Source organism: Clinocottus analis, unplaced genomic scaffold (genome assembly GCF_023055335.1).
Source record: "Clinocottus analis isolate CAN_PGR_092001 unplaced genomic scaffold, fCliAna1.0.p SCAF_24, whole genome shotgun sequence".
NCBI classification, from domain to species: domain Eukaryota; kingdom Metazoa; phylum Chordata; class Actinopteri; order Perciformes; family Cottidae; genus Clinocottus; species Clinocottus analis.
In genome coordinates this window covers 4,913,420-5,054,375 of record NW_027175976.1, presented here as the reverse complement: position 1 = coordinate 5,054,375, position 140,956 = coordinate 4,913,420, and the positions used below count along the sequence as shown (strand labels likewise).

Sequence of the window (140,956 nt, the reverse complement as noted above, 5' to 3'; positions counted from 1 at the left end):
GGGTTTCAGAGAGGCCATTTTGTTAGGATTAGTGCTTCTCCTCTCAGGTGGAACTCTTTGTGCCGCTACACACAACTGGTCGAACTCGAGCACCAATGAACCTCCGACCCGGATCCCACTGGAGCACGTGACGACGAGCCGACAACAGCCCAGATCGCCGCAGACGGCAGATCGAGGGTCAAACTGGACGGAGCACGCCGGTCTGACCCGCTCCCCCGTCACCTACCGGCTCAAGGCCAACCAGCTCCGGGTCCCGGCGGTCACGACGCCGGCGCCGCCCCCGGCCCTCGAGGAGCAGATGCACACCACTCAAAGCCCGCAGTGGTCGCAGGCCGGCGCCCTGACGTCAGAGCAGCTGGAGCCAGAGGTGCCCGTCCTATCTCCAAGGTCGTTTCAACCCACTCAAGCGTCGTTCATCCTCATTCAAGGCCCAGATCTGAACCCACCTGCAGAGCCGGACTCAACGGTAGGACTTCCACGCAACTTTAAAAAAAAATATTATTCATCTTCTACACTTTTTTTTATTTTTATTTTTAAGTTCAGTACAATTTAAGTTTGCTTGATATTCCAGGTTCAGACGCTGATGTTTGAGCAGCGGGTGCCCGTGCCAGCCGACACCGTGGTGGTGCTCTGTGGCGAAGGAGAGGTCATCGTAGAGGTCAAGCAGAACTTCTTAGGTAACGGCTGAGCTGATCCCGGGCTGGGTTATGTTGTTCGTCCGCAGCGGCACCGGTCCGTTTAACGAGCCTTCTGCTCAGAGGGAGGGTTCAGCACTGAGGCCCGAATTGGAACATTTGGAACATTTTTAATGTAACGGTCGAGATGGGACACTCGGTGCAGATTACGGCAAATGGCACAGACTATATGGACACGGATCAATATTGCGTTTCCTTTTCATTTCCTCTCCCCTAAAAAGGGCCGCTCTGCATGCCCGGGCGATGCATTAAGAGCCCCCTTTTTTTTGTTTTTTGTATTTGTCCTGTGGCTGAACCTTCCCTTGCTGTGAGTGTTATTGACTGGACCAGGAGAAGAAATGGCCTCAAGGTAATAGTGGTAATGGTCCTGATTTAAGCTGCACCTTCTCCTCTTTTGTTCCTAGGAAACGGCCAGTTGATCCGTCCGAGTGATCTGACCCTCGGCGGCTGCGCCGCTCTGTCCACCGCTCACAACGTCGTGCGGTTCCAGTCAGAGTTACAGGACTGCGGCTGCACATTGAGGGTGTGTGTCTCCCTTTAGTGTCCACTTTTGTGTATGCGACCATTGTAACTTTTGTTTAATTTTTTTTGTCCCTCAGATGACTGAAGAAGACCTCATCTACTCCTTTTCACTAATGTACACTCCCACTCCGATCGGCAACACCTTCGTTTTAAAGACCAACCCTGCAATGGTGCTAATTGAATGCCACTATCAAAGGTAAAGTCTCATAACGGGGCATTTCCGCAACCTCACTGTTCCATTACTCGAGCACCGGATCTTTTTTAAGTGTGCCAGAAAGCGATTCGGTCTGTCTCGATACATGGTGTGTTGAATGCAGGACGCTAAAAGTACCAGGATGTTCAGGGTCGCATTTGGCAATATGTAGGCTAGCATGCTTTCTAGCTTTTCTGACCCACAATCCCCTGCACAGTGAGCAAGAGGGTCAAAGTTCAAGGTGCAATATGTCCCAACTCAAAAAGGCGGGATTAGGTGTATGTTTCCAAGTCATAAATAATAATTCCAGGCCTCTTTGATTGCCTCCTATGTGGTATTACATCTTCAATGGTTTGAATTTGACCATGCTGTTTTTACCTCCCTTGTCTCTTTCTTGTGAGGCACACCACCTCTCCAGTAAAATGCTTTTGACGTCCTCGCAGGCGGATGCTCGTGAGCAGCGCCGCCATGAGTCCCACCTGGAAGCCCCTCCTCTCCAGCATGTTATCGGATCAGCGGCTGCAATTCTCCCTGCGCCTCATGAAAGGTGGGCAACGCGTGTCGACGGGCCGCCAACTTGAAGGAGCGGGGAGGGAAGGGGGGGGGGTAGCCGACGTTCCTGCGAGTTAGAGCTCTGATTTGCACCAGGCGGTTTGGCTAATTTCCCCGCCGACGGGCCGTAATTGCAATCACAAAGGCCTCGCAGGACGGCGCAGATGCTAAACGGCGACTTGATGAACAGGCGGGAACTTTTGATGCACGGCGACGAGCTGAAATTGCATGCCTTTTGCAGGCTGCGGCCGACCCCGTCGGGGTCACTCGCACGATCAATACGCCGCTGATTATGCCTTCTCATTAATTCCAACACTGCAGACAGCGACGACTGAGTTTTAAAACGTCCCTCGTTGTAAAGTGAGCGCGGACGTTATGAAAGTTTACAAAAGCTGCTTTTGCAGGCTCACCTGTTTCATCAGGTTGATAATGCTGTAATTAATTTAGCGCTTCTTTAAAGTACTTTCCTGTTGTTGTTACAGTACCTGTATCAATGCTGCTGAGCCACTCTGGCCCGCAGGGCGTCGTTTAACTTCCATCTAACCGGATTGGTGGCCCCAGCGTTACTTTTCCACTTCTATTCCTCCTCCCTGTATTTGATTAGAGGACCTGCAGTCGCAGAGGCCTTCCAGCTCTTACCGCCTGAATGAAGTGATGCACGTCGAGGCGGCGGTCCTCCGGGGCCACCACGTTCCTCTGAGAGTCTACGTGGACAGCTGCGTGGCGAGCGCGGGCCCGGACCCCAGCTCGCTGCCCCGCTACCCCTTCATCGGCAACCACGGGTGAGAAACGGATTCCACCGAGGACGATCGCGTGTTGCAGGTCTGCTTTCACGACTCTGACTCCTGTGTTCTGCCATGCAAGGTGTTTAAGTGACGCTAAACTGACGGGAACCAAGTCGTACTTCATGCAGAGGAGCCAGGAGGATAAACTTCACTTTCAGCTGAGAGCCTTCAGGTTCAACCACGAGCACAAGAATTCAGTAAGATGTGTTCGTACCATTGATCTGGAACCACATAGTCAGATGTTTGACTTCTCAGGCAGGTTTTTTTTTTTTTTCCCCTTTTCCCTTAATATTTCTATTCCTTGCATCTGATCCCTGCGTTACTTGACATTCCTTTCCGTGTTCGTCTCTTACGCGCTAAGTTGGCACATAATGCGCACATTGGTAAGTGTTTGAAGGCTATGATACCGTCTGTTCTGCGCTCGGTTCAAATACTTTCCAAGTGAGAACATGAAAGCCTTCTCGCTTTTCATATGATAGAAGTCGGAGCTGTGCCGTGAATATGGAGCCGGTAACTTGGAAAATCTTTCTTGTGCATCTGTACAATCAGAGCTTTGTATTTTAATTAACTTTGTGCGTTTTGCTAATTAGGACAATTCTACTCCCATATGCAGCAGACTGCTTTAACATCCGCCCTTCAAGACTTTGATTATTGAGGTTTTAGTGCAAAAAATAGTGTACACAAAAAGGTGACAATCGATGCCAAACACTTCTCTTTCAGCAACATTTACAGAAATGTTACTTGCTTCTACATTGGGGACAAATTGTAATGAGTGGAAATGCCATCTCTGCTTTTATTTAATATCACTAATAATGCATGTTTAACGCTCTCCATGCTGCTGTCCTTAACGTTGTCATAGCTCTACATCACGTGTCGCCTGAAAGCAACAAAAGTCTCCGTGCCCATCGACTCGCAGCACAAAGCCTGTTCCTTCTTGGCTGAAGCTAACCGGTGTGCTGAATTTCTTTTATTTGCACTTGTTCACTTGTTTTCCTTCACGCTGTGACGAGAATCCCTCAGCCCTCTGTAACCGCGCCGTGTCGTTGCCTCTGGACAGATGGGTGGCATCAGGTGGAGACAATAAGGTGTGCAGCTGCTGTGAGACCAGCTGCAGCGCGCCGAGACGGAAACGAGGCCTCGCAGCAGATGTCGGTACGGTTTGCACAAGCGACAGTACATTACACTCTGGGATGAACATTTCATCCTGACGCAGGGGACGCATTTAGACACTACTGTCGTATCTAATATTTTCTGGTACAATTATCTAAAAGTTATCCCGCCCTAAAATGTTATTTGCTTGGCTGTCCTGATGGTACTGAAGGAGCAAAGCCTCACTCAATTCTGTTGGAAAGTAACCCAAATGATTGCCAGCAACGAGGATTGAAATGTAATCAGCCGCCGACTGACAAACTGAGGTTGCGCCCATATTTAGACATGCTGACGTGGCATCACTTGGCAAGCGCGCTGTTTACGCGTCTTCGGAGGATTGATTTTTGAGCTGATCCCTTTTTTTTTCTTTTTTTTTATTAACTTTTTATTGTCCAGCCAATCGGTCGTATCGTCAACGGCTGAATCTGCTGGCTGAAAGTATTTCTAGTTTTCGTTTGTTTGCACTTCCTCCAGATCCGCAGTGGGAGGGGACGGTGGCTTTGGGCCCCATCCTGCTGGAGGAGAGCATCCTGTTAGAAGAGAACATCCTGCTGGAGGAGATGGAGTTGCACTCGGCGCTGCAAAAGCACCAAGAGACTCAAGCAGGTAGGGCGCCACCGGCTGTTTTCACACACGGCAAGACTGGAAAATGCATTAAAATCCCCCCTCTTTTTTTCCCTCTCTCTCTGATGTCCTCTGCGCGGCGTCCTCAGCCTCCTATCCGTGGACGGCCCTGCTGTGTGGAGGGGGAGCGGCGCTGGCCGCGCTGATGCTAGTTGTCATGGCTGCCGTCATTCGCAGCAGACGCCACAAATCCACCGGACACTCTGTTGGCACCTGATTCAAGACAATAAAGCGTTTACATCCTCCTCTTTCCTGTACTCTATGCTGAAGCAGAACAAAAGTTAAGCTAGTCCCCCCCCCACCCCCCCCTTCCCCACTGAGCTAATAACATAATACTGAAACTACCAGTTCCAATGTTGTTGTTTTTTCTGCTTTTGAAAATAGTTTTAAAGATAAAGGCATCATTATTTCTCTGCAGGAGGTTTTATTTGGTTGCATCTTATGTTGCTCACTATATTCCAGGTTTAAGTATATGGGCTTGCCAGGGGTTAAAAGGAGGTCAAGCTGAAGTGTCCACCATTGCAGAAAATGGCCCGACTATAAAATGTGTACACAATGAGGCACTGTATATTGCTCCATCTATCAGGGGGCTTTAATACCAGGCACCGATTTCTTTGAGGCATGATGCAATAAATGAATACTTTACTGAATATGGCTTTCATAATGTGCAGGGGGGTGTTTTGAATTTGGGTACCTGTGGGTGGCCAGTGAGCAACCTTCCATATACACGAATCAGTCTGAATATACAAGTACTGTGTAAACAAGACCAAAAAAAGGCAAGTGCACCAGCAGTAAAATGGCCCAAAGTGCCGGCCCCTCATGCTTAATTCATGCATGGATGATTTGCATGGTTAATTTTTAGGGCCGCATGCGGCTAGTCGAGCCACTGCCCCGATCTCGCGGAGCTAATCTAATACACTCCATTACTGCCGAGCTGCCATGTAATTCACTTGAGCTGCATGAGATTTTTCCATCTTTTTTCCTACTAATCCACAGCAAGAAAACCCAGAGAACAAACAAGCCGAGCGCCGTTGGCTCCGCGCTGCGCGAAACAACACAACGCACCGTCTCGGTAACCGTAGTCATATTTTAGCTTCAGGCCACTTTGGGTTTTTCCCTTTTTTTTTTATTCGCCCCCCTCCAGTTTCCTGCCGGTGGCAGCAGCGTTGGTGAAATGGGGCTCATCATGAACTGTTGCTCACAAGCCCGGGAAGACGAATAGACATAATTAAAAAGCCCATAAAGGCGAGAGCAGGGGCTTTTATTACAGTAATATGTGAAGGCCTCGCTTTAATGGGGTGTTTGTTCTCGTGTGCGGGGCTGACGGCAGCGCTGGTTTACTGCTGCCCCCCCCCCCCTCCTCTCCCCTTCCTCCCGCCTCGCATCTCCAACACACCAGGGGCTAATAAAAAGCCATACCTAACGACACACCAGCAGGGAGCGCGACAGCGAGGAAAAGCATGCTCACTTCGAGGCACGGTGATGGACGCACACCCACGAGCCTCTCCGCCCCCCACCCCCCGAAAACGAGTCATGGAGGATGTGGGGACGGGACTTTATTGGGTTTTTTTCAAGACGCCGCAGACGGAGGAGAGAACAACAAAGAGATTAGAAGAAGTTATTGGCCATTAGGTCTAAATGTAGCGTGAGGAAGAAAGGATTCTCTTAACACTCACCGGTGTGTCGCTGGAAAGGCAACACGCTGATGATTACGCAAATGGAAAAATAAATAGAAAATGGAATCAAAAGATTATGTCTGAGTCATGCTTTTAATGCGTGAATACGTAGTTCTTCCTCACATCCAGACTTCCAATTACGTCACTGGACACAGGACAAGCAGCAGATTTATGTTTTTCACACTATCTTCCTATAATAAGTTAAAATATGGTAAATGTGGACCATAAACATTTGCACTATATAATATTCGGCAAATGTAGCACGTCTCCAGAGTCTCCATTGCATACTAACTTTAATCAAGTTTTATTCAGTGTTAACATTGTTTTTTTTTACATGCAGAGCTCGCCTGCAGCTTTAGGAGGAGTCAACAGAGTGTAAAAGGTGTTGAAGTCTTGTTATGACTGCAGAGGATCATCATCATCATCATCATCACCATCACCGTCATAGCGAGGATGGCCGCCCGCCTCCAGATGTCTAACGGTTATGGCGGCGTCAACCCAAAGCTGGCGAGCCGAGTGGCAGAGAGTCCTGAATCAGCCGTTTTACCCCCGACAGGACGCGTGACCCCGAGGGCAACGAGCGCACACGCGCTCACACACCAACACAAACACAAACGCACAGGCCATCAAAAGTAATGGCGTGCGCCCAGTGGCAGGCGGGGAGAGTCCTCTCATGTCTGGCAGCCGTAACGATATTATTGCTGTAGATGGAGCGTGCTGGTGGGAATATTGTTCCACCCCATTTGTATGCCGCAGACGTCCACGCCGCGATGACAGGAGTCGCTTTTTTAACACCGGGCCCGTCGGCTGCTGATTTTGACATGTGGATTCCTCCTCTGCACTGATTCGCCCGCAGAGGGAGACTTTGACTTTTTCTGTTTTTGTCCAACACCGAAAGACACAGGTGACCGTTGAAAAAGAGGCGGCGGCGGCTGTGTTATTACTCGCAGCCTTGGAAATTCAAGGCGGACATCTCTATCGAGGCACAATCTGACTTCAATTATCCCCTGAATTTGAATAAATATCTGAGGCTGTTTAATTTAAGCCACGGGCGCTCATTGTGTTATTACACGCCTCTGATACAGACTGCAATATTACATCTGGGTGAAGGAGAGTGCATGCGCGCGACCTCTGTCCAGGCCCATAATTAACCCTCTTAATTAAGGGAGGGGGGGGAAAAAAAGTTGCTAACGAAGGAAATGGATTTAATTAGCCTGGTTTTAGCCCAGGCACATGTGCACGCCGCGCTCTCTCACAAAACAATTAAGCCCCTTTTATCCTGGCTAATGGCTTCAGTGACTCAGAGCCTTTCTCATTAAGACTATCAATAATATGCTGATTACACGCATCCACCGCTTTCCTTTATCGGGGCACAATGGGACGAGCGCGTGTCCCCGAGGTTCCAGGGGTGGGGCGCTCTGTCTGCGCGACGGTATCTGCTGAAATAGACGTCTGGATTGTTCCGGCTCTGCTCGGCTTTTCTTTTTTTTTGTGCCCGCGGTTTGCCTTATCGAGGAGGGCACGGGTGTCTCTCACAGGGAGGAAGGGCCTCTGGAGTCGCTGAGGGCTTCATGGGGGCGAGATAATAGACTGAGAGGGCCAATAGACTGCAGCGTCCGATCCCGTACGATCCCGTCCATCCATATCGCTTCATCCTGTTCCAACGTACATCGTAACTGTTGAACGTCGACCCCTTTCAGCTTCTCCCCTCTCTCTTTCTCCCCCTAGTCCGCTGAGGCGTGAGCTCGAGACATTGGCGGTAAAGAGAGACAGGCAGGCGTCTGTCACACAGGCAGGAAGACAATGGGCCTGTGCGCTGACCTTCAGCCTCTTCCTGTTGTGACAGACACTGGGGGCCCATCCCGGAGGGCGGGGGTGGGGGGGGGGAGGAAGGCGGGTGGCTTGACCTGCGCAGCCACACCTTCACCCACCACCACCATACGCTGCATCCCTAAACATCCCTCATGGGGGCTGCCACGCTCCCTCTGATCTCCGCTGTTTGCCAGTTGGAGCCATTGTGAGGTTTGTTTTGCATCCAGGTTCTGAGGGCCTCATGTGGCCACCTGCGGAGCGCACGGGCAGGTCTTTGTTCGGTTCCCAGCCTCCTTTTTAAAAAGGAAAACTCTTGAGTACACGATAGTTGAGATTTAAAGAAAACAAATGCATCCTGGGATGCCACCAGTCTTTAATGTCAGTGGGGCTGGCTAGTAGTTAAATATTTAGTAACTTTATCAAACATGCTGTGAGGATTTAAACAATCCTGTAGTTGAACGTAATCAAACATTATGTTTAAAGAAATAAAAGTGTACGTTTAGTTTGATTTGATCCAATGTGTAACAACGGAACACAAGTTATTGCATTAAACATTCATGTCCAGGTCCATGTGAATCTCACAGATGGAGTTTGCTCCACAGAAATACAGTATGTGGAGCTTGAGTTAAGATTATTGGGAATTCGATGTATATTAAAGGGACACTCCAGCGACTAAACAATGCACTACCATGAAGTGGTGTGACTCAGAAGAGACCGATTTAAACTGGAATGGTCAGAATCTACACGGCAAAGATATTTGGATATTTTCTTTTGCCTCTAGTTTGGATCCGTCTCCATCCTACAATTCCCATAATGCCACCAAAGGCATGAGATCCACAGATGGCATTACAGTGTTTTCACTAGCTGACTGACCTTTGTATGTAAAATGGGTGGAGGTGCGCCTTTAATATTGTGATACTGATTCAGGCCACACAGTCCGGCCGTGTGTGCGGGCGTCAATTAAACCCTGCAAAGTACTAAACATGAGGATCGCCTGCTCCTACATGTAGATAATGTATTAGAAAAGACAACAAATCTGAGCCATGAACAGGCCTGTAATCCATTGATTTGTTTCAATAAGCAGGGTGAAAGACATCTTTGGTGGTCAAAGTACCAGGATGACCTTTTAGAGCTCGAGATTACCAGCTCTTCCTTTTTTTGTTTTACCCTCCCTACAAATTGGGTCGTTCCAAAAACAGCGTTCCACATGAGCCGACAGCTCCCAGAATGAAAATAAAGTCTTTTCTCGGAGGCCTCGCTGCGTCCCCGCGGCTCCTCGTCAGCTGTGCCAACAGCACCGTGCGGAACCTCTCCGGCCCGGTGCGGGATAAATAAATCCCCACGCTGGGAAGCATCTGCACCAGGGAAGTTAACGCGGATGTGACTTACTGCAGAGCAGATGTCTGTTCTGACTGAAATAACATGGGATCCATTCCCATCGTGAACCCAACACCTTCCTTTTAACCACCAGGAGGATAACCACAACAAAAGGGCCCCCATCCGTTTTTTCCCCCTTTTAGATGTGGGTGTGTTTTTTTTTTCAATACACAATGGATGAAAATATTGTGGCCTTGGTGTTTGATGTGGAATCCCCTCCACCTCCCCCCACCTCCTTTAGCTGTTGTTCTTCATGTGCTTTAATGGGAATGTGCCGAACAATGTTTGATCCCAGCTCTCAGGTGCACGACGAGGACAAAGGGATGAGAAGAAACGAAGAAACTCACACCTCTTATTTACGGTTTCTAATATACACACATTTGTCCTGTGGACCACGACCTTTAATCCTGATTGGCAGGCGGAAAGGGGATGAGCCCGCCGCACACAAACACACTCCTTTATCATTCAAAGTGCGCCCGAGCTATCAACCTGAATAAATAAATCCCTCCCCCTTATCGCACGACGCAAAACTGGATAAGCGCTCCCACCGGGTCTGGGTGGAGGAAGCTGTCAGCACCTCTATTTTGGTTTTTGCTTTTGCCTCATACGGAGACGGGATCCTGTTTTTCTCTCCGATCCGTCCTTCTGGTTTTTCAATCCCCGGGAGGGTCGTTCGCGTCCGTGTGCGTGAGACGTACGCGTCCCGCCACGCCGGCCATACATTACCCCCCGTTTCCTGCTTATCTTTCGGCGCTGGGCCTATATCTTTCAGCAGGGGATGAACATTTTCCAGGTTAGGTGGCAAAAAAAAAGCTGTATTTTCCACATTGTCAGCCTGTAAAACGTGTTTGCGACACATAGTTGCCGTTGCTCGTCACACCCATGATCACACCCATGTGTCTGTTTTGACACCTGGAGATGTTGTGAGCAGGGGACGCTAGTTTTATTCGTGGCCCAACATCCAGTTCCACATATAAATGTCTAAATTCCGGATTCATCACTCGGAAATAATGCAAATCAAGACATTAACCCAGTACACCGCCCTGTCCAAGACCAGCTTGTCCAGATCAACCAGTTAGCCTTCCATGCGCCTGCTCCACAGGTTTTTCCAGTCGCCGAAAGAACAAAAGAAACCAAAAAGAGCTCGCAGAAGGAAGGCAGTTTGTTGCTCAGCTTTCTCACGGAGCAACACCGCCACCTGCAGCCAACACACGTCAACAAAAGGTTCATCCGCACCAGGCGCGCTCAATCAAACGCAGATAAAAGTCTTTTCAGGAATGTGAGGAGATTTTCTTTTTAAACCCTTTGCCCAGAGAGGATTTGCTCATCCTGTCTGGTCTGGGATCTTACACTCAACTATCTATGTTATCTAGTATCTCTTTCCCCAAAACACACATTTTTTTGTCGTCACCATGTGTCACCATGAGGCAAAGACATTATTATGATTCATCTTTCCCGGTGCCTCTTGACTCTTTCGCCTTTATGATGTGCAATGTATAAGATATAACTGTAAGATGGTATCATCATGGTGCCAGGAGTCGTGGGTGCCAGTGAATGAGGTGGTCCATGATGACTGTGCAGGATGGACGCCGTTCTCTTTGCCACACTGCCCTCCTGTGGTGCTTTCAGGTAGGACACCTTATGAGATGGATGTGGTCCGTGGGGTCAGGGGGGGGCACTGTGCTTTCTTTATCGATGTTAAATGGCAGGGCCTTGAGGGCCCCAGACAGCAGAGGGTCCCTAAGGGCCAAAATCCATAAAATTAGTGGACAGAGGCCTTGAAAGCTGAGATTATAGCACAGCCTCTTTAAAGGGATGCCGCAATGTTTTTAGATAGATGAAGTTTAGTTTACTCGTCATGAGAAGTGCCACTCGGCTGCAATCTAGTATCGCTCTAGTAATAAATACATGCTTATAATGAAAGAAGTTACTTTGTTGCATTGTGGGGATTGTAGGATCCAGTGTTTTTGGAGTTGGACCCACTGTAGAGACTAAAAGTCTGGATATGTTCGTTATGATATTCTTTGTTAGATCCGTTAATAAGTCTCCAACTTCATGGAAGTGCAACCATGAATCCCTTGAGGACACCTTTCATGTCCTCTGACCACAAGGACTGGAGGTGTGTCATTTCAGAGATACTTTAGGCAAAGTTGATGAAGTCGAGAGTCTGGTGATTGCTTGCAGTGACATGTACGTTTGTCAGGTTTGTCCATTTGTTTCTGTACCCGCCACGGCCACAAGATGGAGGACTCTATCCATGAGTGCAGTTCAAGAGCTTCAATGGATGACAGCTCGTGTATTACTGATACAAGCCATTGAGCACAATAAAAACAGACAATTAAACAGTATAATTTAGTTTTATTAACTAACAGTTTGTCTTTATCTAAATCAATTATTAAAGCTTTTTTTTCATTGCCAAAAAGAACCAGTTAAATCTTTACGTCTCAATAAAACATCTTGAAATAGCAATTATAATATTATTTTACAGTATGTTCTGCAAAGGCTATTTAGCAGTTATTATATCATTTTATTTGTATTATAATCCAAGCGGTGCTTATAGCTCAGAGGTCAAGGTTTATATACGTGTGTGTGTGTGTGTGTGTGTGTGTGTGTGTGTGTGTGTGGGTGTGTGTGTGTGTGTGCGTGTGTGCGTGTCTGCGCACATTAATTGATCTACCCCCTGGCACACCACTCGTGCACAAACACACTAGATGATCCTCCGCCCACTCTCATCCACAAATACATTTCCACTGCAAATTACACAGCAAATAAATCACCATGGCGACAGTAATATCATAATTGTTGTACTTGAAGGAAGGTCCCGACTGATGACGCTCGCAAGGCCACTCAGAGATCGATAATTACAGAGAAAAACGTGACATTTCGTTTGGCGAACATTTGAGCCACTGGGCAGGAAACCAGAGCGAGGAGATGAGTGTGTGTGTGTGTGTGTGTGTGTGTGTGTGTGTGTGTGTGTGTCTACTCTCCTCTAGATTATTCTTTCTTATTTTATTTTATTCATAGGGTTCCATGTCAGTGTTTTGTGCATGGCGTTATCATGGTTTTAGACGTTGCTTCCCATGCCAGGCATAATTTAAGGCCTCCGATCATTTTCTAAATCCTTACCTTGTGACGGCAACAAAGGCATCATTCCCTCATCTTGAGGCCCCATCCTCGGAGAGCCGTGTCCTTATTCAGGCTCTCTATGACTTCAGTATCACCAAAACATGGTGCATTTTGTAAAAAAAAGGGTTGTGGAGGTGCCAAAAAACTAATATATACACAGTCAGTGGGAGAAACCACGGGTTTGCAGCCCAATCTTACCCTCTGGGGACCCCTAGTGGTTGAAATCAGTTTCACTTCCAAGTTTTATTTTATGGAATTTTACAAAGTTGAATGTGAAAAGGGGACGTAAAAGATCTCTTAAACAGACGCACACATATGAGCAAAAAAAAAAAAGATGAGTAAAGTAGTGAAATGCCTATCACACAGCCAGCCAGACAGACAGTGAGGAGGTCAGCGTGCCTTCGCTGGAGGAAGGGGGTTGCCTGCTCCTCTATGAGGCACTGGAAGTGTCCTTGTAACCTGCTGCCGCAGCCTTGCAGCACAGGCATCAATATTTCAAGCTGATGGGTCGCCTTGAGATAGGTTATTATCAGGGGGGGGGGGGGGGGGGCGCATACACACCACACGAGGGAAACACACACACATACGCAGACGGGTTTCTTGATGACAGAAACAGAGTAACACGTCATCGAGGGGGCAGAATCCAAACGAAATCATTACGGCTTCTCAGAGAGCAAAATGCTTAATTACCACTTACGATGTGTGGAATAGAGAAACTAGATGCGTGTGTGTGTGGGTGTGTGTGTGTGTGCGCGTGGACATAATTAGCTGACTTCTCTCTGATCCTTAATGCATTATTGAATATTTCAAAGGAGTCTCAATCCTCTGGGCTAAGTGACTGCCAAGCCTGGATCACAGGGCCGGTTCGGCCCTGATGAAGGGCGGTTCAGCCATTAAGGAGTCTGGGCCGGGCTGCTGGCCTTGTGTGAACCTGAGGCTCATGAATAATATAAATACCTCTACTGTATTTGGAAGCACTTTGGAAACGAAGACGAGGAGGATGGGAGGGGGCTGATGACATTGATTTTTGGTCGTGCAATTTCAGGGAACGATTCAGTTTTAGTGGCAAACACCGGGTCGTTGAAAAGAGGGACGATTCATTGCGATCGCTCCTGTTGGGGAACAGTCGGCGTCTCGTTTCGCCGAAGCTCAACTCCAAACTCTGCAACCTCGATGAGACAATAGCTGAGTTGTCATGGTAATTTGCCATTTTTCCTCCTGACATTTATGAGGTTTTCATCTCTCACAATTATTGCCCGTCTGTTTCTTGTCTGAAATGCCACCGTTTAATATTGGATGTACGCAGCTGTGGGAAGAGATCTAAACGTGGAATACGTTAAAAAAATATATAATTAGGCAGAAATCATGACGTAATCTTTTATTATCTTACATTGTTCTTATTATTTCTGTGAGTTGTTTTATTTGAAAAAGTAGTTCTCCAACAGGATTATTAGTACACTTTTAACTTGGGTCCAAAAGTCTCCTTTCACAGACTGGGACATCATGACACACTGAGTAATGTGCTTTTCTTAAACTCCACACACTGTTTTGGTAACGAGCTCACACACATAAAGCATCTATCATCGCTATGATTTATGGATACGTTTGTTCAATCAATTCAGGAAACCGGTGGAGGAAGGTAACTAAGTAGGCTATTTTTACCACACTTAAAGCTACACTAATCAATATTACTATATTGACGATGCATCAAATGACTACATGCAATGTGAAAATGATGAGGTACGCTAATTCTTTGTCTTGTCTTCGCCGTGAGGTGACTGGCCAACAAGCAGAGGATCCATAAAGAAACACACAACCCTCAATGAAGCTACAACCTGTAGGGTTTTACACTTTGTTTGTATAAAAGAAACAAGAAGTACCATTTTAAATCAGAGAGCTTTTGAGATCCTGGTAGGTGGATTTTGTTATTTTTAAATAGAGCTAGGATAGTTGTATGCCCCCTAAACTAAGCTAATCTAAGCTAAGCTCTCAAAATGTGGAACTAACTAACTCAAAGTTGACGTTTTCAACTCCTTTAACCACAACTCACACGCTGTGACGTGCTTCTTCTTCCAGTAAAGGTGAACGCATGTACGCATTTCTACATCTTCTCTCTGAACATCTGCAGCCACAGCAAGTGAGTCAAATGTTGCCTTTTCTAGAGAAATGAACTCACTCGTGATTCCGTGGGAATTCCACAGTATCGTGCGTTTGTGCTGACGTGGACCCTTGGAGGACCGGATGATGCAACGCGGGCGAGCGGCTGCGGCAGATGATTTATGGTCAAGTATAACTCGTCTTTTCTCCGTGGACAAAATGAGTCTGCCTCAAAATGGATCCTCTCGGCGGTCTGAATAAGCTCTCCCTGTGCAGCGTACACACATTTGGGGATCGGTTTGTTTGGCGACAGCGGGGCCCGTCTTCAATCCATCATTGCTAAGGCCTTGTGATTAGTAAAATGCTCATCAAAGTCATATTGGGAGTAAAATGCCCATGTGATCTCCCTACAATCAATCAAATCGACTAAACCACAATGAAAGTGCACACACATTACACGTACACACTCTCTCTTTCTGTCTGAGCTTTGTGTCAGCCATAAGCTCTTTTCTATTAAACCTGCGCTGCATTAAACATTTGGGTTAAAAGCTTTCATAATCAGGTGTGTTCTCGTTCAGTGTGCAGAGATTTCCAAGATCAATACTGTCCTTGACGGGAGAGCTTTGCCCACCGCGCGTAGGTGTGTTTGGGCGTGTGTGCACAAGAAGCTCTGAGTTAGAGCTTTGGCCCTCGGTGTGCATGTTTCTGAGTGTGTGTGTGTGTGTGTGCGTGGACGTATTAGCCCGAGCGAGTGTGCTGTTTACTGTCTTCTGTCTGCGGGGCTGAGCTGCTTTTTCACTGTGATCTCTTCATTCTGTGTTTTAGCGGCGCTAACAGCGACGTTGCGCTAGCCGCTACGGTTGTTTTTCTGCCCGACGCCCCCTCAGTTGATCCTGGAGGTCCACTCCACAGACTGCGACTGCAACAAACGCAGAGTCAAAACACATTAATGAGCTCAACACGCACACAAACAGGCATCTGCTCGGGCTCCCGTTTTGTCGCCCGTCTGCGGAACGTTTGAGATAAATGCCCGCGCTTGACTGTGGACGTGACGTTGACTCTCCTGTGGAAAAATAATGACGCTGGTTTTCCCAAACTTTTTAGAAATGGCGTCTGGAATAAGCATGCTGTTGAATCTGAAGCTAAATTGCTCCGTCTTGCACAAAGCAGGGGGAAAGTGACAGAAATGTTGCAACCCTTCCGCCTACATCAATGTACCAAAGTCAAAAATGAAGAAAAAGTCTTGTTAAATTGAGGTTTTTGTGCATTTTTTTCTTCTGAGTGCGAGCCCAGTGTGCGTTTGTTTGTGTGTGGGCGTTCAGGGACGAGAAGTATGCCGGCAGCAGCTTTTATTTTTTTATTTTTTACAAATGCCTCCACTGCCTTGAGATTAATACGTGAAGCCTTTGGGGATGAGCTTGACCTATGTGAGCAGTTTTTTATAATCACTTACGTCTTGAAAATATCGTTTTTTTCCCCCTTCACAGCGGCGTTGCCTTGGATGTGTTGTATTTTGCTTTTTGACTTTTTGTATTAGGATAAAAAAAAGGACATGATATGTGGTTAGATAAAAAAATAATAATAAAAGACTTGGCTGATATGTTTCTGACATCAAAAGCTGAAAAGAGCATGAGCAGGCGAGGATAACATCAGCATTCCTGCTTCTCTTGAAGACCTTTACTGTTGGTCGGCCTGAGATAACATTGAGTAATTTGAACTTGTGTGGCGCCACCAGTGCAGTGCATAAAAATGCCACAAGGCAGTAACACATGCCAACCATCACCCGTCTGATCCCAGATTAATTCTCCATCTTTGAATTTCAACGTGATTGATCATAAATCGAGCTCATAAAGGTCTCTGCTTCAAACAACTGTTGTTGTGAATTATTACAGTTATGACTGATACCGCCTTCATCTCTGACACCGCCGGTGGCCTTTGGCCTGTGAAACTGCGATGCCTTCCCTCCCGGTAGCATTCCACTGAAGCGGGCCTTGGACCTGACAGAGCAGTCTGTGATGGCTGTGTTCATTGTTCGTGCGCTCAATAGGCAGCACATGGCGTGGGCAGCAGTCAGTGGGGCTAAATTTGTGCCTCTCTGCTCATTCCGGGGATATTTGTGACTTGCTCCTTGTTGACTCGTTGCGCTTCTTGCTGACAACGGGTCTCTGTGTGTCACAGACCACTAAATCCAGCCAGCTGCATGCAATTAGGCTGCAAAATGCCGGGGACGTGCATGCTCCTCTGCAGAGCATCAAGTGGTGACGATGTGCCGATTTAAAATCTTTGATCAGCTGGGAAATCTAATTATCAGCTAATAAATCTTTTTTTTGTTGTGAGGTTTCTTCTGAAATTGTGATAAGAACACATCAGTGAATACAATACATTAAACCAACATATTGAATATCTATATCATGATGATAAGAATGAAGACACATCCTCTGTATAATAGATGATTTAGGTTGTCACAACATGAATTAAGCCAAATCAATGACATTAGATGAAAAATATTGACTTTAAATTTTTATCTATAAAATCATGTCTTAGAGGAGGGTCAAATACAAATGGTAAAACATTATGAGACTGAATACAGTATCTCACTTAATAAATTGCAATAGATTTTGTCAAATGTCTTTAATGTTCTCAATCTTAATTAATCATCTTTTCGGTAGCAGGCTATTTTGACAGACAGACAGACAGACAGACAGACAGACAGACAGGCACTGGTCCATAAATCAGTGGCCACATCTTTCGCCACAGGGAGATTCACTGTTGTTTCCTAGGTAACAAGCGCCCCCTCCCTTTACCCTTGGTTCATCTGGACTGTACCACTCTGCTGTGGGGTTGAACATGTGTTGTTTATTTAATAGAAATAAATTCCCGTGTTCAAATTGAACTACACGTCAGAACGCGTTTCAATGTCCTAATATGTATCCGTTAATTACAGCTCATACTATCCTATATAGTTGAGAATAAATGCGTAGTTAATGTTTAGACCCTTGTACTAACCCCCTGGCGAAGCACATTCAACATTCCCTCGAACTGTCAAAATCGCTTGTTGCTTCCTACCTTAGCCTAAAAAGTAGTTAGCGAGCTAGCGTGTAGCGACTTACAGCTCACTTCTGCCTTCTCAATTAAAAAATACCGTTTTTTCGAAACCGCGGAAAAGTTCGCCCACGGGAAAAAATAAACAAGTGACAAGTCTTATTCGAAGACCATTTCTCCCCCCGTCCTGTTCCGAAATAGCGCTTTCGAGAAGCGGCGGCGGCGACTGAAGTGCAGCTGGATGTGACAGGTTCGTCATCAGGTAAGCTGCAGGTAGTTAGCTTAGCTAGCTCCGTATGCCTCTGGCTTTTCACACTTGTTACGGCGGCACGGCGAACATAACGGTGGTGCTCCTAGTGGAGGGGACTGCAATCATTGTGAGGATGCCACTCCAGTCTCATGAGCACTAAGCGCTAGTGCCTTGGATCGCTATGCTAGCTCACAACAACTGCCCCGGACAGCTAATGAAAACAAGTAAAAAAGCAGCTCCATAGTCAAACAAAAAAAAATCTAATCGGCGTGCTGAGTGGTCTCTGCGTGTCTTTTAATTGCACGGCTCACGTAATGCTTTCTGCTGCATGCATTCAATGTCTATAATTACGTCTCACGGGGACAGGTTTGATAATAACACAGTTATTATTGATTTGATTTACGATAGTCAGTCCCCCCTTATTAAGCAATGACGTTGTCATCATTGTTGCACGGTGCACTCCTATTCCAGAGCACAAAGAGCTAATTGTTTGTGTGTTATTGCATTCAAATGCAAATGTGGAAAACCCCCACAAAATAACCGTACTTTTAAGTTGATTAATGGATTGTTCGATTTAATTGCAGTGTACAAGACAGAATGAAGCAGTTGTAATGAGACCAAACTGGAGGTGTATTTAAATCTATTGCAGGTTGACTGAGTTGGAGCCTTTCCACCTGGGTAAGGTTAATAAGTTGTGATCAGGCTGTAACTGCTATGTCATGTACAGTAATTAATCCTTCTGAACATGCAAATTGACATCTCAGAGCAGAATTGCACCAGTGGAACCAAATTAACTATCAGTAAAACAATATCACTTTGGCTTCTCATTAATGGACTATTTTGTTTTCATTAAGGCTATTAAAGCAATTGCCCACTTGAGTAAGACATAGCAGTCCACAACACACTAGGATTGCTCGGAAAAAGGAACTTTGTGTAATCAGCAGTACGAAAAATTGTCTTTTAATGTTCTATAGGAATAGAATCATATTTCAGTTTGATTTCAAGCCAGAAGTACTTTTAATGTAAATAATCTAGTGCTTCATGATTGATCGTTTGGACTCTGTTTCATTGCACAGCCTTGTACTTGCTCCAAAGCACACTGGCTGACCACTTGCCTACACAGCCACTTGTTTATGCTCTATCATCATGTGGACTTGTGCGACAGGCTTACCAGAATGTGTTTCAAGCGGAAGGAAGCGCAACTCTCTGCCGCTTGATATTTGATTACGGCTAATAATAGAAAAAGACAGCTGCCTTTTCATTGATCTGTCTTCAGTGCCCTATTTCTGAGCCCTGTTCTCTCTCTCCATCTCTCTCTCTCTCTCTCTCTCTCTCTCTCTCTCTCTCTCTCTCTCTCTCTCTCTCTCTTTCTCGTTCTCTCTCTCTCTCCAATAGTGCCACCGAACACAGCGTTCTGTGCTGGTTCGTGTTTTCAAACTGTTTTAATCCATCAATTTCCATTTGCTGTAATTAGCCATTGTTTCAAAAGGCTGATTTTGAATTTGAAAATGAAGGCGCTTCTGGACACAGAATCCTAAATCTGGTTGGGTGGGAGTGAGTGAAGCCGTTCGGGGTCAAACAGGACAGGGATAATAAGAGGGGAGGGGATACGATGTGGGAAGGAAGTGGCTCAGCTTGTTTGTCCGCCAGGCCTTTGTTTGTTTTCCTGTTGGACAAACCTATTTAGAAGGTAGGCTATCTGAGGTCTGCCGATGGAAATTAGCTACAAGCAGCAGGCTTGTTATACATTTATTATTCAGTAATGTGGTTATTGAGAAGTCGGTTGCAGCCAAATGAGGAATTGATAAGATTCATCTATCAGTGATGATGGAGCAGGCTGGCTTGTCCAACTGCCATTGCTCTGGGTGAATGATATTGAGCTGTTTAATTTTCTGGACAGTCAACAGCATCCAGTCTCGTTTCATCCTGCAGCAATATACTGTTGTTGCTGCCTCCTCGCATTCCTGCTCCTTGAATCTGCTGCATCTGTGTGGAGCATCGTGAGGGAAGGTGTAAGGTGACACTTTTGCTTTTGACAAAGGCTGACATCCCCCGCCTCCATGTTCATATAACGGCAGCGCGCTTGTCTGTGTCATTTCATTAAAGGTGCCCCGATGCCAAAGATGACGTCAGTATTCGGTGTCATTTGCTGAGGTGGACAATTTTTCATGCCAGAGAGATTAATCACCTGAATCCCCATTGCCCCCGATCCATTTGACAAATCTATTTCCTGTGGAGCATCACACTATTAAAGCGTGATCAGACAGTAAATAGGGTTGTTTATCATTGAACTGTAAAGCATGTTTAGCCTCATTGATGTCAACGAAACACCCAGGCTGCTGCGTCATTCACAGCTTTTGTATGAGACAGAGGCAGAGCGAGAGAGTTAGAGAGAGAGAGAGAGAGAGATAGAGAGAGAGAGAGGACAGACAGACACAGAGAGACAGACGGTACAGCTGTTCTATTGAATCTGGATCGAAAAGTCATGAAGCTGGTTCTCTGACTCATCATTTCTGTGACGCTCCGGTTTCACGGCTCGTGTGATGCCAACCGGCATGTCATCGGATGGGTGGAGGGGAGAGGACGGCTGGGGGAGGAGACAGACCAAGACTTCCACGTCCCAGCCGCCACCACTCTTCTTTTTTTTTCTTCCCCAAGCAAATTGCGATGCAATAACAACAACAGAAACGTTCGCCACTGTGCAATTTTGCAGTTCAGTAAATTGAAGGATTTTACTGAAACCAAGCTCGAAAGATATCTTTAAGAAACGAGTGAAATGTACAGGTGAGGGATAGAAAAGACATGTGTAAGGGAAAGGGGAGGTTGGAGTGGATGAGTTTAGAGGACGGATGCTGAGGGGAGTTAGAGGAGAGTCGGGAGGGGGAGGAGGTGTGGTGCTCTGGTTTCCTGGGGGGATGGTGGTAAATGTGATGATAGAACATAGACAAGGACAGGGCTGATCTTCATTATGCGACTGCAGCAACTGCCTGATCATTGCTCACTTGTGTTGCTTTGTTGTTTGAGCAAGTCTAGACTTTATATTCCTGAGGTTGTTTCCTATTCGGAAACAATTCAGGTGGTGCTGATTTGAATTTGAATATAATCAGGTTCACCAGGAGAGGGACGGAGAAAGAATATATAATGTACTTGCTGGTTGAGCAGGGCATGAAATTGGGGAAATACCTTTTAAGATCAGCATTCAGGGCTTGTCACTGTAAGCACAGTTTTTCGCCCTATCACATAGTCCACTCTGTTCCAATGGAGAGGCACAAAAAGCTGTGATTCAGTGTAGCTGTTTTTCTATTGGCTGGAGCTGTTAAGGGGCAGGGCCTCGCCACAGGCTGGTGTGCAGGAAGAGGCTGGCTTTAGGGGTGTGTGTGTGTGTGTATGTGTATGCGTGTAGGGGGGCTTGGCTGGAAGTGTTTCAGCCAGATAGTTGGAGTAGACACTCTTCTGCTTCCTGCCTGCCTGCCCGCCTGCCTGCCTCGCTCGCTTGCTCCCTGGCTGAGAGAGAGAGAGAGAGAGAGAGAGAGAGAGAGAGAGAGAGAGAGAGAGAGAGAGAGAGAGAGAGAGAGAGAGAGAGAGAGAGAGAGAGAGAGAGAGAGAGAGAGAGAGAGAGAGAGAGAGAGAGAGAGAGAGAGAGAGAGAGAGAGAGAGAGAGAGAGAGAGAGAGAGAGAGAGAGAGAGAGAGAGACATCCAGAGAAACATCCAGAGAAAATCCCTGTCTCGGCATGGACCTCCGGCTGCAGCACTCGGCAGCTCGCGAGGAATGACAACAGTTCACATGGTCATTAACTCCAGTCGCTGAGGCTGAAGGGAAAGCTGCACTGTAGCTCAGTGTCACAGAAGCACCGGGTGCCTCCTGTGTTCGGGACAGCAGACAGAGGCACACAGCAGAGCCACGGGACCCAGTAAAACGAGGTGGGAAAGAACCGTCATATTGGCTGGTTTTATCTTTTTCTTTTTGTTGCTTTTTCTTTCTTTCTTTTTCTTTTTTTTTAGAAAGATCTTTTTTTGTTGTTGCAGTTTTGCTGCAGTGTGCTGCATACCAGTCTGGGTGGGGAGAGAGGAGAGAGGATGTTTTATCTGTGCGAGAGAAAGCATGTGAGGCTGTAAAAAAGAAAAAAAAAGAAAAAACGAAGGAAGAAAGGGGAAGAAAATATAGTGTGTGTGATGAATGCACAGGAGTACTGGGAGCCTGCAGCCACGCAGTTTACGCTCACTGCAGTTTCCAGCGCTGTAATGGACTTTCTCTTTCGACTCCAGAGGGAGAGGCATTATCACAGTAGTTGGCTTGCCCCCTTGCCTCAGTGCAAATGTCAGGAGCTTTCTCTTTTTTGCCACATGGGCTACACATTTTTCACTCTATAGAGAAAAACTTATCGTGTTGTGTGGCAGCTGCACTGTCACTGCTCGCTGCTTGGTGCGGTCGCCACAAAGTTATTCCCCCGTACAGTAACTCTTTTTCTTTTCCTCCACATAACAAGGGTTGTACAAAAGGTTGTTTGTTCAGAACAGGGTCTGATGTTTTGACACGCTTTATCTATGTGGACACAAATAGTCGTAACTTCACAGTTCTAATAAGAACAACGTCATAATTAACCTTATGTGTTAGAAGAAGCCCGGTTGACGTGTCCCTAGCTTTCCGCTGTCTATCTAGATTTAGCTCCGCGCTAGACGCTGGGCCTGGAGCAGTTAAGCAGTGGACATCATCGCCTGTGTGGAAAAGGCCAGGGTGGTGTCATACATCTGGCTGTGGATCAAGGGGAAGTGGGTGTTTTCTAAAATGGAACATCAGTTCAGCCCTTCCTGTTGGGAAAAGAATGGGATAAGTCTGAGACAAGTACCAAGTCCTCTCTGCAAGACCCTGTCAGCCAGAAATCCTGTTCCTCGGATTTGACTCGTGCAAATTGCACCTCGAGATGGTATTAAAAGGATTTAGTGGTCGGTAGGTTTTTCAGACATCTTCTGCATGAAAGAGGGAGTCTGATTGCTCCGTGACACGAGGGTGAGTTTGCTGAATCATTCAGCTCTTATGTTTTCAAGTGCTGTAATTTGTGGGCTTAAGCTTTCCACTCATTTGGTACGTGTTCACTTAATATTTCACTGTACAAGAGCTTTAATCTGGTGTAGTATTTCCCATCTTTGATTTTGAGGGATGAAAACAGCCACTGTAGGTACAACGCTTCTAAAATGTTCACCTCAGACCTTGAGCGCAAGTGAGCTTGGGTATCCTGTTAATCATCATGTTTATCCGAACAGCGCTGTTCACCTCTGGCTGCCAACTATACTGTAATTAGCTGATGACTTGCCTGAGTCCTGTGGAGAAGCAAGGAGTAGCGCTTATACAGTAAACAAGTCCATTTACAGAATGCAGGGGTGGATTTCCGTCCCAGATACTAACGCTCTATCCTTAAAAATCTGTTCTTTGTTCTGAGACAGGACACTGACCAGGAGAGAAAAGCCCAGTCCCACATCATGCGCAGGGCCATTCGGGTCACTGTGGTTTAGCTAAGGCTATTATGATATGGGGCACACCTATCTGCTGACTCCATGAAACGCTTCTTGTGTTGCCTCTGAACAGTAGCTTAGTCCTGATACAGCCGCTGCTGAGCCCACTCACTCGTCCTTATCGCTAATGGTACTTGATGATATTGAACTCGAGGAGCTGTAGCTTATGCCAAAGACAATTTCATAAGCATCATAACATCCATAGTATTAAATACGAATTAGGCTGCAGGGTATAGCTCTGATCCTCTCTGGAAGATGCAAAGGAAAATGTTGCAAGCAGGTGATGTCACGCTGAAAGCTAGGTTAGCTCTGTTCGGGACACTTTGATAAAACCTTTACTGTTGTACTCACTTATTTTCCATTACTCACTGGAAGCTGAACATTTTCCTATTTCACTTCAACAATGAAGCCCTCTCTCCACAGCCTTGAAAAACATTGACCACTTGTTCCTCTTGGCCATGCAAATGACCATAGAAGTGTGGTTTACCAGCATGAAATGGTAATAAATGGAAATGCAGCCACTCAGGTACCCATGTCATATTTGCTCTCGTCCGTCACGGCCATTTGTATTTCTGCTATATTTTGCCGACAACACCTGGCTGATGCCACAGCAAACGTTGTCACAAGGCTTTACAACCAATGGAAACCTGGTAGCTTATCGTCTCTGCTGAACAAATACAAGCAGCCAAGATAAACTGCACCGCACAGACAGAGCGCACAGATACCAGACTAATGGGTTACATGCATGGTATTCAGAGGTCAAGCCAATGACTTTCACTCGAGACGCCCCAGTCCCGCTGACTCTCATTCAATTAGGCAGACTGACCAAGATAATGCCGCTGCCAGCTGGCCTTAGTAAGCGTCAGTAATCCATAAAGTCTAGTACTGTAGTTCTTTTCTTCACATCTTTGCCCTGCTTTATCAGGTCACCCTGTCTCTCCACTGTTTGTACTAGGAACACGTAGGGGACGGAGCCGTCTCGCAGGAACTGAGGAACTAAAGATAGACAGGATATACAGCAATGTGCAGGATCTGGCTTTATTAGGTTCCTGTGGAGCTGAAAACATCAAATATGACTCTCTCAATTTTGACAATTATGTCGCCAAAGTGAGTCACTATAATAAGGGCTTATCTCTGAGGTCAAAACACTAGGCACTGTATGGTCCCTTCCTACCTGCTGACCATCTGTCTTTCCCTTTATGCATTGGGCTGGAAGCTCGACCGCTAAGCCCAGTGTAAACTAAGCCAGGCCTGCATGTACTGTCGGCGTAATGCACCAGCAGAAGCTAAGCTAGCCCGAGCCACTGTTCAAAGACACAAGACAAACCAGACTAAACCAAAACTGTTACCTCAACTGGAGCTTTCCAAAGCAGTCATTATGGTAAAGAAGTTGTTGTACGACATAGGTAGCAGTTTCCTCCCCAGGAGGACAGCAGGGGCTTTGGTGTGTTTCAGGAGAGGAGGAGGGCTCAGTCGTCTAAAAACAGGTTAGCGTTACACATCCATCTCTTTACCGCTAATTCGGTGAAGCACATGCAACACACTGCAATTAATAAATGGTTCGGTGCTCCAGTTCTCTGTACGTCTTTGTCCTTAAAAGCTACTTTTGCTGCATCTATGTCCATTCCCAGCATTGATTCATTCATTAGTACAGTTAAATGCGGTTCAATTTGCTGGGTATATTTGCATAACATACACTAGTCTACAGTATAGGAAGAGACATGCGTTCATGTTCCTGCATGATTATTATCGTACCTGTACTCTCACCAACATGTCTTTTTGATCTTCAGTCCACACCATTTGTTATGAATACCTTTCATGACAAAATCACAGTTTGAATATAGCCTGTCGAGTCCCCTGTAAGCTTCTCCGATGACCTCAACTAACCCTTATCCAAACTGTTGGCCCACTCGATTTCATGAAAGCTTTCAGTGCTCTGAAACTCCCGCCTTTTCCAAAAAAAATAAAAATGGCGCTGGCTGTGCTCCCTAACCATTGCAGCACAACTTCTTCCATCGTTTGAGGCCAAGTCATTTCACAGAGAAATGGCGCCATTGTCCCTCCACACATACTGACTAAGTAGGTTAGCTTGATTGCAGACTTCTTATGGCTTCTAAAAATAAGAAGGGATTAATTGTTAAAGGTCAGATCTGACATGATTCTCTTACCTGACTTTCTCTTCTGCAGCGATTGTCTCTCTCCCTGGGGAGATGGTGTGAAATTAAATCCTGCCTTGGAGAGTGGAGCCTGGGCGATTGGGCTAGGAAGCTTCTCATCTCATTTCACATGATCAGCACTAAAGTGGGACAATATGATTAGCGAGACAATGGTCAGTATTCATAGCCTTGGAACAGTTTGGTGTTTTTGTGGGTGACTTCAAGGGTAAGCATCTTTCTGTCGCTCGTTGTCTTAGAAAAATCAATCTGTCCTTTTGACCGTAGAAAAGAAATCTATCATAGTCTGTAGTTGTTTTTTTTTTTCCAAAGCCAGGATATGTGGCTTTGCCCCAATGGGTCATTTGGAGTTCCTTCCTTTTGATTTTTAAAACACCAAAACAAAACAAGAGCTCAGATGTCTCAAATTAGAGCGACCGAGTTTCAGACCAAGACGCCGGATGGTTTTTACATCTACAGGACAAAAGATGAAATGCCTGAAGGCCCGGAGGATGGTGCACCTGTATGACCGCTGTGTCAGGGTTTCTGTCTATGAAGGGAATTCGTGAAGGGGTTTCTTCTCCCCTTTACACCAGTGAAAATGGTTAGAGTGCAAGTCTCAACATGTCTTCATTAAGATCAAGTGGAGCATGTCATATGCCTTTGGAGGTTGTTCAGATATTGTTCTCACAGTACTTAACGTTTCCCTGGTGTTTGCTCCTGATCTGTTTTCCATGGAGGCTTACATATGTTTTGAACAGTAAAGGGGGGATCTTTTAACCAGAGCTGCATGTTTTTACAACCCTTCTCCTCCCGCAGTCTGGTGTCCTCAACCCCCTTTTTCCCGCCCCCCAGTTAACAGAAAAACATTTCCAGATGTGCCAAGAAAAGAGCTCCTTGCGCAGTAGCTTATTAATGGGTGTTGTATGCTCAAGCTAAAGGTCACTTCCTCAGATTGTTGCCCCACCTATTGTCCCCCTACTCTCCCGAGACAACAGACGGACACAAGATGAGGCTGCGAGGACATACACACATCCCCCTCATGAATGTAAATTGACAGGCCGATGTCAATGAGGCGCTATCTAATTTGGACGGTGGGAGACCAGTGAGTATTGCGGGACACAGGGCCGCGTCATAATCGTGTCTGGCACTGGCATATGCATCTGTCTCGGTCCCTCTGTGGCTGCTGGACGGCCGCCCGGAATAGTGCTGCGCTGCGCGGTTTTCTGTTGGCTGCACCATCCCTCCGTGCAGGGCTCTACAGGGCGGGTTGGACCCTGGGGCTTTTTTTTTTTATTCCTCCTATCTCTGCTCAGACTCGATGCTCTTGTCCACTGTCTCACGGCGTGGATATGTTTGCCTTTGTATGCAATATGCCGGAGAGCCTGTGGGCTTCCAGTCACCTCGTACATTGGCGCTCAGCCGTGATTTGAGGGACTTCAACTCGAGTGGCTTCTGCATAACCTCACAGCTGCCTTTTCTCTGGTTCATCAGCCCTGATACTCTTTGGAGCAAGCGCCCCTCTGGGCCAGTGTGCACACAAATTCAGAATGACATGCATACACAAACACTGTTAGCGCCTGTTGAAGCCCATTAGATAAATGGTTGCCCATCATATTTACTGAAACGTTTTCTCACTCTGTTTGTTTCTCTCTTTCTCTTTCTCCATTTCAGATCACTGACAGAAAGTGCCTTGTGAAACAACATCGTGCTTGGAGATCCCCGGGTGTTTCTGAAGAGGCTCCAGATCTTTCCCTTTCTCAGTCCTGACCTGTTTGTTCGTTCCTCCTCACCTTTGTGAAGAAGTGGAGCTACTGCACTGCTGGCCAAGGTGCCAAAGATCTGAGGGAGTGGGTAGTGAAGACTTTTAAACGATAGGAAGCCACATACTTTGTGTTCAAGACTGCGCCATTGCACCTCAAAACAACACCACTTTTGCCCCTCCCGCCCCGAACAACCGCCCTTGCACAAATCTCATCACTCATACAAAAGTCATTTCGGAGACATTGGTACAACAAGTAGAGCTTGTCTCTGAGCATGCCCCCTCTGCCGTGTCAGAGGTCTGCACATGAGACTTACTGATTGATGAACAATTAGCCGTGTGACTGACAAACCTCACCAGAGCAGTGCAGTCTCATGCACCGGACACAGAGACTTTGCCAGTCCATTACCTCCACTTTCCCGTCCGCAAGGACAAACCCTATTCACTGACCTGAAGCAGATCACTTTTAGCCGCATGTTCCTTCAGTTTTAGTCGCTGTTTGTTTTTTGTTTTTTTTCCACTGGAACACTCGGAAACCCCTCCTCAGAGGATAGCGTCCTCCTGAAACCAAGTGGCTCCACTCCACCCCAGCTCCACAGCCAGTGCTGCTGACATGGCTCTAAACATTGCCTCGATGCGGGACACAAAATGGCTGACCCTGGAAGTGTGCCGGCAGTTTCAGAGGGGGACGTGTTCACGCAGCGACGAGGAATGCAAATTCGCCCACCCACCCAAAAGCTGCCAGGTGGAGAACGGGAGGGTGATCGCCTGCTTTGACTCGTTAAAGGTAAGCACTCTCAGATGCAGCAGCTAACTGCTGTGTTCTGTTGGGATCCATCCTCTGCTGTTATTCTATTCTTTTCTCCCCAGGGTATTACAAACAGACTTGTTCGTCATGAATGCCTGGCATACAGGTAACACGGCAGAAATCATCATGGTTTTCATGATCATTTACTTCTCTCGACACAACCGCAGCTGTCAAATGATTAAAAGCAAATATAAATAATTAGATTGCATCTCCGCGGCACGGATATAGTATCTGACATCAAATGTCACAGCTTTGTGGTTCCCAATGGTCGTTGGGTGTAGGTTGTCTGCTCAAATTAGCATGTGTGTCAGGTCTCCACGCTGTTTTGCAGTTAGAAGACCAGCCTGACCTATGAAGCTAAAGGCCAGAGAGGTCTGTTGTCACGTTCACTGCCACCACAGGTGTGTGTGTGTGTGTGTATGTGTGTGTGTCTGTCTGTCTTTAGTTTTTTTATACGGTAAGTTCTTCTAATGTTACCATGCCGCATCCATCATCTGTGTATGTGGGCGAACATCTGATCGCCTGAAGTCATTCCAGGGCTTCTATTCCTGGGTGCACGTCAGCTGTCACACACACTACCAATAACCAACATAAACAGCCAGAGCTTGTCGTGTAACTTTCGGTTCTCACGGATCCGTTTTCAAGACGTGGTTATTCTTCTTTTTGTTGTCACAATTTCAATTTGTTATTATTGACTACATTTGATCGATACAGAAATCCACTAGAGGCCTTAAAGCCGTGCTAAAGTATTTACTCCTTTAATACAGCCCTGCGGTTTATTTGTTGACCTCTCTCTTATTGCACAGTTTGCTCTTCATAAGTGGTAAAACATCTTAAATTAGTTTAACACCAGACACTTCCTATGTTACTCCAATTACAGCAAGGTCGCTTCATACAAGCCCCCACATGCCGCAAATAAAACGCCTGCATCCAGGAGCAACCCATTATTTTAATGCTTCGTTGCAATTTAAAAAAAACCAAAAAACAGCAGTGACAATGATAAATAGCCAAAGAAACTAGAGCAGAACACTGAAACTGTGTCGAGTTAGTCTTTTTTTTTTTTAAAGTGTGAACCGTAGCTGCGTATTACAAATACAGCAGTGCAGTGTGTGGTGTGTGCGTTTCACATTTTTCAAGGTTGTGCACAAGGTCAAAGAGACTAGATTCACATCATGCAAAAGCGCTGTCCTTGAGTCTGATGCGGTAGATCTTCCCATGTGTTCACATTGGTACCCAATCTCTCCTGAAAACCCCCTGGTGAGCTTTCCACCCATGTCATCCTTCATTACTCCACTGAGATCCGCAGTGTGTAAAAGCCCTCCTCGTTACAAGTTGCTCATGGGTCAATTTATTCATTCAACGCCGTGAAAACAAGCAGCGGGCGTCCATGAAGCTGTCAGCGGAGACTTCGCTCGTGGTAAGGCTCGCTGAGTTATCGCTCGCAGCCAGTCGCCGAGTGACATTCCATCCCAGATGCCAGATTTCGCGAGCCGTTCCCCCGTTATGGTGTGATGAGCAAACAGCTGACTGCAATCGCGATCGATTTGTCGCGGTGCCGTGCATGCGACGGCCCGACACGGATCCTCCGCACATGACATGACTTTGCTGTGCCAGGAAAACTCCAACCAGTCATCCCTGACTGGGGAACCAAATGAGCGGAGCACTCAGCCTCATACCGATGCCACCTTTCATTTCGATGTTTTCATCTGCAAACAGTGGCCTTGAGGCAATCTGACAGAAATTCATGCATCATGTGTACCTTTTAATGTCCTGTACCACAGCTTACTTTATGTTCCTTTTCATGTTGTTATTCTCGGCTCTGTGTAAAGACAAATCAGCTAATGCAGCTGATTTGTAGACCGATCTGACTGAGTGCAGCCACTCGCTCTCTGTCACACTCTCTCTGCCTCTCTTTCCACCATACAACCCAGTGACAGAACGAGAATACAGGATTCTCTGTACTTTTAACTCCAACTCGCCCCCTTTCCCACAAAGACTTTCCTCGTGACAGCCCAGAGAATGAATGCTTTATTATGCATTAGGAAATGTGTTTCGCTCCACGGCAGGCTGATTTCCACCCCATTACGCCCGTATCGTCTTCCTGGGTCTTCTCATCTGATAGGGTTATCATGCCAGGCTTGTGTGCTGCCAGGCGTGTATTGGCCAATGATCAGAAGGGGTCCTTTTCATAAACACGGGAAAGGTACGGCTCAGGAGAGGAGTGGAGTAGGAGGCGTAACGCTTGTCGTCGCTCCTGTCAAGCAGCAGTAGGCAAGCATGCCAGCTCAGGGGAGAATTTGACTGCTCTGGTTGTTGTTTGTCAAGTTGGTAAAAAAGACAAAAAACACTCCTGCCAAGACAATTGCTTCCCTGTTGTCGAATCTCAAATTTTGTATTTTGTATCTCCTCTTTGAGATGAGATTTGAGATGGGTTTTTTTTCAACATAATTTCTAATCTTCATCCAGTTCAAAATTCTAGAGGATTTCATGTAAATTATAGGTGTCTCAGACACCTCGGTGTCTCTTAGCAATCATCTTCTGCAATGTAGGTTTTCAAGGGTATCCTGCAGTTTGCACACAATGCAGTGGATTTAGTCAGAGCTTGCTGGGCATAAATTACATTTGAGGGCGTAATTCAGTTATTGCCCCTGCGCGTGCATCCATCCTTATTGGCGAGACCTGGAGAACAAATCGGGCCTTTCAGATCTCTGATCGTGAAGTCACGCGGCAGGGAAAGGGACGGGTGTAGTGGGGAGAAGCCGTGGCAACAAGTTGCATGATATGTGAAGGCTACAGCGACCTAAATACCTGCTTTTGCATTTTTCTGTTCGTGCGCTTCGCACGGGACGGATGACGGTGAGGAATCATTCCTGCTTTCTCGATCAGAAAGCTTGCAGCTTCCCGACTCCGCCAGCGCTGCTCTCAGCACTTCTATAGTGTCACGTCGAGGGAATTATGTTTTTGTCCTCCTGCTCGACACTGTGGGCTTTAGAAATAGTCTCTCTATGCTACATTTGTCATCTCTCGAAATAGGACAAGCCGCTTCATCTCTGTCCAACTAAAGCTGTATCCACAGTTGGTTGGTAGACGTGATACAGCCTGCTAGCTTGAATCGTTCATTTCCATTAAGACGTGACATGAAATGTTGACAGCGGTGACCTCAACAACAGGAGCAGCAGTTTTTTTTAATTTATCTTAAAACCCATATAACGAGAGGTTTGTCTCTTCTTCATCTTTTGAATTAGATAAATTGCACGCCAACTTTACAAGCATGGACGGTACACAATGTTGCATTTCAACTTCTTGTCAGAATACAGACTGTAGTTATTTAACCAGACTCCCATACATGCAGAGTATTTAAAAGTCTAAATATATTCCAGTTAGAGATATTTAAATATCAATTCATTCCTTCCTCAAGACCTCCTTCACCGCAGATAGCTGATCAATACTGCGTCTCCGGAAAGTCTCACAAACGGTGTCGAAGCCTCGTTTTTCCTCTAGGCTCTTTGATACTTGTTGCGGTGTGACCATGGAAACTGTGACCTAGTGGCGCGGTGATTGGAAAGAGAGGGGGCTGTAGGAAATGGCGAGAATACCTCCGTTAATGGACTAAATGCAATCCCACCCATCATGTGACGATGTCACGCTGGCTGTGCATCTTGACACTAGCCTTTTGTGGACGTTGAAGTCCTCTGCTTTTTCAGTTTTCTCTCTGGAGTACTGCCTCTGACCCCGCTAACTGGGTTACATTTCCTCCCCGTGCAGGAAAATACTGTTCACATCCAGAGCGTTGATCTGAGTCGATGTGTTTGACTGCTTGTCAGTGCACAAATATGACATAACACACATGGGCAGATAATAAAACAGCTCTTTTGAGATGCAGCTGTTTTGCAATAATTCATACCATGTATATTTTTTTTTTTAGATGTGTGATAACGTGGTCTGTTGAGATTCTCTCCCCCACTTCTTCTCTTTGTACCCTTCACATTTTACCAGGTGACCTCCACGCCTGACTGAACTCCAACAGTCTGACAGGTGGGCGGTCGGTCTGGAGCATCCCAGCGGTATCATGTTTCGTCAAGTTGTGGTTGTCATAAAGAAAGTGGCGAAGCAGAAGAAACAATAGAAGCTCCTTTCTGGTGTGGGGCATTTCCTCATCTGTGTACGAGAAGCAGAGCCCCCTTGCCCTGGTTTCCCTCACTTTGTAAGAACATCTTAATCCGGATTTTGCCTTAAAAGAGCAAAAGTGTATTTTTTTTTTTTTGGGGTGGAGCGTGGGACGGCTGAACCCCATGTAAATAAAGACGCGAGAGAACATGGCCAGAAGGGAAGGTGTTAATACCTGAATGCCTTTGAGAATAAAGGAAGGGAAGAGAAGATGTGATTCAGCCAAAGGAGTGAAGAAGGCGGGAGCAAGTGGCAGGTCTAGCCGGGCGGGGAACCACAGCGACATTTTTAAACCAATTATCTGAGATTGTAATCAAGATTCAGAAGGAAAGTGCCCGCGACCTTCAGTTAATCTGTCACTCTGTAGCGAGCAGTCCAAATAGAAACCAGGCAGAGAAACTTAAGCAAACGAATACCTTAGACAGGTTTTTAATGTGTACAGACTCCTCGGATTCAACTCTGAGCTTCCTCCCTCTGGGCTTATTGCATTTTTTTTAAGGGGATCCTTAGGAAGCCTCAGTGAACATGAACTTTATGCCCATGGCCTCTCCTCCCCTCCCCTCCACTCTTGTTTTAAAAGATGGGCTCGGCCGCATTCCTCAGCATAATCCTCTCGAACTGGGCCACACCCTGGGCAGAGCAAACATGTGGACGGGGAATGCTCGCGGCGCAGCGGGAGTTGGTGTTCCCCCAGGGTCATTCACACGGACACAATGAGGCGCTGACTTGGGCTTAGCGCGGGGCTGCAGTGGACGCGGCGTGCTTTGATGAGCCCCGAGAGACCCCCGCCGCTGCCGTGCCTTCAGCAGGCCTCTTCCGACACAGACACATGCGCGAACCCTCGCCGTCTTGCCTGTGCAAACCGTGCCAAATTTCATTTGATCCACGTGATTTCACCCCCCGCGGGCCCCACCGGCGAGCTGATCCAAAAACAAGTTCCAAAGATAGGACGAGATAAGAGCGACGGAGGAGAAAGACGGAAGATCGGCTCCCTGTTGAGGTCCCGCTGCTTGTAGTGGATACCAATAAGAAAAAAAGCATTTGAACAACCAGTAACCTCAGTGATAAACGGGTGTGAGATGCAGGTTTCTGACGCTCATTCGGCTAAATCTCGTTCCGGATTTTATTTGTCTGTTTTGAACAGGTTTAATCAAGTCTAAATCCAACTTTTTCTTCCACGACCTATTTTATTGACATTTTCTGTCTTCCGGTGATGTAACCTTTGTGTATGCATTTTCATGTTTTTATTTTTTTCACTTTGGATAAATCTTTACAAAGGTTATTGATGTCACTACAGACTACACAGCACTGCACTGTAGCGATGTTGATCAGAGAGGCTGATATTGTAGGGTACATGTTGGCATTTTAGTTGGGCCACTGCTCTGACCCACCTCATTGTGTGTGTGTTTGTGTGTGTGTGTGTGTGTGTGTGTGTGTGTGTGTGTGTGTGTGTGTGTGTGTGTGTGTATGTGTGTGTGTGAGAGAGAGATAGACAGTCTGCTTAATCTCCAGGTTTCTCTGTCTCCAGCTGCAGAACTGGACTGCAGATACTAATGCTCTCAGAATATTCAAACATTACATGAAATTATTTAAATGCAATACTACTGTAAAACTCTATTTTGTTATTTATTTCTTATTGCACAGTTCTGTTAAATCCCCCATTCTGATTGGTCAATTCCAGCACTTTAAGGCCTGCTATCTCTGTATCACAGGTTGCTGCTATGAATATCAGTTTGTTGCTATGGACACTGATCGCCGAACACAGCGAGAGGACTATTTTCTCTCGCGGAAGCAATAAAATAATTTGCGATGGGGTCCCACACATCCCGTCGGAGTTAACTTCGCAACCCGCTGAACATGATCCCTCACTTTGCTTCTTTGAGAGTGTGTGTGTGTGTGTGTGTGTGTGTGTGTGTGTGTGTGTGTGTGTGTGTGTGTGTGTGTGTGTGTGTGTGTGTGTGTGTGAGAGAACTCACAGCTCATAGACTTGCTTTCCTTCCTGTCAGTTTACAGTTTTCATCTTTGGCAACAAGAATCTTTGGTGAATATTTTTGCTCTTTCTATGTGGGCAGCCAAACTAAAAATATTTCACAGAAACAACCAACTGAGAAGAGTCGGGTATTGGTACATGTGAAGGCAGCTTTGGGTTTGAAATCAAGCGGGAATTTTCCAGCCATGCAGTTCAATTTATACAGACAAAGTGATAATGACACCAAAGGGACTTTAAGTCAGTAACATGGGTTTAGTTATGTAATATCAGTCTGCTAATACACAGCTTTTGTTATATAATATACTGGAGTTCTAGTTTTGAGCTTAAACTCCATTATATCCTCCTCAAAACAGCTAAATCTGTGGCGCTACCGGCGGTCATGTCAATTTGAATAGTAGGTGTTCGTCACCCAATGAGCTGCCTGCAACATGATGGAGAGACTGAAAATCTGCCCATCTGCTGTACCAGTATCTCACCTGGTCTCAATCCACCCACCATCTCTGAGTCATTCTCTTTCTCCATCTCTCTCTGCTGCCCACAGTGCTGTTAAAGTACTCGAATCTCTGCAGGTTTTTTTTTTTCTTTTCCCTCTTTGTTAAAAAATAAAAAAAAACTTAAGTCAGTGCTGCAGAATCAATGCCATCCTCCAACATTTGGTAATTTCCAGTCCAGCTGGACTCAAACTCGCTCACTGCTGCAGTAGCCGTTGTGAGCACCTCTGCAGTGAAGCTGAAGGCAAATCTATGGCGACTCATGCGGAAGGCTCGCTGCGGGCTTGACCTTTAGTATCGGTCTCATTAATTATTGATACGTAGTTTCATCATCACTCATCAGACAGACTCCGGCAGTCCTAATCTATTTTCTTCAGAGGGTAGCATTTATTTGTCTGCTTTGTTCAGCGGCATCCTGAGCACACAATTCCATTTAAAAAATGTACATCATGCTCGGAAAATCAATAGCTCCAGCCTTGTTTTTTTTTCATGAGAAGACCGGAGATTAGCACCCGCTAGTGCCAATGTTCCCCGCGTTGCTGGTATACAGTACAGAAGCGTGTGGCCCGTATTAAACATAAAAATGTTCTGTTGCTGAAGAAATGTGTTGACTCCTCCCGCCTGGTTTCTTTTGAAGTCTCCTCTGATTATAGAAAATGACACAAAGACACAGAGCTCAAGATGCTCCACAATTCCCACCCAGCCACCCCCTTCTCACACCCCTACACACACACACACACACACACACACACACACACACACACACACACACACACACACGTATACACACATATACACACACCTAGGGAGCTACAAACAGTTAGACAGACGGGCCCAGCTGTCTCCCAGGGGCCCGCCTTTATAATGAGACAGAGATCTTCCTAATTGGCTCGATCTAATGAGGCAACAGAAATGCGATCTTTAGGGGCCTTCCACTTTTTTGTCTAAATGACTATTAGCCTGTGTCAAACAGGCTGTTGTAAACCAACCTTAGCGTGACATCCTAGTCCCATGTGAAGATGTGTCAACGCAGAAAATGTTTCAGCCTACAGTGTATGTCGGTATCCAAATCATTTTGTGTTAATAATGCGAGGAGTACGAATGGCGCTGACAGTGATTGACACGAGCCTGCCTGCTAAAGAGTGCGGTAAAGTGACAACGGAGTGTGTTCATTCCTTCTCCGAGACAGGGTTTCGTTTTGACTCGTATCTTATTCAGGCTTGACGAATGGCAGTTAGGGTTACCGTGAAGGTATGCACCGAAATGATCCCGTACCAAGTAGTGTCGAAAAGTGTCCTGTGAAACAAAACCTGCATTTTATTGTGTTTTTTTTACCCAAATCTATACAAATAAAAGACTATTTGTATAGTTTAGCTCACAAACAATCACTGCAAGCGTCCTCCGTGTGTGTGATCGGTCCACTACCACACACACCCCTACTGTCTGGGGTGTGGTGCAGTCGACGGGAAATTAGTGAGAGTTGCTAATTCACTGCGCCGAGATGGCCACAAAACTAATTTCCATTTACCTGGTGGGCATTGAATGAATTAAAGGTAAAAACAAAAAAAAGATTAAAAAAGGGATCAAATGAAGTAATCGATTGGTGTCTGACTCACTTCAAGGGCACTGGTTGCGTCATTTTTTTCAAACGTCACCCAACCATAGTGAGAGAGATGGACTCCGCATTGACATTAAAAACTTTCTTGCGCAACCTAATCTCCCAGCATGCACTTAAAAAAACTGGTGCTTTCTTCCCGCACGCTTGCTTTACCTTTTAATTTGCACCCTCGTGGTGCACATGATAAAGTGGCACTTATTAGATTGCGAGTGAGGATTGAATCAGAGTGATGAAGTAATGCAGGTGTCTGAAAATGGCCGACTGCTCCAAAAACACACTCGGCTGTTGCAGTTGGCGCCGTGAGGTTTCAGTTGACAATTTATTCAAGGCCGATCTAACTTCTCTCAGAAACATCAGGTTTAATAGGCCCGAGTGTAGCTGCTCCAAATTGGGCTAATCTGATGGAGCTTGCCTGGATGAAAGTCTTGGAGTCGGTGTAAATGACTTCTGTATCAGTAAATGAAAGACTCACAGCTGTCTAGTTAGAGGGAGAGCAGTGTATTGTTGTAAATGTTTTCATTCCAATAAACACTCCGCTAAGTCAGATTTGAATGTGATTCTTAAACGATGCTTTATTGACGCAAGATCAAAAACAACAGAACTTGATGTCTATTATTTAGGCATGAATTGCAGTCTTTCCTACGAGGAACAATAATAACGTACATACACACACACACCCAAGTTTATTTCTGAGATCCGGGAACGTGGTGATGTCACCGCAGCGAATAAGAATACAAGCTGTCAAAGCTTCAGAATCTCCCGATGCCCAAAACACGCACGGAAATGTGTACTATTCTCAGCAGGGATTGTTTTTTAATACCCAGTCCAAGCTCAAAGGTATTATTTGTATCACACACTCCTCGCCCTTTCCCCTTGCCACACAGGGTGGCCATACCATAAAGTTCGACCTCAGGTCATGGCAGCATATCTGTGCTTGCGCGTGTGTGTTTGGGCAGACAGAGTGGGGGTGGGGCATGCAAAGTTCATGGTCGAAAGTGAGATGGCCAATTTCACACCCAGCAGATGCCTGCGCCGGTGACCCGCGGCGACAGGTGGGGGACACTAATTGGCAGCGCACATCGTCACAGAGTAGCGTGAACTCATGGTGGGTGAGGGAATGAGGGAGGGACAGGAGGATGAGAGGGGAGGAAAAGACAGTGGGGGGGGGGGGTCGCAAACCATTAAAACATCCATGAAAGGATGAGCGTCAGGTTTAATGATCAAACACACACACACACACACACACACACACAGCACTGGTAGCAATTTATTCTTGCTTTCTTTTATTTTTTTTCATTTCATGGTTGATAAACAAACAGATGTTGCCTCCGAATACCATTTCCCAATCTCCGACTGTCCTTTTTTTCTCTCGTCTCGTTCGCCCCAGAGTAACGGCTCACCTCAGACAACACCGGGGGAAAAGAGAGCAGGATGATGTCATGGGTGAGATCAATATGTTTACCTGCATCGGGCGGTTTAAGATAAAGTGCACCCTGCAGCTCAAAGGCTGTTGGAGTCACTGTACCCTGGGTTATTGATCTCATCTCTTTGACCAAAGTGTACTGTGAACCAAATATAAACACTGATCCGGCCCTCTCCGCCTCAGTGTTCTCCACCTTATGAGGACCGTTTTCATCATCTCCATAAGGGCCCACAGCCTCCTCGGGCCCGAAGGGCGAGAGAGCATCCTCAGAGGCCTCTCATCACGACCAACAAACAACATGCCGATCCGGGCGAAGCGGCACCTTATTCCCCCTCGAGTTGCATATAGCAACCGTGGAATAGCACAAGACATTTGTGCACTTGTTATTTCCCATTTCATTACCGGGTTTTTGCAGAACGCTTTAGAGATACAAGACGTTAGGACTTCTCTCGTGATGTATACTGGAGCTATTAATTACCGTGAGGCATTTCACCCCAAATATCATCAAAGACCAGAACAGGAAGACTGATGTGCTCCTAAATCCTCACGTGAGGAACCGGGCTCTCCGGTGTCTTTGCGATATGAATTATGAACCTATATCACTCAACCTCTTTTTGTCAGCAAGGAACCAAAGCTTTAATCTCCAAACTGGAGAGTAAGCAGCCATCCGACGTTTCTGCCCATCTCTGCTGAGTGTGTTAGAAAGAGGCTTTGATGAATAGATCTGCTCTCTCCCTTCCATCTCATTATCCGCCTTTATCTGTTTTATGGATTTACACAACTCCTCAACACGCTCTGACACGCGGTCGATAGTGTCAGCGGAGAAAGAAGATGTAGTCTTGCCTTTTTTGGGGGGCGGGGGGCGGACTTTCTGGCATTGTTTGTTTAATTAGCATTTGTAGTGGGTTTGTGTTATTCTTAGAGCGCCGCAGAGAAGCGGCAGCTTTGATCGCTGGGGATTGATCGGAATTGAGGTATCCGTGAGCAAATGTAAAATTAGGAAATTAAAAAAAGGCCCACTGGCTTACTGCTGTTTCCTCTCGGGGCTGTGGCACAGTTCTCCCCGAACTAGGCCATCAACATCATGTAACCTATTTTCACGAAGTCTCCCACGAGCATGGCCAGTTGAAGTTCCAGACGGCTGCAGGGCAGCTGTCATATCGGCCCAGAGCCGACGAGATCTATCTTCTGAGCATAAGGAAATGACAGCTTGTCGAAAGCAGGCTAATGCCTCAGTCTTTTAGCTGTGACTCACCTATCAGCACACCGACAGCGGGCATTGTCGTAGCTGAGCTCTTATTCTTGTGTATTCGTGGCAGTGTGCATTTGTGGGATCGTGAGAGACACTTCGGACAGAGTGATTACGTGCGTCCCTCTACGTACGTGTGTGTGTGCTCAGATTAGAGGAGCTCTAGAGGGTGGGTTTCATGTCTCAGCAGGTCACAGATGATCAGATTAACTGAAGCAGGGCTCTGGCCTCCAGCTGGATTAGCCGCGGGGACCTGGACTCTCACAGGTGCCTTGCAACGTTGACACTGCAGCCGCACTCTGACCGTCCAACAACCCAAAGCAGAGCTAGAACCCGAGGCACATGCCGCAGCCATGAATGCCGATAATCTACTTTTGAATTTGCCTGTGTCTTTTTTTTATTCAACTATTCTACTGCATGAAAGCTCCTTTGAGGAAGATGAATAAAAGCTTGTTTCATAACCTGCGTAAAGTATAGATCACTGCACTTAAAAGAATATCATCTCTACCCTGCAGTCAATTTGGGCACTTTCGTGCAGAAAAATCACCTCAGAGCTTAATAAAGAAGAAGGCTTTTTAGAGCATCCTCTCAATTGATTGCAGTAAACTTTACTGCTGTGCTGTAAAGAAGAAGCGATCTCCTCGCTACATCTCTCTTTTTTTTCACATACAATCCTCCACATTATTCCAAGGCCTTGGTGTAGCACTTACAGCAAAGATGTCTCACGACACACAGCTTTCGCATCTCCCAGAACCTTCTGAGCTGCAGTTTACGCAAACTGATCACTAACCCTGCAATGCCAGTGTCACCGAGCATGTGATTTTTCAGCTGATGTGCAACACACACGCTATTACGAGGCATCGCCACAGTGATTTGCAAAGGAAACCATGAGCCCAAGGAGGGGTCGGCGAGGTGCTAAAAAAGCAAAATGAATGGACAAATTCAGTTGCTTGAGGCACTTGCGTGTGGACACAGTCGGCCTTTATTACACGTCTCACATGGAGGCGGGACTGTTTACTTTTGCACTTTTATTCTGCTCCCCCCTCTGCGCTCGTCCCCCCAGCTCTCCTCATCCTCATCTCTCTCTCTCCTCGGGTAATCTCAGGCGCGTCAGCACCAGCAGCAGCACTCCTCCATCTGTGGGATTACAGCTGGTGAAACAAAGACACTTAATTACTGCTGAGGCAACACAGTTGTACACGTGTGTGGCTATTGTTTCTAAATAACCTGCTCTCCGTTCTTTGCACTGAGGGTGTTTTCTTATTTGCATTCACTCACATTATCACTAACTGTTTTGTAATCTACTAAGCCAGGCCAGATGTACCTGATCACAATATAATCAGATGGATTTTCCTCTGCAGTTTTCCTTTTAAATGACTTGTTCTCACCCAGCGTTCTCCATCGATTCTTGTTCTCCATTACCAGCCCAAATGTAAGCAAAAAGCCTTCGGCTATCCTTTCATAATGGATCTTCAGTGGTTCCCGGTGTCCTGGAGCCTCGCCGCTTCAAACAGATCCATTAGTCCAAACGGATCCATTAGAGCCCCAAAAACAAAACAGGATCCTTAAGAGGGAGCATTCTCTGCGTTTGAGGATGAAGGGAAGCCCCTGTCCATGTGCATCCAGAGCCTCGCTGCGAGGATCACCGGGTCTGCCTTTTTTCTTTTGCAACCTTCCTAGCACTGTAGTGCCTGTTGGTGTCTTATAGCTGGGGGGGCTTTCAAAAGAGTGGTCTCCTTGTGAACTGGTAAAGGCTGACCCATAACCAGCGGTTAGTGCCCCCGGAAAACAAAACTCTTACAGGGCAAAGGGGAGAAAGAAAGACTTTATGACCGAGAAGAACAACAGTTTTTTATTCCCCTCCATTGATGTATGTTTCATCTTCTCAATGTGGCGGCGAGGCATAACTTCCTGGCACCGATCACTCCAGGATCGGTCCCAGGAAATGGACGCATGCCAATAAATGCTCTTCTTTGGGTATTTATAGCGACAAATCTGTTAACAAAACAGGCAGCCAAAGGATGAGCATGAGCCACGCGTATTTCTCAACAATGCAAATGACAGAGCATTAAAGGCAGCATGTAAACGCGGCACTGCGAGGACAAGGCATTAAGGGACAGAGAAAAGATACAAGGAGACATTGAGAGACAATGTCCTCCCCTCTTCTCCCCCCCCCGCCTCTGGTCAGTGGGGATACAACAGGTTCTCCGACTATGCTCTAAGGGGATTACACATATCACAGGCTTCATGTCAGAAAAATTAGTGTCAGTTTCTCGCAGCGGGCCTCTTCCTCTCGCGCTGAGAAGGACAATCGGATGAATGGGAAGAAGAAGACTTTGCTCCAGTTTCTCCGTTGGATATAGAGATCCAGAAACATTCCTGCCCAAGCCGTAAGCGAGACCTTACCTGTTGCCTGTTATGTGGGTAACTTTCTGTAAGTCTGTCCCTGTGGGCAGTATATCTTTGGCGTGCCGCTGATGGTGCCTTTAGTTGTCACTTGGGCAGCTGACCCTGCAACTTTTTTTTTGCTGTTTTTTCCCATTACCATTGCCTTTTTGGACTTCAGCCTGCCAATACTGCCAGTCGCACCGCCATTGATCGCGTCACTGTGCGCTCTGCGAGCATTAGATTGACACCACGAGGGCCGGGATGTGTGAAGCCAGCACGGCCTCTCCGGAAAAAGAAAGGAGGAGTAGGGTGGGGGGGACTTAATGGAGAAACGACTCCGAGATCCGGCGCTGCGGAATTCATCGATATTGTTTTCTCGGTTTTGAGTGTTGATGAGGGAAAGAAAAGCCGTTGGCTGCGCACCAGGGCAGGGGCACTAGCTTCCCTATTAAGGACGATTGGAGCCAAGGGGATGTAATCTAACGTCTTTGCGGGGACATTTACAGCTCCGCTGTCGGCCGCAGCCTATAGGCAGCCACTCTCTGTCTCCAGCAGGCCCGAGGATAGAGCGCCCATTGAGGGAAAAATGCAAATGGTACAGTGGTGAACGGAGGGGCCCACAGCTGAAGCGCTATTCTGCAGAAGGGGTGGAAGACTGGCCCTCTGTGTCTGTGCCACCCACAGACACACAACAGTCACCACTCTGGCCATTCAGCCGGGCTGATGAAGGGGGTGGAGGGCTTCTGCCACTGACGAGGATGGCAGCGTGAAGTCCACCCAGGGGACGCGGACGCCAGATATAAATGAAGCATTCGGGCCGATGGTCCTTGTAAATGTGTCACACAGTTTAGCCATGGTGAATTGTTCGAAAATATTGATGGTCTCAGTGTAATTTGCAATGGTGTTTTTTTTTTAGGAATGATTTTACTTTCTGTCAGATGTGTCTTCCTTTTGAGGGCAATATCACAGCTGTTATCAGCCCTTGAGGAGGCACACACAGGGTAAAGCAGAGCTACAAAAGATACATTATGAACACATTAATTCTTACAATGGCGTCTGCTCCATCCAGACCTAGAAAACATTATCAGAGGCGAGTAAAAAGTACAAAGAAGTGGGTCACAGGCAGTTCAAAATGAGAGGATGAATGTCGCAAGAAGTGTTTTTCTGTCTGCCTCGTTGCCATAGTTGGAGCGTTGCAGCACAACACTGATGTTGTGTTCGGGCAGGAGAAATGTTGTAGCCTCCTCAGCACTCTGTGGCTGGGTTTGGATGGATTGAGGTGTTTCTTTTTGTGTTTTTTCTCTCCCTCCGCTGAAGGTTGGTCAACTGAACGTTCTGTGCCCTCGGTGCATCAGTGGAATGCTGAAGGATCTTTTTATATTCATGGAATTTATGACAACAAGGATAAAGAGCGTGAGCGTGTCCTTTTCACTGAAAAAAATTGATTATGAAAATAGTGGAATGGTAATGGACTAACCAGCCTTCAGTATGTGGTTGTATTTTAAAAAAGCAGCATAATACGGTTAAATTCACACACCAGCAGCCAATATCAAGTAAAGCACATGTCAAAATAAAAGCCTCCGGCTGGGGTTAAGTGCAGAAGGAAAATTACACACCATTGTTGCCTGTTTCACAAATAAAACATTGCCAAATGAATTTCCAGAAGTAATTAATGGGCCCTAATTACAAGAACTATAAACAATCGAAATAGCCTCAATGGGTGAAGTGAGCGTAATCCTAATCTGTTTATAAAATTAGTTGGCTTTATCTCTTTTCTCCCCCTGGAACCCGAATAACTCAGAACACATTTTTATTCATATTCCCACTATATGGAAACTTGGCAGACAGTCAGTGCTATCTTGTTGGCGATGACTGTGGGGATTCGAGGGAACATGCCAGCAGTAATGTCTCTTGGACCGAGGATCTATTTCAAGTGAAAACAACCGATAATTTATCTTTGATCTCTCCTTCATTGTTCATCCCTTTTTTTTTTTCTCCCTGCGACGCGAGGAGATAATTATCCAATCTGAATCAAAGCGGCTATTAGTGCATCCCAAAGCATGGATCATCGCATTTCATACACACAAGGGCAACGGCGCAGCCGACAATGAGAGTTGCCACAGACGAGAGACCCCCGCTGAAAGGTATAATTTCACCGTGTAGCTAAGGCTCGGCACCGGGTGCGTGCATCACAGAGGTGCCTTGGTGCTTTCAAAGATCCTTTTCATAGATGGCTGCTCGGAGGCACTGCCCGTGATGAATGGATTTCTGCTCTGCTCCGAGTGGGTGGCTTAGACAGAAGGCACTGTGTGTGTGTGTGTGTGTGTGTGTGTGTGTGTGTGTCTGTGTGTGTGTGTGTCTGTGTGTGTGTGTGTCTGTGGGTGGGTGTTTGCGTGTGTCTGCCACCCTCTCAAAGAGATAAAGGTCTCAAACCAGATGAGGCCACAGCATTGTCGTCAGCCGCTTTTTCAGCACTGTCATCGCCGCGTCGGTGGACCTCTTCCCTGCTGAATCCATGAGCCATGCGCACTCTTTCTTTCTTTTCTTTTTTAAATTTTTTTTTAATATATGTTATGCAGTGCTGCCTCCAGACAAAGCTTACCTCATCTTATGTGCCTTGAATCCCTGAGCGTGGCGGGGAAGTGAACTGCAGCCCGGACCTACTCTCTGATCGTCGGTCGTAATCACACAACACAAATGGCTGCACTCGCGGCGTACAGCCATTGCCGCGCAGTGTCGTGAAATTGGCTATTCCGTGTTTTATTAAAGCAAGAATTACTTTTGCCATAAAGCAGATGTTTGATATTTCACCCTTACTCGGAGCTAATCAGAGAGACGTGACGTGGGTGAGAGCTTTTTAACTGCTGTGCACAGTACCAATAAATTAACACCTCCCTGAGTTTAATGAATGCGCCGCAATATCTGTGTGTGTGTGTGTGTGTGTGTGTGTGTGTGTGTGTGTGTGTGTGTGTGAGTGTGAGGGGAGGGGGGGTGCATTGTTCCTTGATGACAGCAGCGAATGCCAGGAAGTCTTCTCCAGGATTGGATTAGCCCCCCAGAATATATAGCCACCGACTACCTGACCTCATATCTACAGTCAGAACGCAGCTGAAATCCTCCTCTTCCCCCCCACGCCTAAAAGATATCAGCCATTTTTATGTCCTTTAACCGTATTTATAGCAAATCCATATCCTTTTCATTAATAGGCGCTGAGACTTCCAGGAGCCAGTAAAAGACACTGAATATCGCTGTATAGACAGAATGTGACACGTTTACAAGTAATAAGTCAGGTGACGTTCACACAGGTAGTAGTGATGGACAAACGACTCTTGACCTCGCAGTGATCAGACTGAAGATAAAAGGACATCAAATCTTATTTCACAGTAATATAACCAGACTTCCAGGATCATATTTCACCTTTTAATGTGTACTTGATTATCTATTAAGAAGAAAAAAACAAAAAAAACACCATTTATTCTAAGGATATGTGCAGCGCTGACCTTGGGGGTTTTGTAACAACACACCACGAGTTACTCATATCAATACGGACTTTAATGTTTGCTGTTTCGATGTGACACTGCAACAAAGAAGACAATAAAAAGCAACATGTCAACATCTCTTTCTCAAACGGCACTGCAGATGTGAGAGAGATGTCTGCGAACTTTTGAACTAATTCAATTTACTGCAAATAATGAATGTAGGACTTTTTTTTCTTCATATAAATAGCGACTGAATTCCCATTACCGTGACAGCGCCAGCGAAGGTGCTTCAGTTATTTGCTTCTTCCACCTCCAAACTAGACGAGAAGAAGGAAGAGCGAATGACAGACCGAACCTAATTTATGCACAGACCTGGCACCTCATGAATACATCAGCGCCAAAAAAAGGGCTCTCAAACAAAAGTTTGACGGTATGAAAGGAGAAGGTTTTTTGTTTTTTTTACGAGTCCAAGGCTTGCACTTAGTGCGACAGCGCCTGCACGTTGTGGAACACTCCCGAGCAGTTGAATGGGGAATAATGAGGAGCAATTGTGAAAAGCACATGTCACATGCAGCTTATAGATGAACTGAATATGGAGCCAAAGTAATGGCTTCAGTCCACGAAAATGCCAAAGTGAGTGGCGTGGGGCCGCGTGTTCGCCCGTGTCTGTGATCTCTGCAGGGCGCGCTGTTGATGCTGCGCTTCCCTGCAGACTCGGTTTTGGGACGCCGTCCAGAGCTCAGCTTCAGCACCAGCACCAGCTCCCTCTCGCTCTATTTCTCTCTCTGTCTCTGTCTCTCTCTCTCTCTTTCTCTCTCATAAACTCTCACACACATACAGTCACACCCGCCCACACAGTTCCCCCTGCACAAACACACACACACATACACACACTGCTTCACCTGCCTACGCATTCTCTCACATGGATGCAGATACACAAGACACACACATACACACACACACACCTTTTGCTAGTGTCCGTAGCAGTGCATAAGGCACCAATTAGTTTTGACACCTCTCAAGGTTTTTGGGTTGCGGGGTTCAGCGCTAACGCTGTTCCTCTGGTCTGGACAGAACTGTTTGTGTGTCTGCCTGTGCCAGTATATGTATGTGTGTGTGTGTGTGTGTGGGTGCCGCTTGTTGTGGTGTGCGATTTAGTATGCATATGTGTGGGCAGGTGTGATTTTGTGCGCGTGAACCGATGGGAGGGTATCAGTGGAGGCCGGTCCTGTCTCACATGTGCCTCTCATCATTACAGAGCTGCTGCAGGGTGTCTCTGTGAATGTCAAACCTGTTATCTGACACACACACACACTCACACACAAACACACACACACACACACACACCCACACAAAAGTATCCCAAGCAAAAGACCTTATTTCATATCTTTATGTGTTTATTAAAGCGGAAACAAAAATGACAAAAGCACCTATAGTGCCTGCAGGCGTCCTTTATATCCTTTGTGGTAGCTTCAGATCAGCTAAAAGAAAAGTCATTGTAACACTAGCAATAGTGTGTTGGCTCCTCTGTGAGGTGTCTTTAATATCTGTCAGGAAGAAAAGGTTCGCCAGGTTTAATATTTATTTTCCTTTGATGAGACTTGAAGATTATTTGTTATTTACACTGGCAGCCAGGCTTGATTAAAAGTTCTTCTCCGTCAGCTTGTCCACCGAACACAGGAATACAAAGCTCTCCGTGTTGCTATAGACTTGAACAAGGTGCTACTTCAAATGCCCACAGCACGGCGAGTGACACTCTCTCTCTCCGGCCTTTGATGGAACAGAAAGAATCCATATCATGCTTTTATGCATTTGCATCTCAACCCGAGGGACGTGTTCTAGATATGTGCTTTACTAAGAATAGTATGAGAATAATGTGGGATATTCTAGATTCTTTCTTTTCCTTTTGTTGCTTCCCCAAGCTCAGCTGGCAATACTGACAAAACCAATTATGAAATATTGCGTCAATATCCCAGGGATGCTTTCAAACTACACACAATATAAAAGCAAATAGTAAAGATGAAACGTAACATGGATGTGACGACCAGGCGGATGCTTTGGTAGAACGTTTGGCTGCTAAAATGACCAAAACCAGTCAATGCAAAAGTCAACGTCAGTGACATTTAAAATTAACACAATTAAAAAGGAAAATGAAATCTGTTAAAATAAATAAAATGTGAGCAAATACAATATAAATAGAAGATACAGAGAATACAGGTGCAGGGCTTTAATGCAAAGATACTATATATGAATTGGGACAGGAAAGATTAGCAGTGGCTCAGAGGTTACTAAGAGCTGAATCCTTTTTATTCAAGTTTGTCATCAAGCTTGTTGTTGATTCAGGACTGAAGTGGCTCTTAAACGCAGCTCATCACTGTCTGGACACGTCACATTTTCTAATGAGAGGAGAGTAGAGAGGTGATTGTACGGCATTACTAATCAGGCCACCGCGTTGTGTCCAGGGGTGACGGACCTCCTCGTGTTCGACTGATTCTAATTCAGCTTCACCTCCCTCCGCTCTCCCTCTCTTTCACGGAGACGTGGCATGTCACGCCGGTCATGTCCTCCTCTTTTGTCTTCCTGGCCTTTCGCTGTTCTCTACCCTCTCTCCCCCTGCAGGGCTAATTCCTAGCGCTCCACTCTGCCCACTTCTTTTTCCGACGCTCTGCTCCTCACCTTTACTTTCCGTCTTCCCCACAGTCTCTTTCCCCATCACTGTATTCCACAATGCACTTTGTTGCTCCCTCCTGACCTCGCTCCTCCCGTCCACCCACTCTCCTCACAATAAGCACTGCAAGGAGGATCCATATTGGATTATTGTGCTTGCCATTAGCCTCTGGGTTGACAGTTTAATTGCCTTCATCCACCAGGGTACCCGTAAGCCCGACCCTGCCAAACGAGCATTTGCATTTCCGCAGAGAATACTGGATGACCTGAGCATTAAAAAAGCAACAGAGATTTGGTCGTGATGGAGGGCGAATCGTAACAAGTTGTCCACCTTTCTTCATTCGTGTGCTCTGAACATTGCCGAGTGCATCCAAGGTGCAGGCGAGACCAAGACCCGCCAGAATTAACAAGCTGGCTATTCAGAAACTGGTTATCATCTTTCACAACACAACGAGCGCAACCCGCTACACCCACTAGATGAGCACAAACATGTCGTGCGTTCCACGCTCGAATGGTATAAATATGTATGCTGCCTTCAAGCACCCGGTGTTCAGGAGTCTGTGTCAAAATCGGTGTCCACAAATGCCACGTCCTCAGGCAGACACTCAACCTGTTCTTTATCGGGTTCATTGTCAAAACGTAGCTGTTTCAGCTCATCCTCTTGATCAGGCACTTGACAGTTGTTTTTTTCCCGGATTGTTAATGACCTTGTTTGTATCTCCACCCTCCCTTTCTCCCTCCCCGTCTCTCCTGTCATCCACTTTGCTGTCCCGCTCAGGGCCGCTGCACGCGAGAGAACTGCAAATACCTCCACCCGCCCGCTCACCTGAAGACCCAGCTGGAGATCAACGGGCGAAATAACCTGATCCAGCAGAAGACGGCGGCGGCCATGTTGGCTCAGCAGATGCAGTTCATGATCCCCGGCACCACCATGCAACCCGTGGTGAGTGCTGGCTTCGGAAATTACCACCAATGCTCACTATGACTCACGATGAAAATAGCAGCGTTGTTGCCCAACACTGGGAAAAGTTTGTATCAAGTTTCATCCGCATCCTTCATGCCAGTTTGATTCTCTTTGAGTCATCGGTTTGGTGCCCGCTTTATTTGACATACGACACACCTCTTACTTTAAATTCCATTTGATACTTTACTATTATATTTACCTTCACATTAACCCTGTTTTCAGATCACATGTAAGGCTACGACGACAATGGTTGTGTTCTCGCAATAGCCATTGAGAATGGCCTTGAGCAAAGCAAAGCACAGAACTCAAGTCCTCTCTGGGAGTTGCCCTGCAGTCAGCGGTAGACTGTGGTTGCGCTGGGCAGCTGCCAGGTGTGAATGTGTTTAGCTGCATCAATGCAACGCTGGGTGCAGCTGAAAAAGAACATGCATGCTCAGCAGAAATCTTCCCAGAATACATAGAGGTTAAAAAATAAAAAAAAACAGCCCTCCTCTTGTTTCTGCCCTGGCTTCCCTTTCCCCCCCATTTGTTTTCCCTGTGAAGCCTACTCCCCCTCTCTACCTGTCCCACCTCCCTCATCCTTCTCACCCGACCACTCTACACAGCTGCGCCCTCCGCTCATTCGTCTCCTGCGTCCTCCAACTTATTTCTGCCTTGCACCCTCACTCCCTACTCCCTACGGTCCCTTCATCCTTCGTTTTACCACTTCTGCCATTTCTACCGTCTCTGACTAATTAAAAAATCTGCTGCTCGGATAAAAGTTGCTGAACTACTTTTTTTCCATGCACAACAGACGTTTCCAATGAGCCAGGCCCTTGGTTCCAGCGCAGGTCTGAGCTACACGTCGTACCTGACTCCTATGTCCCACAGCATGGGCATGATGCCCACGGACATCATGCCCAGCAGCCCCTGCATCGTCCCCGGCAGCCCGCCCATCTCCGTGACCGGCGGCTCCTCCTCCAACCAGAAACTGCTGCGCACCGACAAGCTGGAGGTGACCCACCCAATCACAGTCTCTCTCAGACAAAACGAGCATGACGGCCAATCATACCTATTGTTGTCTTTGAGGTCGTGAGGTATAATTATGGTAACGCCCTGCTGGGATTATGGGTGTGCAATGGATGCGTGGCGCTAATGACGGACAATTTATAGCTGCAGAGCATTTAAAAGGTATTATGGTTTCCATACAATAATCACAAACATCCTCATGCTGTGCTGTGAATGCAGGAAAAAAAGACTATAAAATATGACAATTATAAATACTACCTCCCTGGTTGCCACAGGAGTTGGCATAGCAACATATTATATACATATTTGCATTGTCCTTTGTTTCTAAAGCAAGTAATTAAAGTAAAAAATTCAGGTTCGTAATTATGTATAATAATAATCTCACAAAAGCCCAGTGAAGTATGTAACTGCAGTAGTAGCTGTAGTACTTGTTCGACAAGATACATATCAAGTCACGTCTCATCTGGAGAGCACGATCAGCCTCCTCACTCTGCATTATCCTTGAGCTAAAGAGCACCTGATTGTTGTTATCCCTCAGAAATAATTTCAGGCTTGTATCAGAAACGTGACGCAGAGAAAAAAAAAAAAAAGCAACTCCAGCAACTTCAATTGGAAATCGCTCAACACTAACTGGTACTCGCGAGACAGCCACAGTTGGACTGGGACGATCACCACAACTTCAGCCACCTCCATCTGCCCCCTTGGCACACAACACTGAATGAGAATAGCTCTGTGGGTTTTTTTTTCCCACTACATTTTTTAAGATAAACAATAATCTCCTGAAGACCTGGAGGTGATGCGTAGGTGTGTGCCTGTATGTGTTTTTCTCCGAGAGTGCTATCACTTAGCAACTGAATGAAGTTGGCTCTAATGAAACAGTATCCCTGTGAGACGCATATTCACGCCCACACGAACCGAGCATGTGAGTGTGTGTGCACCAATGTTGTTTCATGTATGTGTGTGCTTTGCTGTTGCATGATGTGTGGCAGTCCCATGAGTGCAAGTTAAAAGCAGATTCCCCATGTGATCATGACAAGCCTCTGAACACTTGAACACTGACTGGTTCACTTTAATTTTTGGTTTGGACACACTTCAGTTCCACGGTGTGAAAACCTTTTCCAAAGTCCAAAACATCTGTATTTAAAAAGAAAACCGGTTGCTGTGTCTTTCAATTCTAGTGCAGCAGAATGAACTAAAGCCTTAAGGTTGTGTGTGCTCGAGAAGAAGAAGGCTTATTTCAACATTTTCATTTTCAAAACAGTCAAATGCTTTTTTTAAAAAAAAGAAAAAATAGAATGTCATCAGCAAGATTTTGATGGCTGCCTGAGTTACCGTGCTCGTTGGTTGATCATGCGCTACAGTAAGAGGATGACAAGAAATAAATTGAACTGGATGCCTTGTTTTACGCTGTTAAATATTCTCTCTTGACATGTTCGGAAAGCTCACGTTTTGTGTGTCTCTGTGTGTGTTTCTGGTCTCTCCTTTTGTTTTTCTCCACAGGTCTGCCGCGAGTTCCAGCGAGGCAACTGCGCTCGCGGGGAGACCGACTGCCGCTTCGCTCACCCGAGCGACAGCCCCATGATCGACACCAGCGACAACACCGTTACCGTCTGCATGGACTACATCAAGAGCCGCTGCTCCCGCGAGAAGTGCAAGTACTTCCACCCACCGGCCCACCTGCAGGCCAAGATTAAGGCCGCCCAACACCAGGCCAACCAGACAGCCGTGGCAGCGCAAGCCGCCGCCACGGCTGCAGCCATGGTGAGAGCACAGCACTACAGCTTACCTACTGTAGCCTCCACTGTGGTAGAGCAGGAAGCACACACACACACACACACACACACACACAATATGTGTCCTTATAGTAACAAAACAAAGCTCCCAAGGTCCCTGACTGTACTTATAGAGCAGAAGCTTGTATGGATGGGACATCATTTTATTTTATAGTGCCTATGTTTACCTTGAACTTTACAACAAAAGCTTCACCTTTCATTGTAATACCCAGGGAGGCACAGAATAAACTATCATTATTGGAGGTTTATGGTTGTAGAAGAGCAAGAAAAGACAATATATACAATACTATTCACACTCTAAATAACATTATCATTTATATTAATGGATAACACAAAGCTCAGATTGTTGCACGTCCATGAATACTTATACTGTAACTCTTAACCGATCAAACACCCCCTCGACATGACACACCGTTGCTTTTTGCTGAAATCTGTTGAGCAAGTTTGGACCAATTAAAACACACGTTAAACCACATGAAAGTTCACTAAGTACACCTGACATTATGACAAATCATCTCGGCTTACGCAGCATGTCAACGCATGCTGTCGATGACGACAACCGCAGCAACATAAAATGTGGAGCGCTGCTTTATTACTGTATATACAACATACCCACCTCTGCTGGCTTATTCTAGTGGACTCCAGCGTACAATTCACTAACAATAGTTGCCATAAAGTGAGGCCGTTGTATACAATAAACAGGGTTTAGTGGGACCTAAATGCATCAGTGTAATGCCGCAAGAACAATCTGTTATTATCTCACCGCAGTCCGCTTTTATTTTCCAATGCCCTTGGTTCATACAGAGACAATGTGCTGGCTCACCCTTCATCCCACCTCCCCACCCTGCCCCTGCTCTCAATGATAAGTGCGGCTCTCTGCAGATCAGTGTAAATTGAATCGGGGATGGATGAGGATGTAGCCTCACGGGTTGGGTGGGGGGGGGTTTACCCTCCTCCACCTTTAGTTGCAAGAGACAGACGAGCAGTGAGACAGAACAATGGATGGAGATGCATGCAAGCAGACAGACAGCGAGATGGGTTTGGCACTGTGTCTTGTCTGTGCCCCCGCCTCCCTCCCCGGCTCTGAGTGGCTTCTTTTCAATGGCCCTTTGGCTGCTGCACTCGTACACCTTGTACTGCGCCAGTGTGCTGCTGACTGACTCCCCCCCCCCTCCTCCATGGCACAAGCATGCTTTTTTTCTTCCGCGTTGCACATACCTCTCTCTCATTGGCTGGCTCCATCGCTGCTTTCTCTCTTCGCCCTTCCTCCATAAGTCCACAGTGTGGATGTCGAGCCGTCTACCATGAGCCCAGGTTAGTTTCGTTTGTGCACTTTTGTAAGCAGCTGCATGGGAGCAGGAAAACAAGAAGGAATCGAAACATGCATAAATAAAAGAGAGCCCAGGGCACTGTAACCTGATGATGACCCGCCGTTTTCTTAAAGGCACACCGAGTACCTTAGCTCAACAACTTCCACATCAGGTACACACAATGCTTCTCAAGCAAGAAAATGTAGTTTATCTGCCCTGTGCATTCTCCTCACAATCAATGTTTCATACTCCTCCTTTCGTCCTCATATGCCCCAGTTCATCAATTTTATGAACCAATTTGCCAGCAGCAGTTACAAGCTGTGTAAGAGGTGAGCAGGGTTAACCGTAGGACAATGCCTTGTTTAGTCGGCACCTTTTATCCAATTTTCTTTTAGCCCTTAGCCTAAGCTGAAGAACTTTTATTGAAGCAGAGACCCATAAAATCTCTATTGCTGCACTGCTGCAAATAGATAATATCATTATCCATAATTCACTTCTTTTTTTTTTATCTGAAGCAAATAAGCTTAAGTGAACTGTAGATAAGGTTACACATGAACTGATACAGTTACAGTAAGAAGATCCTATTATTGAGATTATGTTGTTTTACTGTGCCACATTAGGGGTTGCTTGCCGCGCGGTCGAATGCAGTCATCTCTGCTTTTCATGTCACTTTGACGATGCCTTGTCGATAAATAACGTGTATATGTATATGTATATGTGTATGTATATATGTGTATATATATATATATATATATATATATATATATATATATATATATATATATATATATATATATACATATATATATATATATATATATACATATATATATATCGTCATATACTCCACATAAAAGCCACATACATGAAGCAAGAGGCTTGTGCATGGACCCCCTGAACTGCTGTGCTCATCACATCCATGTCATGTTTTTTTTTCCCCCTCTCAGCAGTAACGTTTCTTTCAAAAGAATTTAAAAAAATTAACAAAAGCAATCAGTTGAAATAAAACGTACGACTTCTAGGTTTTCAAGATATTTGTTTCGAAAGGGAAACGTAGGAATAAACAGAGCTCCACATTCTGTGATTGAACGATAACCCACATCGTGTCACCTCCCCGAGTTCCTTGATCACACTAACAAGCCACATGCGCTCACGACGCAGATCCTAGTTTGAGGATGTGTTACTTGTTTCAAGCACTAGATGTGAATCGACGCCACCACAGGAAAGGATGTGAATGTTTTCATACTTTAGGACCGCCCACGCGGGTGACAGCTTTTCAACAGCATCTCCCTAGCAGTCGTGTTTATCTGTAGTTCAAAACTTGCCCACACGGATGTGACCAGTTCTTGCTGCCAGTTGTGAGGGCAGAGTTCAGTAATTTCAGGGGCTTTGACCTGAGCCCACTCACATCCCAATCTGTTGTGGGTGTTTTAGACATTTCTCAGGCCCAAAACCACCTCCAGGAGCACAGCAATTATGGTGTGTGTAGGACTGTAGCACTTTGAAAACTGTAGAGAACCTGTGTTCAGATATCACATGAAGTGTCAGCCCAGTTTTGTTTACTGCATTGTCTTCTTGCGTAGATATATCTTTTTCTATATATACATTTAAAACAAAGTTGATTTACTTGTTCAGAAATCATTACTACTAAATGCTTTCCCAGTAGTATTGAAAGACATCATAGAATCTTGCTTTTTTTGTTTTTTTTAACCAAAAGGTTACTGTAGATGCTATTTTGCTTTTACTAATTTAAAAAAAGTAGCAATGTTTCTTTAAAGTAAACAAAACAGTTTTTTGTTTATGTGCATGCCTATTGTTTTGTATGTGGTATACTTGCATTCAGATTATTTTTGTTTTTGTTTTTTTCCTTCTCACCTATCCACAATGCAATGCTGTCCCCCATGACGCACCTCTGCTTGCTGTTACCTGTATGTTAATACGCTTGAATCCCATTGGCCCACTGCCATCATGTGCTCGCTGCCTGCTAATTAAAGACTCAGTCGACTGCCAAAGCAATGAAGCGACCCCTCGAGGCAACTGTAGACCTGGTACTTTGACCTTTCACCTTTTGCTTTGCATGTAGCTTCTTTAATTGTACTGTAGCCACTCACACAATTTAAGTTGACTCTTTTGTTTTTGTGAAACCCTGTAAGACACTTTAAAGTTATCATTTATGATCGCCAGTGGCAATTTGAACTTGTACTGTACATTTATCGAACTACAAAGTAATGTTAAAATAATTCCAGTTATCACACTTTTTTCTTTAATGTGTTGTTGATTGCCTTGCTACAGTGTAGTTTCTCATTGTCCTTGTGATAGTTACAGTAAGTTTCCATTTTTGCTTTGTTGTGCTGTGCATAGAGAAAAATAACAGATTTACAAATATCAGTGTTGACTTGTGTGAGCGCTGGGATCAAATCTACTGTCTTCTGTTGTGTGTTTGTTTGTGTGTGTGTGTGTGTTTTCGGTGGATAGGCGTTCCCCCACGGCATCCTCCAGCCCCTACCAAAGAGACAAGCACTTGAGAAGAGCAACGGCTCCCTGTTCAACCCCAGTGTTTTGCACTACCAGCAGGCGCTGGCCAACGCACAGATGCAGCAGCAGCCCACTTTCTTTCCCACAGGTAAGAGCCTCCTGATCGATACGCACGGCACACACAAGCACTCATAGGTATGCGGGGCATGCAAACTTTTGAATACTCCCTGCTAGATGTGCTCCGCTAACCCTCCATCCATCCCCCCCCGCGTCTCGATTCTCTCACGCTAAAGTGAGAGCATCACTCGTGATCATTTACGTCTGCGGGGATTCATTTGAGTGACCCACATATGGAGCCCTGCTGCGATGGCGTGTGCGAGTGTTTCAACTATCCACCCACCGTCCCTAAAGTTTGATCTAGTGCCTGCCAACAGGAGCACGTAATGGCTGCCAGATTGGAGGGCAGTGCACACTTTGTTCTGAGCAATACAAGATTGGATGTAGTAGCACACCTCCATCAAATGTTACAGCCTACATAACAAAAGAGCCAAGCTGTTTACAACACAAAGGCTCAGTAACTGTGTTTCCAAAACTATAAGCCTTTAAAAAGGAATATTGACGCGCAAACGCAACCTTTTCAGTGTGACATCAATATCGAAAAAGCAAAGTAATTTTCTACTTTTTGTTCAACGTCAGCTGCCTTATTCCTCCTCAGTTCTTTCCCCCTCGAACAAAAAGCACTCTACGTCAACTCGTCTCCAGAAGCTAACAGTAGCTTAAGCCCCCTCGGGTCATCCGCTAAACGAGTTAACTGCAGCTAATGCGGCAGCCTGTAGCCACACTGAGTCATGAGGATGAGACTCCCGTCCTCACTCTTCTTTTTACCTGCTCTTTTTTTTTTTGTTTCCCCGTGGCATGAGATGCCTGACAGCCCCTCATCCCTCCCACACGCCCGCCCTTTGCATCTGTGTGTGGGAAGTAGCCCTGGGTTAAAGTCGTGTTAGCGCATCCTGTTTTTGCAGAAGTTTCAGATGGAAGATTTGAGGTTTCCTGTAATATTTTAGAGATGGACACTTCAGTCTGATCCAGATCTGGCTGGAAGCTCGAGCACATTGTGACGCTGACACTGCGTGATGCTGCTGTTTGACTCATCACCTCATTTCTAGAAATTATGCATTTAGATTGGACATTATTTTCAAACCTTTACAGCATATAGATTTAATTGCCGGAGGGTTTGTGGCCACAGGGGACCAACATCATCTTTTCAATCAAGTGTAAAGAGATGAGTTTGGCAGCTTGAGGATCAAAAATAAATCAGCTTCAGAAACAGCTGGATCTCAGACACCAGCATGTTGAAGTCAAGTCAACTTTATTTATATAATCCATTACCACAAATGTGTCCCAGTGGGCCTCTACAATCTGTTCAACAAATGACACTCCTTGACCCGTTATGTGGATGTGGAAAAAGTTGCAACAAAAGGAGAAACAGAAAGAATTTGAAGAAAATCCCTGACTGATTCTCAGGATTATCCATCCTTTCCTTCACATCTCATGGATCCAGCGTTGCAACATGTGACACTTGGCCACAATTTCACAAGCTACAGTTTGTAAATGTGCTTCATGTTTAGCTGACGCTTTATATGAACAGTTTTTTAGTCACTAATGCCGTAACAGAACAAGGGACCTGCTCTGCTTGCTCCTGTTAACTGCATTTATAACAGGCTGTAGCAGTAGCATTTGAAGCCTGTGAAGTCTTCAAGCTTTTTTTGTTTATTTGTCTTGTCTAACCTTGTTGTTCTCCTCCCTCTCAATTAACCCATTGATTTTATTCTCTCTCTCTCCCTCCCTCCCTCTCTGTCTCCCTCCCATTCTCCTCCCTCTCTCTGTCTTTCTCTGCATGAACACAACAGGGTCAGTCTTGTGCATGGCTCCTAGCAGTCTTGGTAGGTCCTGACCCTTCCCTTCGGCTCACACACACCCACGCACGCACACACACACATACACACACACACACACACACACACACACACGCACACAATTAAATTCAGTTCATTTTGTAAAGCCCAAATTAAATTCAAATTTGACTTGGAGGGCTTTACAGGAAAAAAACTCCCCCCAAAAAATAGATGGGAAAAAAAACTTTCACAGGGAAATAAAAGGAGAAAACCTGAGTGAGAGCAACAGAGGAGGATCCCTCTCCCTGGATTGACAGAAGCAATAGATGTCATGTGACCAGAATGAGCAACGTAACAGAGTTACAGCACATTCGATGAATATGACAGTAGTAGTAGTCATGGATCACGGTGCAGACACAGCCACGATACATGTCAGCAAAAGGCGATAGAGAGTAGGGGCATCAGCAGGGCCACCAAGGTAGGAGGCAGGAGACAGGACACACACACATTGTTTGATGTATAACAGTGGGAGGTTTGGGTGGGAGTGGGATGAGTGGGCAATATCTGCAGCCCTGCAGGTGAGACAAAATATCACCGCGTCACCTCTTGTGGCGGTGATACAACTGTCTTTTTAAATGTGCTGTGGGAAATTGTCATCAAATTGTTGTTTTCTTGATCCTGAGATATGATATGAAACAGGTTTTTTTATGTCCATTTTGTATCACCTGAAATAGTTGCGCCCTTCAGTTATTGCTTCCCAAACTGTTTGTTCATGATGGAAATGATAGAAATAATAGTGCAGATGGATCTGTTCTGAAGCTGTAGGATAGCCACTGTCTGTTTGCTGTGCTGTGTTGATCAGGAAATTTAAATCAGTTTCCCAGAGAAGTTATTTCAGCCACGTCGCTGGAGCATTTTGTCTCTGCTAAAAGGGGATGGGAATTACAACAAAGTCCCAGTCGGCTAATCAGCCGGTCCCACATTAATAAATGGATAAATGATGACCAGGAATAAGGATTTTAAACATAGATACGACCTTTTGGAAGTCGCCGCCTGGGTTTTTGGCATGCCCCTGCTGTTCATCTTGTCAGCCCACATGAAGGAAAAGAAATGAAGAAAAACTAAATTCCCATCCCCGTTGCCAAAATATGTCATGAGTCTTTGTAATTGGTGTTCTGTGCCGTTCTACTTCTCTGAGAAAACCAGCAAACTGATTTTCCGTATAAATTTCCTTACTTGTGATTGTAATCAGCTTCTCTCCTCTTGTTTTTTTTATTTTATTTTATTTTTTTCTCCCACGCTCTCTTTTTCTTTCTTTCTTTCTGTCCTCCTTGCTTTGCATTGTAAATGGTTGCATGCCATCTGCCGGTGTAACCCTAACGATGGCTTGCTGGCTCTCTGTAACATCCGCCACCACCACCTCCACCACCACCATCAACAACTACAACAACAACAACAAAACGATACCGTCGACACGCACACATCGCATCTGTTGCCACGGTTACCATAACGCTCCACCTACCTGTCCATCGCTACCACTTCCTCCCCCTCTCCCCCATTCCTCCTCCTCCTCCCCTCACCTTCCCTTTCCCACCCTCAAAACAAAGTCCCCATGATGTACAGTGCTACGCCTGCTACTGTCTCTGCAGCAACAACTCCTGCCACAAGTGTCCCCTACGCAGCAACAGCACCAGCCAATCAGGTTTGCTCCTTTTAAAGCTTTCTTTCATCAGTCCCCGGAGCTCTGAATAAGTACTGCCTTCAAATAGTGAGCTGCAGTGACCCGCAGCTGAGCCTCAGCCCACGCCCAGCCCCTCCCCACCCTGCCACCCGCCTGCACTGGGCGAGCTCACACTGGCATGAGAGCCGGAGTGGGTATTTTCCAGACAATTTAAAACCGGAGGGGCGACCTGAGCGCAGCCCCCCATTCCTCATTCGGCGCTCCCAACAAGCACTTCTTCAGAGCTCCCACATTTGCAAAGTAGTAGTTGTGTTGTGTTGCACTACTTCCTGTTTTGTTTTTGTTTTTGCATGTTCTGTTTTAAGTTTTATTTCCTCACTTCTCTTGTTGTTGTCAAATAAGCCTCTCCATCTGCAATCGGGGGCGTCATCTGTACTGCTTGTGTGCTGCGCAAACACACACTACATTCAAGCAAACACATACAGCCACTTTCTGCAGCACAGCACTTACAGCTGGTTCGTAACAGCTGCCATGTTTTGTTTGTTTTTCCTGTTTGCGCCCCTCCGTTTCTTTTTTTTTCTTTTTTTTTTTAAAAAACTTTTCCTGGTCGCCGGATGGAACGGAGAATAAATCATGCGAGGAAACCGTTTCGGGCCCTTGTCAGGGTTAGAAAAAACTGCTGATGGCAGAAGCCGTCTAAAAATGGCCTCTGATCGGCGGCGCTCCTGTTGCCGCGAAGCAGCGGGAGTCGGGGGAAGCAGGGCCAGGTTTTAATGCCAGAGTGACGCATGTGCGCCCCATTTTAAACCGGGAAATTTGAGCACAGTGATTGCACTCTGGCCTCATGCAGCTGGTAATCATTTACTGGTAGTCCAGTATCGGACAGGTGTCTGGAGGGCACACACATGAACAGATTAGTGTTCCACAGGTAGACATGTAATGCAAGTGGAAAACAATCACGTCATGTTCAGCATTATCATTATTATTGACTATAGCAACCGCTGTCCTGATCTTCCTTCTCTTCTTCTTCCTCTTCTTCTCACTACTTTTATCTTATTTCCCTTCTGCATCAACAATACATTTAACAGAGAGAGTACCAAAACCACAGGATCATTTTCATAATTTCTTCGAGATGCCCATTCGATCATCAACCAAAGATTACCCCATTACATTGTGCTTTATTGCCCCTCACAGGCCGGCAGTGTGCACTTCCTGTGAGTCACCGTCTCTTCCTGTAATTGGCATGCAGCAGCAGTAGCAGCAGGAAGCAGAGCTGCTCTTTAAAGATGCATGTGGGACAAGGAGCCCAAGAAACACTGACGTCAGCCCTCGCTGTCTGTCTCCCTCCGCCCTGCATCAAGATCCCTCCAGCTAGGACACAGTTAACACGCATAATCGCCAGCTGTGCTGCACATAGCACACGCCACGTTTACTACAGCCATCGCCATCGAATGCTTTGTCAGATTCTCTATTTTTATTCCTTTTCTTTTAGACGGGCACATGCTGCCGACAGCCCCCATTAGCATCTCCTTAATTGTGTGGCTTCTTCAAGACAATTCTGACAGCGCGAAGGAGGAGGAGAATGAAATGAGCGTAGTGCTATCAACCATCATATCCCTGAACGTGTGCTGATTAATGTGTGTAACAACACACGTGCATGGAGGGACAGGACAGTTGCAGACGTTGAGAGGTTCAGAGTCTGGTCAGCTCGTTGCCGTCTGAGCTGTCGACGTGACGCGACGAACGGCAACCAATCGCATCCTTCCATGTTCCAGCTCACATTAACCATGTCCCAACAGCGCTGAGCTCTCTGGCGACGTCTCGCCGGGGAGCGTGAACTTGCAGCGCCCTCGACTGGCTGAACGCGGCATTACATCACAGCCTTCACCCGCTGCAGGCCGAACGGACTGGAAGATCAGTCGTTGTCGTTAATAGAATAAGAGACCAGGTGCTCAATCTCTCTTCTTTTTCGTATTTATTCAAATGAACACACTAAGTCACTTCGATGTGATGCAGTTAGAATAATAATCTGATATTAATATTTATAAAGATCCCATTTCATTATCCAACTCTCGTCATCTGCCAGGCGGAAACACGCTGTCGCCGCCAAGCAGGACCTGCAAACACTTATTGTTGTTTGTTTTCCCCCACCTGTGGTAGCAGACGGGTGGGCTATACCGTCCTACACGGGGCTGATCCCACCCATCTGGCGCCCGGTAAATATACCCTTTTTTTTTTTTGTCTTGTTTTTTCGCCGCCTGTGCAACGTCCCATGCTCTCTCCACCTGCGGTGACCTTCTGCGATGTGTGATGTGGCCAGTGGCTTCTGTCCTCTTGTGCCTATTGTGTATTAACAAGCGCCACGCTGCTTTGTGCTGTGTCGGCTTGTTGCCGGTGGCAACCACATGACGGACAGCCAGCAGGTCTTCTACCTGCCTCCCCCCAAAGTCTCTCTTCTTCTTCTCTCTCTCTGTCTGTGGTGTTGGATCTCCTAAAGAGAGGCGACACACGGAGGTGACCAGACCTGAGTCAAATGCTTTCTGCATATTTGCATTTCATTAGCAGCTTTCTCTCTCATCCGTCGATAAGGCGAAGGGAGGACGCGACAAGTTCGCCGACTCGCCCGCTGATTTGTACCAGAGAAACGTCCTGAAGAGACGTTCACATCCGGCCCGCTTTCCCTCCTCACACACCTGGCCAGTCAGCCCGGATCTGAACTGTCGGACATTTTTAGTTGGCGTTGAGGTTGTTAGATGACAGTGAGGGCTTCATGGCAGACATAAAGGCAACTAGAGTTTGACCCAGATCACACCAAGCTCAATAAAATACGTCTTGATTCTAACAACAAACAGTTTCTCTCCTACAGGTTGACTAAATGTGTCTCTCCTTTTGTCCCCTCCTTCTTTTTCTTGCCGCCATCTCTCTGTCTCTCTCCTCCAGATTATCCTGAAGTAAGTTTCAGGAAGGGAGTGGAGTGTCACGAAGCTGCACTAGGAAACCCAAAACATCCCCAGTGTAAATACTACCTTACCTCTCCCATAGAGGTCCAGCAACCTGCATGCTAAGAGTGTAACACTTCAATTTAACCGTAAGAACTGCAGTGCCGGTGTAACACACACATACAAAAAAAAAAATACAAAAAGATATATACTATATGTATTGCTAGAAAAGAAAACTATTAACATGAAAAAGTCAAAAATATCCTTATGTATAGTACAACATACATAGCAGATACACTATAGAGGTCATTTTAACACCTGTTCTCCCAAAGTACCGTGGATCCCCTCTCTTTCATATTTATTCTAAAAACCGCTGCACAATGTTCATCCCTTTGGTTCGTAAACAAACAACAAAAGAGACGCTTGATTTGCACTATATGAGACGTATAGTGCTGAACGTGGACGTCAGGAAGAGTCACGGAAAACCCGTGCACAACCACACCGGCCCGGCACTCTCTTCTTTTTTTTTCCCCTCGTCTCGCGGTCTTTGCTTTCCTCTCTGCGTTGAAGTTGAATGTCCTTGGGGCCGACAGGCTCATGTTTTCTTAATGTGACGTCCCTGCGAGGGCCCCCTCTGTGACCTCATCTGCCCCAGAAGCTGTTAAGATGCCATGATGACACTTATCCCCCTCCTCCCGCTGCCAACTTTTCATCTCCGGAAACATCTTGCCAAAGCTGAAGAGGTCGGTGGAATCAACCTGCCAGAAAGCAGAGCCACATTTTAGCACCCCCGATTAAAAATATATCCACATATTTTGTATTTTTGCCATTGCGAAAGCTGCTCACGACGCACCCCTTTTATTTATTTCGGTGCTGGGTTCAGTTCTTTGTCCGGGAGGAGCGGTGGGATAGATTGTGCACGGATTTCTGCATGCAGCCGGGACTGAGGACGACAGAGCCCAGTGCTGACAGAAGACAGTCGTGGCCATTACTGGGAAAAAGAAAACGCCTAAAGGCTCGGGTCTGTGCCAAGGGCTTCACAGAGCTTGAGGGTTCGTTCCAGACACACCAAGCCTTTTGTGTGTGTGTGTGTGCGTGAGCGCATGTGTGAGACTGATGGTCTGCCGGCAGACTGGGACTTGAAGCGAGGTCGAGCAGGTGACGACAACACCAGGCCCGGTTGGAGGGGTTTCTTCTTATAGGGAGGGGGGAGGGAGGGAAGGGGGAGGGGCTAAAGTGCTAAGACTAAACAAACAAACAAAAAAACGGTGCATTTGACGACGCTCGTCAAGCAAAAAGATGACTTGAACTTCGACTGGAGGGCTATCTGTGACCGTCGGTTGTCCTGTCCAACCCTACTATCACCGATAATCCTGTTCCATTTTAGAAAACTGTAGAAGTGCCTAAAAAATGCTCATCAACAACACATTCATCCAGAGTGTACCACTCGGAGTCACGGACGCGACGCCGCCAGGCGGTCGGAAGCTTGGAAAAGGACTTTTCGGGAGAAAGACATCTCATTCTCGCGAAATCGCCACCGGAAACCCCCGGTGGCCGTTCATCGACATCACAAGTGACTTTATCGAAGCAAAAGAAGTTAAAAGAACCGACAAATCAAAAATAGCTTTGTAGAATGTTTGGTGACTTTCATGGTGTACCATCGTTTCTGACCATGGTTTGAGTAGTTTACATGAGGAATGTGAGTGAGACAAAAAAATGTATTGTAAACTGTGTAATGTATGTAAAGTGTCTCTTATTTTGAGAGTTTATATTCATGGTTCTAGAAATGTATTCAAAGTTATTTAAATTTTGTGTTGTGTCTACTATCAAGGTATTTTTGAACCCCCTTGAACCCTCCACCATCTCCACCTCCACCCAGAACAATCATTGGTCTTTCAGCCAAGAGCACTATTCGATTACATGTAGTCCAGCCCTCTCATTATTTTGAAAAGCACGATTTAACAAAATCTTATTTCCCATTATTTAAAAAAAAAAACAACAAAAAAAAAACATCCTGATGTAATTTCATGGTGCTTTATTCACGCTGACAATCCACAATCATAGCGTGGAACCGGTTCCACGCTATGATTGTGGATTGTGTGTGTCTGATTGTTCACGCTGATTGTCTCCACACGCATTCTGTATGTAATATCTGTGGAAGGTGGTGAAAGTCTTTTATTTTGTCGTAATTTATCTTATGTTACTCTTGGTCAAATTTTAGTCAAAAACAATGTTGGTAACTATTCTATTTTGAAATGAATGTAATTTATTGAGCTGTGCTAGTTCTGCACGGTTGGTCATTTCAAGGTCTAACCTGTCAGGTCAGCGAATGAGAAGTCGCGCACGTCTGAGGGGGCGGGGCTTAAAAGTCAGCCCACCAATGGAAAGCTACTGGATCTTTCTTGCCTTCTCATTGATAAAAAGATCACAGTGTTGCAGTAATGAGCATAGTTATAGAGTTGCTTGTGTTGTTGGGGGGAGGGGGGAAATGTTTATTGTATAGATGACATTTTACCAAAAAAAAGAGCAGAAAATTTAAAAAAAGATGTACTTTTCACTCTAGTATAATAGTATTTCATAACAATATTAAGTTGTTGCTGTGGCAAAACAAATGTTGCAATTACTAAAGTTCGGTATTTTTGTAAATGACATGTTAAGTTGTTTTTTTGTTTCTCTTTGCTAGAACACTGTACACAAGGTAGATTGTAAAGAAGATATGAACATTTCTTATTCTTCACTGAGATTATGACAATGACCTAATATTTTCATTAGCAGATAAAACAGCCGTGTAGTGCTGTGACTGTAACACTTAAATAGATTTAAAGTCATCAATGTTACATAGATTATATATATAAAATATATATATAAGAACTAAATAATCTATGAATGAATAAGTACAACTCTTCCCCTGACAAAGGACCTTTATAGGTTCCACACTGAGACATTTTATTCGAGGCGTATGTATCACTAGAGTTAAGGATTGCACTTTTCATATTGTTTAAAGATGTGATCTGTTTTTCATTCCCTTTAAAGGGTTGTGAGGTTCCTGCACCCTGCTAGTCAATCTGTGTCATCGATCCAGAGCAGAGACCACCGGTGAATAACTTCAATTCAACATGTTGCATGAGAAAACAACATTTTCTTTTCTTACTAAACCATAATGTACTGAATGTTTCTAGTGAAAGAAAAAAAAAGAGAGAAAAAAAACACAAAAAAAAGGTCTGTACACAAAATGTCCTGATTTGGTGACCCGCAATGCCCTTGTGTATGGAATCCTCTTGAGGTGTAATGTTTATTTTTATTTTTATTTTTTTTAATTGTGTTGGCAATGATTGACTGATGGAGAAAGAAAAAGAAAAATGTAAGCACTTTCTGAGCAGTTGGTCAACTGAGCAGACTCAGCTTATCCAAACACTTTGCCTTATCTTGAGTCCATCGTGCTTAAGGTTTTATGTTTTTAAGAGCTCTTACGAAGTTTATTAAAGAGACTTGACCGTGTCTCTTTTCTCAAATCCCTTCTCAATTTATTTTCAAATGTGTATCTTTTATCTGAAATCATTTCTTAGGGTTTAAATGTGCACATCAAACGGCCAAAAGGAGTGTGTGTGTGTGGGGGTGGCGGCAGACTGAACAGTCATTGATCTTCTCTTCTGTTCTCCCAAACCTGGAGCGAGATCTTTTTGTCCCATTGCCTTTCAATGGAACTGTTTGGAGCGTGCACCTCGCAGCTTTAGCCAGCAGAGGGCGCTACACTGGAGACTGCAGGCTATGAATGTGACCGCCTGTGCCATCGTTGTTGCAGTGTGCCCCGCCAACAGAGCAAAGACATCAAGACGGAATTGACAAGAAGACCCTCAGCGGATTTATAGTTTCAATGTAATCATTTTAAAATGTATTCTTTTTTTTCTTTTTCTTTTGCATATATTTTGTGCTATTTTATGTTTCTATAGTCAAATGTTTCTTTGGTTCCAGCAAGATAGTGTAAAATCTATTGAAAGAAAGAAATAAAGAAAATCAAAGAAATGTTTGGTCTGGATCTCTGACTCGTGTCACGGGACGTCCTGTTTGGGTCTCGTAAAACTGAACCGGGACCCCTTCTTGACCCTTGTCGGTCTCTGAAGTCCACTTTGGGAACCGCCGCCATAAAAGACTCATGACAAGATGTTAATGCTGCCACCATTAAAGCCGGTCTCAGGCCTCTGCTGTTAAGTAACCACAGATGACCGTAATGATGCGGCCTTGGACTGGGACCAGCGAGCTCTTTCATTTGTTCTTTCCCCGTCTCATTTCCTGTTACTGCAGTGGGAGATGTGTTTGAGTAAAGTGAAGTGAGAATCATATGAGGGGTTAATCATACCCACTGCATTAATGGCCACAGTGTCGTCAGCGTACTTGCTAACTGTCACGTGACCGAGGCTAGTTTTTTTGCTTACTTCAACATATAAAATATTGAAAAAATGTTTCTGGAAAATGTTACATTCTAACCGTCACAATATGACATGTCAGATCTTATATTTCATGACGATCAGCAAGACCCAGAGCAGCGGACACAAACTTTAAGGCGCTGCCGGCATGCACAGCCGGCGATCCCTCGGAGACCCAGGGGGGGTTAGGAGAGGGGGGGGGGGGGGGTGACTCGTCCCGTCCTCTGATTGGTGCTCAGCCGGCGGTTTCCCGAGCAGCTTCCATGACAACTGTGTCACCATCACCAGTCCATTTAGAAAAGACCCCAAAATAACATGTGTTTATATTCCAGTGACTAAGCCCTCAGGGAGCCAGCGAGTCCGCATCGTGGGACAAGCTCTTCACTTTCACGACGTCGGCCGTGACTTTTTATCCCTTTTTATTTACATTTTCCGACATTCAACACACAAAAAAATGTGTACTTTTGCATCAGAACATTTTTTTTGACAGGCACTGAGCAACGCAGGTGCCGGATGAGATATATTTGTCACTCCTAAGTGCAATTACCAAAATTGGGCACATTGTAACTGCTCCCACTTCCTCCTTCGCTCCCTAAATGACAGCCAATGGCAGTTCGCTCTCAACCCTTAAATCTGAATTCCCTATTATGATAAGCTTGCTAAAGATTCCTATCCTTCCTCTGTCTCCATGTGGCACTAATCACCCCCCATACCTTCCAGGAAATAGTAACATCCAGTGGATGCACCGACTCCAGAGGCGTGGACTCTCAGCACTGAGGATAAATAGGCTCTTTGCCTTTAACTGTACCCCACTGTGCAGACAGATGCAGCGGCATCCTCCTTTCTCTCCGTCGGCCCACAGAAAGATGTGCAGTCTGCTGGCTGCTAATAATAGCCGATCCCGTTCCTGCCACGCCGACGCCTTATTGCATTATGGATGCCCCCGGAACGGCGTCGCTGCAAGGTAGCGTGGGAACCTGTCAGTGAGGAGGCTGTGCGGCTGTGCGTCTCCGGGGCTAAATGCTCCAGCATCCCGCCCGCAACTGCAAGAGCGTCTCGTTTCAACCGCACCGGCTGCTCCCCGGGCCATGGCTGCATAGCGCGAGTCTAGACCAGCCGTGCACGGGGGTGCGCTTCTTTTGAAGGCTTGGTCCCCCCCCACCCCATCCCCACCCCTCCAACCCCCCCTTCCCTTCCCTTGCATGCCCGGATTCAGGTCCGCGGGCGCGCTATGCGGGAGTATAAGGTGGTGGTGCTCGGCAGCGGCGGGGTGGGGAAGTCCGCCCTGACCGTGCAGTTCGTCACCGGGACGTTCATAGAGAAGTACGACCCGACCATTGAAGATTTCTACCGGAAGGAGATCGAGGTGGACTCCTCTCCGTCGGTGCTGGAGATCCTGGACACGGCCGGCACCGAGCAGTTCGCCTCCATGCGGGACCTTTACATCAGGAACGGCCAAGGCTTCATCCTGGTCTACAGTCTGGTCAACCAGCAAAGTTTTCAGGACATCAAGCCCATGAGAGACCAGATCATCAGGGTGAAAAGGTGAGACAATGCCCGCTTCTATTATATATATATTTATATTAAATGAAAATAATAATAAAGCCCCATTATGTATTGTGATGCAATAGGGATGATGTTATGCGTGGTTTTAGACCCTTTACAATCTCTATATGGACAGCAAAAGTTGCTCATGTCAGTGGGATGGAGGCTTATGATTGTAATATAATGATTTATAGTCAAATCAAATTGAAGTATTCCTCGTCTTGCTGGGGTGCCCCGAGGGCCTCTACAAGTCCCCGCTTAAAGAGCCACGACCCAAATGTGGGATTCTTTTATTATTATTTTTTTAAGGGTGGGTGTCGGTCATCACTTGCATCTTCTCAGGTCCCCTCCTCTTCCTCCCTGTCTGGATCCCCCCTCCCTCCTCTTCCTCCCTCCAGCGCCGCGTGAGAAAGCGGCTCATATGTTCTTCATTCTTCGTAAGAGGCCCACCTGTCATGCAGCAACCCGCTGAACCCTCTCTGGGTTTCATATCCTCTCGTCTCTCACACATGACTAACTCTGGATGGCTTTGATCAGTTCAGTCCATTACTCAACAAATCCACTGAGCTCATCCCACGGCTGGGAGCGAGAGAGAGAGAGAGAGAATGAGAGAGAGAGAGAGAGGGAGGAGAAGGTCTCTCCTTCTGCTGGTGACATGTCTGTGTGTTGTCACACAGCCTGTAGCGTCAGAAGGGAAAAGATTAAATGTGTGCTGTTGTTGTTTTGGTGCCATGTGGATCATTTCAGCTTTTTGTTTTCATCTGAATCTTCTGTCTGCAAAAGGAAAACATGGAAGTATCAAAGGGGCCATTGTGTTGGTGTGTTAACGGTCATCATATCCACACGTGAGCAACGCCCCAAACTAACCGGGCCGAGTGGCGGGAATAAAACAACATATAGATTTGTATTATGACCTTTAAACGATGTGTGAGCTCCTCGATTGGATAAGCGCCGCTATTGCGACTCAAAAGCCGCCTCTTTCTGCACGTGGGTGCCATCTTTGAACCCGGGGCGGACGAGGAGTCTCGTCATCATCGTCAGGTTGCGAGGCAACCGGCGGAGACTCCGGGAAGCCACTGCTCCCGGTCCGAGAAGATGTCCGGCTCACAACCCCTAAAGAAAAGAAAGAAAGAAAGAAAAAAGAGGCTAAACTGACTCCAGAGCAGCCTCTCCGGTGTGTCTTTGTCTCCTCTCTCCTCCGACCGCTCCTCCCTCTCTTCAGCACTAGAATGGGAAACATTTGTTTTTCCAACTGCATATTGTGTCATTCCTAATGTAACCTGCACGGTTTTGGTGCAGTGCTTCTCACCTCCATCCTCCCCAATCCCTCCTCCCCATCCATCCCTCCTCCCTCCTCCCCCTACTTCTCTCTCCCGGAGTGAACCGAATGCTCCGGACGTCACCGGCCCGAGTGGAAGCAGGAGAGCGTCACCTGCTGACGCCGGCGCAGCGGGGACGAGAGGGAACTCCTTTGAAAACAAAGATATATATATAATGATGGCCACGGCTGAGCCGGGGCCCGCTGTCACCCGACGCGGCTGCCTCCGCTGTCCTCAAGTGTATATCTATGAATATTTCATGCTTTTATTTCACACTGCTCTGGGTTTGAAGTCGTTCCTGTATGTTTGCAGCACGGAGATATATTTAGTTGTGTAAATTCGCAACACAAAGTGTCTCAGAGGACTAAATGATAGCACAGAGCAGATCTTATATCACTCGGTTTATCTCAGGACAGCAAGGGCGAGGCCCGGTCATTTAAACATATGCAGCCGTCCACAGGGTGTCCATCTTTGATAAAACAAACACAATCCTCTCCTGGTCCTCATTAGCGGCGCCCATGAGATCAGCCTCCCTCCTCCCAAACTTCTTGCTGAGCCAGCAGCGAGCAGCAGCGAGCACCACACGGAGATATAGTGCGTGCCCACTCACCAGAACTTAATGGGATTGTGTTGGGTTGGAAGCCAAGAAGACATCAGGCCTCCATTAGGGAGACATATAAACCAGCATGCTCACGCAGGAGGGCGGGGAATCACGGGAAAGCTGTGGGACCCTGCAAACGTCCGCTCCGGGTGTCGTGAGGCCGCCTGCGGTCCGCACGCCACCGTCATTGTCGCTGACTCGTACGTTTGTGCAGCGAGAAGCAGGAAACACGCCAAAGAGCAGCAGTCGGACATTTCGGGGGGAAATATCGCCTCCTTGCCGGGAGTCGACGGAGAAGACCGACGACTCCCTCCCGCCTGCACGGCCGTTAATTGGCCAGTTAGCGTAGCTTAGCATGAAGACTCTTTTGGTCACTTTTTTTCCCCCTCCAGACTGTTTAAGGAAATCTGTATTCGACGCTCCGCCGTGATGATTAAATGATGTGCTTGTCGTTACGCACGTGCATAATTGATGTATATTTTCTCAGGAGCGTGCCGTCTCCGACACACTTTTCCCTCTGTGGACTCAAGCACCTCGGGGGCCAACCGAATTAACCCCCCCGCCCCCTCCCTCCGTGTCCGTTGCTATCTGCGCAAAACAACTTCTGGGTGTCGCCACCCTCCCTTCCTCCAAAAATCCAATAGTTTTGGAGGAGGAGGGCTACGCTGAAAGCGCCCGAGCTGCGTTTTCACGCTGCACTGATGCTGTGTCTAATAGCAGGAGGTGAGCGTCATGCGCCGCTGAGTGGGACCAAGCCTTCATGTCCCGGGGGCCACTTTGGTGGAGGTACAAACTTCCCTTGACCTCGAGGGGGCTTTTAGTGCTCGCCATCAAGCCGGAGAGGGTCGTGCTCAGGCCCGGTTCCCGACGAGAGGGAAGGAAAGCCACCGGTGAAGCGCTCTTTGTCGGCTCGCGGGTCCGTGTCGAGCGGTTTCCACCATTCTCTGCCGGTCGTCACACTCCGGGCCGAGTTGCCTGACGCATCTGTGCGTCGTTGCAAACCTTCAAAGCGACGGGGGTCGATAGATGTTCCTGTCCGAGGCGCCGCACAGGAATCCAGAGGAGGTCAAAATATCACAATTAAAGGAAGAAAGGAAACAAACGGACTGCATTAGTGCAGCATATTTGACTTTTCTTACCTCGTGACGCCTCAGGGGTGGAAAACAAATCTCGCTGCCTTGATCCACAGCTGGGATTTCCCCACATTCAGATAATGATCACTTGAAGCCAAAACTCCAGAACTGAAGAAATGATTCCAGATCCTAAAGAGTGTTTACAGAGCAACAAAGCCTGTGTGTGTTTATCTCCAACAGGAAGTCTCTGGAGGACTGAAGGGGGTCTGTACTCTCTGTCGGCTGCTTCCAGACCTCTGGATCTTCAAGTGGAGTCGGCCTGTTGTTGTTGTTGTTGTTGTTGTGGCAGAAGCCATCGAGCCCGTCGCAGCGTCGTACGTGGCGTCAATCCGGGACATTGATCCCGTTGTAAAGTTTCCCTCTTTATGTTCGTACCTTGAGTTGTTGTCTTCGTTTTTAAACGGCAACGAACTGCGGGAGTAATTATAAGACTCCACTCCCGTGCGGCCTTCACTGTCTGCTGGAAAGAAACTATCTGGAGGAGCTGGGCCGCGCCATTAAAGATGGAAATGAAGCTTCGTTATTAAGAAAAAGGCTCTAAAGACCTTCTCCATCTGCTGTGCAGGCCCTCTCTGTCTGTTCGTCTCAGGAATGTCTGCGGCCGTGTTTTCCTCGCCCTCCTCTCCGTGTTCGCGAGGCCTCGTTCTCCAGCAGCCTCGACGCCCGTCGGGGGGGATCCGACAGCGGAGGCGCTGCCGGTTCTGCGGGTTCCTCGGCTGCTAATTAACTGCAGACGCAGAGAGCAACAAAGGGGGCTGCCGCAGGGGCCGAGGGCTTCACGTCGGAGAAGCCTTTTGTCGTGATTTTTGTGTTTCTCGGTTAAGCGACGTCACTGTATGGCTATTTAGCACAGCAGGTAGCCTTAATGAGGATGTCGTACCCTCAGGCGAAGTGGAAAAAGTGTGTGTTTCTTATATCTCTGTGTGTGGGAGGTTTTATGTGTTCCTCCCCCCCCCCCCCCCAACATTGGGAATAACACCCTGCAGAGGCATTTTTCTTTTCGTTCACACACGTAAAGGCCAAAAGCATATCAGCAAAAGTGGAGCCAGCTTCCACATCTGTTAATGAGGATGCAGCGGCGTCTTCTTGCAAATGGGCGGCGGCGAGGGAAGCGCAGCGTTCCTCGGCTCGTTTTTTACTGCAGCTTTGTGGAAACCGATGCAGATTTGAACATCCATATCTCCGTTTAATTTCATCAGCTGTCAGCCACCTGCTGTTGCCAGTTCCAGGAAGTCCAACGTGACTCGTCTCCCACTTCTATTTTTTTTTTAAATTTTAAAGCAAAAATGCCGCACGCTCACACAGCTGGTCGTTTCAGCCGATAAAACGCGAGCGCATTCCAACTGTGTTGCTAATTCCCGGATCGCGCGCGGCTGCCAGCTCTTGTGCTGGACCGGGAACAAGTTAGCAATGTTTGTGATTTCCTCCTGCTGGATATTCATACAGGACGGCGAGGGAACGCAGCCGCACCTCAAAAAAGCCACGACGAGGCCGTTCTTCATCGTGACTGTATAACATGTAACATGTACAACATGTTACATGTTATACAGATGGCATCCCTTTTTTGTGGAGTCAATTTAACCTCTCATACAAGCATTCATAGCATTTATTTGAGGAAAAACAAACAATTCTTCACAAGAAATGTCCCGCCTTAAAGCTTTTAACTATATAATGAACATGACGTACTTAAAGCTGCCATTTTTGTGGCCACTTGGGGGCAGCAGAGCAAGCTGAAAACACCAAATAGACATATTATCGTGATGTAAATGACATTTTACATGTTAACAATGGGTTTCATGTGTAAACCCTTAATCTAATAATGTAGTCAGAACACATAGAGTTATAATAGGTAGAGATACTTCTGACATTGAGAAAAAACTCCACAGTTTAACCCGAAATTGCTGAGTGACGCATCCTTCAATACTGCATGATATCAGCTTATAACTCTCCACGGGGGGAACTTCTGTTCGTGCCGTGTGGAGCAGTCTGAGTTCCTCCTCATGTGACGGGTAGGGAGCGCTGGTTTGATGCTGCAACAAACAATCTGTGTCCCACCCGGCCCACCCCACCCTGGAGAAGCTGGCTCTCCCTGTGTCTTTGTAGTTATATATAGAGTTTCTCCTGCAAGGCTGTCAGATTGCATTTGTCTGCGCGCTGCGCTCCTTGTTCACACTTCACACCCTCCAGACCGCTTTTTTCCCAAACACACTCGGCCGTGCGAGATGCCTGTCCTGCTGAGGCCAGCTGATGTGTGTGTGTGTGTGTGTGTGTGTTTGTGTGTGCGATGGCTGTGAGGGAAAATGTCACGCTCCGGGGAAGTCTTTGACATTTGAAAAATGTTTCTGAGCGAGTTTTCCCCCCGCTTGGCATTCTCACAGCACGTTTGCCGACCAATTAGGAAGCCATTATTTGTAATCATTGCACATTTGCAACTTTTTTTCAGGGGAAGGCGACCGCTCTCTCGTGATTTCCTCAGGAAAAGGTCGGGGGTCGAGCCGACAGGGCCTCGCCGTCTTGCTCGAGGACACTTCAGCAGGCCCACAAGTGTCCTACACCCGGCTGCCCGCACTCGTTTCCTCCATCCCTCTCTCTCTTTTCCACGCCTCAGCTCCACTCCCAGCTGAGCGGCGTGGCAGCCGGCCACCAATTTGTAGATAAGAGCTCATCTCTCAATAGCAGCAGCAGATCAATAAGCCGGGCTCGGGATGCACTTAGGAGTGACTGATGGCCGAGGCTATTAGGTGGTCCGCGCCATTACCTGTTGTGAGAATATATGCCGTCAGTAATTGACATGCCGTAGTTATTTAATCAGAGAAAACATGAAGGGCGTCTCACTGAAATGAAATATCTCGTACCTGAACAAAGTCACCGTCTTTGTGACCAACACCGGCATCCCTGCTGCTGCTGCTGCTGCTGCACACAATCACTTAATGGAACTACTCATTTCCAGAAATAGTCCCTGTTTTCCATATCGCCAAACCTCACATAAAACCTTGGCTGCTTCTGTTTCTTTTTCTTTATTGGATGACATGTCCGTAGCTCCTATACATTTTGCTCTCCATGCCAATGCAATGACACGCTGTTGAAGCGCATAAACAGAAGCTCGAGCTGTAGATATTATGTAGAAAATAGTTATTTCAAAGGTAGGAGTCCCGTGTTCAATGTGCCCCCATGTGAGAGCAGCACATTAGCTTCATTCAATTATTCAATAACCTATACCATTACTCTCCCCGGCCTGGTTTCCTCGTATTGATGGATGGAAGAGGACTGGGATCGTGAGCCACACGCTGGGGGAAGAAAGCTTTTGATCCGTTAAGACATGCTTAGTGCGTGATGGAAGTGACGCAAAGTGGACGGCTAACGATTTTAAACAAGAATTGGAAGCCATTAAACGCACAGCTCGCATGCCACGCCGCCGCGTGTATAATGTCTCCAGGAATAAATAGAGCATCACAGCAGTTATTGTTATTTTTCCTCACGACGGGACCGCCCACTGGTATTCGACACCCAGGGAGGGATGGAGGCCTCCTGGGGAGCTGGAACTGAATGTGGCTGTGTTTATCCCTCTCCCCTTGCTCCATTGTGCATTGTTCAAAGCCCCTTATTGTTTCGGCATCTAACAAATACAGTATGTAGGCCAACAACACACACACACACACACACAGAGTTTAGTCTGTTTCTTTCCCCCCCGTATTCTCCCTTAGGTAGCAGGAAGTTTCTGTTGTCTCCGTCTAAAACAAAACGCGCCCAGCGGGCGAGCAGGCAGCAACTTCCCAGATGTGCGCTCCTCTGATGTTACTTTCTCGCTCATTTCCAGGTATCAGCAGGTGCCGGTGGTGCTGGTGGGCAACAAGGTGGACCTGGAGGAGGAGAGGGAAGTGTCCCCCAGCGAGGGCCAGGCGCTGGCCGAGGACTGGGGCTGCCCCTTCATGGAGACGTCGGCCAAGAGCAAGACCATGGTGGACGAGCTCTTCGCCGAGATCGTGAGGCAGATGGACTTCTGCCCTCTGCCGGACCGGAGAGAGGCCTGCTGCCCCGCCTGCAGCGTACAGTAGCGGCCTGCCGGGAGCGGTGATGGATGGGAGGGCGGTCGGCAGTTAGAATGCTAATTAATTCATGTTAGATAGATTGAAGACGGAGGGATTTAAAAGGGAAAATCCACTCTTTCTGAAACTGTTTAGACCTGCTTTTCTGTATCAAGCAGTTTAGACCGGTGCTTTCTGGGAAAAATGTAGGAAATCCCTAACTGATGCCGAAGTAGACGCGGAGAGGGTGTTCAGGGGAAATTCAACTTCAACATACATCACTCTTCGGACACAGGGTGGATTTTTCCCTTGAAAAAGAAAAAAAAAAAGAGAGACAACACTCGACTTCCCGCGCTCGTCACCGTCCTCCTCATTAACAGGAGCAAACGGTCCGGGTTTCCCAAAGGCAGCACGGTGCCAAAACCATCTTAAAAGCCATCGGCAAAGAGGATCATAGTGCTAAACAGCTTTTTGGGAAACCAGCCATAGGTCCAAGCAGGGATGGCAGTGTGCTCCGCAATTTATTGGTCTTCTCTTCTGCTCGTCTTTTTCTTTTTGCACTCCTGGGACTCTTTTTCGACAGTGCAAGACCAGTCACCAGGTATCTGAAACGGATGTCAAGTAACACCACTGTGACGGAGTCGCACTGGAAGTCCATTTCCCAGCTGGCCCGCCTAAATATGAATGAATGACTAGATGAGAGAATGTTTAAAAAAAAAAAAAAAAAGAAAGGGAACCGCACCTTTGGGGAAATTCACTCAGAAGATCCCAAATGTTGACATACTGTGGATGATGTGCGCATGAAGTTGTACCGTCACACCGACATCGAGTACAATCGACCTCACCCAAAGAGACAGTATCAATCAATCAACTGATGACACAATCAACCGGACACTTGTCTTTACACCTTACAGATGATACAAATGCCTTGTTACATTGTATGAAGTGAACATCAGTGTCAGTGTATAGTTCTTTTATCTTAAAGTCACATCAGATATGTTAGTGGTTCAATGTGAGAAACACTTATTTTCAACAAAAAATAAATCTTTATGCACAAATGTGTCCGTGCGTGTTTGTTGTTGAATAGGGATTTTGTGTGACAGTACCAGGTAAGAGCGCCAATTACCACTTTGGAGTTCTCTCTTCTTTGACTTTAACCTCCAGAGGTCATTAGATTGGCGCTCATTGTGGAAGTTGCCTTACAGCGCCGCTCTTTAGCGGTAATCTGGCTCCATCGCGGCCGGCAACCAGATGATTTATGATGTTTCGGTGCTGCGGCTGCGTTCCCAGGCCGGGCGTCTTGCTGCTCCAGCTGCTGTCATTAGTGCCAACACTCACTGCTGATTCTCGTCCTGAAAAACCCAACGAGCATTTGTCAAATTCTGGATGCCATTAGAGTCCATTAGAGGATGAAGTTGGGGACATGTGAGACTTTAGAGCCAAGATCATAACTTTGGATTCCATCCAATCAGATTAAAAGCATCAGTCTTTCAACACTTAGGCAACAGAGACTGAGGTAATTCAGAAATAAATCGTAGAGTGCCGCGATAAATATAAAAACTTGTGTGCCGAAGTGCCGAAAGAAATATCAAAGATGTATTATACAGAGACATATTATGTTGTTAAAGTCTGTTGACGAAAAGGATCCTGATGTAGATTTTTTATTTCACTCTCTTTAGCTACAAAATACAAAGAAATATTGCAGGGTTTCCTTTACATAAACCTAAATTGAAATATCGATCAACAGCGTCATCTGCTGTTTAGAAACCGGAACTGCACTTCGTCCTCTCGGTCACACGGACCTTTCCAGCAACTGACTACAGTTCCTACTCGGACCGAAATGTTCGTTGCACACTAAACAGGCATGGCGTCCTTCAAACAGAGGCGCAAGTGACGAACATTTAGCAATTTGCCCTTGTGTATCTTTCTGGTTTTTTTTCATGTTAATATATAAATATTCTTCACAATGGTGACCAGGACCGTTTGTCAAGTTCTCCAGCGCCGTAAGTAACGTCAATTGGTAGCTCACTAGCGTTAGCATGTGAGCTAACTGTATGGAAATTATAGTTTGCAGCTTCATATATAGATCTTTGATGAATGACATGTTACATTTAGACCTAACATAGTAGTACATGTGTAATTAATGACATTAACGACGTCACTGTTCCTTTTGGTGCAAGTAAGCTATTCTAGTTAGACAGCAGGACCTCCCCGGAAGTGGAGAGCAGCAGCATTAGTTTTAGGAAATACGCTTGTGCTGGTGCTGCCAGTGTTGCCGTGTTCCAGGCAGTAATTAGCTTAAACACATCTTGTTTATGTATTTTCTTAATTGTCTACATGCTACATGCTATCATGAATTATACATTTATACCGTATGCATATCCTGACTGATTTAATATGCTCCAGAAACACTTGAGCCTGCACTTCCCAAAATGCAACTCCACAGTTTGTTTGGTTCCTTCTCAGAAACACAGATTTATTGTCTAAACTTGTAGTTTCAAGTCTAGATAACCCTGATGACGATGCTTTGACACCAATAACAAAATAGTTTCATGACGTATAAGATTAAAAGATAGAGAGTCCTGTGCTGTCATTTCGGGTTATCATTCACCCATCTCCTCCTCCTCCTCCTCTTCGTCAGGCCTTGCGACTGCCGCTGCGGCTGCGCGTGCACCGGCCATCGAGGTCCGCAGCCATCGCAGTGCCGTCTTCTCCAGAGAGCAGGCCAGGCAGAAGGCTCTGTACCCTCGCATCGAGAAGATAGAGGTGTCCATGCAGGGCCCGGGGCTGGATGGGACATTGCTGATCATGAACAAAGGGATGTCCACGCCACTGAGCTGTGCTCGACGTGAGTTTTCATTAGCGTGAAGAGGCGGGACATCTGTGTGGTTTTCCACAACGTTAGAAATATAACTTGCCGGGTTTTCGCCTTTTTTATATACTGAACTTGTGTGTGTTTTCTTCTCAGACCTGACAGAGTATCACGTGACCAACTCGGCTCTGGCCCTGGTGGACGGGGAGCCGTGGTCTCTCCACCAGCCCCTCACCCAGTCCTGCTCCCTCACTCTGCTCACATTTAAAGACAGTGATCCAACGCTGGTCAACCAGGTACTAAACCACAACAATTAATTGAATTTAATAAAATGTCTAGTCTTGTGGATGTTTGTCTGGATCTTGTGGAGTATCCCCTTCTTTTTCTTCATGTTTTAGGAATGAGTTGGCCAAGTCCACTTGGCATTTGCTAGAGTTTTGGGCTGTTTATCTTGAATTTTCATTCTCTGTGCTTCCATGAACAGAGTTTTTCTTGGTTTGTTGTTCTTTCCACTCATTTTGAGTCTTAACTAAATCACATAAGCCCAGAAAATCTTTCAAAGCTTTCCAAATCTGTCAGCTTTTTGTTTATCTACTTGTCTTTGTGATCAATGTGTTAAGAAAATCAACAAGCGTCTTCATGAAAAGGGTTTGACGTCATTTAGCGCGTCCTCTTGTCTCCCCTCAGGCGTACTGGCAGTCGTGCGCTGCCTTGCTCGGCCAGGTGATGGAGACGGCGTTCAAAGATGACTTTACTGTTAATCTGCTCAGCACACCAGAGGTGGAAGGTAGAGGAGCTTCTCTTTGCGTCTGTAGTCTCTGCCAAGCGACTTTTTAGATATAAAAGTTAGACACAGTAACTTTACCTGTTCAGGGAGGCTTACTACAATTGAGTGAGAATTATTAAGTCGTATTAAACTGTTCACATGTCATTTGTTTCTTTGCAGTCACTTCAGGGGCTTTCTGCTGTGATGTGGTGCTCGACCCTCAGCTGGACTCATGGACTCCCTCTGAGGTGTGTTTGTGTCTGCTTTGCAAGCAAACACTTTCCAGTATTGACATCAATCAAATAGAAAGGTGTCTGTTTCCATCAGCTGGTAATAGTGAAGATCCGACCGCTTCTTTATATCACCACTCGGCCCAAATGCAGTTATTTTAGTGTTGTATTGTCTTAAGTCATATTTTAACAAAAATCGGTGACTTGTTTGTGTTAGCAGTATCTCATATACTTTTCTAACTTTCTAACTTTGTATTATCATATTTGTCGCCATCAGTAGCAGGGGAGGAATGATTATTTTATTTGTCGCTTCGTGCCTTGAATTACAGAACTCTTGTATCCATAAATCCACCTGATCCTTTTTGAGACGTGCTTGTAAACCATCATGGCTGGATTTTTTCTGCAGGAGTCCTTGCGGTCTCTGACCAGAGGGGCCCAGCAGCTCATCCACCACGACCTGGCCTGGGAGCCTCTGGAGGTGGCGCCCTCTTTGGCACTGGAGGTCTTCTCACACAGCAGGTAGACCGACTTCTGACTGAGCTGCAGCTCTCTGTGCCACTGACGCTCTTTAAGGGGTTTTTGCACCTCTTTCTCGCACCTCTTTCTCACTTCCTACTTCTGTCCTTCAGGTGTAAACAGGAAGAGGTGGAACACAAGGCCGCACAAAATCCCAAAGGCACAGTGATGCTCCACAGGTGAGTTTTCGTTCACACATTTTGGTTTAATCGAGTGTCGGTTAGATCATGCATATCTAAAGGAGGCTGTATATTTTAGATTATTTACCCTCATCATTTTTCTGTAGATGTGGTGACCATGTGCTGCTGAGTGTGGGCCCCCTGGTGGCCAGGACAGGCCTGTGCAGCCAGTACGAGGTGACGGCCCTCCACAGCCTGGAGCAGGGGCCCTGGGGCCTCCACCGGAGAGCTCAGGGCCTCTCCCTGCCTCGGCAGCTGCAGGTAGGGGTGTGTGTGTGGAACATGGGGCGCTCAAACACATTGAAGGCAGACGATGTGTGTGGGCTTTTGTATTTATTATTTAATCTTAAGAGTATAAAAACCTTTTGTATATTTCTATTTGTTAGCGGTTCTAGTTTGACATTACCTGTAGAGCTTTGTGTTATCCACTTAAAAGTGCTTTCCTTTGAAATCAAGTTGGGATTTTTATTGGGACAATAACCTGATTTAGATGAAGGTCACACTGTTACGTGACAATCGATTATACCTAGATTACTGTGGCGTACAAACATTTATTTAAAATGTCAATTCAAAGATGACTATTAGTTTAAAATGTCATCAATCGGCACCTTTGGTTCAAACAATTTCAGGTTTTAATGACTGTGTTTAAAAGTCAATTTCAAAGTGATTCTGCAGTGGATTCCTGAAGAGTATTAATACAACCTCTGTTACCACATAACACATATATTTGATTGTTCTCTTAATATCAAAGCGTGTCCTTGTGTACAGGACAGCTGAGTACTTAATGGGTGTCTCCATGTGCCTGCTGGTTGTCTTCCTCTCTGCAGGCTCACCACACCGTCTGGAGGAAGCTGAGGTGGCGGGCAGAGAAACTGGTAAGAACAAAAACCTTTTTCTTCTGCTTTGTTCTCACCTCACACAGCCGTCCAACCGACTTCAAAGCTGAAGCACTGCAGCCAACTCTTGAGACAGCGTTCCGGTCTGGATGATGGATACTTGTCCAAATGACGGCTCGTTCAATATCCAGCCAGCTTGATCCCCGGCTGCGGCCATCATTGCAGATTTTCACAAAGTAGCCAGGGGTTAGGATTTAACGGGGCTATTTTTATTGCTTTTGCATTTATATTTTGGCAAAAACAGAGAGCAGCGTGGGCTGCAGTCGTCAGGAAGAAGCAGGTCTCACTTTCCTCATGAAGGACAAACCGCTGCTTTCAGAACTCGACATGAAAGACACCGACGCTGACTCAAGATCCAAGGAGGAAGTATTTTTAAATCTCTGCAGGTTCAAGGCTCTTTCTTATTCTAGACGTTGTACGTCGTGACACTCGCATTGATACGAAGTTGAAGCGTCTGTCTGAGCAGAGCCAAGATCGCCTCTAAAGAGAAGCATAAATTCTTCAAACTCAAACTAGGCTACGAGTTAATTTTGGATGGAGTCATCTAGGCGAAATATATTTTGCTGCAGCCTTTCTGGCATTCTCTGTGCATCACTGATTGCGTAATGAAGGAGGAGGGAAAAAAAAAGACATACTCATTAATAGACACACTTGAATTGGCAACTGATGACAAACTGTGCTCTGTGGCCTACATTTTATTTTCACATGTGGTTATTCTGGGAATTTAAATCGCGCTTTTTTTAAAGACAAATTGACCTGAGAGTTGTAGCCGCATTAAAAGTGGAGGACATTTGGATCACGTCCTTCTGGCTCTTTTACGAGCACAGGATTAGCATGCAGACCTGCTGCAGGACGTCGCTGCGATGGTCTCAGAGGACGCGGGTCCATAGTATCACCTCACACACTACTGGTGTGTGTGTGTGTGTGTGTGTGTGTGTGTGTGTGTGTCGTATAGAGAGCGAGCCGTCCTCTCGGTCCCGAGTGTTGCTGCTAATCAGTGGAGGAGCTGTAAACGAGAACCGTGAATGTTTTCATTCCACAAAACGTATAAAAGGATCAAGTTGTTGTTTCTGGATTTACTGCCAAACATTCTGTAGAATATGACGTAATGGTCGTCTCTGCAGCGCCGCGATATTTCATTTAAAATGGGATTTTGACACATTTCACCTTGAATATTGCAGAAGCCATATCGCTGTTTCAATAATAAACAGTCTGATGGGTTCAGTAGAACAACGAGGGTCTTACTTCTGGTTTGACCATCGTTTCACTAGAAAGCGAAAACGTTCCTATATTCGTTTTTTACGCCATCGCTCAGAAACTCCTCTAGAATTTATTGATCGTACTGTGCGTCTTTCGTGGAAGAATTTACAAGATGCTCTTCATTTGGAGACGCTTCATATCAGGTATTCAAACAATGATGACGCTGTAGATGACAAGTTACTGTGTCGTCTGTATTTCATATGTAAATATACAGAATACGTACAGATGAGTTGGGGACTTTTCCCAAAACTGAATTGTTCTTGTTGCTTGATTTAAATATGCGTTTCCCCTTAAAGGCTACATCCATTTGGACAGAATAACAGGAACACCTTACCATGCAATCCTTTACAGCAGCCCTAGAAACCTGTTTTATTTCAAAGAGATGTTATTAAACCTTGCGGCGTTGTAATCCGCCGCATGTAAATGAGAAATGTTTATGTTGTTCTGTCCACCGTCTATGCGCTGCCGCCCCGATCAGGGTTATAAAAGCAGCGAGGCGTGGGCGGTGCGTTCTGAGCCGTCTGCAGCCGGTGGGGAAGCGCGCACCCCGTCTGCCTCCAGCTGGCGCTCAAAACACGGCCGCCCACGCGACACACGGAGGCCTCCACGCCATCCAACATCTCTGGAGAAATGTCCTTTTAAAGATGACTTCTGGGGCCGTCGCTGCTTTCTCGAACCCTCACCAAATAGAGTCATAATGTCATAATGCGGGCTGCACGGTGGTGTAGTGGCTAGCACTGACGCCTCACAGCAAGAGGGTCTGTGGTTCGGATCCCGGGCGGGGCGGGGTTCGGATACTGGTCTGGCAGGTCCTTCTGTGTGGAGTTTGCATGTTCTCCCCGTGGCAGCGTGGGTTCTCTCCGGGTTCTCCGGCTTCCTCCCACAGTCCAAAGACATGCTGCATAGGTTAATTGGACTCTAAATTGCCCATAGGTGTGAATGTGAGTGTGAATGGTTGTTTGTCTATATGTCTGCCCTGTGATGAACTGGCGACCTGTCCAGGGTGTACCCTGCCTTCGCCCCTTGACAGCTGGGATCGGCTCCAGCGCCCCGCGACCCTAATGAGGATAAGCGGTTAAGATAATGGATGGATGGATGTCATAATGCTAAGAATAATAAGTCTTTGTTTTTGCACAGGTTCAGGTGCCGAGGCCTGAGGAAGAGGCTCCTCCCTCTCCTCCTGACTCCACTGCCGCCTCCGACCAGCCAGGAACGACCCCTGTGTAACCTTCCTCACACACATTTACACTTTCACATGTATCCGACTGTATTATTTGTTCAATAAATGTGTATAAAATGTGCAAAAAAAAAACCCTCCCACGTTTGTCATTCTCATGCAAATCGACTAAAATTGCAGGAAATAATTTCCCTCGACCTCGGTCGTCGTACAAAAACTTGCGTTTGTGTTGAACAAAAGATGTGAGTGCTCCAGTCTAGGAGTGTGTGTGTCAGTGTGTGTGTTTTTTGCCTAACAAAAGCGGAGTGTGCGGCGTGTCTGTTGGCTGAAGGTCAGGCGGCGGTGCAGCTGTTGAGTCCATCACTCGTCAAACAGGTGGCTCTCAGTCCTCTGAGTGTGTTCACAGTCAAGTGTGAGAACGTGTGATCCATGAGAGACACGCTCTGTTTGTCTGAAGATCTCAGTGTTTTTGTTTTCATATTCTGACGTTTTATAGCCCACATGTTTAATCTATAAATGAGTGCGCTGATTTCCTGCTCGCCTTCAGACGATCCATATTAATGCCATCGAGCTCGCCTCTAAATAATGATTAAATTATGTATTAAAGGAATAATTCAACATTTACGAGAACGTAAATAAGATAGCTAGCTCCTCTAAACTAGTCCGTGAACGCTTTTTTTTTCATGAACTTCTAATCAGTGCCCTTGAGGGAGAGCGTATATGTTTTAATCTCAGCATGCTGTTAGTGTAACAGCTGGTGATGTTTAATGGACACCACTGACCTAAAGAGCTCTCACTTTATTTTACAGATCACTGTTTGACATGTGAGTCTCTCGTCACTGCGTGTGTCTCTGGACAAGCGAGGACCAGACGGCATTCATTTTTGTAAGTTTAGGTAACGGGGGAACTTTCTTTTATTGTTTTTCCTGCGTTAAAGGAGACTGTCAGGGAACGAGCGAAGCCTCGGGCCCAGAACACGAAGCCGCTGTGCAGCTGTTGCTCCCACTCCAGCGTCCCTCCACCCGACACACACACACACACACACACACACTCTGACAACGTGCGAGACACACCCAAGGACATATGCCTCGGACTTAGAGCACACTTGCGCCAATTGAGATGTTTGAATGGCTGCCCGTGAATTCCTCGCTGCTCGCGCAGACGTTTCGAGATGCGCCTGCCCTCCAACGGGATTAAATTTGCATGGCGACTAAATCACTCCGGAATAATGCATTCCTCGAAATGAATTGATAATGCGTTTTCTGTTCGACAACGGAGTCGTCCCACAGGTTTCCCTCGCTCCGTGTCGGAGGGCGGACTGAAAGCAGTGGAAATGTCTTGTCGGGTGTTGAGGCGGAGACTTGTCAGGGATCAGTCTGAGCTCAGGTTCAGTCGATATGATTCTCCCGGGGGAGTCGTCATGACTCAACATCTCCCCAAATGAAGAGAGGAGGACAGGACACCTCCGTTCACACTGTGATGGAGAACCACAGAATGAATACGTCCCTGTTCTCGGCCTCCAGCCTTCTTCTCATCTGCCTTTCATTATTCTGAGCCGCTCCTCTCAAACCCTCGCTCTGCTTGCTTCCTCGTCTTCCTCTACGAGAGCGAAGGAGTCTCATTTGATAAGGGCAGGATGTTGTCGGATAATTCCACTTTAATCTAATATGCAGAGGCCTGGTACAGAAGGCCACTGCTCTTCGTTTTGCTCCATATATACAAAACAAACCTGATAATATCCGTTTGTTTTTGCAACGTGGCAACACAAAAATCATCTGACCCAAAAAAAAAAACAACTCATATTTCTGTTCACTTTTTTTTTTTGGCACATCCACATCTCAATCTCAAAGTATCATAAAAACCCTCTTTGGGGGTCAAACCGGGTCCCCCTCGTGCCCAGGTGTGACGCGCCGCACCTTGGTGCCAAACAACCCGGTGGCTCCCGTCGTGTGGCGCTGCAGTGCGCGTCTTGGACACGGCGCTGCGCTCTCGGCGCTCCGCCGCTCTGCTCGTCTGAGGGCACACCCCCTCCTCCCTTCCTCCCTCCCTCCCTCCCCCTCCTCTCTCTCTCCATCTCCACCTCAGCCCGCGCCGACAGCCGCACCACAGGAGAGAGGACATCCACCCGCGTCTGTCAGGAGGAACCTCGGCACGCCGTCCCTCCTCCTCCTCCTCCTCCTCCTCCTCCCCCGCGTCAGACTTCTCGGACTCGGTCTCGGACCGATCAGTCCCGGAGGCGCGTCCCGCTCACCGCGCTCATCCTCCCCGCTCCGGGTCCCGCGTCAGTCCGGTCCGATCGCTTCCTTCCCTTGGAGACCAGTTCTTTCCCTGGAAGCTGGATGAATTATTGGAGAGTTGTGAACAAGTGCGAGAAGAAAGCTGAGGCTCCGGATCTGCCGCCTCGCGCCGTCCAGAGAGGACTCGACTCCGCCAGAGTTGTGGAGGATAATGGAGGGGACGTCCCTGTGTCTTCCTATTGTTGTGTTACTGATGCAATGTAAGTGACAAATGGAAACTCTTCACTGAGGTGATTCTGTGTGTTTACTCGACTTAAAGAGGTGAAGTGCTTTCTGGTTGTTTGTTTTTTTATTCTAACTGGATGTCTTGTCCACAAAGTAAGAAATAGAACAAAACTATTAACGTGCTCCAGACTTCAAATGTTGTTTTAACTAATTATTTCCAATTACACTTTTTTTTACTTTTTAAATTAGTGCTAGATTTTCTTGAGGAAAAAAAAAATCCTGTAATAAATCACAAATGGTTGTTGATTGGGAGGTTTGTGAGAACATTTTGAAAGTGAAATCCTTCATTTGTGACGTGTTGCTGAGTTAGTCCTCAGTTCTCCGGTTCAGTCCGAGCCTCGCCGTGAGAGTGGGGGGGGCCCGGGGCTCGGTTTCCTGCACGTTGGCCCTCAAAGTTGTATCTGGCGGGGTGCCACCCGAGGGCGTGGGCGGCGTGCTGGTGGCAGGTGGGCCCCTTCCCGTGTTGGCAGCGGAGGTGGCGGATCGGAGCGTGAGGTCAGCGGTTGGATCTCCAACAGAAACAAACTGTTTTTCCTCGTGACGAGGTGTTTTTCACTAGCGAGGGATGTGACCAAGAGACTACAAAGTTCAGGAAACCTGAAGGGTTTTTTTTTTTTAATTGTTTTTAAAGCAAAAAGCTCTCTGATGGGGAAGCGGTGAAGTGTCTTCAGGACTCTGGGGAGCAGCAGAGTGAGATGAATGTGATGAGACAGTGAGAGTGACGCAGATTTTACTCTCTGTTGTCCACATTTTACCACCTGTCAGGTCACAAGTTCACAGAGGTGGTGTGTGTGTGTGTGTGTGTGTGTGTGTGTGTGTGTGTGTGTGTGTGTGTGTGTCAAGGCCGGCTGTGGACAACCTGACAGGAATCACTCATCATCTGGCTCACAGATAGGTTTGAACAGAGCGGCTTCAAATGTGCCTCAGCTCTCCTCCCCGCCTGAGGAGGGTATTGTTGAGAAGAAAGAAGAAGAAGAGAGAAGAAAAAAAACAAGAATCCAGGAGGAGATATTTTGGGTGGGTCTCTGTGACGAGAGACCCGACATCCCCCATGTCAACCTCACACTCCCACATCGCGACTGCCTGAGACAGCTGCTGCTCACAGGGCTACAGTCACACAGAGAGGCTTTGTTCGAATGCAGAACACACACTCACACTCACACACACACACACACACACACACACACACACACACTCACTCACAGACACACGCGTCCTCCCTGTTTTTCTCCGTACCCCCGTAGCCTTGAAACGTGTGTGTGCCGTCCACATGCCCGTTATCTCCACCAGCACGCAGCCAGACAGGATGCGTCTCCTGGATCTCCCTTCCTCTTCCATTTGTCCTGTTAATTTGAATAAGTGCCTCAATTATAAGTGCGCCGGGCTCTTTGACCTCGACACAGCAACCTCCCCCCCTCCTCTCTGCCTCCTCCGGTCTCTGTAACACTCTGTACGGACCGCGTAATGAGAGGAAGGCGGCGTGCCAAGGAGCGGCGCGTGCCATCTTTTCTATTTTTCGCTCAGGCAAGAGGGTGGCGGTCCCTCTGTGGGTTTGGGTTGTCGCAGTGTTCGCTTGATGTCGACGCCGCCTGCACAATGGGTGCGTTTTTTTGTGCGTTGTTGTCGTCTGTGTCGACGCCTTTGTCTGGATGGGCCTCAGAGCCACAACGGGCCCGTCGGCGAAGCGTTTTGAAGCCCCTCCGTGGGCCTTTCCGACGCCAAGTTGGAGCAGCGTCAGCCCCCCCCCCCCCCCGCACCCCTCCCTCCGCTGCTCCCGAGAGCGTGAAAACACATTGGGAAAAGTCCATAATAACCAATTATCCGGCACCTTTTGTTGTCTTCTCCAGTTTGTGAATCATACCCGCGATGACGCTGTGCGACTGGATTAGGCCACCGAGTTTTTCTCGGATCTGCAGCGGCTCGTCCGGCACCCGCTTGCTGGGTGACCTCAGAACCTCGAGCCAATTTCAGGAGCTTTATTCCAGGCCCAGATCAGCGTGCTCAAGAGACACCTCACCGACATCGGGCAGCCAGATCCGGCTCATAGTTTGGGACTGTGCTGACCCCGATGGAGGTTACTGGGCCTCAACAAGCTGGATGTAGGTAGATGTTTGAATTCATGTATTCGGGGCCTTGCAGCTACGTGTGTGCGGCCCCGAAGAGACGCCCGGCACCCAGCGGGTCGACTTCCTCGCAAGGGGATCCCTCGGTCGGTCGGCCCTTTCCACTTAGCGAGCAACGCCGGCGTTCAACGCCACCCACCGTGCGGCCGCGAAAGCGATCCGAGCGGGCCATGTGTTCGTCGTCCGCCTGGACGCCTCCGCGGCTAATTGAGGCCATCGAAGCCGACAGCGATCGTAGCAGTGGAGCGCTAGGAAGCTCGCAGACTGGAGGGTGGAGGGTGGTGGTGAGGGTGGGAGGGGGGGGGCACCGGGACATGGCACGCAAGAAGAGCCTCTTTGCTTTCGTGTCAGTCGTCGCGGCGGCGAAGTGCGGTGGTGTTGTCAGCCCCGCTACATCTCTCTTTCCTCGAAGAGGCGCCCTTCAAGGTGGCAGCAGGCCCGGTCTCACACTATGTGACAAGAGCTTCACCCGCTCACAGGCCCGCTGTCGCCGAGGATCTCCCTCGCCTTCAGTCCCACTCTCTCTTTTATTCATGCTTCTGCGGGTCTCTGGACCTCCACCCGCCCCACCAACCTCCACCCGCCTTGCTCTCCTCCACTCCACTTCATCTGTATTCTATTCTTAGGGCCGCTCATCTCTCCTTTGTCGTCCCCCGTCCCCTTTTTTTTATTTTTTTATTTTTTTATAATCTCATTGTATCGTCCCTCCTTTCGTCTCGTTCATCCTTTCGCGAGACAACGCTCCTCAGAGGGTGTCGAGGCACCAGAGTCACGGCGGTGACGGTAATCCTGTTACGGCGTCCCAAGTCATCGCATGGCAAGAAAACGCAAAGGGGGGAAGAGTGGGGGGAGGAGGTGGAGGGAGCGTCTGCAGGGAGAGAGGGCCGCTTTAATTCACTTAGCTGAAAGTAAGTGAGGCCGGTGTAAATTGAGCTAACTTCAGGAAAGAAGCTTTTAAAAAAGAAAACTTGAGCGTGCTTCATGCTGCACTTGGCTGATGGCATTATTATTGTATAGGCGGTTGTTTATTTAAAGGCTCATTTAAAAATAGCTGTCAATAAGAGCGAGCGCTCGGGGGCGGGCTCTGGAGCGGCAGTTTGTGCAGTCGTCCATCGAGGCCGCTTCCTGCCTTTTGTCTGGACTCGCCCTCCATTCTTCCGTGTGAGCCCTCCCTTCACGGGGGTGAGGGGGGGGTGGGGTTGAGGGGTGGGAGGGGGGGGGGGGGGTGGAGGGTGAAGCTTCTGCAACGCATAGTCATGGAGTAACAATGGGCCCGCACAGGAAGTGACTGACAGACAGGAAACTGGCCACCATAATATAAGAATACTTGTTTTTCAATTTGTGAGATTTGAATCCGTACGCGTCATGACATTTGCTGAAACAATGGCCGGAAGTGTTCGTGTTCGTGTGTGTGTGTGTGTGTGTGTGTTCGTGTGTGTTTTGTTAAGACTTCTTAAACTTCTTTTCCTCCAAGCATATGTGAAGATGACGTCCTCGTTAAGTTAAAAGTTTTTCGGAGGCTCTTCGTCGCCCCACGGCTCTGAGTTAGAACCCTTGAGGCCCATTTAACATTTATCATGTATTTTCAAAAATGCATGGCCTTCAGTCCAAAAAATCTTTTTCCGCCCCCTTTTTTCTGAAGCGGCGGGCTCTCGGGAGCCGTCGTCTGCTTTCGTGCGGCAGCACAGAGTCCGCCGCTCTCCAACCGCCAGGTAATCTTCACCCAAGTTGAACCTGTATTTAACAACAGGATGGCCGGGGGAATAATCCGGCCCCGTAAACCAATCAGCGCACAGGAAGAGCAGCTCCTGCTCCCTCTTCCTCTTCCTGTTTGGATGCCAAGTATCGGTGACACACAGACGGCAGGGCAAACAAACACAGAGAGTTGGCTAATACCCCCATTCATCAGGTTAATCTGGACAAGCCTCTGGTGAGAAGCCTGCTGACCTTGTCCTAACCTACTCGTGGGTAAACACAAGGCGGGCTGCTCCTTAACCCCGCCAGATTAAAAAGGAGGAGGGAGTAATCCTGCCTTTACCTCCGAGCTCACAGGGAAAGACTCCGGCGGCCTCAGACAGCAGACCGACGACGGCCATTAAGCATTCTCCTCTCGCAGTTAGCGGGCGACGTGAAGCACTTTACCCGAGTCACCTTGCCCCCTAATGGATGACAAGCGGTGTTGCGCTCTGAAATGCTCTGACCCCTCTTTTTCTTCCTTCTCCTCCATCTCTTCTCCCTCCCCCACCCCCTCCTCCTCCACCACCACCACCACCAGGTTCCCCCTCCACTCCCGTCACCGTGTCGACCGACAAACACAAGGTGGAGGTGAACGAGTTCTCAGGTGAGGAGGAGAAAGCTGTCGAGTCGCTTTCACCCTCAAACAGTTTGCCGCTTGATCAGATTCTGTCTGACAGAATAAACCATGAGGGCTAAAAATAGACCGAGCAGTTAAAAATGCCACTGATTGAAGGCTTTGCTATTCCTCCATGAATATCTCATCGGTCCCCTCGTCCTCCTCCGCCTCCTCCTCCTCCTCCTCCTGCTCCTCTTTTTGTTTCCACAGACGCGGTTCTGTCCTGCACGTTCCGCACGGAGAAGGACCAGAACCCGCGCATCGAGTGGAAGAAGAAGGGGAAAGATGTGTCTTTCGTGTACTTTGATGGACACTTCAAAGGTGAGAAAGCAGCCTGTTGCTCTTCATCCCCCCCCCCCCCGAGCGACAAAGAGGGCATTTGTAATCAGCTTGCGGTACCAGCTGGATGGGGTTTGCCACATAGGATGAGGAAAGAACGCCAGCTGGATACCGTGAGATGAGAACAATAAACTCTCAGAGAGATATTTAAGCCCATGTGTCGAGGCACACAATGCCCGTCTCATCTCCTTTGTGGTTCAGGACGGGGATTTAGTGGGTGAAATAAATGATAAATCATACGTCCGCTTCCACCAAGTGGGTTTTCTTTTGGAGACGCCGCCGTTAGCTTGACGGGTTTCTCAGATATGTGGAGCCTGCTCATGACTGGCAGCTCCACGTCACAGCTGACGTTCACGAAAAGTCTGCCCACTGACGCCTACTGGCTGGATTATCGCATTAAGGGGCAGTCAGGTGATGTAAATGTACCCTGAAGCATCGTGAACTGGAGCTTAAAGGGTTCCCTGAGGTCTGGGGTCCGGGATGCTTCTTCTTACCTCAAACGTTATCATCCCCGCTTGTGCTCTCCTAAGTCAACCGCTTCTCTTTGATGGAGGCTTTTACTGTGAAGCGTCACATAAAAAACTCCTCCTGATCCGAATGTCGTGGCTCACACGGAGGCGGAAGTAATGCAACATATAGATTTTTTAAAGGAACGCACATTCCTTCGCCCGCGGCCAGCCGAGACCTTCCCCCTCCCGGGATCCTGCTGACCTCCTGTCCTTTCCTTCAGGTCCCTTCGAGGACCGCGCAACCATCGACGGGGCCACCGTCACGCTGAGGGGGGTGACCCAGGAGGACGCCGGGGAGTACCGCTGCGAGATCAGCGCCCCGCTGGACTCCGTGAACCTGGGCGAGACCAACGTCACGCTCAAAGTCCTCGGTACGCCGGAAAGGGAATCCGCGATTTACAAAAAAGCAAAAATCCCCCTCACGTGTCGCTTATGTTTCTTTGATTCTTACCCCGTCCTGTCCGCCAGTGCCCCCTCACGTCCCGTCCTGCGAAATCCCCAGTGGGGCAGTGACGGGCTCTGTGGTGCAGCTGCGCTGTCAGGACCAGCAGAGCATCCCGCCTGCGACCTACACCTGGTTCAAGGACAACAAGGCCATCAGCCAGCCGCGCAACGCCAATGCCACATATCTGATCAACTCGCACACAGGAGTACTGGTGAGTGAGTGTGTGTGTGTGTGTGTGTGTGTGTGTGGGCGGAGTGTGTCATGGGAAATAGTTTCCACTGTCTCCTTACAGTATCACGTCTCACTGAAGGAAGCGAGGACGTCATTATGGCGGGTTTTGGGCGAAAGAGCTCTGGTTTGATTGTTTTTCTGAGTCTTGCTCAAGGACACTTCAGCAGAACAGGCGCCCTAACAACAACCCCCCCGCCCCTCCCTTCTCTGTCTCTTCTGCAGGAGTTTAAAGCCGTCGCCAAAGAGGACACCGGTCGATACAGCTGCCTGGCTTCCAACGGAGTGGGCCGGCCACAGAGCTGCGAGGGCAAGCACATGACGATAGGTGTGTGTGTGTGTGTGCTCATGTTTATGTATGTGTGTGTGTGTGTGTCCCTGCACATATTCCTGCCTCTTCCCCACACCTTTCAACACTGGAGAAAATCAGGGATGCAGTGGAGAGGAAAGGCCGACCATTTCACCCCGCTTCTAAAATCGGAAAACACCCTCCCAAAAAGCAACTTAAGATGCGAAGGTCTACGGTGGCCATTTAGGGACAAATGACACGGTCAACGGCATTCTTCTTGCTAATAAATTATATAATGTACTCTCGATTAAGGCGAGCGGCCATTCTATGCACCTCATAAATTATAGAAAGGCCATTGGAGCCCAGGAGAAGGCAGGGGACGGAGTTTCTTCAAAATACGTCCGCTCCGTTTATGCTGGTCCCTATATCCCCCGCCACCGTTTGTGACTTACGGCTGCAATAAAAAGGAGAGTTCTCCTCCATCTCCTGATGGAAAACGAGCCGTGACTCCGTCTTTATCGCCCTCTCGCCCCCAGAGGACGTCAACATCTCGGCGGTGGTGGCGGCGGTGGTGGTGGTGTGCCTGCTGGTGGTGGTCTGCGGATGCGGGGGCTTCCTCCTGCACCGCAACGGGTTCTTCAGCCGTGAGTTCTGCCTCTTTGGTTCAGTTGCGTTGCCCAGGTTGTGTGTTTGTTTGCATGAAAACTCTGACATGCTCTCTGTTTCCTCCGACACGCTCGCCACTCGTCCATCAGCAGGACACAGAGGAAGGTAAGAGCTCCGTGATTGCATTAACATTAATGTGAACCAACACAGGCTAATACCTGACACACTTCAAGAGGAGGAGGAGGAGGAGGAGGAGGAGGAGGAGGAGGAGGAAGAGGAGGAGGAGGAGGAGGAGGACTGCGCGCCTGTGTGCTGAGTCAGGACTGTATAGAGTGACAGCTGTGGCCGCATGTGTGTGTACATGTGTGTGTTTCTTCTGAGCCACAGCGGTCAGCAACAGATGTAAAAAAAAAAAAAAGAAAAGAAACACAACAAAACCACAAGAACTGTTTTGTTTCTTTGTTTTGTGTCTTTTTTTTCACTTGATTGTCGGCCCGCGTGCATCAGTTGTAATCGTGACAAACTGCGGCGAGACAGACGATGTAGAAATGGAGACGTTGAAAAAGGGAGGAGAAATAATCAATGCATCATAATTATGGAATAATTACAGTGTGTGTCTCTGTGTGTGTGTGTGTCTGTGAGGGGATTTTGGCAGTAGAAAGAATTGAAAGCAATTAACCTGATTGGATGGGTGATTTGAAATGGATTACTTCGATCCTGAGGCTGATACCGGGGCCCTGACAGAGGGCTCTTGGCGCAGCGCGTTCACACACAAGCGGGTCAAAGGGCGCTCTGACCGGCGGTCAGGACCGTGACCACGGGAGAACACAAGTGCGCGTCCCGGTGCGGCCGGGGCCCCCGGTCAACTCGGCTCTTTCGTGCCGTTTGGTGACTGGCTTGTCACCGCGCGGCGTTTGTTGGCGAGTCACCGCGGAGCTGATGCGAGAGCTCTTCGTCGAGGTTGAAGTCTGATGCTTATCCCACTGAGCTAACTGGAGCTGTCGGCGTCGACGGCCTATTTATAGAACCGGCTTCTTCGCGAAGACTCGGAGGCAATGTGACAGATCTGATGCACCAATAGGAGGCACGAGTCCTCACAGCGGGAGCGCAGAGCCGCCTCTCGGAGGGGGGACGGTCACCGGGGCCCGCTTCCACGCGTTCATGTCATCTCACGCCAAATGGAGGCGGCCAGAGTCCAATTTTAAGATGCTTGTTGTGACACACAAGTTTTACTTTTCAGGATATTGAATCTCAGTGACAGTGTCCCCAAAAAAATAAATAGACATAGCTTGCCTTACTCTGATGCTCACGCTTCATATTCATAACTCTCTCGTGTGTTTGAGACGGATATTTAGACAAAAGACCTTTTTCTTTTTTCTATTTTTTATCATTCATAAAAAAACTCAATATACCAGTGTAGATTTACATCAATGTATGGATATAAAATTGAAGTCATTTAAAAGAAATCACAGATGAAACCTCTATATGTATCGCTTTCATAAATAAATGCCCAGTTAGTGGGATTAATGTCTCGCTCACCACCACAGCTGAAATACACATGTAATACACATGTAATCCACAGCTGTAATACACATGTAATACACATGTAATACACAGCTGTAATCCACAGCACGCAGCATTTAATACACATTGTGTACCAGGGTGTTGGCTCGCTGCATGTGATTGGCTCACCACTAGACCTGCTCACCCGCCATTGTTCTCCAGCTCTGCTGCATCCCGACCGGCTGCATGTCAGTACAGCATGATGTGCAGTGTCGCCCCCCCACAATGCCCCCCACCCCCCATCTCTGTTAACCCTTTTTAAAGCAACACGCTGACCCCCACAGGTCATTTTGGATCTCCCAGTGTCATGGTGCAGCCCACATCAGCAGCCAAACCCTGCACAGAACTGAGGACACGTGAGTGTGACCCCTTTAGGCCGACTGGCAGATGTGGAGGGAATGAATGGCCAACACATGAATATAAAGTATTAATGTGTGAGCTATACACCTGAATCCAAAAGCAAGAATGCCTCAAACCTTCGCGGCACTTTGGATAATTCAGATAGACGCTATTCATACAAGTTTGAGATGTTGAAAGACTCACATTGGAGTCTCTGCTCAAGAGTTTTTGTTTCATCAAAATGCCAAACTATTCCTTTAAATTTTCAGTAGTTAAATTAGCCTTTTTTTTAGGTGTTGTTTTTATGTGGAACATTCAAATAGTTGTGGCTGCTTTTTGCATCACGAATGTTACACTGTTCTGTTTCTGTTGAACGGGCTTTGGAGGAGGTGTTGATTGCGTAACGCACCAAACTCCATCCGCCCAAGAAAAGAAAAAAGAAAAGAAGACCACTATAACCTTCACGCCAATCAGATGTACTCCAGGCCCGTTGCGTCGGACTGCATTGCGTTTAACATGACCACGCGTCCTCTCCCCTCACATGGAAAGTCCTGCTCAGCTCAGAGTCCGGCTTCCCTTTGTACCCGGCGGGGAGGTTTGGCCCGTGTCCTGTATGATGTGCATTATTGATGCGGGGCAAGATGTGACTCAGAATACAGCTGTCCGCCTGGAGTGTCCTCTCTGCTCTGTGACTGTGTCAAACTGTCCAATGTGCTCACCCGTGTCTTTGTCTTGCAGGTCCAATGTCAACTACGTCCCCCCGCCCCAAGAAGTAAGTGTTTCCTTTTATTCATATATTTTCTTTGAATCCCCCCCCTCTCTATTTCCATCGTCTAATATTAGGCTCAGAGTGGCGGCATGAGCAAAGCGCTGACTTCAGCGAGCTGTTCATACTTACCTAATGAATCCGTGTTCATGATTGAAGTCACGCCGCCGACACCTCGAGAGCCATAATTCTGAAACAACTCCACACTCATGCTTTTTTCCTACTCCTCCTCCTCCTCCTCCCCCCCCTACCCTCCATCCAGCCCCAGGATTTCAAACACACCCAGTCGTTCATGCTCTGAGAAGCCGGCCTTCCTTTCGAGAACACGTCAGCCTCGTGACAAGGTGCCAAACATCGGATTCTTTGATTTCTTTTTGTTTTTCCTCTCTGGACTCTGAGCGAGCTCCTGGTCTTCTTTCCAATGAAAACAAATGTGCAAGGCTTCTTCCTCCTCCTCCTCTTCTCGGTCACTGATGTTTTTCTGCTCTTCTGGGGATTAAATCCTTTTTCACTGTGATCTGCTGCCACCTGGTGGTCAGATGTTGCAGTTCCAATCGCCCTTTTTTCTGAATGACCCCGAGTGGAGCTTCTTCCTACACACAGTTTCTTCCCTCTGCAGGCCAACCGTGTTTGACTCCCTTATTGTTTTCTTTTACCAAAGACTGACTGGTTTAGTTGGAAGGGATTTGTTTTGCTTTTCCAAACCACAAGGTAATTGTGCTCGAAGCCACACAGAAAGCATTGTTTTCAATCCACACAAACGGTAATACTACGCAAACATTTACCTCAGCATCTGCCAATGTTTTGTGGCCCCTGCGACCCCGGTGTTAGAGAAGACCCTTATGGTCTTAGTGGCGACGTAAAACCACAGATGTGTTATATAATACATTCGTGCATGAAGACAGACAGAGCCGGTCCAGGAGAACAGGAAGCCACTCCAGCCAATTGAGACCAACCCCATTCCACCCTAATGTGCCTGCATGGTCTTTTTATACACATATACACACACACACACACACACACACACACACACACACACACATATATATAGATATATAGATATAGATATATACCTTGTGCCTTTTTAATTTGTCATATTTATCTATGGATCACACTTTTTTGTAAAGAACTTGCCTTACTTCTTTCTGTCTTTATATTTTTGTGCCACTGTTAATTAAACTGGAGTGTCTGTTTTTAGACAGTGTGTGAATGGGTTGTTCAGAGTTTTATTTGAATGGTGTATATGTAATAAAACTTTTTTATATTCAAAAACCTGCTGGCATTTATTAATGCGATCACAATAAAGATGATGGAAATATAAAGTACATTTACAACATACTTTTATTAAACACTTAAACTCCTCCATCATGATATATATTTTTCTATTAATGTGCAGAATCAGATTAATGATACAAAACCCAATCAACATAATGATTTCTACAGAATAAAACTCCACAAGCCACCAGTGGTGGAAAAGGTTGTTATAACTTTTACAGAAATACAACCAGTAATACCACGGTAGAAATATAGCGGTACAACCAAAAGTAAAAATACATGACTACCACCAAAATGTATTTAAAGTATCAAAAGTAAAAGTACTCAAATTACTTATAGGTTCTAACAGTCAAAAAAGGAAGTGAAATATACCAAGAAAGTGATACTTTAAAATTTCCACAAAAAAAGTGAAAAAGGTCATGTAAAAAAAAAAAACCTGTCAAAAACAGCCTTTGTAACAAAAATACTACAAACCTAATAGTGAGACGAGAGCCTCCCGAAAGAGACATTTTGATTATATTATTGTCATATATACATAATATAAAGAGTCAAATAGTCATACGAGTTCAAACTACGTTACTTTGCCAAAAGGAAAAAAAGAGAGAAAAAGAAAAGACTGCATGTCCCATAATGCACCTCCAGTAGGCCAGTGCAGGCTGCTGATTGCTTTAAGTGGCAGCAGCTGTGAATTGAAGGTCTAACAGCTGATTGCTTTAAATTGAAACAGCTGTGAATTGAAGGTCTCACAGCAAACATTTCAGCTGAGACAGAAGAGGAGTCAACTCCTGGAACAGACAAAGGAGCCTCTGGTAATGTATCTATTTATTTTGTTGTAATTGTTTAAAGTTTATTTACATGTTTGTATAACTTTGTGCTTTTTTTTGTGTTCAAAGGTTTTCAACCAAAATGGACCAACCAGCCAACAATTGAAAAAGAATAAGAGAAACAATAAAGTTGGAGCTTTGTTGGAAAGAGTTGTCCCGTGTCTTTTGGACCAAATGTACCAGCTAGTCAAGTTGGGCAGGAGTTGACAACAAATACATAGGAACTTGACACACACACACAAACAAGCACACATATAAATACCATGTGGCTTTTTAATTTGTTAGATTTATCTGGGGATTACACTTATGTAAAGAACTTTCCTTACTTCTTTCTGTCTTTATATCCTTGTGCCTGTGTTCATCGAACTGGAGCGTCTGTTTTTAGACAGCGTGTGAATGGGTTGTTCAGAGTTTTATTTGGTGTATATGTAATAAAACATTTTTATATTCTAATTCACTGCTCGGCTGGTGTTGAACTGTTGCTGGTGAAGTGTAGACCCTTCTACTAGCCAGTGCAGCGTTTATACTGGAAGTTTATATCCCGTCACGAGCGGACTGCGCAACTGCATCAGAGCTGCTGCATGACGTCATCAGGAAACAGACTGGACACCCGGACGCTGTTTGCTGCAGCCGGCCATGTCAACCATCACAACCTCAAGAGTGTCCTCCCGAAATACCATTATAGCAATGCTTAGTGTATAAAGAACAAAGATACAATGAGTAAGACTATTATTTTATCGTATAACAATGCTATCATTGTATCATAGCAATATTATATTTTGGTGCAATACTGTTATCTTTTATATATTGTGCCTTATTTTTTTTACCTTAAGTTAATTGTAATTATGTGTTAAGAGGACCGAGCAAAATAAGCTTTTCATTGTATAGAATAACTGTCTTTTGTCTGTGCATGTGACAGTAAAAACATCTTGAATCTCTTGAATCCTGAATGTAATAAAACGTTTTTATATTCAAAAACCTGCTGGCAGTTATTAATGCGATCACAATAAAGATCATGGAAAAATAAAGTACATTCACAACGTACTCTCCATGAACACTTCAACTCCTCTATCATGATAAACACTTTTCTTACCATTGATCAGTTAACGATCTAAAACCCAATCAACATAATGATTTCTACAGAATAAAACTCCACAAGCCACCAGTGGTGAAAATGGTTGTTATAACTTTTACAGAAATACAACCAGTAATACTACGGTAGAAATATAGAGGTACAACCAAAAGTAAAAATACATGACTACCACCAAAATGTATTTAAAGTACCAAAAGTAAAAGTACTCTAGGTTGAAATGAAATATGACCGAAAAATAGAGATGAAGGTCAGAGCTGATAGTGTGATGAGATAGACAACTGTGTTGCAGACTGGAGGTTATGGGTTCAATTCTTATGCTGGTCAGTACGTTTAAGTTCAACACCCAAATGAAGAAGACAAATACACGCAGAGAACATATTCAAGTCCGCGGGAAGTGGTGGCGCAGTAACAAAGCTCCTGTTGGGTCAAGCGCATGGTCCCGGGTTCGCGCCTCAGATGTGAACCCCATCATGATCCGCGAAGGGAGTCAGAGGCATGAGCTGCCTCCCTGGTTTCCAGAGAAAGATACGGAGAGGGTTATGAGTTTTGATTGCGCGACTCATGAAAAAAAAAGACCAGCAACAAAAAAAATACACAGTAACAGGGTTCCCTCTTTTTATTACATACAACATATGTCACATGTAGATCTACATCCGGATCTGCTGCTTCCTCGGGCTCTGAAAAACAAAAAGAGAACAGTTAGTTAATCACCAAGTTTTGAAATGACATTCCAGCTGTACACCAATACAAAGACCTCTCTCTCTCTCTCTCTCTCTCTCTCTCTCTCTCTCTCTCTCTCTCTCTCTCTCTCTCTCTCTCTCTCTCTCTCTGCAAAGGAATACATATTTATGGGAGGGAACAGTAAAATTGTGCCGATAAATAAGGAGTCTGTATATGCCCAAAACTCACCTGTGAATTGGACCTCAGGAAACTTGGGGAGTTCTCCTCGTCCACCACCTCTTCAGACACGTTGTTCTGGGAGGACGGTCCTACATCCACAATGCCACCCGAAGACCTGGGTGACACAAGACATCAAAAAATGAGAAAAATGAAAATGATTGAGCAGCAAAGACTGACATTCAGGACTCATTCATCTATTAAACTTGTGACGTAGCACAGAGGGACAAGCTGATGGTTACCTGGAGCAAATTAACGTTAGCTAGCATTGCTAAAGTACCTAGCTAGTTAGCTAAGCTACAGTTTATCGACTTTGAATTGGCTAAAATTACACACTTAACAAGTGCCACGTCGTATTGTTATTAATACTACGTATACAACTATTGAGGCACAACACCATCATGCAAAGTCCTTCTTGCTGCTAAGTAAGGCTGATTGTTGTTTGCTTTAATAACACTTCACTAGCTTTAACGCTTAGCACCTGCTAACAAGCAAAGATAGCTTTAGCAACTTGTCCTCTATTGTGCTACGAGAAGTCACGCTAACGTAACACTCACTAAAGACAAGGATAACGTATTCAGCCGTATGTACAGTTGTGACGAATAGGACACAGTTACACGTTTAACAGCATTTGTTTTAAAACTCAGTGACGCTACTCACCTGGGGTCTGACACTTTCAGTGCAAGATCCAAGTGTGGATCACCGCGGTGGATTGTGGGAGTGTTGTGGTGTTCGTGGACGTCAATGTGGCGCCTCCTTTGCGCAGCGCTGCGCATATTTAGGTTGACCTCACGATACAAATCAAACTATTACAAATTCCTTTTCGAAATTGTGCATATATTTGTGTGTACTATATATTTTTGGTGCTATTAGCTTGATGTTACATCTTTTTCATGGCAGAGTATCTGCCAACGACAGACAGACAAAGAACACACCCTGCTTTACCTCAGTGCAGTTATAAAGACGCTTACACTATAAAAATACAAGTATTTTCAGAACTAATTGTATAATTCAAATAACAGTAGAACTCAAAAAACACATCTGAATAAAATCTGACATTTTTTATATGAAACAATGTTGTGGACAACAGTCATTAGCCCCAGTGTTTTTTATTCCCTTACTTTTAGCAAGTACCCCTATTGGCCCTTTTAACGTCGGGGTCATTGATTATTAAGTTAATGTGTCAAACGTAAACTAATAATCGTGAACGTTGAATATGAAAAATGAAGGCAACAGTAAAAAGATGTATAGAGTGCTTATAAAAAATACTATCCTCAAAACAAATCCAAAAATATTAACTCAGAATGTAACCCAGATAGATATGCTTTTTGCCCCTGTCCCTACATATAAACCATAGCCATAATTACAACAAATACCCAAAAACACTAAGGTCTTGTGGTACAATTTGGACTCGACCACCTTGTTTGTGCCTCCTCATTTGGGTTAAATATACTGGACATTCAACATATTTAAGCCTGTGTGAAGTGGTGGTGCAGTCACGAAGTTCCCGCTTGGCGTCCCGGGTTTGCGCCTCACCAGTGTGAAGCGCATCATGATCTGCGAAGGGAGTCAGAGGCCTGTGCCTCCTCCCGGGTTTCCAGAGACATAAATGGAGAGGGTTATGGAGCCCAGTATTTATTTGATATAGTTTGGAAGTCCAGCATAGACACTGCACAACGTCGCTTTTTAATTGACAACCATAATCATGGTTCAATCCATTATCTTTTTATTAAATACAACATATTTGTGACATGAAGGAGATTTACAACATGGACAGTGCTCACTTGGCCACGTCCTCAAGCTTGGGCTCTGAAAAATAAAAAGAGAACAGTTACTTATTCACCAAGTTTTGAAAAGACATATTCCAGCTGTACAACACAATACAAATGCTTGAAATTAGATTTTAAATCTAGACGACAGCAATATGAAGCAACTAGCTAGATCTAGATGTATTAATACAACAAAGATCAAGGATAAAAGCTTCCAGAAAACAATTTCAAACAGAATAACAAAACCGTCCTGCTTTTTAAGTGTCACTAGATAGTGACACTTAAAAAGCAAGACGGCTTGCGCTATATATAGACACAAAAAAAGCCTCAGATCTCAGTGAGTCTCTCGTGGCAAAGGAATAAATATTTATGAGAGGGAACATTAAAATTCTGTGGATGAAAAAAAAAGGTATTTGAAAACAGTAATGCCATTATAAGCACATCTTATTAAAATAAGATGTGCTTATAATGGCTTCACTATTTTCAAATTCTGAATTTTTTTCATCCACACGTTCCAAAGCCGTGGCTGATCACAATTCTGGATTTTAATAGAGGACGGTTTTAAATGCAAAGTGTCTTTTAATACCTGTCAGTTTACATTATAAGTTTTTCTCAACAAAACGTCAAAATAAAGCTGCAATTTTGATTTGTTCCAACCACTTTAAGTATTTGTTTGTGTTTATATTTACAATATGGGCAGGAGACCAAAACACACAACATACGGCCAAACTCACCTGTGAATTTGACCTCAGGAAACTTGGTGAGGTCGCCTCCGCCATAGAGCCTCTGCAGTTTCAGCACCTCTTCAGACACGTTCTTCTGGTAGGACGGTCCTGCATCCACAATGCCACCCGTAGTCCTGAGTGACACAAGACATCAAAAGAGGTGAGGAAGATGTAAATGAATGAGCAGCAAGTTAATTAATTTGTATGCTAAAGAAACTCAAAAGTAGCTCTTGTCATTTTTCTGGCCGTTTGAAGTTTATATTGCACCAGAGACTAAACTCTAAACTTATTTCTGTTAGGGATGCAGCGATTGTGAAATTCTGGGCCGATACTGATGTCTAAAATAAATATTTGTTTGCTGCTGCTGATTTAGTTGTTACTTTGTAAAATAAATAAACTGAGCTGTTTTAAAGTCACTCAGCATTTCATTACACTGGATTTAAATGATATTATGGAGACAAAACATTTTATTCAATCTTCTTTTATGTGAAAGAAAAAACAACTCCTCACTCAATAAGAAGAATGTTTCAGTATATCAACATAATTATCTGTTTTGAGAAACAAATTAAATGTAATTAAAGATAAACATAGCAGCAATGAAACGTGTACACCTTCCTACACACGTTCTCTTCCGAGTAGAGCTGCCCAGGTTTATTTGGTGTCCCATTTGATCCCAATCTCTATTTTCAAAGCATGTACATTTTATGTGAGTCTACACAAGAGGTGCACGACATTAACTTACTTGCTCTTGGTGTTGTAGTCCCGGATCTTATCCAGGAACAGTTTCTGGATGGGGTCAAGCTCCTGGGCCCGCTTGAACAGGACCGCGGACAGCCCGAGGTTGCGGCGCAGGGTCAGGCTCACGGCGCAGCGCAGCGCGGAGGACAGCTGGGATAAACGGTGAAGCGCCATCTGAAGGAACAACAAGGCCACCGGGTCACGCTGTTATCTGGACATTCCATCGTTACATACTATGAACGTTAACCAGGCTTCACACACACTTTGACCAATGGATTTCCATGGCAGTTATACTGCAAAAAACGTGACGTGCTTTATAATTTAAATGAAGGAAATTTATTCTTGAAGGATTCATTCACCTATTAAATTTGTGACGTAACGTTAGCACAGAAGGACGAGCTGATGGTTAGCTGGAGCAAATTAACGTTAGCCAGCATTGATAACGTACCTCGCCAGTTAGCTAAGCTACAGTTTAATGTCTTTGATTTGGCTAACATTACACACTTAATATGTACCACGTCGTATTGTTACTAATACTACTTATACAATTATTGAGTCACAACACCATCGTGCGAAGTCCTTCTAGCTACGGCTGAGTGTTGTTTGCTTTAATAACACTTCACTAGCTTTAACGCTTAGCACCTGCTAACATGCTAAGATAGCTTTAGCAACTTGTCCTCTATTGTGCTACGAGAAGTCACGCTAACGTAACACTCACTAAAGACAAGGATGACGTATTCAGCCGTATGTATAGTTGTGACGAATAGGACACAGTTACACGTTTAACGGCATTCGTTTTAAAACTCAGTGACGCTACTCACCTTGGGTTTGACACTTTCGGTACAAAATCCAAGTGTGGATAACGCGGTGGATTGTGGGAGTGTTGTGGCGTTTGTGGACGTCAATATGGCGCCTCCTTTGCGCAGCGCTGCGCATATTTAGGTTGACCTCACGTGACACCAAATGATCCCAAATCGACCAAAGTAGATACATGCGAATAAATATCTTTAAACCTGAATAACTTTTGACATCATGTGTTACCGTTTATCTTGTAAAAATCTATCCAGAAGGCTGTTTAATTAACCATTGGAACAAATACATTTCCTTTTTTAATTTTGACTTTTTATACTGCAAGCAGTTATCCCAGACATGCTGCATTTACTGTATGCCATTTGACTGTTGCCATGGTCAGGCTTGCACAGCCACATGTAGAGAGGATTGTAGTCATACCCTGATGCTCAAGTGGTCCACCTAAACATGTTTGACTTCAGTTTAATGCAAAGTCATTTAACCTTTGGCATCAAGACATGGGTTCATATGTGTCAGGAAGCCCTCTGATGTGTCCTTGAACCCTGACTCCCCCTCAGCTCCAGTGTGCAGTTTTCTGTCTGAGACTGACCTCTCCTGAAACGCTCTGTCAAAATATCATTTTTTCACATAAATACCTTTCCAATTATTAATACCAAAGATCCAGACACAAAATGATTAGAATAAAAAAAGATGCATGAAGAAAGCAGGTGTGCATTAAACATCAAAAACACAAAGACACAGCATCTGTATGTACATTCAAAACTTTATTATGGAATACAGTGTAGAAAGCGGTTTCCCAGTCAATGCAAATGGCCTGCACAATATTACACAGTGGAAAACAAAACCAATATATAACCCACGGAAAAAAAAAGATAGAAAGAAAATCCTGCTTCCTCTTCTACTCTACTGCCCTCTGTTGGGCTTCTAATCAGCACACTCTGAAAACCAAGGACCCACCCTACTGCAGCCTCCACATGAACACCATTTCCTCACAGATCTTACTCGCCATTACATGCTTTCACAGAGCGAGAGGCGACTGCATTTCTTTCGATGTAATGTTGAGATGGGGACAAAACTTTAACATGAGCTAACTGACTGAAGGCTAATATTTCATCTTTCACTTCCATGCCCCTTACTCGCTTGCAGGTCTCTCGATGGTGAACGCCTACCATCTATATACAGGTGACGGTGCACTGCCTCTGAGGAGTCAAAGTGTGTGCTGATGGCGGAGAGGTGAGCGGCATGCCTGGCGGGAAAGGAAGGCAAAGGAGGGAGGTGCTGGGGAGTGAAAATCCATTATATACACAGGCTGGCTGGCTATCCATCCGGAACTGCAAGTCATTTCCTCTCTACCTTGTCCTCTTTCCCCCTCCTCCTCATCTTCCTCCTACTCCTCCTCCTCCTCCTCTCAGTACTCAACTTGTTCTACCAGCAAAATGATTACCAAACCAAAAAATAGACTGCGTCGGCTTACAACTGGACAAAACACCAGACTGAGAATGACAAAACATACACGCAGAGATAATCCTCACCCATCCCCCCCCCATGCCGGATGCCTCACATTTTTTTCCTCATTTCCCTTCCTGCTCCCTGTAACCTTCACGCCCATAACATGCCCTTTTCCAGAAACAAAGTAACATGAAATTAACACAAAAAAGCAAAAAATAATATATATAAGGGGGTGATTTCCGAGAGCCCCTTTGTATGAAGATTTTTAACACAATATATTTTAGTGAATGAGAATAATATACAAACAGAGATGAAGCCAGCCCCCCTCCTGTAGCCTCAGGAACGTAGCATGGTTTAAAAATAAAAATAAGAAAGAAAAGACATGAGGAACACACTTAAATTTCAAAATCACAGATCTCTTTTAAATGTGTATTTTACATGATATCAAAGCAGAGCCCGTTCATCTAGATTTATATATATTTTTCATTGTTTGAAGTCACGTGATCACGAGAAGATACTAAATGTACAATCTTGCTAGAATGACAATCTATACGTGAGAAAGGATCTCAAGAGAGAGCAGCGTTAAGATCTTGTTTTTTTCCGTATTTTTTTCTTCCAAATCCTGTTGTCATTGATGTCATGCACTACATAGGAACAGCTAAGACTTCAGCATTACTTCAGTAACATTACACGCAATTTAAAAAAAGGACTTTACATCGGTTGACTTTTTTTTTTTTTTTTTTTACATTTTCATTCTTTTTTGAAAAACAAAACTGGAAACGAAAAGAGAAAAAAACAAAAATAAAAAAAAAAACAGCTCATTCAGAATACATAATTATTACCATCGTCATCAACATATTCATTATCATCAGCATCTCCAAATATTCTTAAGAGCCTTGTGTGACTTAACACAGCCCAGGTATCGTAAGAATACCTAAAGAAAAGAGGATGGAGGGGAGGAGGAGGAGGAGGAAGGGAGGAAGAGGAGAAGGGGTTACTCCAGTGTAGACTGTAGAGTGAGTGCAGTAGTGGTGCAGTTAGTGGGGATACACCGGACTTCATTTAGAAAAATATTGTTGCCAGATTTAAACCCAGTTTCATGATATAATCATCAAATAATATGATAGAAACAAATGAATGTCGAAATTCTGAATAATGATGTAAAATGCCGATTCTGCAATCAATTTTTCTAAATGAGGCCCGGGGTCAGCGTGCGTCTAAAATCCCACTGATCAGTGGTCAGATTTTACGACACAAGTCCACACCTAAAGTCCCACGCCAAAAAACCCCGACTATACACTGGCCCTGAATCAGCGTGGAGAGAAAGCGCTGCTTTCCCCCGAAGAGAGGCTTTGTTTCAATCAGCCGGGCGGGGCCTTTTTCTCTTTTCATACATCAGCAGGCCCAGACGGAGCAACGTGTACAAACGTCTTTCTTTAATTAAAAGGCGTCTTGCTCCGGTAAAGTGAACAGACATGGTGCAAACTGGCTCGGCCACAGTGTCCGCCCCGGCAGAAATGAAAGAAAACCCTGGCTACAGTCGCTCCAGTACGGTCGTAACTGACTATTTCAGTCACGCAATCATCTCAGCCACACTGCCTTGTAGAGACGCGGGGCTATTCGAGGGAAGAGGGGGGTTGGGAAGGAAAGGAAAGGGAACGGGTTGGTGTTTGATGTGTGGGAGGAGATGTCTGTGTGTATGTGTGTGTTTATTTTTTTTTGTATGTGTGCGGTGTACATGTGACATTCTCCTCAGTTCTGCATCTGCTCGAAGAACTTGTAGGTCGGGTTCTCGTAACCGTTCTGCTGCATCTTAGACAGGTGGCGCTCCTCGGGTGTGACGGCAGCGTCAACCTGGAGGGGAGCCGGAGAGAGGGTGGTGGGGGGGAAGGTTAAACACATGCACACACACACGCACGCATGTGCTGTTTATGAATGTAAAGACAATCTACATTTTAAGACCTTTTTAATGCCTCCTGGAAGAGTAACACGGCTGCCATAACTTCCGCATTTAAAATAAATTAAACTGCTAATGAAAGTGTTGGAGTGATGAATGAGGATAATTAAAAAAATGAGGCAGGAAATTAATTGTTAACTGGCATTAATCCCATCAAATTAAGTGAGGAGAGTGTACAATATCGTCCAAACTCAACATTTTAAAGATTTTTTTTAGACTGACAACACCTATACACCTGATACCGTGTGTGTGTGTGTATATACACATATATGCATATATTAATACACACACACATATACTGAAAAGCAGCTTGTGTGCGTGCACGTGCTGCATCACCCCCCACACACCAGATTGACTGGCGTCTAGAACAGCTTGTACACAGCACGCACACACAAACACAAACACACAGGTCAGCTGTTTCCCACCTCGATGACTCCGTGGTGGATGGAGGTGTACTGCTTCTTCCTCAGCATCACCAAGGTGATGACGATCACGGTTGCTATGACGACGCCTCCGACCATCAGGCCGATGATGGCGCCCTTGTTGGAGCCCACGTCCTCCGCGAAGAAGACCTGCGGGGCGGTGGAGGACGGACAGTTTGGTCACGGTCGCGCGCCCACCAATCACAAGCGAGCGCGGCGGTTTTCATCCAGTTTCAATGCACACAAGGGCTCTCATTGTGCACGCCATGGAAATGATGGGCCATTGTGTGCATGTCACACTGCTGAGTAATGAGTGTGGTTTCAGCACAGCAGGCCCGAGAGTTAATTGTGCTTCGCAATGGTTTGCATGTGACTGCTCCCAGAGAACCAATGAGCACCAGTCGCTGCTTCTACTTCCATCCCAACGTCTCTGAATGTCCCTGGAGGAGGAGCGTGCTGCTGACTTTCCAGAGTTACAGCCCATTTACGTCTGTTTCCATCTAGCCAAATCATTTTGCAGCACATGCTGTGCATAATCACCAGTACATTTCCTAACATGTACCTGATTTTGTCATTAAAGAGGTAAATTTAGCTCGGAAACAGCTGCGGGGGAACACAGAGGCAACACATAAGAGCCCATCGACATCACACGGTCTGTCGGGTGACAGTTTGTTTTTTTTTTGAGGTTCTTTCCTGGTGGGGAGTTTTGGCTGTCAGATGCAGAGCACAGCATTAAGCGACAATGATGCAGTATGACTCAGCTCCAACACAATACTAAAGACACGTGATTCAAAATAAAAAAACAAACAATGAAGGCTTCGGCTCCTCTGTCGCAGATTACGCCGCTCGATGGAGCTCGTTTTCGCATGTAGATCCAGAAATAAATAGCAAATGGCGGCTTCTGAAGGGGGGAAAACAACTCCTGATAACTCCACCTTTGCCGACGGCATGCAGGGGTAATGGGACGGAAACCTTCACAGCGCCACTAAACTGCAGATATTGGTAGAAAAACCTCATCTCGACTTTGAAACGCTGCTCCCCCTGCGCGTGTCAAACACTGCAGTGAGTGTGGACTTAATTTCAAGCTGGCGAGCCTCCTCCAGATTAATCCTGCAGAACGCTGATTGGGGTTACGTTGAATATCAAATTAAGGAGTTGACTCAAGGAGGCAGCCTGACACACTGGCTGCTCATTGTGAATACGAGAAATGTGATATGTAATAAAATGTAGGGATTAAAGAGATTAAAGCCGTTAGGTGAGAGGAATAAGGTACGCAGATTTGGATTTGACTGAGGACGGATTGAGGTCTTTGTGCTGGTTTTACAATACTGGATGAGATTAATGAAAGAATGCAGAGCTGGGTTGGAGCCCGGGAAGGTTTCAGCACCTGTGGCCGACCGAAAAAAAAAACACATCCGCACATTAAACGCAACTCTGATCAGAGGACGGTGGTATTTAGAGAGGAGCAGGAGTGTGACGCACACATTATCGCGGTTGTCTCCATGGGCACATGTCTCCATGGCGACAACCTTGGGAGTTTACCATGAGGACAAACCGGAGACATGGACCTGACAGCGCCTGTGTGTATACTTATGGATGAGAAAAAAGGGCAGTAAATCACCTTTGTGCGTGTTTTTCTCTGTCGGCAGATATAAATGGCATTGTGAATATCAAACCCGCCGCTCTCTGTGTTTGTTTACCAGTTTCTGGTGGTGAACTTCGTATTCGGTGCTCTGCCTGTCCTCCGTCTCCATCCGCAGCTCGGGAACAGCTTCCATCTTCATTCCAGTCACTGGCAAGGGAAGGAAGAGGACCATCTATTATGGATGGTGACGCTCAGCCACTTTCTCCTTCTCAAACTCACTCGCTAAAGCGGGGCCGACAGCCGAGTGTTGGATGTCACAGCGGCATGAGTTGAATAACGCACATATACGTCCAGCACAGCATTAACAGCACAGTGCTCATAGGTCCTGTGCCCACATCACGACTTTAATAGCCTCGGCTGCAGCCTTAATGGAGGTCAAGTGGAGTTGGCTTCGTGCTAACAATGGCAGTGAGAGCGAGAGGTGGTGGAAAAATACTGTGCTGACTTTATTTTGAGTCTCTAATTCAAAGCCTCCTTTTATGAATCATTACTTAACCTGAAGAAATATGTTGTATCATTAGCCTGGAAGCTACTTTAACAAAGCAGTGATTGTTAAAAGTTAACATACAACTTGAGCAATGATCTGTAGCAGAGTACAATCATATATTACCCGCATATGCTTATATAAGTAATATAATTAAATCATTTACTCATGCTTTTTAGTGCAGTTAGGAGCCACTATTACTGAGCTTTTGGGTTGCCAGATTGTGAAAAACACATTAAGCTAGTGAGCAGCTTATAAATCACTAATTAAAAGGGTGAAAAAGTAATGCAGTTACATACGTTGATAAAGTATTATAAATACTTATGAATGCCCCATTTTATTACAATCCATTGGATGGAGTTGGCAAGCAACAATGAATGTAAATGAGATGTTTCCACAACCTGGCAACTTTACACAACCTGGCCACTCAGAAGTTTATGGTTTAATGGTTAATATAAATCAATGAATCCTCAGTGACTCAGCTGTTTAACACTTTGTTTGTTCGTAGCCTAGCAAATAGGAGGGCGGGGCGCGACAGAGTCAACAGCATAATATCTGCAGGCATTTCTAAATACATATCAATACTTAAAACATTTGATCGTGAATGGTCTTTCTGGACAGTTGTACCAACCTGGCCGAGTGGGAATGCCTCTGTCGAGACTGGGGCGAGAGTCCACTGGTTCAACTAGAGAGAGAGAGCAAATACATTTTGAGTGTCTTTTTTTTAAATCAACTTTGAACCAAACTGTAATCAGCAACCCGGTGCTCCAGTCGGTACCCTGGTTCTCAGTGTTGGGCTGGTTGAAGCTCTCCGGGTGGATGAAGCCGACGCTCCCCAGGCCGAGTGTGTCCTCCTGGGGCAGCAGGTCGGTCTGGCCGTCTCCCAGCTCCTGGTCGGGCATCAGGGCGTCGTTGCCGTAGCTCACCCTCACGTCCGTCTGCAGGTTGGCCAGCTGCTGGGCCATCTCCGTCTGCTCCCTCTGCAGAAGCTCTGGACGGGATGCAGGGAGGAAGGAAGGACAGAGGTCAGAGGGCCCGAGAGGAACGGAAGTAGAAAGAGGAAAGGAATGTATCAAACTCCTTGTATCTTGTTTCAACATAAAAGGCTCGATATGGTGAGAATATGACAAACGAAAGAACACTTCTTTTGATAATCAGAATAAACAAAAAAGGACAAGTGTTTCTGTTTCTGCTTGAAGAAAATATTTGATCCCACGCGATGACCCGACTGCTGCGCCATGAAGAGGGACAGACGGCCTCCGAGAAATGTTTGAGAACACGATGCCGTTTCTTCTGTTTATGTTTGTCTTCGTGTGTGTTTTGCCGAGGCGGCACAGACTGTGACGGTCTCCGAGACAGAGACACAGATGGCTGCGTGACGCACGCAACTCCAATAAACCCAAAAACCAACAGAAACCTCGCGAATGCATGAGCGGGAGGGGGATGGAGGGGGGATTTATCTTCCCGGCAAACAGTTTCATTTGACTCTGAACAGAAGAATTAGGCCAAATTGCTCCAATGCCCTTATCAACACAACACATTGCATTTTTGGGAAAGCATTCAATCTCTCCCTAACATGTAGCACAATCAGGACATTGTGTCTTCTGAGTTATCTTCCTCAGGGTCAACAGTCACATTTTGTACTGTCTTGTCTCTCTGCTCTCTCAGCTGAAACCACCTTTCAACCTTTCACTTAGTTTCTACAATGAATTGGATTAGATTTTTTTACATAAGTGGATTGTTCCGGATGGAATAAAACCAGTGTCTTATTTGTCACCGCGGCAAACTCACCAACTTGGTCCTGGATGTCGTCGGCCACGCCCGGCACCTTGTAGAGAAGTCCCAGAGACTGGTTCATACGCTCCTCAATGACACGCAGGTGGGTCAGCACCTTTCATACACACAACGCACATAAGTCAATTTAAAACTGCATGCGCCTCTTCAGAACCCTCCGCTGCGTAATCTATCGAGTAAAGAGAGAACGCTACCTGAGGTCTGATCTGCGCGGCCTTCTTGGGGTCCACCATGCGGACGTGTTCAAAGTGTTTGAGGGTGTGCTGCCTGTCCTTCTGCTCCGCACGCACGTACTTCTTCAACAGGCTGAAGACGTGGCGAGGCTGCAAAAGACGATGACGGATGGTTTATATATATATATATACTTATATATATATATATGTATATATATATCCGGCGATTCAAATCATTCAGTGGCGTTCATTTCAGGTCTACTTCAGGTTACTTAAGAGAGGAAACAAGTTCAGGCTTTAAATGATTACCTTCTAGCGAGTTTACACAGCGAAACATAGAACACAAGCTTAATAATTATTCATGTACGGCAGCAGGTCAGATTCAGGGTCTCCTGAAATATCTCACTTCAAAATCACAACAGAACAAAGCCAGCGATCGACTGCATCGGCTGCAGAGAGAGGACAGCGCTGCTGAACCGTGCGTATAGCGTACCCTGGGGGGGTCCTGCTGCAGCGCCGTCAGGTAGCTCTCCAGAGCCAGGCGGCGGCGGTCATTCAGCAGAGCCTCCACCCGGGCCATGTGGGTCTCCACCAGCTGCTGTCGCTCGCTGGCCGCCTCCTGCTCCAGCGCCTCCACCTTCTCCTGGAAACGCTGCACACGTTGCGACATATAGATTTAAAAAAGGACGCGAACGGCGTTGTGCGGCTTTAATACATGGACCTGTATGCGCAAGTTTTACCTGGATGACGGCCTTTTTGTCAGCGCGGGGAAGATTCTTCGCTTCTCTCTCGGCCTCCTCCCACTCTCTCATCACCTGAGGTCAATGCAACTTGTCAACCTACTTTATCTTCACACATGTTGTGTTGCAGGTTGATTTTACACTTGAGTGAAGCATCCCGCTGATCTTTGTGGCGCGGGGTCAAAATTCTGACATTTTACACGGCTATGAAAAGATCTGGGCTACAGAGGGCAAATTCTCTTTCTGGTCAGTGGAAATAATCCTTTGTGATTGAGAACGTCTGTTTTTTAAAAAAAAAATCACATGGGGATTTACGTGCTAGGTCAAAGTACAGTGTGATGAAGACAGTAAAAGTCCCAAATCAACAGTTTCTGTTCCCTTTTTGATCAGCTTTCATCCTCTCTGACTCACCGGGTTCAACCCAGGGCTTTACCAAACGCATGACCGAAGAGTATCTGTAAGGATCAAGTCAACTGTGTGAAATCAGATGATACTGCGCCTGTAGCTACCCATGCAAAAACAAAGCTATCTGGAGCAGTGCACAAACTCTGGAGGAAAAAAGAAGGAAAACAGTGCTTTTAGAGCCACTAGCTTGTTATTGCTCGTCTGGAGCTGTGACAGTGTGACATTGCTGTAGACCATCTGGCTCTCTGCCGGAGCGCGAGCCGGTTGATTAAAGAACACAATTAAAGTTGAATTGGCTCGGTCGGATTACCCGGGAGGGGTTTAAAAAAAAACAAAAACGCACCTATTCGTTTTTTTTTTTTACTTGACACACCTTTTCTTCCTCCATTTTCAATTTTCAACCTACGTCCTCTCTCTGCAACAAAATAAATCCTCCTCTCTGTTCTCCCTGCTTAGCAACTGTTACGGATTCATGTGCTCGCAAAGACTGCTGATGAGTTTTCAGGCTCCGAAAAACATCAACAGCAAAAACATCAAATCCTCCCTCCTCATGTATTCCCTTTGCTTCCTTCCTCCCTTCATTCCTCTCCCCTCTTCAGTCAGTACCTGGGACATCCTCTCGCGGTGCTTGGCCTCCAGGCTCTCTTTGGCCTTCTGGAAGTGGGCGTGTTCGTTTTCATCAGCAGGCGTCTCCAGGTAGTGGTCCACGGCGTCGGGGGAGCTGGGCGTGGCTGTGGGTACTGCATGAAATGGAAGTAGAGGGAGATAGAGAGGAGGCAAGAGGATGAACAGACTTATTTTCTACTACACACTTTTCATTTGGATGATCTGGGGACTGGCCCCGTGTTTTGAGAAGACAAAACACGGGGCCTGAAATGGGTTAAGAGGGTTAGTGTGAGATCAGGAGACCGGCGAGATAAGACAGCAGCTGTAGCTGGAAGACAGCACCCTTCAAAAAGCAAACGAATGAGTGCTTCAGATGACCCGTAGTCTTTTGTGGAAGAGGGACAAAACCCATCTCTCACTTATGTAACTTAATTTAGAGCGTGATGCGGCTCTCATGCCAAAAACACTGACGCTGGAATTTATCCTCTGGGCTCAAAAGCACGCACTGGATTTTAGTCGACTTACCAGCAAGAAATATAAACGGACCACATAAAGCGTGAAACCCGGATTTAAATCCATGGAAAGTTGATTATCTTCCACAAGTATGCTATCAAGAGGGGCTGGTGGTACATGTGTGATTCTGTGTGTGTGTGTGTGTACGCATGCGTGAAGGTCGCACGCCATGTGAAATCGGTTATGTCTGATGAGAGCGCATGACTGCACAAGACACAAAAACAACGGAGAGATGTTATTCACTTTGACCGGAGCTGAGTGCTTTGCGCGCCTCCGTTCCTTAAAATCATTTAAAGGATCAGTTCTCCCCAAGTACGATTTCCTCACTTCCCTCGAGTGGTACCGAGCAGATAGTTTGGGTTTTCATCGCCGCGGGTTTAACGATGTCGGTCTCTGACTGTCCGCTGGATAATCCACACAACACTCTGTCAACAGTTTTTTATCGGGACTATTTCTTTGGTGGAAAGTGATGAAAATGGATCGAGGTGGGTGAACGTAAACGGGTGAACCAGCCCTTTAACCAAGGCAAGTGTGTGTGTTTGTCTGGGTTTGTGTGTTGTCGGAGGGGGAAATGAGACACTGCGGCACTTTCTCACCTCCACTACACTCAGCAGAGCAGAAATCCCACATCTAAAACACACACACACACTATCACATCTAAACACACACCGTGGATAAAATTAGATCACAATGTAGGGAGATGGAGATAACATGACTCCATTTTGCTGCAGGGCAGATTGTGCACTTCCTGACTGAGGCGAGCACACACGCACAAACCAGAGCCAAACACTTAAACCACCTTCCTCTCCCCCATCAATAACACACACACACACACACACACACACACACACACACACACACACACACACACACACACACACACACACGGTAATCCAAGATGGAGCAACTATTTGCGCTCACTTCACTTGGGAAACTGAATGATCACGTCTGGCTCATCAGCAAGTGGCGAGAAATACTTTTTCTTTTAAAGCCTTTAAAAACAAAATACCTCAAAGCCAAATATAGCAACAAGGTGTGAAAAAACATCAAACAATTGTCCTCATTTTCAGCGGCGCCGCTGAAAATCAATCATCACAATGTGATGTCGCGGCCAAGGTATGCAGGAGCGGAATGATGCATTGATGAATTTTTCCTTACTGCTACCTCTGAGACTTTCTGCTTTTTTAAAATTGCAGCAGGGTAATGTGACATCTGATTGAGCTGAGTGTAATGAATTAACCAGAACCTACATTTCCCTCATTGACAAATAATGTAAGCGAGCCAGCAACACGTCCGGGATAGAAGGGACAATGTACAGCGAGGCGAGGATTATCGCTAAATAATTCCTGCCAGGATGGTTTTTAAGCTCATAGTCAAGATAAAAAAATACGTACGTGTATTCCCATAAAACGACTAATCATAGAAAAGACAGTGGCTGCTGTAGGACAACAACAGCAAACATATGTCTGGAACATTTTAGAGCGCTGTTGAGCCTTTGAAGCAAACGGTCCATGAAAATGAATCCTCTGTATCGAAGCGCCGCAGTCGGAGCGTGAGAGCGTTTGGTTTCACGACTTCATTCTAATGGAAATCAATAAATTCAACTTATTCTGAAACGTCAAACCTCGTCACTTCTTTTTATGGCTTCAGCTTTAATATTGCTGCTATAACATGTCATGCTAACTCTGGAAACAAAGCCCGGGTCCCGCGGTCCAAAGTGAAACGTAATTGCTTCACAAACAGAAGGATACCGGGCGACAAAACTGAACCGAGTGCGACAGCGAAGGGAGCAGGCAGAGTGCGGGTTGGTGACTTTAAGAATCCACGAGGGATTAGTCTGTTTTTAGTGCACACACATTTATTTGTGACAGACACAGAGAGAAGCAGCGGGAAAAAAAAGGTTAGCCAGGAATAGAGCTGACAGTTAGAAAGGCAAGAGACCTCTGGAGCACCTGGCGCTAGAGGACAGCTCGGAAAGGCGGCGAGTAAAAAGCGAAGGGTTAGAGACAAACCGGCTGCTGGCCGAGGTTCGGCGCCGTGGGGGCGGGACTTACTGACGCTGCTGCAGACAGACAGGCAGTACTCCTCTGAGTCAAAGTTATTCCTGTTGCCTCCGCAGCCGCCGTAGATAAACTGAGCACAGCGGCCCTCCTGGTGGTCAAAGAACCAGCGGGACAGCATGGCCCGGCACGGACCGGTCTCGGCATTGGCCCAGCACACATCTTGGAGGACACACACACACACACCTCGTCATCATTCACAGAGCAAAACCACAAAAAGGCTCTTCAGCTCAGCAGACACCAAGCAAGTGTCTCGTGGTTTTGTCGAGCTGTGAGAAAAAAAATCTCAAGTATGTTTACTGATAAAATATGCCACTTAAATCCAAAGGCATGTCACTGGTTTAGATACGTGATGTCACACAGAGTAGCATGTGAAGGAAGCCAGGTTAAAATGTACAAGTATAACACTGAATTGAAGAAACAGAGCCGGAACAACCGGTTCTGACGCTAATGGATCGTAGCTAATGAAAGCTCTGAGATGATAGATGAGCAAAATAAGAAAAATGACAGCTGGGAAATTAATTGGTGAGAAACACAAAGTTCAATTGTGTTTAGCGGAGCATAAAAAATGGTGAGAGAAGCATGTTTTGTATGTTGTTCGATGAGCTTGTTCCACACTAATCTACATAAACCTGCCATCTGATTAAAAGGGATAGGGACCCTGAAACCCATCACGTTTTTCCTCGAGTGCTATTCATCCATCTAGATTGTTTTGGCGATATTGGACGTAGAGAAGTTGGTTTTCTCTCTAATATAAGAAAGAACTAGATGGCACTTGTGGTGCTCAAATTACAAAAACACATTTAAAAAAACTCAACAGCAGCATCTTCTTTCCTGAAATCATGACCCAGTTATTCAAGATGATCCACAGACCTCGCTGTGAGCCGTTTCCTGTCATAACGAGCTAACGTTCGACTGAACTACACCCGCTAACTGCAAAAAAAACCAAAACGATCTACATGAATAAATAGCACCGCGGGTAAAACTGCCTCTGTGAAGCAACTTCTCAATGACCTCCAGATGATGAAAACATAACATGAGGTCTATTTATAACCACAACTAGACACACACGCCTATGGGAGAGATGCTCCTCACCCCTGACAACCTCTTCCACAGACTCGGTGGTGGTGGTCGTGGTGGTGGTTGTCATGGCAACATTGGTGGTGGGCTCGTCGGCGTCGTCGTTGTCGTCGAGCGCGTCGACGATATCGTCGTCCTCGTCGTCTCCCTCGTCCTCCTCCTCGTCTTCCTCCACCACCTCCTCGTCCTCCTCTCCGTCTCCATCCTGGTCGTTGTCCAGCACGTCCTCTTCCTCCTCCTCCTCCTCTTCCTCGTCATTTTCCTCAGCCACCGCCTCCTCCTCTTCCTCGTCCTCCTCTACCACAGATGGTCTGGCTTCCTCTTGCTGCTCCGCTGGCTCTGGCTCCCGCACCATACTGGGAGGGAAGCAGAGATGGGGAGAAAATGGGAGAGGGGGGTAGGGAGGGAAAGGAAGAAAAATGAAGGAAAGGGAGTAAGGGGACATATGGAGAGAGCAAGAGAAAATGGGGGGAGGGAGAGGTGACAGAAGGAGAGGGATGAGGAAATAAGGGAGGCAAAGAAGAGGATGGATGTGAAGGAGGGAAGAACAAAGACTTTAAATCACAACCAACCTGCAGTTTACTTCCAAGGAGAGAAATATATCCTCATGACAAAGGTCGAAAATGAAAGTGCCAGTATCTCTGATCATCTGAGCGCTGATATATTACTCTGCTGCTGCCTGACCTCATTTATCCATGTGCATGTGTGTGTGTGTGTGTGTGTGTGTACCTGTTGTCAGAGTAATCAGTCTCGGCTCCGCCCCACCAGACATCGGAATCATCAGCGTCCTGCTCGGCGCTGTCGGTGTTGCGCTCCGCCTCAGCGGGACAGCACACAAACTCCACTCCCCGGAAACGGTCGATGCCGCACGGCAGCAGCATCCCGTAGTCGTGGAGGTTCATGGTGCGGTCTCCGCAGGACTACACGGGACGAAAAAAAAACACACATACACACGCACAGGCAAAGAATAGATCATTAACTTGCTCCCGCTCGTCGCTGCGGTAGCGATGGTGAAGGCGTGCACTCACCTCCTTGGCCACGGTGTGCCAGTGCAGGTGGCTCTCACACTGGTCCATGCGCTCCTGGTGCAGGAACTTGCACTTGTCAGGAACGAGCAGCGCGTCGCTCACAAACTCTCCCACTGCAGCAAAAAAAACAACAACGACAACATCCATATTTATATTTCATACAAAATGAGGCAGCTGCAGCTTCGCCCTGTAGTAACCAGGAGCTGCTTTGGTTTCTCCTAAACGTTCAAACACCGCTTTCTAGAAATGCCTTGTGCGCGTGGGACTCACCCAGGCAGCGGTAGGGCACCACGATGTGGATGTGACTGCGACACTGCTTGCGCCCTTTCTTGCACCAGTTCTGGATGCTGATTGGCTGGTTGGCCTCCACCACATTGGTAATCTGGAGCTCTGGGTACACCTACACACACACACACACACACACACACACACACACACACACACACAGCATTATGTTCATCGTAAATGAGACGAGGCTGAATGAGGGTATAGTTTCTTTGTACCTAAAGATTTTGGCCCAATGTTCGACTAATTTACCGCCTTCGATGCCGCACACATTCTGCTCCCTTCCTACTTCAGCAATGTGTTGTTTTTCATTATTTGTAGCATTGCAGTGTTCCCCCGGTCTCTGCTTGGCAGACTCGGCTGTGTTTACCTCCACGTTCCTCTCAGCCTATGCACGACATCTGCCTCTGCACCGTATTCTCAGTCGACGTGTCATCCCTCTCCAAAACGCTTCACCCTTCCCTTCTTTATCGCGACACCCCCCTCCTACGCCTCCGCTCCTCTCGTGCTTCTCCGAAAGCAGAGGAAAATCTTAATAATTCCATAACCTTCTTGGATTCGTGACACTCTCACATCTTCAAGTCGACTCTTCTATTCGGCCTTGGGCGTGACAACTCCAAGGTTCCCTCCGTATCTCTCCTTCTCTTTTTGATATTTGAAGTTGTGAGAACGTTGAAACAATTTGAATCCGAGGCGTATCCGGTGAGCATTTGTTTGTTATCACTGGATTTGTTATCAGTGGTTACAATGAAGGACTTATCTTCCTTTTAGTTTATCTCACATGCGTTCCTGAGAAATCTCATTATGCATCACTTCTGCTTATCAGTCAACTCCCTTTTTTCATTTTTCCCCCTGACAGTGTATTCATACAGCGATAGCCGACAGCACACTGCTGGAATATTCCTCAAAGAAATGTGGTCTTGTGGTTGGAGGTTTACTTGGGCCAAACAACAACACAGAGGTTCACTGTGTTGCATTTGTGCGTTTGGTTTGGTTAGCTTCACGCTGCCTAATTAAAAGCCATCCACAGCTTTTAAAGTAACGTCACATCGACTTAAGCAGCTTGTTTACTGAGCCGAGTTTCGGCATCGTGTCGTCCTGCCAAGTTGGGGATTTTGGTGAATAAAAACAAATCTGCTCTCAGTCTTTGTTCCCCACTCATGATGGACTTCTGTGCTCTCTTATATTCTCTCCAACAGGCAACAACAAATTCCTCCACTCGAATATCCTCAGCAGTTTGTGCTTTGGGTTCGTTGGTTCAGATTGTTAAGAGGACAGAAACTCAAGCGTGTTTTCGCTACCACCTCGGTTTGAACACACCCAAAAAATCTAGTTGTAAACCTGCTGGAAAAATAAAATTAAGATAATCAAATCTGGCTTGTTTTACGGCCACCTGCTCAATCATCGTAATTTGCTCCAAGAGACTCATTTTAATGGCAAATATGTAATTTATTCAACCACCAAAATATCCAACTAAAATGCCACGACTATAAAGGTTTATCATTCTAGGCCCACTGCGCACTCAAAATGAAATAAACACCGGGTAATTAGAGTTTAAGTATTCCATATATATCAGCATACGTGGCCAAATTAAGGAAGACGTTTTCGAGGCATGTCACGCACAATGAATTATTACAAATTGTCTGGGCGGAAATGACCTCTTTAATCTCCGCTGCGGCTGAAAGTTCACCAGCACACTATTAATGTCTGCTCAATACTATCTGACATTCACCTTTTCCACGCCCCTTTACTATAATGCATACAATACAGATTACTATCAGCTTCAAAGGGTGGATTAATATGATCATGTAATATCAGACTTAATTAATTCCACGGGGGGCGGGAAATAAACAGTTACACCACTCCCAACATTTACCTCCTGGCAGTACTGCAGGATGCCCTCCTTGGTGCTGATGCAGCTCTCGGTGCCCGAGGGGTCCGGCTCCCACTTGCCGCTCTGCACGTTGATGTGCATGTTGAGTTTGCCGCAAAACATGGCCACCTGGGGCTCTGCCAACAGACCCATAGAAACATCTGTAGGCACCTAGAGGTGGAGGGGGAAGAGACAGGCGAGAGAGAGATTTAATGAGATGTACCGGTCATGTCATCTGGAGCACTTGCGCTGAAAAATGCAAGACGGATGCAATTAAATTTCATTACTCAGATAGAGGGGGGCGGGAGAGGAGAGGAGATTAGCGTGCGAGATGAAAAGTAAGATGAGGTAAGCTGGTTTAAGATGTGAAGAGCGGGGAGTGAGAGGGACAGAGAGAGAGAGGGAGAGGAAGGAGAGACGAGGAGGAAAGCCCGAGATGAGGTGTGCAGGAACAAATTCTCCTCTCCCAAATCTATTCACATTCTTGGTTTCATTTCCGTGCTCCTATAATCTAATACTTAAACAGTGCTAGCTCATGGCGTCCGCTCATGTTTGTCATTGGGTGCCAAAAGACCTCGCTGAGAAACGCTGCGCGAACAGAGCCAAAAGAGTGATGGACATCAAAAATCAATAGCTTTGGAGGAATAAATTGCCTCAAACAACGGGCATGCAGCCATCCAATAATACACCCGCCGTTGTTTATGATGTCCACGCACAACCACACACACACACACAATCAACCTCCCTGTGCAATACCATTTATGGGAATGGTACATCTCTGTGCCCCATGCTGGTACAGTGTTTATATAACCCTGCTGTTGGTTCATTTTGGGTTTCTTTCTCTCCGTCAGTGCGGCAACACAGAGAGCTGGCTGGAGGCGAGGGGAGCGTGTGAGCGCTAACATGTGTGTGCGACCCGCCTTTTGCTTGAATGCATTCATTTTTTTTTGTTAATTTCTGTGTTGGTTTGAGCTCCTGTGTGTGTGTCATTTCTGTCTGCCTGCATAAGGAGGTTGTGTGCTCCCTGAGGAGAGGAGGTGCAGACAAACCACTGAATGTCTGCATTGTACTGGCAAATGAGCTAGAACAAAATGGGAGGGAATACGAGAGGGGGGGGGGGGTCGAAGAGAGAAGTGGAGAGAGGGAGGGCGGAGAGGGACTGTCGCTATTGTGTGCTCCCTAATCTTGTTAATGGTTTTGAAGGCCCTGGCAGGCAAACAAATGTTGTTTTGTGAGACGGATAGCATATTTTCTCCTCCAGACTTGATTCTCTCCAAACAGCCGGGGGCAGAAAGTCCTCTTCCAACACGAGAACAGCTGAGTGGGGGCCATCGATGTAGATCAATGTGAAGCTGAAAACTCAAATGTTTGGATCGATTTAGCATGTATCTGGTGGTTTTTTTTCGTGGGGGTAATAAACTTCACCAGCTTTCAATATATTGATTTTAAAGACATTGACACAATTCATACACTTGGCAGAAGAACACCAGGCAGCGTGCTCCATCTATTATTACCTAAAAATATTATGTACAGCCTCCATAAGTGAAACTGTAAGGGTTGTGACAGCTGCAATATATCAATTATAGCAACAAACACAGAATCTCTTCCGTAAATTAAGACAAACTGTCAGTAATAACTGTCAGTGAACAAATGTTCTACTTTTAAGAGCGTTGCCGCAACACTAATTAAAAAGGGTGTGAATTCATATTCGACAGTTGCTTTATTTCTAGAGTCTGACAAGCAAAGCGAGAGATGACTTAGTGGCAACGTTCATCAATCTGCTTCAATGAGCTAATGGTTCACATGTTGTCAAGTTCATTCATCCGCTACCAGTAAACACGCTTTGCTTCAGGGTTGTCGTGTATTCTAAAGAGCCGATATGATACAAGCAGACTAAATAGATATCATTTAGTTGCATCGGTACAACTAAAGGAAGCACCAAATGAAATAAAATAAGTGTACTACTGGGAGGTTGAGCCATTTGCTGCAGTCAAACGAGGGTAAAAAGATCACAGATCAGCTCACACTTCCACGGGTCGTAGATGCACCTGCAAAGTTCACCAGCATGCCGAGCGAGGGAAATCGGTAAATCCCTCCTCGGCCCCGACACATGGCAACTTAACACCGGTGGCGATCGCTGTTGACACCGGGCCATCTGCGCCTCGCCGGGTTTATTTAGAGGTTTCGCCGCTCGATTCCCACACTCCCATCTGTGAGTGAGGAGCGCTCGACGGGGAGCAGATCAAATCCCGTTCTGCTCATTACCAGTTAAACCCGAGAGGCGGAGGAGTGGGAGCGGAAAGTTTTCAAATAATCTCTTTAAAAAAAATAAAATAAAAAGTTGTGTGTGCGCGTGTGCTATCTTTTAATTAATTCACTCTCCCGGTGCCCAGTTTCATTTTGACCTTATCTGCTCATCCTCTGGCCTCTCCCTGTCGCTTATTGAAAGAGATAAACCAACTTCCTCTCTGCTCGAGGCACAGGTAGTTAAATCTGAGCCAACTGCTCGCTGACATTCAAATTCTTTGTGTCATCCTCTTTTGGCTGGCAAATCCTATCCATGCCAATCGCTCCGTCTTCTCCTTCCTGCCTCTCAGTCTGTCCATTGCTATCTCCCCAACGCTCTGTCTTCTTCTAAAGGAGGAGGAGGAGAAGGATGAGGAGGAGGGGGAAGCGGGAGGGGATCAGCCAAGCCTTCGCTGCAAGCTTATAAATCAGAGTCCCAGGATGATGGCAGAGGCAGGAGCGGGAGGAGAAAGTGAGAGGAAGAACAATAACCACAATGGCGAGAGACGGGGGGAGATCGGAGAACAGATGAATTGGACAATACGCCTTCGGGCTCGAGCAGAAGGTCAAGCGCTCTGTGAAACAGAAAGGATGAGGGGATGGAGGGCCAGCGGCTGATGGAAAATCAAAAGGCTTAAAACACGGGGAAAGATTGGTAATTCTGGTATTTTTAGTAGAAAAGAGCGAGTGCATCTCCGGTCAGTTACGCTCAGTGTCGACTGACGTCGACAACTTCGAAAAAGACCCTCAATGGCTGCAACGGCGTTGATTATATACTGTGTGCCGAAATAATCACTGCAATCACACAGGGAGAGAAGATAAGACCGGTGAGAGGAAATGGCTTGCTTTTCTTCTTCTTCTCTCTCTCTCAATGCTGGGAAGCTAGAATCTACCCTGAGCAGGCAACAGATGGACTCAGAGAAAGGCGGACTGACAAATGGCGAGACACGTCGGCGGCAGAGTGGTAGACAAAATGTTATATGATAAAAAGGAGACGCCAGGCTTCCCTCTTCTCCTTCTCTCTCTCTCTCTCTCTCTCCGTCTTTATCCGAGCTCGGCTGTGGTTCACGTTACTGCCAGTCTGCCAGCCGGTCTTCCGGCGGGGAGGGGAAGGAGCAATAATCTGGGCACTGAGGATTAGGACGGCAGCCTGGTCAGGAGAAATATCCCCCTTTGGTCTCAATCTGGCATGATAGCCATCACCGGGAACGACGGGGGAATAAGCCAGAGGAGAGGAGGCTGATGCTCTATCAGATTGACCTCGAGTCAATTAACGTCAGCAGAAACCCCGCCCCCTCCTCCCCGTCACATATTGCTTGGCGTGCTGCTTCCACCCAACACAAATTACAAGGGATGCAAATAAAGCCCTGATCCATCAAAACTGTTCTGCAGCCTCTTGCCGCGGTTATTAATCATACTAGTTGATGAAACACACGGGTCGACAAAAAAAAGTTACAGAAAAAGCTGGCAAAGCCATAACACATTGGACAACGAAGAGAATTAAAGCAAGGTATAGAGCCATGCCCATGTTTTGGTGCGCTACTTGCAAATAAATGGGTCAATATCAAGTCAGTCACGGAAAGAAAATACAGACTCAAGCCAGTGGGCTGACCCACATGGGACCACACAGCCAGGTTGTTAAAGCTCGGCATGCGATGAGGGTTTTTAAACGACACAAAGCGTTCAATGTCCTCATGATAATTTGAGGTTGAAATAGAATTAGTTTTACCCCCGAGGGAGGCTCATGAAAGGAAAACAGACACAAAAAACCCCACATAAAACAGACAAACCAACAATCTAATAATGTAATGCAATAACATACAAGTTTGCAGTATAAAGTGATTAAAGTCAGATTATTTGCGACTGCAATTTGATAGAGTGGTTCGCTGCCCCGAGGAGGTTTACGACGAGCTCGCGGTTCCGCATGAACCGTCCGCCCACGTGTGCGTGTGTGAGTTTGTTACACCCCGATTCAAATCACAGCTCCCGTCTCAGACAGGCGACCCATTTCCAGCTGGAAACCATGACCCAAAACCAGAGACACGCGCAACGTGATCTTCGCCTCATCATCGTCGGGGAGGCTGCGCGTCATGCGCTCTGCTTCGGAGGGATTACTCTGCTTTATTACGAGCCCTTTTGTATTTCACAGGTGCACTCAATTTAGGGGTTAACGAGGTGGTTTGGATCGGAGGTCAAGTGGTGAACTCGATGTGTGGACTGGCAGGAAGTGTTGACATAAAACTGTTGTGTTTTGAGCTAAAAAAGCTAAACTTTTTGTCCCTGAAGAAATCTGAGCGACGCTATCAATTCAAACGTGTGTGTCTACAAGAAATATCTAGAAAATAATCCTCAATTGTTGTTATTACAAAAAAAAAAACAGTTTGATCTCCAGCTTTCTGCACACAAAGGGAGCAGCAATCTAGCAGCACCATCAATTTCCTTATACAACAACAATAACTAAACACTATTGAATTGGGATGATAAAAAAAACAGCAACAAATTAGCTACAAACTTGAAATATTCAGCCCGAAAAAAAGTTGTATATCAATCAACGCAACTGCGCAACACTCCCCATGTGTAGGAGTTTGCAAGACAAACTCTTCTTCCCCCTTTTATGTAAATTGCACAACCATTTCCATCTCAAAGTCATTGTGTAACGGGGGACTGTAAAATGTGCTGATATGTGTGAATGAGCCCGCTTACGGCCGGCGCCCTCACAGATGTGAGCGGCGGCACTAAAGAGCAAGAAAAAAAAAAGGCAGGGAAGATGTTTATTACCCGTTAAATGTAAATGGGGGGTTGTCAGAGAGAGAAATACATCACACGCTTACAAACTGCAAATATATCCAGTTCCCACACACACACACACACACACACACGCACACACACAATCTTTGAAGTGTCCCCCGTGGGCGCTGGTCTTGCGGTGCTATTAATTGTAGTCTTATCTGAGTGGACCAGGCCTGCCATGGGGAGTTGGGTGAAGGTGGTGGGGGTGTGGGTGTGGGAGGGGTCTTAGATCATCTCTCATCCCTCAGGGGGGACTCCCCGGAGAGCGAGATGTGTCGCAGGAGACCTACACACACACACTCTCTCTCTCTCTCTCTCTCTCTTTTCTGACACACATCTCTGGCTAAGTCCAAGCTAGTCGCTAACAAGACGAGGCTCTGTCGTCCGGGCTGGGACCCGCTGAGCTGCGAGATAACGTCGGCTGGTGACATGGTTATAAATGGCTCCTATAGACAGGAGAGAGAGAGAGACAGAAAAGCATCTCCTCCTGCGAATGGCAGTGACACAATGCAAATAAGGCCGTTATTGTGTTATCGCTGGCAGCCTTTAAACATTTACGAGCGGGATAACGGCGTTATGTGACACGACAAAACCCACGCTGCCCCGCTCCGGGCCATTAATCGATCAATCGTGGTGGAAATCGAGCGCAGGCGCGGCGGCTGTCTGCGGGATGTTTACACGACGCGTTCGCAGTGGGAATTTGTTTGCTTGGCTCGGGAGGGATGCGCGGAGGCCGAATTAGATAAGGCGAGGTGACAGAAGTGCAAGGCTTGCGCACGCCGTCCAGACACACACACACACACACACACACACACACACACACACACACACACACACTCTATAATCACCTTGGCAAACAGGCCCTGCTGTTACTTAAAACCTTCAGATTGTCTTTGACTGGACTTAAAGTGAGACTGCAACGCTATCCCACTCTGCTCTGTGTGTGTGTGTGTGTGTGTGTGTGTGTGTGTGTGTGTGTGTGTGTGTGTGTGTTAAGCAATCTGCGCCTGGTGTTTGGGAAGTAGATTTAGTAGGAAGTGCGTTTCACTGATTACAGGGCAGCCAGACCCCTCCCCTTTCTTCCCCTTCCCGCTGGACAAAAAGTTCAATTACAAAGCAGATGTAGAATCAGACGCCTTCATCGTCGAATGAATAAATAAATGAATAAATAAAACACAGCGTGGCAAAACAGAAGCTCAGAAAAATGGAAAAAATCCACACGGTGTGGGATTGATCGACTGTGTCGGAGTGGGGTGAAGTGAGGTGAATCGGGTTACGTCGAAACCCGAGCGCCTCAGGAAGCGAGGAATGCGTCTCAGATCTCCGTCACTTTGGGGGAAATGCAGAGCTCCCCTCACTGGGAAAAGGTCAAACCTGCACGACGAGCGGGTTCCTTCAAGGAGAACGACGAATCAATCAAGGCTTCTTTTTTCTCCCCCCGCATACATTTAGAGAACGTGTCCGTGTGCGCATGCTTCAGTCTTGTATTTTTACACCTCCCAGCTCATCCCGGCGGCCCTCGACTTGAAAAACTTTCCATTGAGTTTGAGAGGAAGTTTGTTTCATTCGTATTCGATGTGATGAAGCTTCTGTCTCAGACAAATCTCTCTTTTTAAATCTGATTAGAAGTGTGTAAGAGAAATACCTCCAACTTTTAATTTCTATCGACGTGATGGAGGGACTCTTGCGGCCCTTAGTTATAATCACCATGGATACAGAGTCTGGGGAACCGCCTGTTATAACCTTCCTCCGTCATCGCTGTGGCAACTTGAGGCAACACCATTACCCTAGTCACCTGGGAGTAGGAATTTCATCAGCTGGTGTGTGTGTATGTGTGTGTGTGTGTGTGTGTGTGTGTGTGTGTGTGTGTGTGTGTGTGTGTGTGTGTGGGGGTGTGTATGTGTGTGAGTGTGTGTGTGTGTGTGTGTGTGTGTGTGTGTGTGTGTGTGTAACTGCATGCAGGTGCTTCTGTGTCCCGAAAAGCGTAATGGCCGTCTCATTCAGTAACGACCTGCTAAACTGCTTCTGACCTCCATGTAATTCAACTGGGAGTCGCCCTGCAGTGGGCCGCCAATATAAACAGATGGAGCAGTGATTGCCTGGACACACACACACACACACACACACACACACACACACACACACACACACACACACACACACACACACACACGCACGCACAAACTGATGACACCCTCAGCAATCACAATGAACTGTGGCTTCTGGGATCAGAAATTACACAAAGCTGTTGACAAAAATAGGTTAACAGCAGCTGCTTTTAAACATCCCAATAAAAGCTCAGTGTTGCTACATTGACTACGTCCTGTTTGTATCGTCAGCTTTTGGGGGCCGCAGGCAAAACAAATGGCTGAAATGAAGTATTTACAAACCAGAATATGAGCTCATCGGTGTCGTTACCCTCAGGTGCTGATGGGAGTGTGTATCTGGAATCGTCATCGAGCGCCTCCTTTCGTAGAGGGCCGGCAGGTGAAGTGTGTAAGCACAGTCGGTGTTTCCAATCACCAACAAAAGAGGACGACCCATTCATACTTTAAATAGGACAGAAGTTTAAGTCAAAATCAAATGAGTAAAATGCTGAAATCCTTACAAGGAAATTATGATTAATACCAGCTTAACAAGGAGAGGAAATTCTATTTCGCAAATCCCAAATCTAAGCGACTTGGGGGTTTTCTTACAGAGCACACGATTCCGACAGGAGGGATTTTCTAAACAATGGCTTCCTACCGCACGCACACACACACACACACACACACATGCACACAGCGAGTTCTTGCGGCGCCGCTGGCGACAGAACTAACACAGGAAGTCCGCCTCTTTCACGGAGGCCAAACAGGAAACGGGTCCAGAAATAGCAGGACGCGGTCCATGAGGCCCGTCCATTTTCTGAAGCAAACCTCCATCTCACCACGGCCTTCTCCCTTGCACCCACCCACACACACACACACACACACACACACACACACACACACACACACACACACACACACACACACACACCTTGGCATTTCAAGCAAGTGTTTCAATTTCACCCTTGGACTCCGAGAGGACTTGTCATCTACAATTGATGGCGTGTCGCCCGACTCAAGAGAGGTGCCGGTTTCATAAACCCTCTGAACTGTGACTCTCGAGCCGAGGGCACATCAGTAACACACTGTGTGGATGACACAGCGTTTTTCGGGAAAAAGCAGAGAGAGAGAGAGAAAAAAAAATGTCGAGAGTGAGAAATCGCTCTGGTGGAAAATGGGAAAAAAGGAGGGAGCGAGGGAGGAACGGGTGAGGACGACGGGAATAACACGCTGCGGCCTAATTATAGTGCAAGTACCAGGCACCTGGGGGAGGTGCGGCGCTATGGCAGCCTTGAACGCCGAGTGGAGACATGGGAAGAGACAAGTGAGCGGACGAGGAGGTGAGATCATTTCTCTGAGTGGAGGAACATAACCCTCCAAAACAAGCGACCCCCGTGGGCATTTTTGTTTGTCGAGTGAGATTCTTTAAAATAATGAGTCGGCAAACCTCGGCAGGAATCGGAGAGACGCGGTTTCTCATTGTTGGCTCGTTGGAGCGATGGAAACCAGGAGAGGAAAAGCAAGACCACGGAGAGCCTGGCTCCGCTGTGGTTCATGGAAATATTCACCTAGTGAAGGAGAAGGTTTGCATTGGTTTTGACAGGAAAGCTAATATTTGGATTTGTCTTATTAAACTGCAACATCTTTTCTTTAATTGACTCCGTATCTAATTCTGCTCAGAACGAAAGAAAACATGCAAATACTTTATCCCAAAACACCAAGGGACATACCTCTAATACGCCCACTTGTGTTTGATGGCTATTTTAAGTTTTGCATTTTCCATTTCTGCACCGTCTCACCTTTTAGTCGGGAGCATCAACAGCATCCGGCACACGTCTGGAGTTGACAGTGGCTCGGTGAAGACGTGCAACAGAAGCATTTGCTCTTTTAGAAAAGTGCCTTTTCAAATTCAACTCAGATATTTATACAATTTCTAAGAGCTACAAGCATTAAAACGTCAGACGTATGACGCTTGAATATAATTTTTATGGGCAGTGGCATTTATATACAATTATGACATTGTGCGATAAAGGATGTAGTTTCATTTGTACATATATTGAATTTTGTATTTCTTATTTGAGGCTTTTTAGTCAGTGACGGGCGGGTAGGAAACATGAGAAAAGGTGGGCAGACACTGTGACTACATGGTCTGCTTCTTCGCCACTTAACTGCCACAACTGTTGCCCCCTCCTCTACCCAAACCCACTTTGTTGCATGCTTTTGTTTTTTTGGGAGAAAAGGAGCTATCAAATGTGCAGCACGCCACTCTCGTTATCTCCAGGCTGACTGAATCAGTGAAGCCACTTCATGTCACGGTAATGCACTTCACCCAAAATAAACGTCAAAGTCCTCGGCACAATACAGGAGGAGGGGCCTCCGCCGGGACTCTCTTGTGTAAGTGAAAGCTTAGGAGGTGGTTCAATACATCTCTGGGATCCAGCAGAGCCGGCCGCACAGATCAAGTCGGGCGGGGTCACGACTCACGGCGTGGTAGCAACAAACACGTGACACACCGTCACAGTCCGGCCGAATCTCCACGTACGCACTTCAATATGTGTCTCATCCATCACACGCTGGTGATGTCGCATCTGTTGCGACTGGAATCCCGAGATTAAAAGAGTACTGTACTGGCCTTGCTGTGATTACGACGGCCGAGGTCGTATCTCAGCGGAAGGTCAGCCCTCCAAAACAAGCGGCACAAAACGGCACATCGTGGCCCTCGGCGGGGACTCGAGGCACTCGTGATGAAGATGTGACGATAAAAGCATTGACGCCTGAACGAGAAATGGCATGAACATGTTTTCCGATGGAGGCCATGTGAGCAGCTTCTTCGCTGACGAGCTGAACGCCGCTCGATGCGGCCGCTGAGTAATTGCGCAAATTGGGGAGGGTCTGGTTCCTCGAGCTTGTTATTCAGGTTCCGTACCAGCAGCTGCTTACTCAGCAGCGGTGAGAGGAAACGAGCGTCTTGGAGACAAATGGCGGAAGGGAGGACGGACTGTTCCCGGACGATTGTCGCATGCTTCGACGAGATGAAGCGGAGTGCGATACTAAAGCGGCACATCTACATCCAGGCCCCTCGCTGTGAATTATAAAGTTTCTCCGGAGAAGTTTCTTGTGCTATCAGATACTTGTTGGATCTATTCTCACCTCCTGGCATTCATCCGCGGCATCTCGTTCAGGGGCCAGGTTTGCGCTTGCACACAAAGCGGGCCTTTGAGCTGCGTACTGGCCCGTTACCGCTGAAAGCAGTGCTCCCAGATTCCTATCATGCTTTGAAACAGGGGGGATGCTGTACCTTTCAGCAGGAAAACACATTATGGACGCACAAAGAAAACTCAGGAGTGCGAGGATGACACACACACACACACACACACGCGGAAAAGAGACTAAAAAAAAAACACGGAGGAGGAAGCAAAGTATAACAGGTGGAAGCATCTCGATTCACACACACACACCGCCGCCGGAGAAAACGCGGCTCTGAAAGACAACGGGCACATCGCCGTCATCCCCGTTTCCGGGGGGACCATGACAACCAAAACAACGGTATCAAAAGGTCAGGAATTCTTTTCTCCGGGACAGACAGAGGGGGTGACGGAGGGATGGGGAGGACATTAATTGGGAGCGCTGCGGTGTCATTGCTGTTGTTGACACAGCCAAGATGGACAATGTGCTCTGTCCGAACAGGGATTTTTTTTTTTATATTATAGCCATCTATTTGTGCCACTGGGTTGGACATGAAGGATTAAAAACAGACAGACAGACAAAAACAAGGGAGCGCTGGAGACAAACTCCTTTCATGTCTCATTAAATAAGAGGACATCCAGTCCTGCCACATGACAATATCCACTGTTTAGTGCGATGAGGAGAGACAGGCACATGTACGACACACTGATGGAATCACAGTGACTGGTTCCTGTGTTCATTCCCTGTCTGTGGCTGCAGCTACTGATTATTTTCTCATTATTGATCCATTTGTTCCCGTGTAAAAGATTCATAATCGGTTCTGAGAGTTCTGATAGCAAAGGGGACGTGTTTGAATTGCTCATTTGTCCAAACAGCAGTGCAAAACCAAAGGGAATTGAATTTACCCTTGAGAAACAAGCTGGAAAATTACCTTATTTTAGAATCTTCAAAAAGTTTGGTAATTTTGCACATTTTAAATTGACTGAAATGAATATGAATACATCAGAATTGTCTTGTTTTGTCCCACCAAGACACTGGCATCCAAAGATGTTCTATAATATTCACATTTGAGAACGTAACCTCACCCATTCATCAATCAACCAAAAGGTGCTGTTGATTTCCTGTCCAGCGACAAATCACTTAATGGTTTGTTTCAGCTCTCTGGAAAGGATATTACAAATATGTCCAGAACATTCCACTGAGTTTACTGGGACAAAAAAACACCACAGCAAACATCAGGTTTTTTGGTTTCAGTCTGTCAGAATCAGATCAAAAGCTTCTCCACTAGCAGGTGAGTCAACAATCAAATATTGAGGAACTGAATTATTCACCGACATGCTGACATCAGCCGGCCGGATACCAGCACCTCCGCGAGACAAGTAGCATTTTGATTAACGGCTTTATCGACGTACACATATACTCAAAGTTGAAACTGTTCCTCTGCTAAATGGAAATGACACAGGGAGGTGGAAGCCCAGGCGTGTGCGCAATAGAAAGCACAATAAGACTCTGGAAAGAGAGAGAGGAGATATGTCAGCGTCAGGTGGAGTTCCTCCTTCAAAAGAGTTGAAACTGCAGCGTGAGCAGCAGAGAAGGTGCCAGAGAGAAACACCGGCGGCGCCAACATGCATAATGGCATTAAACCCGCTAATAAGGGGAGCGAGGGCTGGTCCGCCCCGGGGCTAAAAGACTGCAGTGTGCACACAAACAAACTGCCTGCACCCGTCCAAGAGCCCCAAGGATTCACAGACGCACAAAAGGCTGGCATCCAACTCCCACGCTCCACACCGCAGGCCCGTCAGGAAAAAAGCAGCTTCCTGCATGTGTGTGTGTGTCGTGGCCATGAAACGCTATAAACATGCCCCGACAAGATGGGAAAAAAAGAACTTGCAAGCGTCTGATCATCGCATCTGATTGAATCTTGCTCGTATTGTTTACTGAAATTTGAAACAACTTGTTCCGTCTTATTTCATCCCTTCTGCCTTTGAAATTTGTCACGTGAATAGTCTCCGGGCAAGCAAGGCGACGGATTACGAGCAAAGCCACTGGTCTGCTTGATGAACAGCCCAAACTATTCATTGGGAGTCCACTGATTACAGGCTACACGGGCAGGGACACAATGAAGGGCTGCTGCCACATCACACCTGATTCATCTGGAGGAGAAATGGGCAGAAATGGCCGAGACAGCAAAAACAGAGGGCCCCGGATGGAGTATAATAGCCATAGTTTGGCACTATCGATCTATTACAAGTCATTTGTTGTGTTGCCGTGCTATAATTGTGTAACCGCGGACACCGCCGAGCTGCAGCCGCTTCTCCTCCTCCTCCACCACCAGCTACACCGCCACATCTGAGACAATGTGGCTGCAGGCGGTTACAGGAGCGGGCCACAGGCCTCGCTGCGAGAGAGACGAATAGATGAAAAGAGGAAATGATAATTCTCAATCCGTGGTGGACATCCCCCGTGTTTCAAATGGGGTTTTCCAGAAGCAAAGTTTATCTTGAGAAAATAAATATACACAAAAGGGTGTGTGTAGAGGAGGGGGGGGACTCACACTGTTACATCATCAAGAAAAATGACTAGACTGGCAATCACATGGCATTATTATTCTGAAAATGCCTAAATTAGATTTGTTTAATTTTTTTAATGTATTTCAGTGACATATCTGTGAGATAGTAAGAACTAAGGTTTAAGAAAAAAAGCTATTTTTTGCACAAAGCGACATTCTTGACTTGGAAAAAAAACCCGGATGAACAGTGATTTGTGAAACCGCTATATAGAGATTAATAGGTAATAACTCGTATGTGATAAAGACTATGATCACATCAAATTCTGGGTATTAGGGGGAAGAAGCATGAAAGGAAACAATGACAAGCGGAGCTGCTCTTGGCTCCCCAGCTCTTCGACCCCTCGATAAATGCTGCAGTGCACCGCCGCCATCTTACTTCTCTATTCTCTCTCCCGTCTGACTGAAACATGACGGAGCGCGTTCATAATGTTTGGCTTGTCTTTTGATTCCCGAGGAGGCAGTCATCTTCACGGGTGTATTTGTTTCGTGCCAGAATCATGGCGTCAACTCTTTATTGTGGAGCAGAAGACACGTCTTAATGACTTATTTCTTTATTCCCCAAAAACACGCCCACTCCCTTCAAAAAATTAGCCCTCGGGACATGGAAAAACAAGACAATACGCGTTTCATTTACTCCCTTTAATGAGTTTAAATGACACAAAATTAGCCCGAACGACCAGTTAAATTTCATTTTATGAGCGTTTGGAGACATTTGCGCAGTGTTACTAAAGAGGAGGGGGTTGTGGTATTTTGTTTACAAACACTAATTACTTATTTGTAAAGTGTTTAAATCGGAGAGGAAGAAGCTAACAAAGAAAGCTTTACACCCAACGTGTCGGGCATCCTCGTCCCTGTTACATAGTCGTTATAAATCAGCTACAACAGGCTTGAAGGGAGACTTTGAGAACAAGGCAGTCCGGAGCATCGCAACAAGGGGAAGCCTATTTCTAAATAAAAACGCGTTATTGTGTCGGTGTCTCGTACTATATTACTACTAATAAACGAACAAATAGCAACAAACTATCGCAATGTTTTCGGGGTGTTGTGCAACACAGTGAGCGGTTTAGAGAAACCCAAGAATTCCCAATCTGTGTCAAAATTATAAACGCTTTTACGCAATACTTCCGGTTAAAACCTTCAAAATAAAACAAACCCGTCTCTCTTTTTTTGCACAATAGACCACACCAGCTGTGTCCATTAAAGAAGCCAAGTGAACAATATGTATTCCATTCTGTCGATGCTGATAATATGTGGGCGCAAGAAAAATGAAGTGGTCGTACGTAGACACACACAGACATAATGCTGGCTATCAAAGGATTGGCTCGTTGCAATCATAGTTGTGCTTTAATTTTCATATTTAACGCATAATTAACACGCTGCACATCGTTGAGCATGTCTGTGATGTAGAACAACAACAAATTATCCCCACATCCCTCGGTTATTTAACGTGATAATCCAGTCTCTGGGGGCAGGAGCGCCGAGCTTCCGGTCTAGCTGCGGCTACCACCGCCTAGCTTGACGCAGCTGACAGCCACAATATGGTGGAAAATACTTCCACATCTCGCACACACTCACAAAAAAAGCGTTTTTCTTACCTCGGCAGCCAAAGCCGAAGCCGCTACAGCCAGCAGCAGGAGAGCTACTCGGTCCAACATGTCGTTTCGCTGACACGAAGGCAGCGTTTCGCCGGACGGTCTGAACGGTTTTTTTTTGTTGCGTCGGGTGAGAAACTGGTGCGTTCGGCGCCGGTGACTCCCGTTGTGTGATTGTGAGCGATACCGAGGCTGCACAGCTGCTCAGCGACGGATCACCTGACCACGGCGGACTGGGATTAACACACACACACATATACACACATACAAACGCGCGCGCGTGCGCACACGGTATGCGCATACATCGTCTATTACTCACGAACGTTATCTTTCTGACGCACGTGCGGAATTTGCTCTTAATTAAGTAGGCTCCGTTACTCTTATCGGACTCGCGCGCATGTAGCTTTTACATCAACATCCTCGCGTGCATACATGACAGTGCTCTCTCAGGGCCAATGCACGTGCACACATGCATTATTAAACATTTATATGAACAAATGGAGACGTCATTACATAAAAATGTTTTTTTTTTATTTAAAGCCACACATTTGAATTACATCTTTAATTTACAACACAGCCACTGAAACATTAAAGAGACGCATCAAATCTAACCAGAAAAAAAAATATGACAGTTAAATCCTTTCCATCATTCACAGTCATGTGTCATAAAACAGTGAGGTCGGGTCACTTTTAATCACAACCCTTATGCCAACTGGAATTCTGAATAATAAATGAGTCGCAATTGAAGAATCTGGTGAAGGCAATCCATTAAAAATTGAAAAATGCATATGAAGTGAGACCCATATTCAGTTTCCCCCCTCACATTGTTTCAAGTAAGGCAATAACATTTTTAAAAAAAACACACCCACAGACTGCAACAACCTCAGCAGTCCTTTCAAAGTCAGTTCAAAGGCATTCTGTCCACTTCTTTTTGTCCCCACACGACAGGTCCAGACCTGAAGGGGTTTGGAACCGCTTTAATCATTAACTTCCACCTCAGTCAGACATAAATCAAGTCTGTAAAAAGTAAAGCCAGAGTCCACCCTCATGTCCTCCGGCGATGCGAGGTCCCGCCTCCATGCAGACTGAAGTGGTCTTCACCTCCACCGAAGCGATGCGGTGCCTCTGATGTGCACAGCCGGGGTCGGATAAGAGTATTGGTTATCAGTACCAGCTGCAGGCTATCAGTGTTTAAATTATTATTAATTTCCCCACCATTTGGTCCAGACCCTAGCAGGAGTGTAGGGACATTTACACACCTTGCAGGCACGGAGCTGAGAATTCTGCCTCGCTGAACAATATTGCACTGGGCCCCCATGAAATTGTCTTTACCCCCCTAGCCCTCTCCCAACCGTTAGAGACCAGAGATGTACAGCCATGACATCTTCCCTTGACGATCCGGGCTGCAGGGATTCACTTGCGGGTGCAGCCGGGGTACGGGGGCGGTGGCGAGTAGTTGTCCGGCCGAGGCTGAGTTGGGGTGTAGGGCGGGGGGTGCAGCGATGGAGGGTACATCTCGTAGTCGTATGGAGGTGGAGGACCTGAGGTCGAGCAAGGGGAAGAAATAAAGTTCAGACGGCAGCTAGAAAGCATTTCGTTCAGATGCAATTACAAAGGTGAGAGAGGGAATCGAGGCCCCCATTTTACAAGAAGTTTGATGGGACAGAGGCGCCCTCTAGTGGCCAAACCGAGAAACTGCACCCTCTGGAGGAAGAGACTGATTCGCAAAAGATCAGAAATATGGCATCAAGAAGTCCTTGGTTGAGCACAATGCATCAGTCTCACCAGGGGAGACATCAAAGCAGCAGAGATGAAACAGATGAATGGATCAAGCCCGACTCCAAACCAAAAATCAGCAAAACCTCACATTTATGACACTGTTATTATGAATAACCTAACGATAAGATCCTAAAAAGAGGTGCTTTTTCTTTCTGTAAAACTGTTCTGAGATGTTGAAAGAGGAAAACACATTGATAAACATACTATGCCTTTAAAAAAAGAAGAAGAAAGGGACTATCACAAACATAAAACTATTTGATCAATAACCAATAAACTAATTTTTGTGGCGGAAGAAAACAGAGCCTCGCATGCAAGGCAAATAATTTACACCACTGTCGCTTCATGTGTGTGTTCATATTGCACGGCTTTATGTGTTCGAGCAACGCGTTTCTGAAACACGATCAGAGCGGCTGAGCGAAAGAGTGGCGGTCCAGTGTAGCATGAAGACGACACACAGGGAGGAAGGGGTGGAGGGTGGGAGGGGCGGTGGGGGGGGGGGGGGGGGGGGGCATGATGAATTAATGATGAGCGCCCAAGAAAAAAAAACAAAAAAACAACAACAGCATAATCCTGGGACTTGAGAGTGGGAGAGTACAGACTTTGATGTACCTGCGAGTACAACGCGGGGACATTGTCGCTGGTTTACTCGTCTTTACACCCCGAGCGGGAACAGGGCGTCCAGTGTAAGAGGAGATTTGGGCCCATTTATGAGTTACAAAAAATATATATATATATGTTTGGAACGGAGCTGTGTGAAGTCTCCGTTTTCCTCCTCATATTCTGTGAAAGCATCAGCGCTCTCTTTGTGTAGCTCGACGGGGATTGTGCTCGAGGCCGAGGTGGATCCCGTAACACGGCACGCCTTTATTCTGCCGTTTTCTTTTCATATCTGGTCGCCCGAGGACAGGAGACGAGGTGTCACAAAGGGAAATGGAACACTCCCCTTAATCATCATCATTATGTTGGGGAAAATAAGATGGAGCCACTGTGGTGAGACTATAAAAACATTGTTTTAAAAAAAAGGTGTAACTATTGCTTTCCGGATATCAATAAAATTGTAATACATTGGTTCAAATGTCCACCCTTTAAAACTAAGTGTGATGATGTTTATAAATTAAACTAAGTTGATAACTAATTCTTTACTAACATTAGTAAAGGATTAAAGCATAACTTTTATTGTGAAGAAACATGTTAGCTGAGTATATCCTTTAAAAGATGTCCCTGACAAATAAGTTAGCGCCACTTTCTAATAAGTCCTACTTTATTTATTCATGAAAGCAACATGTTTTGTTCTGAAAATATGTTTGTACTTCTTTTTCATCATTTCAAAAGAGCTTTTTCTTTGTTGGAATGAATAAATAATTTGTTTAGCTTTACAAAAATTAATTATTAAGGATGACTTTTGTTTTGAAAAAAATCGTCACGAGTGTACAACATGTAAAGTTCTGTGATTTAGTTAAACGTTAAAGAGTTTTTTAAGTTTAAGTTTTTTAAATTTAAGGTTTTTATGTATGTATGTATGTATGTATGTATGTATGTATGTATGTATGTATGTATGTATGTATGTATGTATGTATGTGTGTGACCCCCGTAGACCGACCTGGGTAGCCCTGGGTCACCGTGTTGATGTAGGAGGTGCTGAACACGCCGACCCGCGCCCCCCGTCCGTTCTTCATGCACATGCACACGCACAGGAACAGGGCCGCCACCGCCCCCATCAGAAACACCACGCCGAACACGATGCCGGAGATGGCCGTGCCCCTGGAACACACACACACACACACACACAACAAGCTGTGAGCCAACCGAGTGTGAGAGGAGGCAGCTGCCTACAACAGACATGCGACCAATACTTCCAAGTTGCTGCCATGGAGATGTACCGCAGCATCTGATGTAACTCAGCTGTGTGACGTGTGTGAGCATTAGTGTGTGTGTGTGTGTGTGTGTGTGTGTTCACTGCAGAGGAGTCTTTGAATTAGATAAAACACTCATCATTAACAGGTTTGTTAGTCAGCATGACAGAATCAGCCCTGACTGTTTTCATGAGCAGCTAACTCTGACTTTCTCTCCCCGAGAATATTCATAGAAATCTACTTTTGTACCAATCTTCATCTCCAAAAGAGAAGTCTTGAGATGGGGTGAAGTGCTGAGGCAGCTGTGCTGAATCAGCGCATGCAGAGGTCAAAGGTCAGATCCTCTCAAGGGTCTTCTGGCATGTTTAAAAACAGCTGATTTGTGGCCAAGTCTTTATGTCTCACTCGAGCCTAAACTTTTTGCCGTGTGGAGCAGACAGTCAGTTGCATGTGTGTTGTGTGTGTGTGTGTGTGTGTGTGTGTGTGTGTGTGTGTGTGTGTGTTGTGCGTTAACTCACGAGAGGACGTCTCCTACGTAGGCGTAGTAGGAGCAACAGAAAGGCGGCGATCCATCGCAGCAGTACTCTATGCAGCCTTCACACTGGGCTTCACTGCCTCCTGCAACACACACAAAAAGAAAGATCATCTTAAAGAAAGACGATATGCTCTTCAGTGAAATAATCGTGAATTAAAAAAGACACATATGAACACGGCACAGGAAGAAGAAAGAACTTTGGCACTCGTGTTTTTCAGGTGGTTCAGAAGTCGTAAATGTCCACTTATGATAAAAAGAAGCTTCATCCGTCTTCATCTGGGATTTTTCAAACTTTCCCAAGATGACGAATTAACTTTAATGAAACCTTCCATGTACTAACCTCAAGAGCTCATAACCTCAGCAGATATTTATACCTTCAAAGAGCGGATTTTAAAGCACAAGGACAGTCTCTTTATGTGCTCAGACAACTGGAGAAAGCACTTGTCGCTTTAAAAAAAAAAGAGCAAGCGATACCTGTGGAGCTTCGGGGGAAATAAGAAAAGGAAAAAAGATCAGGGCAGCGAACACAGCGGGGGCCTTGTGGGGGTTTTGTCCCAATACAACCAGCCGGCCCCGTAGGGTCAGGACCCAGAATGCATGTGGGAGGTTTGAATAGCGTGGCAACAAACAGCCCGTTGCAGGGTGACAGGTGAGGCAACATTTCACTCAGGTAATCGTTGACATGCTTGAATTATTTTTCCATTTGCAGGCTGAGTGCACAGCCGACCGGCTGAACCGAAACGCCGCAGGCCTCAAAAACTGTCTCAATCTAACCGGCGAGTCGATGACACGACCCCAAAAAAGTTTGCTTCTTTGGGAGGAGGGTGGGGAGGGGGGGATATAGAGGCATAAAAGCCTCCATATTCAAAAGCAGTGTACACACAGCCGGGCCTCTCTGTGCACTCGTCTCAACCTGCTGCCGCGACACCAGCCTTTTTTTTTCATCTCAGGGCTTTTCTCCACGGCAGCTGCGATAGGTAGCGTTTTTTGTGTGTGTGTGCAATATCCAGATTGTGCACTTCAAAATGAAGGATACTGCAAAGAAAACAAGCTCTGTGCGCACGTATGTGTGTGTGTGTGTGTGCCTTTTCTGAAGATCTGCTTCCTCTCAGCAGCCACTCTGACTCGAATGATGTGTGCCTGGAGGCTTATATGCACATTTCCAGACTTCACAGGGTGGTAAAGAGGAGTCCTGCCTTTTAATTAGTGCAGGACGATACTTTTCTCCACAACAAAAAACTAAAAAAAAAACAACAACAGAGTTTTGTGAAGTGGAGAAAACTGTCAAAGCTTTAAACTGCAAAGTCTATCAAATATAAATTAACACACACACACGCATATATATATATACAAGGAAATGCCTTTGCTTCTGATCAATGTAAGTTTGAATGGCTGTTTTTACTTTATTTTGGAGGCCTCACTGAACCTACCTTTTATTTTATTTTACCACTACACCCCTGCAGAAGAGCTGTGATGTGTCCATGTAAATGACCACATGAGGTCCCACCAGCAGCCTATGGTCCTGTATGGGTGGTCCTCTGGGGTCCTGGCTCCTGTCTCTCCACACGCTTGGAGACAATTGTTCTATGTCCTTTCCACCCCCACCCCTTTTCTCTCCCTCTCACACACACAAAAGTCCTCCCCCCTCCACAACACAGATTAGGCTGGGATTAAAAATCGCTGCTAAAGTGCAACTGACTGTTTAATAAAGCTCTTTTCTTGACTTCGCCCTACACTCTGGACAGCACATCTGGATGACTCACGTCATTTGTACAACATATGAGAAGCGGCAAATTGTTTTAAAACATGTGGCTGCTTGGGAAAGTGGACTTGTAAACGTGTTGTAAAACTCACCGGTGAGTAAACAAAGCAACAGCGAGTTCCTCAGCAGCTTCCACCGCAGCGCCCGCGTCCTCCCGCTCCTCCCGCAGGGGTTCTCCATGACCCGACTGTGTGGTGTCTCCTCTGAAGACACAATCTCTCGTTATGGTTTGGGTTATTAAAAAAAAAAAAAGTCCCCCCGACCCATCACCCCCCGAAGCTCCGTGTCTTCCTCCACGTGTGTGTGCGTGTGTCTCCTCAACGCTGCTCCGTCCTGTTCCCACACCTCTACCGCTGTCTGCTGAGAGGTTTCATTCTCTCTCTCCCTCCAGTTTTCTCAAATTACACTGTTGAGTTCACACTGGGAGAGAGAGAGAGAGAGAGAGAGAGAGAGAGAGAGAGAGAGAGAGAGAGAGAGAGAGAGAGAGAGAGAGAGCGAGAATATGAAGTCAGCCACAGTAAGGAATATAAGACTGCTGGGCGATATTTTCAAAATAAGACTTTTAATTGATGGACATTATTGAATTATCTGATTTACTTTCCAAAATAATTACTTTGTCATGTTTTTTTATATCGTGAATGTAGTTGCATTATTATATGTAAAGGTTGTCTCAGTTAGGACTCTATTGAGTTGATCAGTGAAGTCATGCGTTTGTGCTTTTATTTTGAAGGCACACTTATCTGATTCAGAGTCAGTTTTAATGGCCATGTAAATTTCACTTTTGCTCCTCGTACTTATATACAGCAAGCAATTATATATATATATATATATATATATATATATATATATATATATATATATATATATATATATATATATATATATATATATATATATATATATATATATATATATTAAAAAAGACATGAACGAGTGTTAGGGGTCTCCTCCTGAAGTCCATCATGCAAGCCAGCGTGACTTTTTTTCGCACTTTTTTGATTTTTTAAAGTATCACTATTTCAATCTTTTTTTCATATAGATAGATAGATAGATAGATAGATAGATAGATAGATAGATAGATAGATATATAGATAGATAGATAGATAGATAGATAGATAGATAGACCACACCTTTAATTGCCTGACCATGGCTCAAATGGCATACGATAAAGGTAGCATGTCTGGGAAACTACAATTGCAGTATGACAAGTCAAAATTAAAAAGCAATAGTTAATT

The 140,956-nt window shown here is 46.3% G+C and overlaps 8 protein-coding genes and 1 long non-coding RNA gene across 19 annotated transcripts in view; 5 read left to right on the top strand and 4 right to left on the bottom strand.

Moving 5' to 3' along the window:
* The window catches only part of LOC137794201 (zona pellucida sperm-binding protein 3-like), a 4,739-nt gene extending 2 nt beyond the window's left edge, over positions 1-4,737 (top strand). Inside the window, exons 1-11 of the mRNA XM_068590888.1 lie at positions 1-466; positions 578-677; positions 1,100-1,218; positions 1,295-1,413; positions 1,854-1,957; positions 2,567-2,744; positions 2,827-2,944; positions 3,607-3,698; positions 3,805-3,899; positions 4,371-4,502; positions 4,610-4,737. The exon at positions 1-466 is cut by the window's left edge and continues 2 nt beyond it. Of these exons, the coding sequence (XP_068446989.1) occupies positions 1-466; positions 578-677; positions 1,100-1,218; positions 1,295-1,413; positions 1,854-1,957; positions 2,567-2,744; positions 2,827-2,944; positions 3,607-3,698; positions 3,805-3,899; positions 4,371-4,502; positions 4,610-4,737 (1,651 nt within the window). The remainder of the gene's footprint in view (positions 467-577; positions 678-1,099; positions 1,219-1,294; positions 1,414-1,853; positions 1,958-2,566; positions 2,745-2,826; positions 2,945-3,606; positions 3,699-3,804; positions 3,900-4,370; positions 4,503-4,609) is intronic.
* Positions 4,738-17,650: 12,913 nt separating this feature from the next.
* mbnl2 (muscleblind-like splicing regulator 2) lies at positions 17,651-64,117 on the top strand. Of its 6 annotated transcripts, XM_068590962.1 has the most exons (10): positions 17,652-17,912; positions 27,240-28,114; positions 48,386-48,550; positions 49,365-49,565; positions 51,080-51,340; positions 54,677-54,730; positions 55,158-55,305; positions 57,068-57,100; positions 58,660-58,754; positions 61,674-64,117. In XM_068590962.1, the coding sequence occupies exons 2-10, from the start codon at positions 27,941-27,943 to the stop codon at positions 61,686-61,688; spliced, it is 1,146 nt and encodes a 381-aa protein (XP_068447063.1). In that variant the 5' UTR covers positions 17,652-17,912; positions 27,240-27,940; the 3' UTR covers positions 61,689-64,117. The 6 variants fall into 6 exon arrangements, with proteins under 6 accessions (XP_068447061.1, XP_068447064.1, XP_068447063.1 ...); XM_068590960.1 differs by lacking the exon at positions 58,660-58,754 and having other exon boundaries at positions 17,651-17,912; XM_068590966.1 differs by lacking the exon at positions 54,677-54,730 and having other exon boundaries at positions 17,656-17,912.
* A 2,727-nt stretch (positions 64,118-66,844) lies between these two features.
* On the top strand, positions 66,845-75,764 carry LOC137793912 (ras-related protein Rap-2a-like). Its single transcript, XM_068590348.1, has 2 exons — positions 66,845-67,641; positions 74,512-75,764. Exons 1-2 carry the CDS (start codon positions 67,328-67,330, stop codon positions 74,747-74,749), a joined length of 552 nt encoding a protein of 183 aa, XP_068446449.1. The 5' UTR covers positions 66,845-67,327; the 3' UTR covers positions 74,750-75,764.
* Positions 75,765-76,567: 803 nt separating this feature from the next.
* Positions 76,568-82,683, top strand: mrpl39 (mitochondrial ribosomal protein L39). The gene is made up of 10 exons (XM_068590347.1): positions 76,568-76,722; positions 77,361-77,567; positions 77,688-77,827; positions 78,219-78,318; positions 78,478-78,545; positions 78,934-79,046; positions 79,157-79,222; positions 79,330-79,483; positions 80,050-80,097; positions 82,516-82,683. Exons 1-10 carry the CDS (start codon positions 76,686-76,688, stop codon positions 82,603-82,605), a joined length of 1,023 nt encoding a protein of 340 aa, XP_068446448.1. The 5' UTR covers positions 76,568-76,685; the 3' UTR covers positions 82,606-82,683.
* A 1,940-nt stretch (positions 82,684-84,623) lies between these two features.
* On the top strand, positions 84,624-95,901 carry jam2a (junctional adhesion molecule 2a). Of its 4 annotated transcripts, none has more exons than XM_068590663.1 (10): positions 84,624-85,052; positions 89,476-89,541; positions 89,764-89,874; positions 90,623-90,772; positions 90,870-91,057; positions 91,300-91,402; positions 91,900-92,007; positions 92,122-92,134; positions 94,610-94,643; positions 94,900-95,901. In XM_068590663.1, the coding sequence occupies exons 1-10, from the start codon at positions 85,004-85,006 to the stop codon at positions 94,936-94,938; spliced, it is 861 nt and encodes a 286-aa protein (XP_068446764.1). In that variant the 5' UTR covers positions 84,624-85,003; the 3' UTR covers positions 94,939-95,901. The 4 variants fall into 4 exon arrangements, with proteins under 4 accessions (XP_068446764.1, XP_068446761.1, XP_068446762.1 ...); XM_068590662.1 differs by having other exon boundaries at positions 84,625-85,052; positions 92,119-92,134; XM_068590660.1 differs by having other exon boundaries at positions 91,900-92,134.
* Positions 95,902-98,430: 2,529 nt separating this feature from the next.
* On the bottom strand, positions 98,431-99,431 carry LOC137794228 (uncharacterized). The gene is made up of 3 exons (XR_011078285.1): positions 99,387-99,431; positions 98,739-98,844; positions 98,431-98,506 (listed from the first exon to the last, which is right to left on the bottom strand). It is a non-coding gene; the product is annotated as an uncharacterized lncRNA (long non-coding RNA).
* Positions 99,432-100,429: 998 nt separating this feature from the next.
* On the bottom strand, positions 100,430-102,863 carry atp5pf (ATP synthase peripheral stalk subunit F6). 2 transcript variants are annotated; one of them, XM_068590749.1, is made up of 4 exons: positions 102,780-102,863; positions 101,963-102,132; positions 101,230-101,354; positions 100,430-100,535 (listed from the first exon to the last, which is right to left on the bottom strand). In XM_068590749.1, exons 2-4 carry the CDS (start codon positions 102,130-102,132, stop codon positions 100,507-100,509), a joined length of 324 nt encoding a protein of 107 aa, XP_068446850.1. In that variant the 5' UTR covers positions 102,780-102,863; the 3' UTR covers positions 100,430-100,506. The 2 variants fall into 2 exon arrangements, with proteins under 2 accessions (XP_068446850.1, XP_068446851.1); XM_068590750.1 differs by lacking the exon at positions 102,780-102,863 and adding an exon at positions 102,677-102,756.
* Positions 102,864-103,513: 650 nt separating this feature from the next.
* appa (amyloid beta (A4) precursor protein a) lies at positions 103,514-134,050 on the bottom strand. Of its 2 annotated transcripts, XM_068590292.1 has the most exons (17): positions 133,796-134,050; positions 119,286-119,453; positions 117,395-117,524; positions 117,125-117,237; positions 116,826-117,016; positions 116,112-116,452; positions 115,011-115,178; positions 112,444-112,577; positions 111,433-111,507; positions 111,186-111,344; positions 110,714-110,842; positions 110,517-110,616; positions 109,504-109,716; positions 109,357-109,410; positions 108,297-108,388; positions 106,600-106,746; positions 103,514-106,071 (listed from the first exon to the last, which is right to left on the bottom strand). In XM_068590292.1, exons 1-17 carry the CDS (start codon positions 133,853-133,855, stop codon positions 105,970-105,972), a joined length of 2,376 nt encoding a protein of 791 aa, XP_068446393.1. In that variant the 5' UTR covers positions 133,856-134,050; the 3' UTR covers positions 103,514-105,969. The 2 variants fall into 2 exon arrangements, with proteins under 2 accessions (XP_068446393.1, XP_068446394.1); XM_068590293.1 differs by lacking the exon at positions 115,011-115,178 and having other exon boundaries at positions 133,796-134,048.
* A 328-nt stretch (positions 134,051-134,378) lies between these two features.
* On the bottom strand, positions 134,379-139,909 carry cyyr1 (cysteine/tyrosine-rich 1). Its single transcript, XM_068590904.1, has 4 exons — positions 139,814-139,909; positions 137,943-138,042; positions 137,172-137,332; positions 134,379-135,333 (listed from the first exon to the last, which is right to left on the bottom strand). Exons 1-4 carry the CDS (start codon positions 139,899-139,901, stop codon positions 135,206-135,208), a joined length of 477 nt encoding a protein of 158 aa, XP_068447005.1. The 5' UTR covers positions 139,902-139,909; the 3' UTR covers positions 134,379-135,205.
* Between the last annotated feature and the right edge of the window lie 1,047 nt (positions 139,910-140,956).

Excerpts from the sequence above, each read along its gene's own strand:
- mrpl39 (XM_068590347.1), top strand. The coding sequence starts at position 76,686 with ATGGTGACCAGGACCGTTTGTCAAGTTCTCCAGCGCC. Across the intron at positions 76,723-77,360 it reads TTGTCAAGTTCTCCAGCGCC|GCCTTGCGACTGCCGCTGCG; the intron begins GTAAGTAACGTC and ends CCTCTTCGTCAG. Across the intron at positions 77,568-77,687 it reads GCCACTGAGCTGTGCTCGAC|ACCTGACAGAGTATCACGTG; the intron begins GTGAGTTTTCAT and ends TTTTCTTCTCAG.
- atp5pf (XM_068590749.1), bottom strand. The coding sequence starts at position 102,132 with ATGGCGCTTCACCGTTTATCCCAGCTGTCCTCCGCGCTGCGCTGCGCC. Across the intron at positions 101,355-101,962 it reads GACTACAACACCAAGAGCAA|GACTACGGGTGGCATTGTGG; the intron begins GTAAGTTAATGT and ends TGTGTCACTCAG. Across the intron at positions 100,536-101,229 it reads TCCTGAGGTCAAATTCACAG|AGCCCAAGCTTGAGGACGTG; the intron begins GTGAGTTTGGCC and ends TTTATTTTTCAG.
- LOC137793912 (XM_068590348.1), top strand. The coding sequence starts at position 67,328 with ATGCGGGAGTATAAGGTGGTGGTGCTCGGCAGCGGCGGGGTGGGGAAG. Across the intron at positions 67,642-74,511 it reads CAGATCATCAGGGTGAAAAG|GTATCAGCAGGTGCCGGTGG; the intron begins GTGAGACAATGC and ends GCTCATTTCCAG.
- cyyr1 (XM_068590904.1), bottom strand. The coding sequence starts at position 139,901 with ATGGAGAACCCCTGCGGGAGGAGCGGGAGGACGCGGGCGCTGCGGTGG. Across the intron at positions 138,043-139,813 it reads GTTGCTTTGTTTACTCACCG|GAGGCAGTGAAGCCCAGTGT; the intron begins GTGAGTTTTACA and ends TGTGTGTTGCAG. Across the intron at positions 135,334-137,171 it reads GGTGACCCAGGGCTACCCAG|GTCCTCCACCTCCATACGAC; the intron begins GTCGGTCTACGG and ends GCTCGACCTCAG.
- appa (XM_068590292.1), bottom strand. The coding sequence starts at position 133,855 with ATGTTGGACCGAGTAGCTCTCCTGCTGCTGGCTGTAGCGGCTTCGGCT. Across the intron at positions 119,454-133,795 it reads CTTCGGCTTTGGCTGCCGAG|GTGCCTACAGATGTTTCTAT; the intron begins GTAAGAAAAACG and ends CTCCACCTCTAG. Across the intron at positions 112,578-115,010 it reads GTCTGTCTGCAGCAGCGTCA|TACCCACAGCCACGCCCAGC; the intron begins GTAAGTCCCGCC and ends CATTTCATGCAG.
- jam2a (XM_068590660.1), top strand. The coding sequence starts at position 85,004 with ATGGAGGGGACGTCCCTGTGTCTTCCTATTGTTGTGTTACTGATGCAA. Across the intron at positions 90,773-90,869 it reads CGTCACGCTCAAAGTCCTCG|TGCCCCCTCACGTCCCGTCC; the intron begins GTACGCCGGAAA and ends CCTGTCCGCCAG. Across the intron at positions 92,135-94,609 it reads TCAGCAGGACACAGAGGAAG|GTCCAATGTCAACTACGTCC; the intron begins GTAAGAGCTCCG and ends TTTGTCTTGCAG.
- mbnl2 (XM_068590960.1), top strand. The coding sequence starts at position 27,941 with ATGGCTCTAAACATTGCCTCGATGCGGGACACAAAATGGCTGACCCTG. Across the intron at positions 28,115-48,385 it reads CCTGCTTTGACTCGTTAAAG|GGCCGCTGCACGCGAGAGAA; the intron begins GTAAGCACTCTC and ends TGTCCCGCTCAG. Across the intron at positions 49,566-51,079 it reads TGCGCACCGACAAGCTGGAG|GTCTGCCGCGAGTTCCAGCG; the intron begins GTGACCCACCCA and ends TTTTCTCCACAG.